This window comes from Aegilops tauschii, chromosome 4 (genome assembly GCF_002575655.3).
Source record: "Aegilops tauschii subsp. strangulata cultivar AL8/78 chromosome 4, Aet v6.0, whole genome shotgun sequence".
NCBI lineage: Eukaryota > Viridiplantae > Streptophyta > Magnoliopsida > Poales > Poaceae > Aegilops > Aegilops tauschii.
Window position 1 is genome coordinate 516055919 of NC_053038.3, and position 141735 is coordinate 516197653.

Below are 141735 nucleotides of genomic sequence, written 5' to 3' on the forward strand. Positions count from 1 at the left end.
ATCTTTTAGCCGTGTGCGGTGCCCCCCTCCACCATATTACACCTCGATAATATCGTAGCGGTGCTTAGGCGAAGCCCGGCGTCGGTAGAACATCATCATCGTGACCACGCCGTCGTGCTGACGAAACTCTCCCTCAACACTCGGCTGGATCGGAGTTCGAGGGACGTCATCAAGCTGAAAAAGTGCTGAACTCGGAGGTGTCGTGCGTTCGGTACTTGATCGGTCGGATCGTGAAGACGTACGACTACATCAACCGCGTTGTGTTAACGCTTCCACTTTCGGTCTACGAGGGTACGTGGACAACACTCTCCCCTCTCGTTGCTATACATCACCATGATCTTGCGTGTGCGTAGGAATTTTTTTGAAATTACTACGTTCCCCAACAGTGGCATCCGAGCCAGGTTTTATGCGTTGATGTTATGCACGAGTAGAACACAAGTGAGTTGTGGGCGATATAAGTCATACTGCTTACCAGCATGTCATACTTTGGTTCGACGGCATTGTGAGATGAAGCGGCCCGGACCGACATTACGCGTACGCTTACGCGAGACTGGTTTCACCGTTGCGAGCACTCGTTGCTTAAAGGTGACCGGCGGGTGTCTGTCTCTCTCACTTTAGTTGAACCGAGTGTGGCTACGCCCGGTCCTTGCAAAGGTTAAAACAGCACCAACTTGACAAACTATCGTTGTGGTTTTGATGCGTAGGTAAGAACGGTTCTTTCTAAGCCCGTAGCAGCCACGTAAAACTTGCAACAACAAAGTAGAGGACGTCTAACTAGTTTTTGCAGGGCATGTTGTGATGTGATATGGTCAAGACATGATGCTATATTTTATTGTATGAGATGATCATGTTTTGTAACCGAGTTATCGGCAACTGGCAGGAGCCATATGGTTGTCGCTTTATTGTATGAAATGAAATCGCCATGTAATTGTTTTACTTTATCACTAAGCGGTAGCGATAGTCGTAAAAGCAATAGTTGGCGAGACGACAACGATACTACGATGGAGATCAAGGTGTCGCGCCGGTGACGATGGTGATCATGACGGTGCTTCGGAGATGGAGATCACAAGCACAAGATGATGATGGCCATATCATATCACTTATATTGATTGCATGTGATGTTTATCTTTTATGCATCTTATCTTGCTTTGATTGACGGTAGCATTATAAGATAATCTCTCACTAAAACTTCAAGATAAAAGTCTTCTCCCTGAGTATGCACCATTGCAAAAGTTCTTCGTGCTGAGACACCACGTGATGATCGGGTGTGATAGGCTCTACGTTCAAATACAACGGGTGCAAAACAGTTGCACACGCGGAATACTCAGGTTAAACTTGACGAGCCTAGCATATGCAGATATGGCCTCGGAACACGGAGACCGAAAGGTCGAGCGTGAATCATATAGTAGATATGATCAACATAGTGATGTTCACCGTTGAAACTACTCCATCTCACGTGATGATCGGACATGGTTTAGTTGATATGGATCACGTGATCACTTAGAGGATTAGAGGGATGTCTATCTAAGTGGGAGTTCTTAAGTAATATGATTAATTGAACTTAAATTTATCATGAACTTAGTCCTGATAGTATTTTGCAAATTATGTTGTAGATCAATAGCTCGCGTTGTTGCTTCCCTGTTTATTTTTGATATGTTCCTAGAGAAAAATTATGTTGAAAGATGTTAGTAGCAAAGATGCGGATTGGATCCGTGATCTGAGGATTATCCTCATTGCTGCACAGAAAAATTATGTCCTTGATGCACCGCTAGGTGACAGACCTATTGCAGGAGCAGATGCAGACGTTATGAACGTTTGGCTAGCTCAATATGATGACTACTTGATAGTTTAGTGCACCATGCTTAACGGCTTAGAATCGGGACTTCAAAGACGTTTTGAACGTCATGGACCATATGAGATGTTCCAGGAGTTGAAGTTAATATTTCAAGCAAATACCCGAGTTGAGAGATATGAAGTCTCCAACAAGTTCTATAGCTAAAAGATGGAGGAGAATAGCTCAAGCAGTGAGCATGTGCTCAGATTGTCTGGGTACTACAATCGCTTGAACCAAGTGGGAGTTAATCTTCCAGATAAAATAGTGATTGACAGAATTCTCTAGTCACCATCACCAAGTTAGTAGAACTTCGTGATGAACTATAGTATGCAAGGGATGACGAAAGTAATTCCCGAGCTCTTCGTGATGCTGAAATCGACGAAGGTAGAAATCAAGAAAAACATCAAGTGTTGATGGTTGACGAGACCACTAGTTTCAAGAAAAGGGCAAAGGGAAGAAGGGGAACTTCAAGAAGAACGGCAAGCAAGTTGCTGCTCAAGTGAAGAAGCCTAAGTCTGGTCCTAAGCCTGAGACTAAGTGCTTCTACTGCAAAGGGACTCGTCACTAGAAGCAGAACTACCCCAACTATTTGGTGGATAAGAAGGATGGCAAAGTGAACAAAGGTATATTGGATATACATGTTATTGATGTGTACTTTACTAGTGTTTATAGCAACCCCTCGGTATTTGGTACTGGTTCAGTTGCTAATAGTAGTAACTCGAAACGGGTGTTGCAGAATAAACAGAGACTAGTAAAAGGCGAGGTGACGATGTGTGTTGGAAGTAGTTCCAACATTGATATGATCATCATCGCACACTCCCTATACTTTCGGGATTAGTGTTGAAACTAAATAAGTGTTATTTGGTGTTTGCGTTGAGCATGAATATGATTTGATCATGTTTGTTGCAATACGGTTATTCATTTAAATTAGAGAATAATTGTTGTTCTGTTTACATGAATAAAACCTTCTATGGTCATACACCCAATAAAATGGTTTGTTGGATCTCGATCGTAGTGATACACATATTCATAATAATGAAGCCAAAAGATGAAAAGTTAATAATGATAGTGCAACTTATTTGTGGCACTGCCGTTTAGGTCATATTGGTGTAAAGCGCATGAAGAAACTCCATGCTGATGGGCTTTTGGAATCACTTGATTATGAATCACTTGATGCTTGCGCCATGCCTTATGGGCAAGATGACTAAAACACCGTTCTCCGGAACTATGGAGAGAGCAACAGATTTGTTGGAAATCATACATACAGATGTATGTGGTCCGATGAATATTGAGGCTCGTGGCGGATATCGTTATTTTCTGACCATCACAGATGATTTGAGCAGATATGGGTATATCTACTAAATGAAACAGAAGTCTGAAACATTTGAAAAGATCATATAATTTCAGAGTGAAGCGGAAAATCATCGTAACAAGAAAATTAAGTTTCTACGATCTGATCGTGGAGAAGAGTATTTGAGTTACGAGTTTGGCCTTCAGTTAAAACAATGTGAAATAGTTTCACTACTCACGCCACCTGGAACACCACGGTGTAATGGTGTGTCCGAACATCGTAACCGTACTTTATTAGATATGGTGCGATATATGATGTCTCTTACCGATCTACCACTATCGTTTTGGGGTTATGCATTAGAGACAGCTGCATTCACGTTAAATAGGGTACCATCTAAATCCGTTGAGACGACATCTTATGAACTGTGGTTTGGCAAGAAACCAAAGTTGTCGTTTCTTAAAGTTTGGGGTTGCGATGCTTATGTGAAAAGGTTTCATCCTGATAAGCTCAAACCCAAATCGGAGAAATGTGTCTTTATAGGATACCCAAAGGAGACAATTGGGTACACCTTCTATCACAGATCCGAAGGCAAGACATTCGTTGCTAAGAATGGATCCTTTCTAGAGAAGGAGTTTCTCTCGAAAGAAGTGAGTGGGAGGAAAGTAGAACTTAATGAGGTAACTGTACCTGCTCCCTTATTGGAAAGTAGTTCATCACAGAAATCTGTTCCTGTGACTCCTACACCAATTAGTGAGGAAGTTAATGATGATGATCATGTAACTTCAGATCAAGCTACTACCAAACCTCGTAGGTAAACCAGAGTGAGATCCACACCAGAGTGGTACGGTAATCCTGTTCTGGAGGTCATGTTATTTGACCATGACGAACCTACGAACTATGAGGAAGCGATGATGAGCCCAGATTCCGTGAAATGGCTTGACCCAGTCGCTCACTAATTGATCTTTACGGTGCTTTCTCTATCAATTTGAGAAACTTTATCCATAGAGTAGTAGTATAGGCCATACTTTCTTCGTTTTTTGATTCTCGTGAAGTGTCCTTCCTTCCTACAGCTGATAGGGAAAAATCGTTGTTTTTACGATCCCTATGTAGAAAGCCCTTTTTTCTAGTTTTTTGTACATGTGTCTTTAGTTTCCCTTTTATCATCTCGTCCAAGAGAGAAAGTTCTTCTAATTCTATGAATCTTTCTAGAATCCTTTTCTCTTGAATATCAGTTAAGAGAGTTTCGGATTGCCTGGTATTCCACCAATTCTTAATACAAAGTTCCAGACATTTGTTAAATGAGGAAGAGACCCCCCAAGGCAAAAGTACGATCTCATTCATAGGCAAGAGCAGGCCGGCCTGAAGGCATGAACTGAAGGCAGGCAAGAAGGCATTAAATGGCTTTTAAGGATTCGGTGTAAAGATGCGGAGTACAGTATCTTTCTTTCTATAAAAATATATGGAATCCGCGATCCTATCCTATTTTTGAAGTCATTTTTGCATTCGAAATTATTTTCTTTCGCAAGAGCACTCAACACCGTGCCTCGATGTCTCTACCGCATCATAGCCCACCCCTAGGGTCAGCGTTACGCACGAGCTCTAACACATATCCTACAAACACCATAAACTAGTTGCAACTCCTGGACAGAGATCAAGGCAATTAATAAGTCGAGAGGGTTAATTAAGTATACCAATGCGTGGTAGTAACTGTCTTGGATCACAAACATGGAACTCAGTTACTAAGGACGGTTCACTGAGACAACCCACCATGTACTCCTACATGGCCTCTCATCGCTACCTTAACCAAATTGTGTTCACACACTTAGCTCTCAACAGTAGGACATGTCCACCACCATTCCAATCCATCCCAGATGAATCGGACCTGACACAACTCTAAGCATAGCAGGCATAACAAGCAAGCATGAATGAGTAGGCACATCATGGCTCAAACAACTCCTACTCATGCTAGTGGGTTTTAAATATTTACTGTGGCAAAGACAGGTCATGTAGAGGAATGGGTTCAACTACCGCAACATGTAACAGTTGAATCGTTGTTGTCCTAATGCAATAAAAGAGAGCAAGAGCGAGAGAGTGGGATTGTATCGAAATGCTCAAATGGGGTTTGCTTGCCTGGCACTTCTGAAGATGAAACTACACTTCATCAGTGTCAAAGATCACATCGCCGGAACAACGTCTATTGAGAGGGAACAACCACCGGCAAACATGAAGGAACACAATCAATGCAATGCAACAATATGATGCATGATCATGACATGTCAATATGTTGTTGATTGAGCTAATGCAACTAGCAACCAGATTAAATGAAGTTGGTTTGAACCAAAGATTCAAATTCAAACTCCATATGTGATTGTTCAATAATTGATTTGACCTGATCAGCAGGTTTAACTTGCTTTAACATGCATGAATATAGATTTTTCTGATCATTTTTCATATATAAATTATTTTCATCTGAGCTATAGATTATTTTCTATGATTTTTAGAAGTTTTAAACATTTTCTGGAATTTCCTGCTTTTTCTAATTTAAATTAAATCCAGAAAAAGTATTACTGCACCAGCTCTGCGTCAGGCTGACGCCAGCGGTCAACAGGCACAGCCCAGGTCAAACCTGACCAATGGGACCCGCGTGTCAGTGACTAAACTAGATAACAATGGTTGTTAGTGCTAGTTAGTTAATTACCCTAATTAACCCACGTACTTTGTTGTGATGTTGCTTCATATATAATGCGGGGCGAAAGACTGTTTCGAGAACACATAGGCGCAACACAACATCAGGTTTATTTGGAGGCAAGCAACATCAGGTTTTAGAAAGTTAACATAGACTTTGATTATGTCGTAACATTTGTTTAGCAATATTATTTTGTAATATCTTAGTTTTCATTATTTCCTACCTTGTTATCTCTATTCTTAAAAAAACTGAGTTGGTGATGATGATGTGCCTGCCATCTTGCAATATAGACCGTTCGATCTATATCTGACGGATAGAAAGCAAACTATGATAATTTTGCAAAAAGATACCAGCACCTCTCTCCACATTTACAGATAAGGCCTTCCCTCGTTCATTCTTATCTCCCACAACCTTATTGTTGAGCAATTAAAAAAGGAAGCCTCTGGAACAATCGGGCATGGCGGCCGCTGCCAGCGTCGTCCATCCCATGCCTCCGCTCAGTCCGACCAACAATCAACACCACGCCCCACTCCTCCTCACCTTATCTCTCCTCTTTCTCGAGATATCATTAGTTTTTACACATGAGATTACTCCCACATGGGTCAATCACAATAGGTGTTTTGTAAACAAAATGCATCTTGGTGTTTCGTGCAATGCACGGGCATCTTGCTAGTTCTTACCTTACAATTTTGAGACGGTGTAAAAAAAGTGGTCGTGTGATGCAGGACGGAGGGATGTCTGATTTGACAGCTAGAAGGTAGTCATTTTGACAAACATGCAATCACAGGACACAATAGTTTACCCTACGGAGAGGTGTTGTGGTGGTGTCACCTTTTCTTAGGGTCTCTGTCTAGCCCAGTCAGTTTGAAGTTACAGGAATCAGGTCGATACAGTAACTGAACTAGGTACTATTAGATTGAGGACTACTGTCATAGTAAAGTGACACCACCACAGCACCTCTTTCTCTTTGCTTACTTCCGTAGTCAAACAAAACGTACTGCCCTTCATTTGCCCCCTTCTTTTCCATCAGATTAGTGGCAAAAGTAAAACTTGCCATTCTACTTCCTAATTGGGCTCACAAGCGAATGAGATTAGTTTGATCTCCAAGTCTAAAAAACTACTGCTTAAAGCATCTACAGGTGCGGTAGGCAGATTTTCTTTTAGTTGGTGCGGTAGGCAAATATGGCCACTCAAAGGTCCGTGAACGTGCCCGGACGCGCCCGCGTGCATTGACCGGGTACTCTCATATCCTTTTGTGCATGCGAATTTCTCATAGTTGAAATCTTAAAATCATACAAAGCATGAGAAAGAAACTTCTATGTACTACGTAGATCAACTAAACCTACACTACACTACTCGTTGTCATCAGAGATAACCACGGTCTCCATGCCTGGCTCTGGGTACATGGGCGACAGCTGCAACTTCGGCTCCTACGGCTCCTCCACGTCGGCCTCCGTCGCCGCTCGCTCTTGTCGGATGAACCGCCGGTTGGCCTTGACATAGGCCTCATTCTGGATGGGCTCTAGAATGACCTGCTGCTCCGCCATCTCCACCGCTTGGGTGACCTCGAACTCCGCCATGGCGAAGCCCGCAACCGGCGTTGGCTCCGCCATGTTCTCCTCCTCCCGATCTGCCACCTCCATGGGCACCGGCTGCTGCTCCCCGTCCTCCTACTTCTCCTCCTCCTCCTTCTCTGGCTTCGGCGAGTCCGGAGGCAGGCTGCCTGTAATGCGGGTGACGAGCCTTGACAGAATCTCCTACAGCATCTGGAAGCAGCGCTCCGGCATTAGCAAAGAATAAGTGGTCTTCTTCCGCCGGGCCATGGCGGAGCTGAACGACGAGGGAAGAGAGAGAGAGAGAGAGAGAGAGAGAGAGAGAGAGAGAGAGAGAGGGGTGGATGGGCTCGGGCTGGTGGTGCAGAGAGGGAGGAAGCGGATGTGGCTAGGGCTTGGGGATGCCGTCCGGCTTAAATAGCCGGACTTTGGCCGTCAAGCGGCGAGTCGGAGCGGCACCACATGGCGTTCACACCACACCAAAGGAGACCTCGATTGGACCGTTGGGTTTGTGAGTGTTTTTCTGTGTGACCCCAACATCAGTCTGACCTGGGTGAACACGCCCGATCACGCTCAGGCCGCCTCAGATTTTGGCTCGATATGAAGGGTGCCGGTTAGCCCGGACGTTTGAGGCCCGTTTGAGGTGCCCATCTAGGTCATTTTTTTTGACTGGTCAGTCTGCCCAGGCATTTAAGTGTTGTTTGAGACGCCTGACCGTAGATGCTCTTAGCTTACTTGCTACTACAAGATCGGTAATGACCTATGGCGTTGTTAAGAGGGTACAATGCTTTACCAGTTGCTTTCCCTCTATTCTTGCGGGTTTGCCAATTCGCAGACATTATTATCCTCACTCAGTGATGGTAAATATCAACATAATATATTTTTGTATGTTGTCAATTCGGTACTGTAATCTTTTTTCTTCTATAAACACAATCAATGTTCACAATTCTTTAAAAGAAATATTATAACCATAATCCTATATATCTAAGAGAGTAATTCCACTAACATATTTATCTCAACATGCAAGCATGTCATATCCAGTGGCGGAGCTGCGTGCAAGCAAAACCGGGCCGTGGCCCGCCCAGCTTTACTTTAAAACAAGTAGGCTAAGAGTAAATCTAGGCAATGTTTGCAAGAAAATTTTGGCAGCCTTTAACTTGGCCCGCCCAGGACTTTGATTCTAGCACCACCGGTGGTCATATCACCTTTCAATTATGAATGGGATAAGGCACACCTCTACATGCAATCATGCATGAGAAAAGACCCACCATCACATGCAACCATGCATGGAAAAATATTTTTCATTCTATTATTGTACTTATATTCAATAAACATTTTGCCAATATGCTTAATCAGATACAATAACTCATATGTATTATAATTTGGTTCATGTGTTATTGATCTAAATATTTATATCCCACGCACTCAAATCTTATTAAAATATTTTGCAACCAACTTCCGCAACAACGCGTGAAACATTATCTAGTTTAACAATATGGGAGTACAACTAACACATGGCCGCAAGATAGCGCGTGACATTGTCTCCACCACACAAACTCCAAAAACTCTACTCATTCCCACAATGAGTTAAGCTGGCAGTTCATCCGGGAGCCTGCGAGCTCGAGATCCTTTTTGAATATTGTGTACTTCCTCCGATCCATTTTAAATAAGTTGCGCACAAGAATTTAGATCGTCGACTTTACTAGCAAAACATGCGTACATGGCAAAAAAAAACTCCCTCTGACCCATATTAAAGCTGTACTACAATAGTGCCCATTAATATATATCGGAGGGTATGTTTTTTTAGCATGAGAGAGTATACGTTTAGAAACTTCATTCAATTAGAAACTCCATTCGACAAGGAGGTGTAATTTTTAGGAGTGAGGCGTTTTGGCTCGCAAGCTCATCTGCACCTGCGCTGGATAAAAAATTCAAAACAAATACTAGGAAAATTTAAAAAATTCCATTTTTTTTGGCATGGTAGATAATTTGGTACGTGATGTCCGCTCCAAATTTCAAATTATTTGAATATCTGAGTAGTTCTCGGCAAAAAAGACAAATTTGGGGTCTATTAAAAAGTGTACTGTTCTGACCCAATTTGTCTTTTTTGCTGAGAGCTACAGATATTCAAATGCTCCGAAATTTGGAGCGAACCTCACGGACCAAATTATCTACTCCCTCCGTTCCAAAATAGATGACTCAACTTTATACCAGCTTTGTACTAAAGTTAGGGCTCCTTTGATTCAAAGGAATTTTATAGGATTTCTGGAGGATTGAAATTCTTAGGATTTTTTTCTATGTTGGTTCTTTGATTCATAGGATTGAATCTCATAGGAATTTTTCCTATGGAATCTTTTGTACTACATTTTATAGGAAATCTAACATCCACTTCAATCTTTTTTTATTTTCCTTTGTTTTTCATGTGCCATCAAACACTTCTTGTTAATCCTATAGGATTCAAGTGGGCATGCCACTCCAATCCTATACTTTTCCCATTCCTACGTTTTTAAAATCCTACGAATCAAAGGGGCCCTTAGTATAAAGTTGGGTCATCTATTTTGGAACGGAGGGAGTACCTTGCACAAAAAATTGGATTTTTTTGATTTTTTGAATGTTCTATAAATTGTTTCTTGACCGGGTGCAGATGAGCCCAGGCTCATAGCATAACACATGTTTTGCTATTCTCGTCCGAATAGAGTATGAGAGATCTTGGTGAGGCATAAGAGTCGGGTTCCTCAACCCGGTCTCAAACGCCCTGGCGGGCGGACCAGTCACTAACCGGTCAAGAAAAAAAGCTAACCCACTCGGACGCATCAAATCGGTCTTAAACGGTCAGGCTGACCGGCACCCCTCGTATCCAGCCCAAATTTAGGACGGACATGGGGTGCGTTCACCACGTATGCATGTCCGACTATGGCCCGCAACGACCCCACTCCTACCCTCACAAATATTCGACGGCCAATGAGCAAACCCTAGTCAAGCGTAGTTTGTCCTCACTCGACCTCTCCGCTTTTCCCCCAAATCCACTTTGTCTTCCCCGAAATCTACTCCTGCCCGACTTGTACGACAACGATTTCGACCGCATGTCGGCGCCCGACGAGGAGCAGCTAGCACTTTCCTACCCTCCGTCGGTTGCGGCTGGACCGGGGCGGCAGCTCCTCTTCCGGGGCATCAGTGCCGGGCCGAGCTGGCAGGTGCAGCTCCATGGCGCCCCTCGCTCGTCCGACACTGTCCCTGAACCGCAGCCGGAGTCGGTGGGTCGCGCGTATCACCTTGCAAGGAAGCGGGCGGCTGATGCAGCTACTAGCCACTCCAAGGGCGGATCGAGCAAATCCGCGCTAGAGCCACTCCCCCGGGCCAGTGACGACAATGAGGCCCTCCGCACCGCCATCGCCGCTCCTACATTCCGCGGAGACGGACGCCCGTCTTAGTCGCCGCAAAAATGACAAAGCGCTCCGCATGGCGCTCGAGGAGTCGAAGCGGTTAGCGATGCAGCGGGCGACGACAGCGAAGGGAGCCTTATGGCTCCGGGAGGAGCAGATCCGCGCCGCCTGGCGCATGACGGGCTCCGTCATCTTATCGTCGTCATCCTCTGCTTCGGACAACGACGACGACGATGACACTTTCGAAGCCGCTGACGGCTACGCCGAGTCCAGCCGTCGAGACCCCAAGGGGAAGCGTCAGGTGAGGAAGCGGTGAGATCCGGCGCCCCCTAGTTTTAGTTGGTATTACCTCCATCCTGAATTACTTGTCTTAGATTATTTTTTCTAGATACGGATGTACCTAACACTAAACCGTGTCTAGATACATCATTTCGGGACTGAGGGAGTATTAAGTAGTTAAGTGGTGGTGAATTTTTAAGTAGTTAAGTGATGCTTTCGGTCTCGTAAAAAAAAAAGTGATGCTTTCAGACGGCAGACACTTTGGGACGGAGGGAGTGTTAAGTTTTTATGATTGCTACCGTTCTATGTTGATTTAAGCAGGAATGTTTTTGGCCTCTGACATACGGCACCTGCCGTTGGGCCATTAACAGGTGGGCCAAGTTCTAGCCGGGCCCACATGTCAGTGATGGAACGGCACCCTGCAGTACGGCAGGGGGTCCTCGTCCATGTTTTTGTATGGTTATATGTGTGGATTTAGGGTAGTCGGACGCATGGGTTGGCGTGCAGGGGGCCAAATTAGGTGACCGAGGCTAACTCGCATGACCGGTAATTTCTCTGAAATCTCTGGATGCACGCACGTGGCCACTCCCGTAGCCGTCCGATTCAGAGAAACGAATCCTAGACCAAGATGGACACAACTCACAACACATGTCGGCCAACGAGTCGAGGCGAGGCGCGCGCCGCATCCTCTCCTCTCCTCCGCCACACAAACTCCGCTCCGCTCCACCGCCGGCCATGGCTTGAGCCGACCGACGATTCCCCTTCCCCTCCTCGCGCCGACCGGCGACAGCCAATGGCGGCACGCCCGCCGCCCAGCCCGGCCACCACCCCTCGCCGCCACCACCACCTCAGCCCGTCTGCCAGGCCCGGCCGCCGCAACCGCCAGCTCACCCGCTGCTTCCCCGAGCCGCTCCCCAACCCCCCACCATCCCCGAACCCCCCGAACCCGCTCCTCTCCCTCCTGACCGCCGTGCCCGACTGGGCGGACGCCGTGTCGGAGCGGCGCATCCGGGAGCCGCGGCCGCTGTACACGCACGAGCAGTGGCGGGAGCACCGCAGCTCGCTGCGCCACCTGCGGCACCTCCTCTCCTCGCTCTCCTCCCGTGTCATCCTCTCCCTCGTGCCGCCGGTCTCCGCCTTCACCGCCTTCGCCGCCGCCGTCGCCACCTACAACACGCTCGCCCCGGACTACGCGCTCACGGCCTCCTCCCTGCCCTACCAGCTCACCGCCCCCGCGCTCGCGCTCCTCCTCGTCTTCCGCACCGAGGCCTCCTACGCGCGCTTCGACGAGGGCCGCAAGGCCTGGATGCGCGTCCTCGCCGGCGCCACCGAGCTCGCCGGCATGGTCATGCATTCCTGCGGCGCCGGTGAGCGCGGGGACAACGACACCGGCACCGGCGCGCTCGTCAACTACATCCTCGCCTTCCCCGTCGCGCTCAAGGTGAGTGAGAGAGATCCACCACTGCTGCATGTCACTGTGTCCTGTGTGCTCCTCATTATGCTTGTCCTGCAAAAGGAGAAAGCTTTGCTTGATATAAATGAAGAGTCTTTACATCATTCATGTAGTAGAGTGTAAGGCAATATGGTTTTACTGAAAATTTGTAGTAAAGATTTAGTCAGTACTGCCCTGGAACTGCATTAATTCATTCATGTCAACTGGTATGTTTTGGCTCTTGCGATTGATTATGTCCTTGTATGATTTGTTCTGCTACTATTGATGCACATGTACTTGCAATGGACAGTCCTGAATACGATTTGCTTACATTGATGTCAACCTACTTGCAATGGACCATGTTCTTGACAAATTTGATGGCCTAGATTCGTGCGGAAGCCATTATTGAAAGCTATGATAGGCTTCCCCTAAATATCACTTTGTTCTTCTTGCTCATGCTTCAGATTATATTCTGTATTTTGTAGAATAAACTTGATTTGACAGTCTCTGAAAGAGTCTTAAGAACATAATCATGTAGTGGAGTGTAATGCACTATGGGTTTATTACTGAAATAGGTAAAGGCTCAGTAAGGACTGCCCTGGAACTACATCAATCCATTCATTTGGCCCTTGCGATTGATTATGTCTTTGTATAATTTGTTCTGCTACTGTTGATGAGCATGTACTTGCAATAGACATGTCCTGTTTCGATTTGCTTACATTGATGGCAACCTACTTGCAATGGATCTGTCCTGTATAATTCGATTTGCTTTACATTGATGTCAACTTACTTGCAATGGACCATGTTCTTGACAAAATTGATGGCCTAGATTCGTGTGGAGGCCGTTATTGAATGCTATGATATGCTTTCCCCAATTATTACTTTGTTATTCTTGCCCATGCTTCAGATTATATTCTGTTTTTTGTAGTATAAACTTGATTCGACAGTCTCTAAAATGGCTGATAGCCTGTTACTGCTTGTTTTCACTCCTCTCCCTTGTTCCGCGATTATTGGTACACTTCATAGTTTTGCTTCTACCGGAAAAAGCTTTGTTTGATATGAATGAAGAGTCTAAGAACATTTTCATGTAGTGGAGTGTAAGGCACGATGGACTTATTGCTGAAATAGGTAAAAGTTGAGTAAGGACTGCCCTGGAACTGCATTGATTCATTCATTTGGCCCTTGTGATTTATTATGTCCTTGTATAATTTCTTCTGCTACCGTTGATGAGCATGTACTTGCAATGGACATGTCCTGTGTTGATTTACTTACATTGATGTCAACCTACTTGCAATGTGTCATGTCCTTGACGAAATTGATGTCCAAGATTCGTGTGGAAGCCTATCCTTCCTCCAATTCTAACCTTGCTCTTCTTGTTCATGCTTCAGATTATATTCTGTATTTTCTAGTACAAACTTGATTTTGACCAGGTCCCTGAAATAGCTGCTAGCCTGTTACTGTCTGTTTTTCACTCCTCTCCACTGTTCCGCAATTAACGTTATGCTTCTGTTTTTTGTTTGTTTCAGTGTCATATAACCAGCAACTCCGACATCAGAAAGGACCTTCAGGGCTTGCTCGCAGAGGACGACCTGAATGTTATCATGAGCTCAAAACACCGGCCTCGTTGCATCATCGAGTTCATTTCGCAGAGTCTCCAGATGTTGGATTTCGAGGAGCATAAGCGGAGCATCATGGTAACCCTTCGGCCTTATCTTCCTGCAAAACCTTCAGTTCTAACAGTCACCGTGTGATCTGCAGCCTAATGCCAGTTATTTCCTTTTGGTTGTAGGAGTCTAAACTGTCTTGTTTCCTTGAAGGAATTTGTGTGTGCGAGCAGATCATCGGGATTCCTGTTCCTCTGTCGTACACGAGGCTTACTTCGCGGTTTCTTGTCCTGTGGCATCTTACACTTCCAATCATACTATGGGCAGAATGTAAATGGATCGTGGTTCCAGCTACTTTTGTCAGTGCTGCCTCCTTATTCTGCATCGAGGAAGTAAGCTGCTCCTACGTACCTATTTTCACCCCACAAAAATTGCTTCCATTTCAACCCGTTTTATGAATTGTGATATGGTAGCTAACTTATGCAAACTGTTTCGAGTGACTTATGTATGCATTCTGAGCAATAAGCCGATAAATGCTTCTATTAAATGTTCTATAGGTGGAGAAGCGCAGATCCTAGTTCATATGGTTTTGGTTTATTCTGCTCATAGGCTCCTGATGCTCAGGAGGATATCAAGACAGAAAACATCATGATATTCATGCCTTGTCTGTTTGGTTAATAGTGTCGGCTTCATCTCATCAGTTATTCCCTCCGTAAAGAAATATAAGAGCGTTTAGATCACTACTTGCTTGTATTTGCCCCGTTTCTCCTACCTGAGTACTAACACCTTGTGCATTTTCAGGTGGGTGTTCTCATCGAGGAGCCATTCCCGATGCTAGCGCTCGACGCGCAGTGCCAGCAGCTCCACGACAGCATGCGCGACATGATGTCGGTGCAAGGCCTGGTCAGAAAGCAACTGGTCGCCAAGACCAAGGGCCACGGCAGAGGCGGTAGGCTCCCGCAGAACGGCTGGCCCGTCTCCAGCTCCAGGGGCGAGCAGGTGAAGGTCGACTGATCGAGCTGGCTGGCGGCGAATCATGCACAAGCGGCGGTTGGAAGCAACCGAAGTGTCTGTCTGGGGTTTCTGGTGTGCGGTCCCACTTCCAGGTAGATGATGCTGCTGTTGCAACGAACAGCAGCTTCCCAGGTCCACCGTGTGAGAGTTAGCACCAGATGGTCCATTGATTTGGTGTGGCTGAGCAGGGTTCCTGGGTTGAGTGAGCTGAGTGAAGCAGTAGAATAAAGTGGTGAGGATGTAGTGTAGTGTAGCCCCGGCCTCACTTGAGTTGGTAGGTAAGTAAGGTGTACCAGCAGCAGCAGCAGCAGCATCTAGTGCATGTAGTAGAAATGAAACTGGGTCCCCAGCTTTGTATATAGTCCTGGTGAGCTGTTTATTTGTCTGTAAGAGTACAATTAGAGCACTGATCATATGAATGCATAGCAATTGCTACTTTTGTGTGTAGTACTATATGTATATGACAGTAATGGCTAACCCTTTCGATTGCAAATAGAGAGGCATTGTCACAATGTTTCTCGACAGATTGTGGATTTTATTCACTCGAAATGAAACATCAGGTGGGCACGAACACAATGAGCATACACCCGACCTATGCCGCATGACAATTCTTCCACCTCCGGTGCATGCAATCAATTGTGTCGAGCATCCCTGAAAAACCCGAGCTTTGTTCATCTCCAAGAGTCTGTGAGTGTCATGAAAGCAACCAGTTGGCAGGACCCAAGGCCACAGCAGAGGAGGTAGGCTCCCCCAGAAGGGCTGGGCCGTCTCCAGCTCCAGGCGCGAGCAGGTGAAGGTCGACTGATTGAGCCGGTGGCGAATTATTCAAGGACGGCAACCGAAGTGTCTGCGGTTTGTGGCATGCATGATGCATCAGCAGTACAGTCCCACTTCCAGTTTTTTTTTTTGGAAAAGGGGAAAGACCCCAGCCTCTGCATCATCATGATGCACACAAACATTTTTATTAAAAGGAAATAAATAGGTCTGAAACGTACATAATATCAACTAAAGCGACAAAAAGAAAAAGAAAACACCACAAATGATGGGTACAAACGAAAGATTACATGACTTAACCACATAATCTATCAGTCCCACGTCCAGTTAGATATGCTGTTGCAATGAACAACAACTTTCCACTCCTACTGTGTGAGAATTGGTACAAGCTGAAGCTAGTCCATTAATGGAGATTGTTGTGGATGTACTGGAATAAAGTGGTGAGGTGTAGTTCAGTGCAGCTCCTGCTTCATGTAGCAGCAGCAGCAACAGATGCAGTAGTATCAATATATAGCATGTACCGCATGTACAAATAAAATGGATCCTCTGCCAGCCACAGAGATGTATGTAGCTACCATTTGTATGTAGCTCTGGTGAGCTATTTATTTATCTTTTTTTTGGGGAAAGCTATCTATTTATCTGTAAGACAGTAAGAGTACAATTAGGGTACTGATATGGTATTAAAGCCTAGTGGGTACTTAGTGGTTAAGAGTAGTATCAGAGACTAGGAGTAAGTATCAATAATGGCCACTGGAATTAAGAAAAAAGAGTGATCCCTCTGTAAACTCTTATAAGATCTTTTAGATCACTACAGTAGAGTGAGTACCATATTTTAAAAAACATTACTTTAGCAGGAGAATTGGTTTGGGGCGGAAAATCCCTCACTAGAGATACCCTAGCTAGCGAAAAGAGACTGGTCGTGTTTTTGTCATCTAGATAAATTGCCCGTGCATTGCAGGCGACAACATTGTGCTATTTCTTTTTCTTTCTTTTATACAAGTACAAGTACAAGAGAAGAGATATGGCGAGAGGAGAATGTGTGCATACAATGCCGCGTCAAGGATGACTTTGCAAAGCGCACATCAAGGGAATGAACCAAAGGTAGGTGGCAAAGTGGAATAAAACAAACCAAACAAACCCAGTTGGCGACGCCTAGTTAGTAGTAGCAGCTAGTGTTGTTGGGTCACCTAATTCACTGGTGCAATTTAACAAAGTTGTGGAAATAGACTCTGTTGTGCGTCTGTTTGGGCCGAGCATCATTTGTCTCATTGTTTTGGACATCGTGTTCACGTTACCTTGTGTTTGTGCATGTGTATTCTTGCTTGTATTCATTTTTCTTTCTAAATGATAGGTGTCATATGTGTGGCACGAAGCACTCTGGCCCTGACGTTTTTGACAACCAAAATTGCCATTTAAAAAGAAAAAAAACAAAAAAAACGAAACCTGCCATCCGAAAAGAAAGTTGACATGCTTCACATTTAAAGTTGCTATCCTCGCGTCACTAAACTTGCCATCAGAAACGTTCGGAGTTGTCATGTGTTTGTGCCACACGTGTGACATTTATCAGGATTTTTTTCTTCTGTCAATAAAAAGATACGCAAGCTTTGCGTATTCGCGAAAAACAGACATGCGTTGCATGCACGGTGTCATGTCACGTCTGCAACGGAAAGAGTGACGCTACGTACAGTTTCCGTCCGATTTCTGTACGATCTCCCAGATCGCTCGTTTGATCCTACAGAAGTGCCTTGAGTAATAAAAATCTCCCCTCCCCCCTTAAAAAAAAGTTTATACTAACTTTAATATAAAGTTGTACTAAACTTAAGACACTTAGAGAGTATGATTTTCTGTACCATGTGATCATAGCCGTATAGCGAACAGAGTTGATGGCTGCTGTTATGCACTGTAGTACATAGATCGTACGTCTGCAAATGCAACCTAGCTTTGTGCATACGGACTACCTCTCTCACGATCCTAGCTTCCTGCCTACTACAGTACTACTACGTAGTACAGTAGCTACAATAGACTCCAAGGACAGTTAGCATCCGAAGCATCGTCGATCTTCCTCCGTGTCCGAAAAAGAAAATCTTCCTCCTACGTGCCATCCATGAGTGGGCAACAAACAAAACTTGTCTTTCGTCACCGTCAATGCGCACACCGTCCTTGTTGGAGCAATATCATCCTCACTACTTCTACGCCATCAAGCAGCTCGACCGTCAGTCCCCGGCCTCCACCGACAGCATGTGTCGTATTGCGTCGACGTCAATGCAGTGCACTTCGCGAGTCGGTATCGCCGCAGATTCTTCGGACACATACGCCAAGCGTGGATGAGCTCGGTGCCCGCTTTCTGTTCGTCGGTATGCCTTAAACGGGTGAGCCGACATATGACGACGCGGACAAACAGATGTTTGAGATGATCCACGACATAGGTAGAGTCTGCTATAGGGACGGGCAAGAGGATGACTCGGAGCCTACATTTGTGTCTCGTTCAGGGGATGCGGTTGGATGTATCTGTGTCTGCGGGCCGGTCTGGACCAGTGCGCGGATAAATAGTGTGTCCATTTTAAGGGACGATGTTGGAGATGCTAGTCCAGTTTTTTTATAAGTATTTGCTTAAGCTTTTTTTTTTGTTGACAAAATAGAATGTGAGCACATGTCCGTGCTTGTTGAGGGCATCTCTAACAGTAACCCGCAAAAACCATTTTGCATCCGTCCACAGACCGGGAGCCAGGGGGACCAGTCCGTGGATAAATAGTGTGTTCATTTTAAGGGACGACGTTGGAGATGCCAGTCCAATTTTTTATAAGTATTTGCTTAAGTTCATTTTTTTTGGTTTGACATAATAGAATGTGAGCACATGTCCGTGTTCGTTGAGGGCATCTCCAACGGCAACCCCAAAAAAACCTCCTGCATCCGTCAGCGGGCCGGGGGGGGGGGGGGGGGGGGGAGTCCGCGGACATGGATGCAGGAGGTCGACATCCAACGCTAACCGCATACATTTGAAACTTTTTTTCAACAAACCGCATGAAATTCATGTAAACACGGCCGGATTTCGTACAAACATGGCAGGTTTCATACAAACCTGACGAGAACAGTTACATTTTGGACATATTTTCAACTAAAAAGCTAAAACTATGTGCACGTACGGGCGCGCGGAGCTCCACTCCCACAACAAGGATACACTACACTAGTCTATGGCCGACCACGGTTGTCTTCCCCATGTCCGATAGCCCAGAATAACCGGACTGTCGGGAGCCTCGAAGACATGTTCTTCCCCTCTATTTTTTCCATGTCCGGCTGCACCGCTCATCGGAGTGGCAACGAGAGGGTGCTTCAGCTGGAGGGGAAGGGTGCTTCCGTGGAGCTCAGCCGGGTGCCGAGGATGGTCTGAGATAAAGGAGAACCGGCCGGGTATCCGGCGGTGGCCTTCCTGGGATCCAAGCGGTGGCGGCTTCCCGTGTTTCTACTTATCCTCGATGATGGCGGCGGGCGCGGAGTACGGGCCGCCACCTAGTTCGCGTCTGCGCGACCGTCTTCGTTCTCTGCGTGCATGGTGCTGCTACGCGCGCGTCGACGGCGGATGGCGCGGTCGCAGGCACCGGATGCGGCGATGCCCGTGCCGCCGTGCCGGTGTGGAGCAACTCGCCACTCCTCATTGACTTGGCCTGGAGCGGCGAGTTGCCGAACCACGCGGCGGCTTGGGGCGGCAACTTGCTCCGTCGGGTCAGGCTCGGGAGCTGGAGCATCGAGCTACCTTGCTCGTATCTGGCGTACTCGACGGGCCACCCAGTCGGCTTGTATGCCAGAGAACTGCTCTTCGGAAGCCATCGAAAGAGTGGAGAAAATGGTGAAGGAGGAGATGGGAGCGGGGGAGGGGGTGCGATTCTTGCCCGGCATCTGGCATTGTTTAAATAGAGGGCGGACGGGAGGAGCTCGGCCGACGTTGCGTTTAATGTCGGCCCGCTGATGAACGGACGTGTGGCCGGAGTAGGTATCTCGGCTTTCACACGGGTTTAATGGGGGTGTATGAATACAACGAGGAGGCGTGTTCAGCCGGGCGGGCAGCGGGTGGCGCCCTCGGCCGAAGCGCCGCTTCAATGGCAGAGGCAGCGAGAGGTCGCGTCTACCCTGAGCTGCCTTCAATGCAGAGCGGCGCCCTCTACAGCGGCATGAATGCGGGTAGCTGGCGCCGGACGAGAGCGCACGCGGGAGAAGAGGGGGGTGGTGGGCCAGGGCGGTCAGACCGGACCGCTCCACAGATTGATACAAGTCGGCGTTGAATGGATTCTGCGGTCCGGACAGTTGCGAGAGGTTTACGAGTCAATCTTGGCGATGCTCTGAGAGCAGCGAAGACAGGATGCTTGAGTAGCAGTACCAGAAACACATTGTTGAGAAAAAGATGCAAGTAGTAGTAGTAGTTTAGAGAAGCGAGGTGGAGTGGAATGGAGGTGTGGGTTTGGACCGAATGATTGATGGCGGGGTGCGATGCAGGGGAAAAGCGGGGTCAGATCGATGTGCGCCCTGCTGATTTTGATTGATTGATTGAGGCGTTTCTACGTAACGTATTAAACAAACGCCCGACGGAATCATTCCTGTCTGCTTGCCTTGGCTTGCTCTGGTCTGCTTCGCCACTTCACTGCTTCCTTCCTTCGTCGCTGTTGTCTCTCAAAAAGAAAAAAAGAGTGGGTGCGAGTAGGATTAACAATAAGAAAACAAGAAACCAAACAGGTGATTAAGGACGGAGGGGAGGGGGACACAAAGTAATACGGCAAAGCAATGCAATGACTTGTAATTTCACGTTTTCTTACCATTCATGCCCGTTTTAGAATCCTAATATGAATCAGAAGCGTGGTACACAAAGCCAGCCCTCTCCTACTTATGACCGCCCGTGCGATGCAGATACAGTAGATACGATGGACGTGGTACTGCGAATTTATAGCCACTACCCTAACAAACATATTATAGCCACTAATTAATGGTGCGTGCGGTGCAACCAACTTAGGGGGTGTTTGTTTCCAGGGACTTTTTTATGTAGGGACTAGAAAAAGTCCTTCTTAGAGACTTTTTTACCAAACGGGAGGGACTTTTTAGGGACTAAACTAGACATTTGAGACTAAATGAAGAAGACTCTTAAGGAGAGTCTTTTTTGGGACTTTTTGAGATTTTTCCAACAATGCCCCTCCATGCATCCATTGGCCCGCCATCTCATGGTGTTGTTTGATTGTTATTTTTCTATATACTAGCGGCAACATGATCATTTAATAACCTCTAGAAAGGGACTAGGGACTTTTTAGTCTCTGAAAACAAACAGGGAGGGACTTTTTAGGGACTAGGGACTTTTTAGTTGGGACTAGAAAAAGTCCTAAGACTTGTGAACCAAACAGGGCCTTAGAGCAAGTACAATAGCAAAGCTTATAGCCCATTTACATGGCAATTTTGCCTACGTGGAGGAGAAAGACATGAAAAAGTAAGGGGACTGGACTCCCATGCAAAGAGCCTGGCTATACGCGTGGTCCTAGCCAGATGCAATAAATGTGAAAAAAGAAGATGGGAAAAAGTACTAATTTTATAGCCAATCTTATAGCTAACCTTGTTGTATGAGTGACTATAAATGATATGGTAATACCTTATATAGCCAGCAGCAGCTGTATTATTAACCATGCTCTTACTTGTACTTGTGGTACTAACTGTCTGCCAATTTCGTGGATTCGATTCCATCGATCGAGAGCGACCCAAGAGAAAATACAAGTCTCTCTCCTCTCTTCTCTCCCTCGCAGAAAAAAGAGACGAGAAATCTCTGTCTCAATACTCTAATGTGGTACCAGTTCATGCTTCTGTATATTAGCTGGCGGCCTCGTGTTTTATCTTGTGTGTAAACGACAGATTTCTCTGTTTTTTTTGATGATGTCACGTATCCAAGCTCGGCTAAAGTGTAATTTTTTTGGCGGTTGGCTGAAACATATATCCTGCCAAGAAAGAGCAATACAACAGTGCGGACATAAAAAAACAAGAAAGAGTAACTTAGACTACTTGATAATAGATAATAACAGGTGGATGATAACATGCAAGCCTTCATTAATTGGGATATAGGTTCATTTTACCTCAGGTGTGTTATGTTATGGTAACATATTATGTTACCACAAGCAAGCATTTCTCTCATCATCAACTCCATGCCACATGAGCACATTTGCCTTGGGATGTGTTATGTTAGTGCCTAAGTTACTCCCACCACGACTAGCCTGACGAGAGTGGCGTGAACCCGCCGCTTGAAAATGCTTAGGCTGGCCGCTAACCAAACCATTGTATCACCGCAGCTTGATTACCTGGTCCGCTCCCCAAAGACAAAGGCAAGGGATACCATAGCACTAGGGAGTAAAATAATTGAGCGTGGTCATCATTTGGCGGGGCGGCGGTCGTCCGCTATATTTTGTAATCGTTCGCCTAGATAATGTCGTGACAATTAGCGTAGTAGCGTGGGAGTGGGAGGACCGGACCGGGAGGAGGAGGTCCCTTGAGTATCGTACAGCCAACCCAGACCACAACCCAAGATTACCCACAAACAACCCCCCCTCAGGAGAGAGAGAGAGAGAGAGAGAGAGAGAGTGAGAGCGTGCATCGCTCGGTCACTCCCTCAGCAGAGCAGCCCGCCGGCAGGACAGTAGCAGTAGGGAAGAAGTGAGGCGAGAGTGAGCGCATCCACACTCCACACCCCCTCCGATGTCCCTTTGCTCCCCAAGGGGAAAGGGAAAGAGTGAGACCCTCCCCCTCCGCCGCCCGATCTGCTGCCGCCACCTCCGCGCTCCTTCTTCTTCTTCGCCCAGGTAAATCAATCAAATCCTTCTTCTTCTTCTTCTGGGTGGCCGCCGCCGGGAGCTGCGGATTTGGGGGAGATTTGGGCGCAGGCGCAGGCAGACACACGAGACGCTTGCTTGCCTGGCCTTTCTTTCTCCCCACCAAACTTCCAAATCCAATGTGGCTTACCTTGTTTCATCTGGAGGAACGGCGGCGCCCATGCCGCTCTCCGTCCCGCGGAGACCTGAGCGAGCAGGCAGGGGGATCCGTTCCACGCCTCCTCCCAACCCCTCCCTCCCTCCCTCCCTCACTTCTCAACTCTCGCTACCTCTTCCCGCCTTCTCCTACCTTCTTGGTATGAATCCATTCCCATTCCGGCGAGATCTGCAGCTACACACCGCAGACCGCACCATGGTTCCAACCTCCCTCCCATCTCAACAAACCCACCCACATTGGTTTGGATTTGGGTTTGGAGATCCTAGTCCTAGGCAGCCAGCAGCTCCAACTTTCCCCTTCTTTTTTGCCTTTCAAAGCCAGGCACCAACCCATGTGATGTATGATGATGATGATGCTCTTGCTGCCTCTCCAATTCTTTTTTCTTTACTTCCCCCCCCCCCCCCCCCCCCCCCCCCCCCCCCCATGTTTTAATGCATATTTTGTTTGTCTTTTTATGCTTGTTCTTTTCCTTCCTTGCTGTTGGGATTGGGGGCTCCTCTCTCTCCCTCTCTCTGCATCTCTCAACAAGAAGAATGCATCTTCTATCAACATCACATCTCACATTTGTGCATAATAGTTCGCAACTGCTCTAATCTTACGTCTATGTCTTTGTGCAGGTTCCAACAATGGGGCACGACTCCGGCCTGAAGCGCCAGTCCCAGTCCCATTCCAGACTCAGGCCAGTCCCTGAACTTCCACAAACGCCTTGCCGTCCTGACAGAGCAAATGATAGGAGATACAGCCAGCTGAAATGCTCCGACGGTGACTCCGGAGAGCTCCGCCTGGGCGTGGGCGCCCACATCCCCAATTTCCACTGCAAGAGCCTGCCCACCAGAAGCCGGCTGACCAATGCAGAGGACATCGCCGTCGCCAAGCGCGGCTCCATGTACCAGAGCTCCAGCGAGATCACCAGGATAAGGAGGCTCCAGGAGGAGGGCAGGAGGAAGATCGACTCCGCGCCCAGCGGGGACGAGTTCCTCTCCTTCGACATCGTCAACGACGGCGAGGCCTCCTCCCGGCCGAGCACGAGCGGGAGCGGGGCGCACTACCTCTTCTCCCACCGCAGCCGGCGGTCGGAGGCCGCAAAGCCCTCCGTGGAGACCCGTAGGGTGAACCGGGCGCCCACCAAGGACTTTCTGGATTTGTCCTTCCGTGAGCTGCCTGATGAGGATTTTAAGCTTGGCCGGCCGCGGATGGACTGCACCCTGCTGAAGAATGATGATGCCGGTGATGCTTTCTTGGAGATATCCATTGAGGAAGAGGAGTCCACAGCAAGAGCCCCCTGCAGAAATGCAGCTCCCCATTTGCTGGATGGAAAGTCTGGTACAGGTGCAGAAGCAGATCGTCAGCTGAACTCCGGTGTATGTCCTGGTGAAAGTAACCACCATGGTGAGAGACAGAGGGTTCCAGCAAGTAATATTCCTGATAAGTCTGTGCCAGCAAAGAGCGAGAGCGCCCCTGATGGCACCAGTCCATCAGAATGTGTCAATCGCGGCACGGAGAACATCACTAAAGCAGCTCGATCAAGCCCTTTCAAGAAGATGCTGAGCCCGATCATGAAGTCCAAGTCTGTTAGAAGCAGCCCATCTCTTGCCGACAAGGAAGACTCCAACTCTGCAGCTGTGTCGGCAAGCAGCAAAAACTGCGCATCCCGCAAATCGTTGCTCAGTGATCTCTCAAGGACTGAGCGAAGCCAAGCATCATCCAATTGCCAGCCAAACGGAGAAAGTCGGCATATGACGGAGGCTTCTTTGTCACCTGCTCATCTTCGAGCAGTTCTTAAATGTGACTCCAGAAATGGTATTCCCTTTTATGACTTCTGTGTCGAGGGCCCGGAAGAATCCATCTCTGCTAGGTCCTGGGAGAGTGGGAGTGAACTGAGCCGGATTTACACTTTCCATAGCGGTGGTAAACGAGGAAGCACTGCTGGGAGGTCCTCCAAAGACGAACGCAGATGCCTGCCTCCAACTGTAGGCCAGATGCACGCTTCGTCCTATCTATGCTCTGAAGTTGGAAAAGATGGTCTTCTGAATAATTCTGTCAACACCGAGTTTGTTCTGTACGATATCGCTCACGCAAGGCGAAGTTTTGCCGCCGAGGAGAAGACTCATCAGTGTACAGAGCCCAGTCAGCCGAAATCCTGCGGCGTCGCTGATAAATCGGTCTCTGGTGAATATCCACAGAAGATTAGTCTGATTGACCACCAGCATGATGCAAGGAATAATCCAGAGGTATCGACATCTCGCCCATGGTCTGAAGAGGATCTCTATCCTCATTTGGAGATTGCAGCAACAGTCATTCAGATTCCATTTAATAAGGACAAGAAGTGTTCGTCCGCTGGTACTATCAAAGTGGTGACACCGAGTGGGCTGCATGGATTATCGAACGACAATGAATCCAGCCCATCATCCTTGCTAGAAAGATGGAGGTATGGTGGGGGGTGTGATTGTGGCGGATGGGACATGGCATGTCCACTTGTCATCCTCGAGAATGCTTATGATGATAACTGGGTCGATTCTGTGATGAAGGAAAGCAAGCATCCTATGGAGCTCCTTGTTCAGGTACACTACCATGCAATGCAACCCCTATGTATTGATGTATATTCCCATGTGTATTGATGTATACTTGCTCATTTACTTAGTACGATGTGCCGTTTTTGTTTCTGAGGATAGTGGTTCAGGTAGAATAAATTTTTATTGTCAGAAAGATAATACAAAACTGATCAAACATCTTGGAGAAGTAATTAATTAGCTCTGTTACTCAGGACAATCATCCTCATATCAACTCGTTTATTTAAAATAGGACTTGGTTTAGGCATACCTTTAGTTATTGGTCCTTTAGCATAAAATGCAACAATTTATGCCATTGGAAAGGGAAATATTTATTTTAAAGGTCAAATGCAGCTAGCTGATGCCTGAGAGCCTAAAACTTGTTGCTTCTAGTCTAATCTTATGCAGTAAATTGCCTGAGTTAGCTGTAATATATTCATCTTATTCCAAACAAGAGTAGCTGTCATGTGTGTCCATTTATTGTTCAAACAGGGTAGCAAAGAAGAGCTCCCTGCCCTTTCCATGAAAGCCGACGGGAAAGGGCAGCTGTTGGTGGATTTCCACGCGCGGCTATCAGCGTTACAGGCATTCTCAGCCTGCATCTCTCTGCTGCACTGCTCGGAGGCTTCGACGGCCGTCGTCATCGAGAAGGGCAAGCACAAGCTGTACTCCAGCTCGCTCAAGATGCTCCTTGAGGGGGAGGTGATGCAGCTGATCGAGGCGGTCACGGCAGAGGAGAAGAAGAAACTGAAGACGACGAAGCGAGAGAAGGCGCCTCCGTCTGTCGCGTTCGATCCGCGGCGCCCGCCCTTCTCCCCCCTGGGAAGAGTATAGGCTGAGGAATTCTCATTGTGTGTAACATTATCGGTCGTGATTCGGCTTGGTGTTCATATTCTTTTTGTGATAGAAAAGGGGGGTAAATTTACCTTGTTCATAGCTAGAGATGGATGATGAGGCTGCATGTACTAGTAGTAGTTGGCTAGTCTTTAGGTTGTAGGGAAGCAGCAGCAAGGCCATGAGTTGTTTGCTGAATGAAATGCAGAGCAGAGGAGGTTTGGTTGTACAAGAGCTGCAGCTCCATGTTCCAACAGAAAGAAGAATATATAAATAAATTTAGCTGGCCATTGCTTCTGTGCTCTTGGAAGCTCAGTGTTCTTTCTAGTAGTAGCACTGTGCAATTTGTGTTCATTCTGAGCCTGCATTGCTGCTCTGGCCAAGTTTTGAAGTTTTGAACTGAAGATGCATTGGAGGGAGCATGTACTACAGTGGTCTGGTTTTAACAAATGGTGGGATGGAGCAGGACTCGAGGTAGTAGGAGTTAAAATGTTGCCTGGATCTATCCATCCATCCTGGATGTTTATTTTTGTTTGCTGCATTGCAGAATCCTATGAGTTGACTGGCTGGAAGTGAAGAAAAAATGTTCAGAAACTTGGGGCTGCTTGCTTGGAGCCTGGGAGCAGCAACCATGGCAGTAAAAAGATGATTCCTCTGCACACACATCAAGCTTAGTACAATGCTTCCCAGAACTTGTTATGTTTCCAAGTACTGTACTACTTATTTTCTGGCAATCCCCTATCAGTTCTGGGGATGCTATTAGTAGACAAAAACTGTGATTAGGGTTACAGAGATGCTACTAGCATGGTTTATCTATCTATCTATCATGGCTGTCCCTGCCATGTGCCGTTGGTTCCTTGATGGCCAACAGTAGAGTGGCAGATGGAGGAAAAACACAAGAAAGAGTCGGTGGAGGGACCATGTTGGATCTTGACCCAGGCTTGGACTTGGACCAGAAGAGAAGAGAGATGAGACCACTGATCTTCTGCAACATGCCTGCTTTGCTTTGCTGCCTTGCCTGCTCTGCTGCAGCAGGCACTTCATTTTTCCTTTTCTTTTCCCTTCATGCAGGGGCAAGGGCAGCAGTGAACTTTTCACTCCACATGCCACTGGTCTGCTAAAGACTATGTATAGTCAGTGGTATCATGATGGGAGTGAGCTAATCAGGGAGCTAATTAGGTTCATGTGACCACCAAAGCTGGAGCCCTTGCCAAACCAGCCACATGCTTGCTTGACAAAAAGAGAGGATAAAGTGAACATTCTTCTCTCTGATGCTCTATCGAGCTTTTGCTGAATCAAAGCACAGAGCTAATTGAGGCTTAAAATGACATGGGTAGAGTAGACTGATTTTCGGCAATTTCATAGTAGCCAGTTAAAATGGAACTAACAAGGCCAAGGAAAGACAAGAGCACACCACTTCTGGCCTGAAGCTCCGTTGACATCGGTGAAATAACACCTCAGCGGCTTAGTTTGTTCATCGAAGCCGCCGCCAAGCAAAATTCTGCGCTGGAGAGGACCCTCCAGAGGACGAGCACCGTGAACCCGTAAACACAAGGATGAGAATCATGCGAGCGCAGAACTTTGGCTGTCGCGCTTTGGCCCTGCAAGCAAATGAGGCAATTCGAAACCAGTTTGGGTCAGTATCTGAGCATGGAAATATGAAGTCGACGTACGTATAGATAATGCCCTATCAATTGCAAACAGCTTAAGGAAAAACAGCAAAGTACTTACTCAAAATGAACTAGAATTACATTCTCTTTGTTGTCAGTTACAGCTTTGCAAGGAGTTTATGAATATTTTTTGTAATACAGAAATGCTGCCAGTTTCCTTTTATATACAGTTCTTTGTTTCTGTGTTGGCATTAGCAGCTACTGCTTAACCCAAAGATCCATTAAGTACAAAACATGCAAAACCGAATTGCGCAGTGTAAGGATGTGTGCGTGCACATAAATTCAGCAGTAAAATTTCCCCAAAGAAAAATCACTATATAGCATATTCAGCCAATTATTGGGGTACAGACACAAGCAAATTTCAGTGGACTATAGCATCTCATGTATTTCGTGCAAACCAAAGTAGATGGTACGGATGACATAGTACTCTAGTTAGAATGAGGGTCTAGTCCCATCTGGGCCCATTGAGTGACCAGCACAAAGACGGCAAACACATTGCCAAAACATATGGAGCATCATATTGGCCATTCCTTCAGGCTTCAGCTAACTAATAGATCAGGAGCCAGCTAAACTAAGTTAACCTAGATGAAAAGTTGGCACACATTCCAACCGGTCTAGAAATGTGCACAACATGAAAGACACTAACAGAACATAACTATAAAGATTCAGAGCACAATATAGGCACAAGGTGAACGGTCATGATCATGAGTTTAGGCTTCGTCTAAGTGTGCAAGGGTTAAAAAATACGTATATAGTTTCATCTAGGAGCATACTAATCATTTATGCAGCAGCAGAACCTTCTTACCAGAACTAAGATCAACATTGCATTCCACGGAAGGATGCGCCTTGAAGATGTCGTATATTTTCGAACACTGGTCGTTACTTGTTCTGACCTCATCAGACATCTGCACGGCCAATCTTTTAAGCGTTGGTGCGCATCTGATTATCACTTTCAGCAAATCAAACTCATGGTCCTCCCCTTCGAAGCCTTCCATTTCCACTTCTTCGAGATTGATCAAGGAGATATTTTTGCTTCTCCAGCTCTTCGGCTCATCGCAGGGACAATTTACCGGGCATTCTTCTTTGAACTAGAACAAATGTGGATTATTACAATTCATTTACTGATGGTTCAGAAATGAGACCATGTCTCAAGAATGCAAACATATTTTTTTTTGAACAAGCAGTACCATATATATTTGCAATATATTAACAGAGCAAAGTAGTATTACCTCTGATCTCTGTACGATGATCTTAAGCTTTCGTGTAGCAGAACGAATCGGATGCATCCCAAGTAGATGCAACGCAAATGCTCCAAAGACATGCCTCACAGATCTGACACGATGATCAAGCTCCATTGTCGTGAAATGTAGCTCCAAAACAGAGAAGTCAGTAACCAGATGTGTCTCTATTTCCTGCTCCAAGCTGAACTCTGCATCAGGATAACTAACTAGTCAAACCCTGCATCAGGATAACGGTAGTGTATCATGCATAGGTTTAATTTAGTCGGGTAATCAAGTCGATTGAGTATAGGACATGAGACATACACAAGGCCATATTTGCAGGGACAGGACATAAGCGTTGGAGAGCCGGCCGGTGTCGGTGAGCACCATGTCTTCATGGCTTTCTGCGGCATGTAAGCTCAGGTTTGAGAGGCTCCATGGACCAAGCCCACGAGTCAGCGAGGAATAGGAATATGAGCACTCCCAAGAGACCTTCTCCACAATTGGCGCGGCGATGGACACGGTGAGCTCGCTGTCGATGCTGAATGACATTGCCAAATTCTTGAGCATGGGGGGCCTCGACGCAGATACACTCTGTCCATTTGTTCAGGCTCTCCACAGCGAGCTCCTCCAACGACTCCGATTTGATGGTGATATTGCTGTTGAGGAACCCGTCGGGCGTCGGCCACCCTGAGCACCCGCAGGCACGGGCAGCGGTGGACCAGGTCGGCGAGGTCGACGCGGCAGCCGGAGAGGGACAGCCTCTGGAGCGCCGGGAACCTGCTGATGCGTGACAGCAAGAGGTGGAGGTAGTGCGCGGCGAGGTCGATGGAGGTGGCGCGGTGGAAGCGAGGCATCTCCACGTGGAAGAACTGGATGTCGCGTTGGAGGGCCAGGCGGAGCTCCGCCGGCGAGAGCCCCGCGGCGGCATGGAGCAGCGAAGAGACCAAGGAAGCCTCCCGCTCAAGCCCTGCGACGCGGATATCGAGGAGGGTCACCCCGGGGCCGGCCGCGGCTTGGAGCGAGGCGAGCGCGGGTAGGAGCGGGGCGGGCCGAGCGCGACGTCGCGGAAGACGAGGTCGGGGAGGCGGGTCCAGAGGCCGCGCCACCGGCGGGAGAGGAGGCCTGTGCGCGCGGCGGCGGGCGAGGACCTGGAGGAGCAGATCCTCCGGCAGGTCGCTGATGAGGTCGGCTCCTCCGCCGCCATGGCGGCGTGCGACATCCTCCATGGGAAACCCAACCCCGATTGCAGACGAGAGAGAGAGCCGATGTGTTTTTTTTTTACAGAAACCGTCCAAAACGCCAAGAATTTGAATATGCACAAAAAAAAGAGTGTTCGATGTTGTGTGAATACAGTATTTAAACTGAAAATATATGCATATGTAGTACTCCTTGCCAGATTAAAATTTCTCCGCTAAATTTGTATGTAGAACCAACATAAGCAATTACAATACCGAACATATATGTATCCAACGGTATTGAGTTGGCATTGTAAATATTGATAATTTTTTAAGAGGAAAATGGCTCTTGCCCCGGTTTCATTACTTAAAATGAAACCACAGAAATTCTCATTACAGCTCGCGGGAGGGTTTCTAGCGCCCTCCGGCATGAAATCCAACTAACTCCTGAACTCTTGCTAAAACCTCTTACAATCTCCAACTACTCAAATGTCTACTGACAGAAAATTAAAAGGCTAATGCCGAACATCATGAAGGTCTGGATCTGGTATCCATCTCTTTTTTCTTTTCATCCTGCCATGAGTAGCCCGCCCTCGATACCACACCATCCTTCTGCCTTCTTCTTCCGATAGTATTCCATCCACAGTTCATTCTTCCTCACCCTGGCTCTGGCCAAAGCAGCAGAGGCGGCTGCCTGGATAGTTCCCACAGAGATGATATTAGATTCTCCACGCGCTCTCTTGCAGCCTCTTTGCACAGGATCTTCCATTGGTTGCAGAAGCCTGCAATTCTCCTCAGGATCACCTGCACTCCCAACCATGGGGCATAAAAATTGATAATTTTTCCTATAAACTTAGCCAAGGTGTACAAAGTTCGACGTTGACTAGAATTTATATCCCTCTAATTTGTTAAAAAGCGAGTGTGTTCTTTTTTACAAAAGAAAAAAGATTGCCTAACCGAGAGTGTCCCACATGGTTTGTTGTTGCTTATGGAGCATGCAAATGGATACATACTACTATGCACGACATGTTCAAGATTCACAAGATGACAAGATAATTCACTTTCACATTTTTAAAAAATAAATTCAACATTGAAAAATAATAAACTCACCTACGAGCAAATTGATCACATGTACATATAGAGGTTGTCACGTTCTCCACAGGGATTCGGTTATGAGTACTCGAATGTTTTCACAGTTGAAGTGAGCAAACATATGTGGCGACAGAAAAATAATCTAACTAACATTGCTCGTTCCAACTATTTTTGTTCTTTTCGTGGTTTATTTAACTGGCAAACAACAAATCTCAACAAGCAACAGATACAAGAAGATACATCTCACATTTTAAGATCAATAAGTCATAGTACATGATATTAACATTTACAATAACGGATCTAATGATATTGATTTGGTATTGTAGATGTAATTAATTTTTTCTCTAAATTTGGTCAAAGTTTGACTTAAGATAAAGTTAATTATGCGGAGTAGAAAAAAAAAACTTACTTGTTTCCTACTTAATGTGATTAGGATTACAGAGATGCTACTAGAGTATGGTTTATCTATCACCATAGCTGTCCTTGCCATGTGGTCTTGGTTCCTTGATGGCCAAACAGTGGTAGAAGAGCAGATGGATGCTAGAGGAAAAAACAAAGAGTTGCTAGAGGGACCATGTTGGATCTTGACCCAGACTTGGGGCGCTTGGACTTGGACTAGAAGAGAAAGAGATGAGACCACTGATCCTCTGCAACATGCCTGCTTTGCTTTGCTGCCTTGCCTGCTGCAGCAGGCACTTCATTTTTCCTTTCCCTTCAAGCAGGGGCAAGAACATCATACTGGGTATTATGATGGCGATGGGAGTAACATGCAAAATAAAGAGAGGATAAAGTGAACATTCTTCTTCTCTGATGCTCTATTGGGCTTTTGCTGAAGAAAAGCACAGTGCTAATCGAGGCTTAACATTTTGACTGGCATATGGTGTGTACACTAAATCTTGGCAATTTCATGACAAAGCCAAGCTATGACACTGCTATTCTTTCTTCAAGGAAAGAGCAAGAGTACACCAAGTTATTAACAATGTCATATTATAGGCCAAGGTTTAATTAAGAGCAAGAGTACACCGATCCTAGCCTGTAGCCGCGTTGCACCGCTGAAAAAACACCTCAGCTGCTCATTTTTGTCCGTTGAAGGAAGCCACCTAGCAAAATTCTGAAACCGGATTGCGGAGTTGGTCATCATGGGAGAGGACCATCTTGTCGATGAGCACCGCCAATCCGTAAACGCAAGGATGAGAATCATTCCAATGCACAACTTTGGCTGTGGTGCTTTGACCCTGCAGGCAAATGAGGCAAAAGTAGAAACCAGTTTGGTTCAGTATCTCAGCATGGAAATATAGAGTCGACGCTTGTAGAGAATGCTATCAATAGCAAATAAAACTTTGCCAAGGAGTTTATGAATATTTAGTAGTAATACTGAAGAGCTGCCAGTTTTTCTTTTCATATACCCTTCTCTGTTTTTTGTCTGGCATTAACCCGATGGCCTATGAAAGTCAGTCAAAATGAGACACCTAACTGCTGTTAAACTAGAAACTTCTTTTAGCGGCTACAAAATACAACTGGTGCAAAATCGAATTGTGCAATGTAAGGATGTATGCACACAAATTCAGCAGTAAAATTTTCCCATAGAAAAACACTAATACAGCATGTTCAGCCTATTATTGGGGTACAGGAGCAAGCTAAACTAAGTTAACCTAGAGGAAAGGTTGGCATGTCAATGACGCACTCCAAGGATTCTGCAAATTTGCACAACACGAAAGAAACTGACAGAACAGAACTATAAAGGTTTCAGAGAAGAATATAGGCACAAGGCGAACACTGATAAAACGTGAGTTTACGACTAGAGGAAACTGTGCAAAGATAAAAGAGAATTAGTTCCATCTAGGAGCTTATACTAATCACTGATGCAGAACTTTCTTACCGGAACTAAGATAAACATTGCATTCCACAAAAGGATACGCCTTGAAGAAGTTGTGTGTTTTCAAACACCGATCATTACTTGTGCTGTCCTCATCACACATCCGCACGGACATTCTTTTAAGCATTGGTGCGCATCTGAATATCACTTTCAGGAAATCAAAATCATGATCCTCCCCTTCGAAGCCTTCGATTTCCACTTCTTCAAGATTGATCAACGAGATATTTTTTCTTCTCCAGTTCTTGGGCTTATCACAACGACAATTTACTGGGCATTCTTTTACCACCTAGAGAAAATGTGAATTAATACAATGTGTTTACGCACATAGAGTTTTCTTTTGTCTGAGCAATTATCATATGTATTTGAGATATATTATTAAAGGAGCAAAGGATTACATCTGATCTAAGTAAGACGATCCTAAGCTTTCGTGTAGCGGTACGAATCCGATGCATCCCAAGTAGACGCACCACACATCCTCCAAAAGCATGCTTGGCTGGTATACCGAAATGAAACTCAGTTGTCGAGAAATGCAGCTCCAAAACAGAGAAGCCGGTTACAACAAGTGTCTCTATCTTTTCGGCAACTTCGAGCTCTGCGTCAGGTTTAGCAGTCCAACCCTGCAAAAAGGAATGGCAGTCTATCATGCAGAAGTTCCATTTAGTTGGAAGATCGAATCAACTGAGTAGGGCATGAGACATACAGGTGAACCCGACAAATGCAGGGACAGGACATACACGTTAGACAACGGCAAACGGGCGTCGTCTCCGGTGCCGGTCTCCGTGAGCAACCGCTGTCCCTCGGCCTCTGCGGTATGCAAGGTCATCATGGAGAGTCCCCAACAAGAAATCTCTTCGGTCTCGATGGTATAGTAGCACTCCAACCCAACGAGACCTTCTTCACAGTTGGTGCCACTATGGACACCCTGAGCTCATTGATGGTGTGGAAGGACACCGTCAATTGCTTCAGCATGGGGGCCTCAATGTGGATGCATCTTGTCCATTTGGACCGACTCCGCACTTGCAGCTCCTCCAACGACTCCGATTTGATGGTGATGTCGCCGGCGGAGTGGTAGCAGTCGTTGGCCACCCTGAGCACCCGCAGGCGTGGGCAGCGGAGGACAAAGTCGGCGAGGTCGAGGTCGAAGCGAGGCAGGTCTACGTCGGTGACGAGCATGTCTCGCGGCAGGGCGAAGTGGAACTCGGCCGGCGACTTTTAATTTTTATGATATTTTCCCAAATTTATGATCATTTTTATAAATTATGATTCCTTTTCAAATCCATAAACATTTTGTAATTCCACCAAAATTTTCAAAATTAAGAAACCTAACATGTTTATTTTCGGGGAAGGTTGACCATCGGCAATAGAAAAGAAGCGAAAAAGAAGACAACAAGAAGCAAGCAGATGGGCAAACGAGTGTATGAGCCAGTGCGTGGGTGGGACACCGGGCCGCAGCCTAGATGGGCGCACCCCCGCAGCCTAGATGGGCAAATGAGTTTACAGATTTTTATAAATTATGATTCCTTTTCAAATCCATAAACACTTTGATGCTTAAGGGGAGATTATGAGGTATGCACAAATTCTATTTTGCGCTTAAGCGTTAAATGGTGTGTTAATGGTATGCGTAGGTTTCCTATTGGTAGGCTCATATAAGTTTTTTCTTTGGGTTTTTTCTTTTGGATTCTATTTTTAATTTTTCACTATTTGCGGCTTCATTTTTTAGAAAAATTGTGGAATTTTTTGAAATGCATGAATTGTTTTTCAAATCCTTGAGTTTTAAATTTCCTGAACATTTTTAAAAGCACAAAATTTAATTAAAACTGTGTTTTCTTTTTCAAATTCATGAACTTTTAAAAAAGTCATGAACTTACTTTAAAATTTATAGACTTTTTTCAAATCTGTAAACAAATTTAATTTCACGAAATTATTCAAAGTTAGAAGACCCGTCTTTTCTTCCCGGGAAAGCTGACCAATAGCAATAGAAAACGAGCAAAAAAAAAAGAGATTAGTGAGTTGGCTCGTGGGCGAGACGCTGGGTGTGGCCTTAACACACCCCTTTTGCGCTATACCATTCAACACTTTTTTCAGGCTAGTGCACAAAGCAGAATTAAATGGTCCCAAATTAAGTACTCCCAAGAAAGAAAACCACCGTGTCCAATCAATTTCATATAAATATTTCCAACCAAAGACCTGAGAAGTAAATGCCAGTGACCAACATAAATGTTTGGTATAGCTACAGAGCACAACACCACATTATTAGTTTGAAAGAAAAATGATGACAATTAAACGTCTCGCGGCTCCTCCTTGCTTGCCTCATCGACTGCAAACGCTGCGTTGAAAGGTTGATCGGCCTGCATGGGCCAAGCTGCCAGTGGCACAGCAGCCGTGACGCTCTCCAGCACCGAGTTCCACCCGCAGTGACTCAGAAACCCTCTCACGCAAAATCCCCAATTGATCCACCCACTCCCTCACCACTAAGCCTCTGTCCTTGGTACGGTTTCTCTAGGCCTTGGAAGGTGTTGACGATCAGGCCATGGCCCTCCTCTATGGCCTTCGCCAGCTTGCCGTGCACAGCTCCATCATGGGCGCAACCGACGACGGATCGCCCAAGGGCGCCATCATGTCCTCCAACGTGAGCTTGATGTGCGGGAACTCAGGCACCGTGAACGTCGCCGGATTGCCGTCGCCGTCGACGTCGGCGTGCTGCAGCGCCGGGAACGGGTCGTGGCTGATGCGCAGCTCCCGCAGTACCTGTGTGAACGCCGAGATGCCTAAGAACGACACCTTCGGCTTCGGGACGCCGAGCGTGGCCGCCGACGCGTTCGTCCAGTACAGGAACGCGTCGGCGACGAGGAGGCTGGCCGGAGGCTCCATGGCGGCGAGCGACGCCTCGAGCTGTGGCTGGAGCAGCGAAGGCGGCTAAGGAGGCCATGGACGTGAGCCCCTCGGCGCTCTCCACCCCAGGCGGGATTCCCGAGACGTCGGCGGGGAACGCGAGCTCGACGACGGCCGTGTCGTCGGCGCCGGACAGTCCCTCGCGGACGAAGGCGGCGTTGCCATGGGTTGTGAAGAAGGTGACGGTGGCGAGGCGGCGACGACGGAGGTGGTGTGGCCCTTGGCCATGAAGGGGAAGATTGCTATGTGAGGGAGGACATGGGATTCTGTAGAGGAAGAAGCAAAAGCCATCGCAGTGGAGTGGAGTGGAGGATGCAACGCGCGACTAGTCGATCAGATAGGTTTTCTGCGTTTGATTCATGGTTAGCAGAAAGCGCAATTTATAGGGGATGGCAAATATACAGTGTAAACTTTCGTCAAGGCTGCTCAATCATGGAGCTGGATTAGATATCCTTAAACCAAGTATATATACCAAAGAAGTGAGAGTAAAGAGATGTAAGGCATCAAACTTTTGTTCTCAATTTGTTTAGAACGACTGCATTTCACTGATGGCCACTGCTTATATAAATAAAAATGAGACTAGTCGTCTGTATATCGGGTAGAATATATTCGGATGTTGGGAACACAAAGCTATATATCGCATCAGCTTCCAGAGAAAGGCATGGAAAATGGATGTGGGGGGGACACAGGGAGCATCTTTTGTCATCTTGAAGATACCAATATAAGCATGGAGAGAGCTGTATTATGGGAATAGTGCAGTAGTCCAGTGATCACCCAAAATAGTACAAACTAGTAATATATGGCAGCAGTGCTAACTGACGCTCACCTTTTCATGGAGATAGAGGACCAGGGAGACGACCAAAACCCTAGCCACCGCCCCATCTACTCCCTTCGTGGCCACTGTCGGGGCGTGTCACTGGGTAAAGCCCATGTGCCGGCGGCATCATCGGGGAGGTCCTGATGGGGGCGGTCTGCTTGTGGAGGAGTTGGAGGGCAGCTGCGGGAAGGTGAAGAAGATGTGTGTTCGAGTTGCGGTCTTCCTCGGGCAGTGCTCCACGGTGGCGTTTGCGATCCAGCACAACGATCTTCAATCACTACTAGGAAAAAGGCTACTAGTAGCGTTGGTTTTTTGGTTAGTAGTAGCGCAGGTCACCGCGCTACTACTATCGCGCTACTGCTAAGAAGTTAGTAGTAGCGCTGGTCCACCCGCGCTACTACTATTTGAACCCGCGCTAGTATACCAGGCGCTACTACTATGCTAGATACTAGTAGCGTGTAGTTTCCCCCCAGTGCTACTACTAACAAATTATGAATTAAAAAAAAATTACATGCATTATCTCTACTCTTATAAAAAGCAAAGTTGATGATGATGGTGTGCCTGCCATCCTACAATATAGGCCGTCCGATCTATATCTAACGGATATGAAGGAAACTATGACAATTTACCCGCACTCCTCTCCACATTTGCATACGGCCTTCCCTCGTTCATCATTTTCTCCCACAAGATAAACTACTCATACAAATGCATCTTCATGTTCCGTGCTCATAAGGTATACACTGCTCCAATCAATTGTATAATTATGAGAACTGAGATACTTAAGGTCATCACAGCACCTAAAATCCATCAATGGCAGCACTAGATATTTATTTGATCCTTGTTCTAACTAAACGACAATTAACAGGATATGAATCATTGGCATTGAAAACAGAATGAAGGAAGGGGGATAATTACACAGACCTGCATGGTCTTGCCGAGACCCATGTCATCCCCAAGGATACCTCCAGTTCCCCTGCTTGATTTCTTTCCTGACCGCCGCCGTGGCTTTGTTGTTACCCTTGTCGGCAGACTCCTCCTGAGCAGTAAGATCGGTTAAGGCAGAGGTGAATGGTGAATCTAGGAATTGTGGTTTTGATGTTCCCCTTCTCCGGCTTAATTTCCTTGCTGACCATCACCGTGGCTTTGATGTTCCCCTTCTCGACGGACTCCTCTTCCTGACCACCACCATCGGCGAAGGCAGAGGAGGCGAATGATGGGCCGCAGAGAAGGTGAGGAGGGGCTGGGGCGGCGGCGCTGGAGGGAGAGGAGGCCGCCGGCATGGGGTTGGGGTTGGGGCAGCGGCGGGGTTGTGGTTGGGGGTCGCCGGCGGAGCTGCTGGAAAGAAGGAGAGAAGGAGGACGCCGGGGTGGCTGGTGAGGAGGAGGTCGCCGGCGAGGGGCTGGGGAAGAGGTGATCGGCGGTGGGTTTGGGTGGAAGGGGGGAGACAGAGAGGAGAGCGGCGGGGTTGGTGGGGTGTAGGGAGAGGGGAGAGAACCCACACTTAGAGCATCTCCAACAGGCACCCAAAAAGAGCACCGCGCACCAAAAATTCGTTTTTTTGGGCGCCCAACAGCTCCAGCAGAAGCTGTAGCGCTAAAAAGTTTTGGGCGCGCGCTGAAAAACGCTATCGCGCGCAGCATATTTTGGGCCTCGGATTGGGCGCGCTTCACAATTTGCACTGTCTGCTTTTTGGGCGCTCGTCTTTGGGCGTCTGTTAAAGCAATGTTGGTCCCATCGCACTAAAAGTGCTAAAGTGGCGCGCTATAACTTTTATTGGGTGCGAGATTTTTGTGCGGCCGTTGGAGATGCTCTTAAGTTGCGGTGAGGTGCGGTGCGGTGCGACTAGTTGTAGCGCGGGGCACGGGTGCCGCGCTGCTACTAAGTGGGGTACACTATTTGATTCAGTCTGACCATAGTAGTAGCGTGGGAACATTAGACCCGCGCTACTACTATTCGTTAGTTGTAGCGCGGTTTTTATCCCCCTCGCTACTACTAATGCCCTGTCCTGGGGACACTTAGTAGTAGCATGGGAACGGTGGACCCACGCTACTACTATTTTTTACTAGTAGCGCAGTGTTTTTACCAATGCTACTACTAAGTAGTAATAGCGCGGGCCATATAACCCATGCTACTAGTAAGCGGCTGTCTATAGGGGTTTTCCTAGTAGTGAATGGGGACCCGGCCTGAGGGAGTCGATGCATGGTTTTGTATTACGTCCAGCTCGACATCAAACCCAGACATGTTGTGCAGCGTCATGGGTGACTTTTTTCAGTTATTCTTTAGGGAGTTTTCGAGTTTGGTTTGGGGCAGCAAAGCGGCGGTATTGTTTCAGTGTAGGAATAATATTCTCCCCACTCTTTCCCCTTCTATTGTTGTGCTTATCGCCGGAGGGGGCATGTGGAGCCGTGACTTTGGCGGGGGCGTGTGGAGCTATGTCGCTAATAGCAATAGGTCATACAATTATTTTGATGGAACCAATAGGTCGTGCATAATTTAATATGGTCTGTCTAGGGAACATCTAGATGTGCCATAGTTATGGCACATCTAAGTGACTCAATCAAACTAGAAAAAAGAAAAAAGATATTAGAAAATGCTTGCATGAATCTTAGCGTAAAATCAATGACATATGACTTGTACTAGAAGGGTGGGACGCGCTTTGCTGCGTCTGTTGTCAGGTATCTTATAAAAAATACTCTCCTTGTTTCAAAATACAAGGTGTATTACATTTTGAAAAGTCAAACCTTTTTTAAGTTTGATCAAATTTGTAGATAAATATATCAAAATTCATAATATCAAATCGGTATAATTAGATTCATCATGAAATAAATTTCTATTTTCTTATTTATATTGTGGATGTCGATATTTTTGGCTCTAAACTTGGTCAAAGTTAAAGGAATTTAACTTTCCAAAAAACTAATACCCTTTATATTTTCAAATTGATGGAATATTTAGCTCGGCGGGGCGGGGAGATGATGGAGTGCTTTTTTATAACACAGTGATTGGGTGGGCCTTTCGCGTTGTGTTCCTGTGTTATCCTGTAATAAACACATATTTATGTGGGGAAATTTCTGCCTCAATAACTGCATGTACTATATTGGTCCTACAATATCAGATGTGGTGTTTCTTTTTTCTAGGTGGTGGGAGGATGCGCGAGATTGATATGTTTCTATAGGCCGATTACTGCTGATTGATTTGGAAAATTATTGGGCCAATCAAAATCGTAAATCAAATCTAAAATTGAATACCCTACTCGAATGAAAGAGCTTCAAAACTAGGGAATACAGTGAATTAAAATAATTGAATGGGCGAGCACCTCAAGAAATTGTTGACCCGGTCAAAATCAAGTGACCAAATTATAAATAGAAGACATCAATTAATTGTGAGGCCTTAAAAATTAGGAAGGATAATGTATAGTCCAAAAGAAATGAATGAAAGAGCTTTGAGAAATTGTTGACCCGGTCAAAATCAGGTGACCCAATTTCAATTGGAGACCTCCATTGATTTGTGGCCTTAAAAATTAGTAAGCTTTGTATTGTTGACCCGGCCAAAATTGGGCTAAACAATTTGTAAATCGAAGACATCAATTAGAGAGGTTTGAGAAATTGTTGACCCGGTCAAAATCGGCTGATCCAATCTCAAATGGAGACCTCAATTGAATGTGATCTCTTTAAAATTAGAGAGCTTAGTGTTATAGAGGATAACTCACTTTGATTTATTTACATCAATCCAAAAACTTACAGCGCAACCTCCTGGTATTTTCCCCCGCAAAAAGAAAGACTTCCTGGTGTTTTCAGGAAGCAATCTCGGTGTCATTTACATGCCTATCTTGTAATCTACGGAACAATTAAACCCATTAGGCTACGCGTGAAGGGTGAGCAACCAGCTATGCCACGTGGCACAAACTGGTTGGCTGCGGTGAATTTTTTTTGGGATATTATTTTTAGATGGAGGTGAGGAATTTTTTAAAATGTTTTTTCTCTTTTTAGATGGAGGTGATGAGTCCACATATTTTTTAAAATGAAGGACTACGCAAAGTGGCGCTCGCTGGTAGGCTGCGTTGGTGATTTTTTTCTTCTTTTTCTAGATGGAGGTGAGGATTTTTTAAAAATATTTTTCTAGATGGAAGTGAGGACTACATGATTTTTTAAAATAAAAACATGCACGTAACTTCCTCTCAAGCGGCGCCACCGGGTGGCGCCCCAACCACTAGTCATGGTAATATAGATCACACCATAATATAGAAGGCTGTAAAACAGTCATGTAATTACCGTGTTTCAGGAAGTAATCGCAACAGTATAAATCACGGCGACAACTGCCTATTTCTTCATTCTCGGAGCAATCAGGGTAATATACAACGTGGCAATGCAAATATGATTTGACTACAACAAATGCATATGGTCATTTGGAGAATCTCATCATGCACTCACTTTGGTCTGCAAGGGCACGTGGTGGCGAGTGGCATGGTGGTGCATGGCGACGCACAACCATTGCCGCGAGATGGAGGACGTATATATGTATGTGCGCCGCGGACGGTGCCGTTCTTTGTGGGCGTGCTTCTGCACCTGCTCGTCAGGCCCCGCGACCTCGACGCCGATGCGCTCTTGCTGCAGCATTCCTCTTCATAGTGTACGACGGCAATGGCTACGCCTAGGTGTGTCGGGAATGGTACCGATTCATCAGCCAAGGCGAGCACTGATCTCACGAGCCGTATCTTCCGTTTCCTGTCGGGAGAGGGTCCAGGTTCATCATGAGAAAAGGAGCCGGGAGAACATTAAGGATCTAGAGGAGACCCACTGCTTCCACTTCTCATATTTTTCAGTTCTTTGGTCTGAGAAAAGGACCATGGCTCTCCACCACTTCTGCTAAGGACTTGCATTGTGCAGTTCGTAGCTTATATGAAGATCAAAATTTGCCCAGAAGCACCCTTGTTTGTTTGATCCGCTTTACGATATTAGCAAGGAGCATGAATTGCTAGCTTTGTAATGTGTGCAAGAAATTTGTATGTCAAACTGTGTGTATGTACAGATGAATAAATTTTTATTTTGTTCGGTATGTGGTGCGTTCACAAATTATGCAATTGTTTCTTTAGGATCATGATAATTAGCTTTTCTATTAGCTCAGGAGCTTTGACCTCACTAAAGCATTACATCTCCGGTCAGAACTTTAAAAGGGGTTTTTCTATTAAAAAAGATATCATTGCACGTGGATTTGTTGGACTTTGCTATTTGACATGTTGGAGTTACTTCCACTTTGTCACGACAATTATTAGGGTACCTGGCTGTCCACGCTTCGTGGGTGGACCTAGTGATTTTGCAGCAGACCTGGGACATTATTTTACCTTTCATGCGAGACTGACCAGTGACCGGTCGACTGAAAACGCATTTTGAGTCAGTCGATCGTTTTCAGCTGTCCGATGCAGATCCAACAAACTAGATGCGTTCTTTTACCTTCAGCTGGTATTGTTTCTCTTCTTTCCCTCACAATCACCGATCCAGCCCAGGCCTAACCGCTGCCTCCGTTGACCGCGGCTGGCGGCGCTCCCGCGACCGCCTCGTTGCCCCACCCTCCCCTGAACCGCCGTGCCTCTAACCCTGACGACCACCTTTTTTCCCGTTGAACCTGCATCACCCCTACACCCCTAAGATAGATTATCGAGCCGCCTGCCACCCTAAAATTGATCATGGGGTCATCCGCCACCCTAAGATAGACCCGGAGGGCTTCTCCGGCGAGCTCCTTTCTTCCCTCTGGTTGTTCCTTCCTTCATGCAAGAATCGACTGACCTAAATTCTAAAATCAGATGACTTATATGTTATTTGTGTTTTTCTGGCAACTTGCGGCTGTGATTTGCATGCAATCCTATCCATGTGAGCACATTCGGCTGACATATAATTAATCTCAAAATTGACGAAGCCGCCATAGACGTCTTCGTAGTCGACAGGAGCGTCTTCTCCCACTAAACACATATTGTTGGAAGACCTGAAATAAATCCTGTGTACCGCTGCGCGCTGGGCGGCAGCTTTGCGAGGCCTTGCGTCCTTGCTCCATGCAGTGCCTCGACACCAGTCGGACACAACAACCATCGTATCCGAACATGGTGTACAGTAAGCCAGCGGGCGCGACGGACGGATGCTCTCGAATCCCCTGGGCGACGTCGCGGCCTGTCATTCTTCTTCGGGCCCCGTGAGATCGCGGGGCTGCGGCAGTGTACGCTGCCGCACATGAGCAGGAGCTCTCGATTCGAGCTGGTGGAGGCGTGCATCTAGCTGTGCTGCATGGCTGCGCTCTTTTTTCTTTTTTCTTTTTGCACAAGAATGGTTGCGCTCTAACCCCACTGAATTAAAAATATGAAATTTGATTCTCAGGCAAATTTTGGAATAAGAGATAAATAAGCAATTGTTCTTTCGGTGGGGCGTCAACGAGGAAGTGCGCCTGTCATTCATGGTGAACTTGCGTGGCCACCGGGATGTGCCGTTCCTAGAGGGCTTACACGAGAACGCGTTCGCCTACTCCGTCACGACCACCATGGTCGTGACGTACGACCACGTGTTGTCGGTGGCAGATCTGCTCCGGAGCCGGCCCCTATTCGCGCTGTCTCGGACGTACATCATTTCATAAGTGAGCTACGTTAGGCTCACGAGCATGGAGGATGCCGTGTACGGCGGGCTGACCAACGGGCAGCGAGGGGTCGACTGGCTTGACCAGCTATTTCTCCATTCCAAGAACGACAAAGGGTGAGGAGGGCATCATGCTGTCCAGCCTGCCCTAGGACGCCATGGAGAAGTCGCCCAACCCTCTCGTGCCTCGAGCCCATCCAACCTCCATGTTGACCACATGTCCTCTAGGCCACCGGCGCCCGTTGAAGACGATGCCAGGAGGAACTCCAGCTCTCCATCGCCCCACCTTCATGTGAACTACAGGACGACGCTTGCACGGCGGCTGCCTCACCCTCTTCTCTCTTGGCCATGCACCATTGGTATGGGTGCACCAACAAGACACAATTTATGACCACACACTGGCATGGGATCTTCTCGGCGGCACATGTAGGTCGATGTTGTGCGTGTTGTTCGTGACCAGATTGTCGTCGTGGGTTCATCGCGGGATGCGTCCCCATGCGTCGCGAGCACGGCTCCAGGATTCCAGGGCCGAAGTAGGAGTCGTTGTAGGCTACGGGGAGCGGGTTGCCTGGAGCATGGCCGTACTTGAAGGATACTGCCAGAGCACATGTGCTGATGGAACCGGTGAGCAACACGCTGGACGTTGTCGAGCCACGGCCTAGGCCTCAAAGGCCGGAGCCCGTGAGCGTCATCCAGGAGGTCGTCGTGGGCCTCGTCCTTTGGACCCTCTCAAATTGAAACATAACCTAAGCAAAAGACAAACATAAAGATGACAACGCACATGTTGAAACATATGTAGCATCACAATGAGCATTCATACAATAAAAGAAAAGGAGAAGATCAAGCTAATTACATTAATTTGACATACAATGAATAATTGATATGTTAATGGCATATATACTCAAAATGACACCTCCTCCCGAGGGCGACTCGGGGGCGACATAGGGTTCCCTCGCGCCGCCACCTCCTCCTCGCCGCTGCCGGAGGCGGTCGCCGGGGCCCCCGCGCGGCTGCCTGTGAGGGCGGCGGCGAGGCCTCTGGCCGCTCCCTTTCGGTGGTGAGGGCCCGGATCTGAGGCGGCGGCCTCGCTGGTGCGGACGGCGCTCCTCCGGCGGCGGGGAGTGCTCGTCGGTGAGGTTGGCCGGGTCCCCTCGGCTGCTTGGGCAGCGAGGCCCCGGTGGGCGCTGGTCGTGGCGCGGGGAGGCCCCGGGCTCCCCTCGTCAGATCTGAGGCGTTCTGGGCCGCTCGTGACGTATGACCTCCGGCCGGCCTGGATCTCTGGCGTGCTCACGCCTGCTGATTCTGTGGCTGGTTCGGAGGTGGCGGCAGGGTGCTTGGCCGGGGGAAACCCTTGGCCGCCGGTGGCGGTCATGGCGTCGATGGCGTCCCGGACGCCATTCCCTCCTTGGTGGCGGCGCCGAGGCTCAACTTCCCATGCCTCGCCCCTTCCCCTGCGCCCAGGTGAAAACCCTAGCCCCGGTGGCTAAGCGGCGGCGGCGCCACAGCGTCGTCACCTTCTTGAAGGCGCCGACTTGGGCATGGCGATGCTGGGCGTGCATGGCGAGCTTGTCTGTTTCCTGGTGGCGGCCCGTCTGATCTACAGCGTCGCAGCTCCGGGCAGGTGTTTCTGTCTGGTGGCTGCGGTGCTCCTCTTCCGGCCGTGTCTCCGATGGGGACCTCGCCCTTCCTTACCTTGTACCTGCCGTGGTGGAGGGTACTTCATCTCACACATTGATGGCGGCGGAGATCGGCGGCATGGCGCTGTGGAGGCTCGGCGTCCGATGCGCGGAGATGGACTCGTGCAGGAGGAGGTAGCTGTCTGGCGTCACGGTGACGTTGATGGCAGAGTGGCCAGACAAGGTAGAAGCCTCAATATAATCTGAAGACGGGCCTGTGGAAGATGCCTGCGACGACACACGAGTGCGTCTGACCGGATTGTGCCCCAGACCCGGTATGTGGCTCGGCTGGGGCTTCCGGCTTTTGATGTTAGGTTTAGGTGAGTGGTTTGGGTAGTGGCCCAGCTAGCATCCCTTCATCATATGGATAGGAGGAGCGGCATATGTTGCCAAGATGGTGGATTCAGGTTTATTGTTTATAATACTTTGTAAGGTCCTCGAGAATAATCAATAAAGTGGCCGTATGCATCTTCCAGATGCAGAGGCTGGGGGCCATCCTCCATTTCAAAAAAAAAAAACTCAAAATGACACTGAGTGGACAAAGGTTTAAATGGGCATAAGGCACACGCTAAGTTGATAAAAGGTATACATGCTTTAAGAAAACATGGGCATAATGCAATCAACGCCAAGGCATGAATTTAGCCTTTGTACAAAGATAAAAGTAAGTGTTACATCTACAAGCATGGTAATCATGCATGAAACCTGCTTAATTACCGGGAGTACGAACGTTGCCTTCCACTGAAGGATATGCCATGAAGATGTTGTGTATTTTTGTCCACCAATCATCATTTGTTGGGAACCCTTTTGGCAGCTCCACGGTCACTTTGTTAAGCATTGGCGCACATCTAAATATCAGTTTCAAGAAATCAAACTCATGGTCCACCCCTTTGAATTGTATGATATCCAGCTTCTCAAGATTGGTCAGGGAGATAGTCTGGGTTCTCCAGTTCTTAGGCTCATCACAAGGACAATCGGGTGGACATCCATCTTTCCTCTGAAATAAATGTGACATACACCAATGTGTTATACATTTTTGATCGTAGCTAAAGAATGTGCCTAGCTAGAACCTTTCAGTTGATATACAATATTTTTTTCAACTATAAAAACATTGATAAATTACCTCAAATCTCTGTAGGATGACCTTAAGACTTCGTGTCGCAGTACGAAATCGATGCATCCCAAGGAGCTGCAACAGAAATGCTCCAAACACATGTCCTGGTGTTTCGAGATGTACCTCCAAACCAGAGAAGTTGGCAAACATATGCTTCTCTATCTCCGCCGCAAATGCGAGCTCTGCATCTCGATAGTCACGTTGATACTGCTAAAACAATTTTCGGGGAGGACATTATAGTCAGCAAAGTAAATTTAGTAGGAGATCGAGGAGGATATATATACCATGGCAATCATGTGTAGGCACAAGATATGGACGGGAGGGAGAACCCCCTGTCCATTATTGCCCTCCTTGGTCTGTAATCTCACTCCGGAGAGGCCCCAAAGACCAAGCCCAACCCTGACGCTGGAATAGAAGCACCGCCACGAGACATTCTCCACATTCGGTGCCAGAACAGAGACACTGAGGTCGCCACTGTTGCGGAAGAACACAGTCAATTGCTTCAGCGTGGGGGCCTCTACGTCCACACGTCTCGTTGATGCGCCGGCGATATCGTTCTCCACGGAGAACTCCTGCAGCGACGCCGAGCGAACGGTGATAACTTCGCCCTGGAGGTAAGCGCGATGCACCCTGAGCACGCGTAGGCGCGGGCAGAGAGGAACCACAACGGCGAGATGGACAAGGCAACCGGAGATCGATAGACTCTCGAGCGTGGGGAACTCGGACTGTGGGTTGGGGAAGCAGATGAACCGTGCGTCCAGCTCGATGGAGGTGGCACGGCGGAAGCAGCTGGACAGGTCCACGTCGACGTACGAGTTCTCTAGTTCGTGCGGGTGGCTGAAGCGGAACGCCGCCGGCGAGAGCCTCCCGGCGGCGCGGAGCAGCATGGAGACCTGGTTGCTGGGATGTAGATAGGGCTGTAATCGGTAACTCTGTCTTCTCGCTCGGCCACCGGCCCATGTAGGGCCGCGGTCGACATGCACCTTGACCTGTGCTTCAGGGATGTGGATGTCGAGGAGGGAGAGGGGCACGCCACTAGGTCCGAGCGAGGAGAGAGCCGCTAGTAGCGGGCCGGGCGCGACGTCGCGGAAGGTGAGCCCCGGGAGGCGGGTCCAGAGGCCGCGCCACCGGCGGGAGAGGATGCTGGTGCGTGCGGCGGCGCGGGTGCAGCCGAGGCGGACGAGGACCTGGAGGAGCAGGTCCGTTGGGAGGGCGCTGATGAGGTCGGCTCCTCCGCCTCCTACCTCCGAAGGTGTGCAATGACGACGTGCTCTATCCTCGTCCATGGAACGCCCCCTGGATGCAGGCAGGAGAGGAAGATGAAAGGGTAGTGAAGAAGCTGGGGCGGCCGATCAAGGCGAGAAGACTGGAATTGGAGTTGTGAAGGTTAATTAAAGAGGACGGAAAAACCCAACGCGCGCGGGAGAAGAAATCAATGCCTAGAAGAATGACCAAGTACGTTTGAGGATTGTGTTGAGGCCGCCGGCCATGACACCTTCTGACTGCCTTAATGGACTTTTTATCTTCTAATGTACGCTTAAGGAGCTCTTACTTAATTAATTATTATACACACTTGGCAACAAACGATGCCAACATCTTTGCATCTTGTTTCCTTCACTGGCTAACTACGGACGGAGTTCTAGAGGCGGCCATCTTGGAGCTTTCACCGCATATATTTTTTCCGAAAAGGAAGTTTATTTTTATTTTCTTGTATCTATGGCAACTATCTGCATCACAATTTTTCTCTTTCTGAAAAGGAGGATAACCCCACGGCCTGTGCATCAAGTGTTGCACAAAATCATCATCTACATCACAATTAAGTGCTAGAAAATATATTAATGCTACATGCAGGACCTCTCACTCCTTTTGCATTGGTTGATTGATTCCACACTGACAACAGATGATTTACAGAATTTAATGTAGCTAGGGACAACATATTTGCCTATTCCCAAGACAATGAGCCTTACAAATAGGAAAAAATTCTTAGTTCCGAGCTGAGCTTAACAAACCAGAAGGGAGGAGTTCTGTTGTTTCCAGTATGTCAGGCCAAGCTCCGAGATATCACAAACCAAAGCAGAAAAATCAAACTCCTGTATATTTATATTGTCAAAAGTGCCCGCGGTGCTCATTAACTTCCGGTTTAATATGAAGACATTTAAAAGCGGTAGGGGGGGGGGGGGGGGGGGGCAATAGGGTTATTAGTTGTTTGGTGATGTTTCTTTTATTAATCTGTACTCATGTGTGCACGATATTAATTCTCAACAAAGTGGGCTTAAATTTAAATTTTAGAAGTTGGCTAGTTTTGAGAAAAGCCTTACATATCGGAATTTAGGGAGTAGACAACAAACACAATGCACAAGGAAGCCTACTGAATGCACTTATCAGAAGCCAAAAATGTAGTCCATCTTGGTATTTACCCACACAACATAGTTAGCATGGTTCACATTAGTCGTCAAACGTCGCAATTCTCAGCAACTAAACTCCCATGTTTAGTTACCATAGTCTTGAAATAAATGGAGAGCAAAGATATGTATGTGCTTAGCAAACTATCTCTTGCATAGTTGTAATGCACTAATTTTGGCAGTTACTAACTGCAAGCCAATGAAGCGAATGACACAATGATGTATATAAGGCATAGACAACCATTCAAATACTTAACTAAGAGTGATATATACATGATTTTAACTAAGAATACAAATTTCGGGCATGTAGCTCCATTACGATCGTAAATCAACACTTTAGCGGCTTAGTGTACCAATTATAACCACCAACTAAATATCTAAAACGAAATAATGGAGTTGATCTGTGTGGCAGAAGATGATCTTGTCCACGAGCATCCCGAATCTACAAATGCAAGTGTGATAATCATGTCGATGCATGACTTCTGCTGGCGTGCGTTCACTCTGCATCGAGATAAAAAAAACTCGCCTGTTAGTTTCTTCCCAAGGGTATTAGAAATTGATCTGGTGCTGTCAACAGCAAATGGAACCTTATACACAGTCACAAATAAATAAAAACATCAACGCGCGATCAAAAATATGTAACTAGAGATTTCCTTTATAACCATCTTGCTAATCACAACTTTTCCAACGAGTATATGAATCTTGTAATGATAAAAAATTGGAAGTTCCTTTTCACATGCCCTTGGAAATAAAACGAGATAACTAACTTTGATTAAGAAAAACTAATACTTTTATATGCGATTAAATTGTAGTGGTGCAAAACATAAGACATCCTGCATAGACTATGAAGTTACAAGAACAACTATCCAGTTGTCATGATGGAGAGAAACAAAAAAAAATGAGGATGTGTCTTGCTTCAACAATAATATATCCCTCAAAGAAAAACATACACTAATATTGCATATTCAACAAATTTGGGCTGTAGGAGCCAACCAATCTTTAGTGAACTGAACAAACAATATAGTATTTGATATATGCAAACCAAATCATATGGTATGGATGAATTACACTCCCTCCATTCCGAAATAGGCGATGTTTTACATTTCACACCCTTCATGAGATTTTTGCCATGATTATTTTGTATGAATATGTAAGCAAGCAATTATGAAAAAATCATCATGAAACTACTTTCATGATAAATCTAGCGGTATATTTTTTTATCTGGTGAATATAGACAAGTTGTTAATAATTAGTGGGAAAAGATAGAGAATTTGACTGCATGTTTTCTAGGGCGTCATGTATTTGGCATCACATGGTAGTGTATATAGAATCATGGTTCCAGTCCTTTGAGCCCCACTAAAAGAAAACATAGCCTAGAGAACAAACCATCATAAAAGACATCACACACATCATCAAAACATATGTAGCATCACAATGGCCATTTCTACAGCCAACAGAGTGGGTATAAACAAGTTAATCAAATTAAGTTGACCTAGAATGAATGATTGACATGCTAATGACATATCCTAGCCACACTACAATTTTTTTAAGCATGAACGACGTTGAGATGAAAAAACTGTAAAGGTTTCCAAACAATATTACTAGATCAATACAAAAGCATGAATTTAGTCTTTACACGAATATAAAAAAACAATCTAAGAGCATGGTAATCAAGCATGAAACGTGCTTACCAGGACTATGACCAATGTTGCATTCTACAGAAGGATAAGCGACGAAGATGTTGTGTAACTTTGTCCACCAATCATCATCGGGTGTGAACCTTTTCGATAATCCCATGATAACCGTTTTAAGCATTGGTGCGGATCTAAGTATCAATTTCAAGGAATCAAACTCATGATCCTCCCGTTCGAATCCTATGATTTCTAGCTTTTGTAAATTGGTCAAGGAGTAGTCTGGGTTCTCCAATTTTTAGGCTCATGACAAGGACAATTTTGTAGGAGTGAGCATCCATCGTCGTTCATCTAAAACAAATATGACTTGCATCAGTGTGTAGTATATTCTCCAGAATTGAGACCTTGTATCGAGAAGCACACCTAGAAATATTTCATTGTTGCATATACAACACAAATACAAATTACCTCAAATCTGTGTAGGGAGATCTTAAGGCTTCGTGTAGCAGTACGAATCCGATGCATCCTAAGGAGTCGCAACAGAAATGCCCCAAATGCATGTTCTAGGGTTGTGAGATGTAGCTCCAAAGTGGAGAAGTCGGTAATCATATGTTTCTCTATCTCCTCCGCAAAGCGGAGCTCCTCGTTTGGATCACTATGCGAATACTGGTAAAAACAATCTTTCATGACATCACAAATATTTTATATACTAAAGTTGTATTAAATCAAAGACACTTATTTTGAAACTGAGTGAGTATAATTTAGTCGCAAATCCAGTAAGACTGACAAGGAGGGGAGAAACATACTTTGGCAAGAATGAGCAGGCAAAGGACATGGACACGAGGGAGAACCCACTGCACATTGCTCTCCTCCATCAATAGTCTCACTCCCGAGAGGCCCCAAAGACCAAGCCCAGCAGTCACTTTGGAATACAAGCACCGCCACGTGACCTTCTCCAACATTGGTGCCGAGATTGAAACGTTGAGCTCGCCGGAGATGTGGAAGGACATCATCAGTTGCTTGAGCAGGGGGGCCTCCACGTGGATATGGTGTGTCACTGTGCTATTGGACTCCACTACGAGCTCCTGCAGCGACGATGAGAGGACAGTGATGGCGTCGTTGCCGACAAAAACGCCGGCCGCCCTCAGCACGCGCAGGCGTGGGCAGAGCGGGATCAAGACGGCGAGATCGATGAGGCAGCCGGCGAGGGACAGACTCTCGAGCGCGGGGAGCTCCCACCGTGGGTCGGCGAAGCGGAGGTGCTGCCCGCGCAGCTCGATCGAGGCAGCGCGCTGGAAGTAGTGTGACAGGTCCACGTCCACGAACGGCTCCTCTAGGCACTGCGAGGTGGCGAAGCGGAGCGCTGCCGGAGACAGCCTCGCGGCGGCCCGGAGCAGCGAGGATGTCTGGTCCGCGCGGACGGTGGCCCTGTGCTGTAAGGGGACGCGGATGTCGAGCAGGGAGAGGGACGCGCCACCGGGTCCGAGCGACGAGAGCACCGCTAGGAGCGGGCCGGGGGCGACGTCGCGAAAGGTGAGGTCCGGGAGGCGGCTCCAGAGGCCGCGCCAACGGCGGGAGAGGACGCCGGTGCGCGCGGCGGCACGGGCGCAGCGGAGGCGGACGAGAACCTGGAGAAGCAGGTCCGTCGGGAGGGCGCTGATGAGGTCGGCTCCTCCACCGCCGCTCAGACCACGTAGCTCCGGACGTCTGCCATGATGGCGTTCTACGACCTCATCCATGGATCGACCGACGACCCAGTGCAGTGCAGCTCCAGTACGTCCTACTTAATTATGACTTAGTTTGCCAGCTCCGGCTGCCGGCAACGACGATGCTGAGCGGTGGTGCTGGCAGGTGACAGCATTATCGAAGCGCGTACCATATTGAAGGGTTGGTGTCTTGGGTGGACTATGTTTGAGGCCGGAGAATAAACCAATGAAGGAGGATCCGATGTAAACCATAGGATTGGTTTCTTGGGCCAGTAAAGAAACTAAGGGGGTGTTTGTTTTCAGGGATTTTTTGGTGTAGGGACTGAAAAAATCCCTCTTAGAGACTTTTTAATCAAACGGGAGGGACTACTAGGGACTAAAATTTGCTTTTTGGACTAAATGAAGAAGACTCTAAAGAAGAGTCTTTTTTGAGACTTTTCCAACAATGCCCCTCCCTGCACCCATTGCCCCGCCGCCCCATGGTGTTATTTGGTTGTTATTTTTCTGTATACTAGGGGTAACATGGTCTTTTACATGTCATTTAATAACCTCTAGGGAGGGACTAGGGACTTTTTAGTCCCTGAAAACAAACAGGGAGGGACTTTTTAGGGACTAGGGACTTTTTAGTTGGGACTAGGAAAAGTCCTAGGACTTATGAACCAAACAGGGCCTAAGTGTTGTAGCCTTGTAGGTTGATCACATCATGACGGGGATTTAACGAAGTCTTAGTCAAGTAACAGAACATATAAAAAGAAGAAACAAATTGTTTTAAAAAAAATTACACGGATCTCAATGTAAAATGTCATGAATATAGGATTGACTGAGACTTCGTTAAGTCTCAGTCGACTGAGATTTAGCAATAGCCTTACATTTTTTATTATAAAGTGCTTAATAAATGAGTTAACTTATATTTTTTTAGAGAAAATGCTGAAAGCGAGCCTGACTTTGAATTAACAAGAACCTTAATGTGGAGTTAACTTTTATTGCAAGCTTAGTGTGGAGTGCTTAATTGTTCACTTTGGCATCAAACAATTTCTAGCACTTGAGCATCTTGTTTGCTTACTTGGCCCACTGCAAAATAATCTAGTTTGTCGTATGGCCATTTGATGGCTAGGAAGACTCCTCGGTCGCTTTCTTCGTTGAATACAACAATCGATGATGATCCTTACAATTGACGTCTTAGTAGCAGGGATGCAGTTTTACTATTTTAATTTTTAGAACATGTAATAGTTATGTTTGTAGTAGTATTTTCACCATGCCTTATGCCTTCAAAAATAAGAAAACAATTTGAATCCTCAACTTTAATAATTTTTTGAATGATGTTTATAGGTATGCTCTCAAAATACTATCATCAAAATGAAAGCGCGTGGAGCAACACAACATTATGGCTTGTACAAAAAGGTTCCTATCATTCCAATTTGAAGATGGACCGAGCTGGCAACTTTGCCTCAATTTTACTGCTAGCAATTAAAATTTGATCTCATTGCTAGGCGCTCAAATATATATTTTCATACAACCCCAACTCAACAAAAAGTATCATGTGATATTGCCTCTTCTAGTCATGGAGTAAAACCCTCACTAAAATGTTATGGATGGATGCACTCCTTGACTATCACTGTGGATAGTGCGACCACTAGTAGAAAACGGACCTTTAGTACCGGTTCCAGAGGGCCTTTAGTCCCGGTTCTGGAACCGGGACTAAAGGGTCGGGACTAAAGCCCCCCCCCCCTTTAGTCCCGGTTGTGTTACGAACCGGGACTAAAGGCCCGGCCTCCACGTGCCTGGTGTCTGGAGCTTGACCTTTAGTCCTGGTTTGTAACACCAACCGGGACTAAAGGATTTATTTTTTTTGGAATTTGAATTTTTTTAAAAATTTTAAATTTGTGAATTATTTGCACTTAACCTCTAATCACCCCTCATCACTGCTCAATTTAATTTCTAATCTCTAATCACCCATCATCATTCAAAATCGTCTAACTTCCCGGCCGGTCACCCATCCTCTCACTACTCCAGCCTGAGCACGCTTAACTTTCGAGTTATATTCCCCCTTGTTTCCAAGTCTGCATTTGTTGTTTTCCTGACAATAGTAAGCTATCAATCCTATTAACCCTTAGGAGTTAAAATTGAGCATGAAGTCACATGTTACACCGTTTGAGTTTGAAACTATTATTCTTAAAACCAATAATTATTTAGTAACACTAATATTTCTTGACTAAGTAGTTTGACCATATTTGACCAAAATTCAAAAAAACTAAAATTTGAGCATAACTTTTTTTCCTTTTAGAATCTGAGGATTCTAAAAAAATTGCAAAACGGCCTACGGCCGTCAAAATTGGATGTGGATTTTCGTGCTGAACATTTTGATATATTATACTTTTTTTCGACATCGTATGCAAAAGATATAGTCGTTTTACTTTTTCATCACACTTTTTTGCAAAACATGTCCAAATTTATGTTTTTTTATTTTCCTAACTAGTACATGTAGTAACATAACTACATCTCGAAGGATTTTAATTTTTGAAGTTTTATCATTTTCTTTTATTTTTTTAAAACTGAAATGGCGATACACCGGGGGGGGGGGGGGGGGGGGTACAGATTGAACCCCTTTAGTCCGGGATGGTGTCCATCCAATCCGACCATCGACTACATCTACTAGCACCGTCCCAGCAAGAGTCACAACTAAGGTTAACCAAGCCAGACTCACGTTCTATTAAAGTGGCCAAAGAATTACTTTTTAATATAGCAAAACTAATTCTATCAACTATTATTATAGGCTAAACAACTATTAATGCAAAACAGTACAAAACACTAGCAAAATTAATATTAATTAATTACAAAAAATTATCTACTGTTGTCTAACAGAAGCATACTACACCATGTTAAAATCTACAGAAAGAACTAACTAAAAATAATTGAAAACAACAGTTAAAGGACTAAAACAACTATATAAGCAAAGCAGTACTGTTTTAATTAAAATCCTAAGTTATATTATTCTAAAAATAACCAAATTAACCTTACTGTGACAACAATCTGACATGTGACTAGGAGCAAAAAGAATTAAATTAAAAACTATTTTTAATCTCAAATTATTCACAATCTAGTGTTTGAAGCAAATTTGAACAAATTCATATTTAAATCTTTCAAATTTGAAAACTAATGGCACAAAAAGAAACTATACAAAATTTGGAATCTAATGCAAAAAGAATCACTCAAAAATATCAAATATCCTGAAAGATATAAGCAATTTGAAACAGAAACAAAAAACAAAAAACAAATTTCAGAACCCCTTTAGTCCCGGTTTGAGACACGAACCGGGACTAAAGGGCATCACATCTTTTAGTCCCGGTTCGTGTCTCAAACCGGGACTAAAGGTTTAATCTTTAGTCCCGGTTTGAGATACGAACCGGGACTAAAGGGCATCGCACCCTTTAGTCCCCGTTCGTGTCTCAAACCGGAACTAAAGGTCCTATTTGAACCGGGACTAATGCCTTCCCGACGCCCTAGCCGCATGAACCGGGACTAATGCTCACATTAGTCCCGGTTCGTAATGCAACCGGGACTAATGTGTACATTGAGAGTGGACGAAAGCCCTGTTTTCTACTAGTGGACACAAAAGATTTCTTTGGTAAGCTTGGGCGGCTCATAGGCACATTTTGTGAAGTTTTTCGTGCTTTCTCACAAACCACTTCAATTCTCCATCCTTGTATTTCTACTTTACCGCAGAATCAGAACTCTGGCTCCAAAATTGCTAATTTTGGTGTCATGCAGTTGAAAAAATATGTTCGATTCCTATTGCTGTAAATCTGGAAGTACGTGATTGGTATCAAAGTAGAGTGATTCTAGAATATAAACTCATTTTTAGAGGTATATATTGATGTTTATGCTTGAAATTGTGGGAAGCGTTAGATGGAGCATCCATGTGGATGTCGATCATAGTATTTCTCACAATTCCGAGCACCCATCGGAATTGCGTCACCGCTGCCGTAATCGGCGCCCTGAAGTTGTAATCGGCACATGAAACGGACCGCCGGAATTGGTACCCTGTTGGAATCGCCCTCGCTCTCACCATCCTGCTCGTGGTCCTCCAATCTCTTGCCGCCATGCTCGGGTTTAACCGAATATTGTTCGTTTAGCTGAGTATATAGATAGTGGACATTGAAAAAAAAATTGATGTCCTACTGACGAGTGGATTCCATGATATAGAGATAGCTATTATGTCGATTATGTGTTTGCGCACAATAGTCGCGACATCAATATCCATATGGAGGGCACTTCATATGAGATATGAAGGCTGTCAGTATGACCGGCTCCGCTAGAGTTGCTCTAACTGGGTGCATTTAGATTGCATGATTTGTTAATTGCAGCCTCGTGGGGGCATCTTAGCTGATTGCACGGATGAGTAGGGGTTCACTTAATGCAGTCACATCTTCTGCTATGTACTACCAAAAGTCGAGAGATATTATGTCATCTAGATGTATTTCCTGAGTGTTTGTTTTGTTTGTTGCATTTGTATTATTTTGTCTACTTTGCTACATTTGTGTTATTTTTGTTTCTGTTAATCCTTTATAAATAGTTGACTAGACAACGTTGAGTTTCTGGCACCGTCACTGTTACCGTCACCAAGCTAAGTGATACTACAATTATTTTTCTATCGGAAACAATAGAAATACACCCATTCAAACGTAAGTGAGTGGAGATGCAGATTCCAAGATTGGTCAAATGCAGTCTTATGGGGTTAACATGATGCAGATCTTGTCCTACCGATCATCGATTAGATAAAAAAAAAGGAAACCAGATCCGACTTCACTTCCTGGATTATTTATTTATCTACTCGGTAAGTACGTAGCTTTGAGCAGAGCTTTTAATGCAAAAGCTGAAACGCCTCGGCACGCGGGCACACCACGTGCGACCCACCCGCAGAGAATCCACACCGCGGTGGGACAGATTTGGCTCGTTCTATGCATGGGGAACGTGTTGACCCCGCCTGCACGCAGCTGTTTTGGCTACTGGAGACAGACAGCGAGGCCCCGCGCCCTCCTGGACCCACGCGTCACTGGAACTGTTTGGTCTGGGCCTCGCTCCGCGGAGGGAGCACGTGGTCGTGGCGGCGTCCAACGCGCGCGCATCGGTGGCGGGCCTAATGGGCCAAATGAGTAATTAAGTATGAACCACACTGACAGAATCCACGGCCCACTTGCCGAATAAACAACCCAATTCTGGCTCGATCCTCGCGTGGGGCACGTGCTGACTGGGCCCCGCCCGCCCGCCATGCACGCAGCTCGATGTGTGCGGAGGACGACGGACGCGTTCACTTGGACTGGGGCCTTGCGCACGTCTCGGATTTGACTAACTAACCATGGCTGCCCCTTGTTAATCGAGTCGAGAGCGGCGGAAGGCTTCTTCTTCTTCTTCTTCTTCTTCTTCTTCCGTGTCAATGGAGATTCGGAGCAGCCACCACCCGGAGGAGGCGACCGGCAGTCTAATGAGGCCGGGATCAGGTCGGTGCTCCCTCCCTTCACCCTTCAGATTGTGTACTAGCATTGAACCGTCAATTAGTTTGGTTCTTCTTCATTCAGACTACCCGCCGGGACTGCTGCAGCGAGGAGGAGCGGCTGCGGCTGCGGCGCACCGGCGGCAGTTCCAGCCCATTCCGGCGCCCTTCATGTCATTCAGGCCGCCGCTTGCTGACACGCCGGCGCCCCATCATCAGGTTCGCGTTTCTGTCTCATTCCGCTCGGCTCCAATGCGATTCAGATGCTGCTCTGCTCCTCCCACGAGATAGCAAGATGCTAGTCGGTCTGCCTGACCTGACCTGCTTCGGTACTCTTGTTATGTAGGGGCAGCTCCGGTTCCACGGCCACGGCGGACCCAGGCCGTATCACCGGCCGCAGCCGCCGCCGGGGAGCAACCCAGGTGCCGCGGATGGCGCCGCGTCCACAACTCAGCAGCGTTTCACCGCCAACAGTGCCGTCTATAGGTCTGCGGTTGGCGTCTACGCCCCAAGGTTTGAGCTGATTTCCTCAACTAATTCTAGTGACTCACGACGGTAGTTTCAGACTGGGATGTCGTTCTGACTGACAAATGAATGAATGATGTGCTTTGCCTGCAAACCACAAAGCCGGCGCATATGGAATCCCAAGTCAACACTCATGACTATGTTCTACAACGGCGCCGTCAACGTGTTCGACGTCCCGGTGGACAAGGTATATACATGAATTGCTCATGCGTGTGGTGAATGAGCCAAGCATTTTTAGCTTCTCATCATGGTCTAAACTTGCTTGGAGATGTGGGTTATTGATTATCTCCTCTTAACCATGCATGGCAGGCCCAAGAGATTATGGTATTAGCAAGCAGGGCATCTGTTTCAACCCCACCCAGACCCACTGAAATTCAGAAATCAGGCTCCCATGTCCCTGCCAATACCAGATTTGCAGTGCCCGACCCGAGGAAGGCCTTTGCAACTAACGTATCCACCATTTCAAGTCGAATCCCCGCTGTGCCACAAGCTCCGACGCACTCCAGGAGCACGCCGTCAGGCTACCAAAATTACACTCCAGCTCCGACGACATCTTCAGTCGCACCATCATCAGTTGTTCCTCCGGTAAGTCGAGCATCTTCAGCGCAACGACCGATGCAACAAGCATCTTCAGTTGCCGTCGCAGAACCTATTAGGCCAATAGGTACGTACAAAGTTACTATTTGTTACCACTTGTTGTTGCTAGCTAGTTCTGCACTTCAATTCAGATTGTGAGAAAGTGTTATAGTACTGATTCATGCTGTTGCTTCAGCTGTCCGTCAATCTCGGAAAGCATCTCTTGCCCGATTCTTGGAGAAGCGAAAAGAAAGGTATACATATATCGCGTGTTAGTTTGGTGATTACACTTTGCAAAAGCAGTATCTCCTTGGTTCAAATTTCATCAGCGCGCTATTTCTTCCGCAGAGTTTCAAGTGCCACGCCATACCAGTTGTCAAAGAGCCCGCTAGAGAGCAGCGGCAGCTTGGGCAGTGCGAGCACTCCAAGCAGGTTATCTAGCGCAGACAATGCTCCACCCAATAACAACTGCCAGGAGTCTATGAGCTATGTTAGCAATGACGCTATGTTGGCAATTCCCCATAGGGTGGTTATAGAGTTGGAATGAGAGAGAGACAAAAAAAGAGTTTGTCTTCTCTTAGTCTTAGCAAAGAGATGATCTTCTTAATTAGAAAGATAAATCAATTTTTCCTATTGTATGAGATTTGTTCTTCTAATTGCATATTCCTTAGTTTTATTTTAATCACCTTATATTTTTAGGAGCATGCTACCATTAACAGATAGAGGCAGCAATAAGAGATAACCCATATTGTATAACACATTCTTGGTCTTCTCTGGATGTTGTGCAATGCATAAAGCTTGCTGGATCTATATTTATACTGCTAGTCGTTTGTTGAGTTAACCAGGCAACGTCTTTGCCAAGTTAAACTCGGCGAATTGGACTTGCCTGGACATGGCCGGCAATCATTAAGTTCGCCAAGTTCTTTCTATCAGGAACTTGGCGAATATTTAAATAATCTTTGTCGAGTTTTGACTGTCCGAGTCGGCAGAGCAATGTCTCTTTGCACAAGCGAAAGGCGGTAGGAAAGATGTGGAGAGGGCACTCAGAGTGCTCCAAACTCGTTGGGGTATTGATCGTGGAGCTGCAATGGTGTGGGAAGTGGAGACACTTTGGCAGCTCATGACATGTTGTGTAATCTTACACAACATGATTGTTGAGATGAGGTTGAAGGGGCAGCCCACACGCATGATTTTGAGAAGCCCGGAGTTCAGGTTCGCCTCTCAGAACAGGAGCCAGAGCATATTGCCAACTTTTTTTAGATGCATCGACAACTTCGAGATCAACATGCGCACATGCAACTTCTAATGATCATGTGGAGCAGATGTGGATCATCCATGCTGGAAATCACCGAACTATGTTGTTTATGTTTTAGTTATGCACAATGACCAAATTTTATGTTTGGACTATGTTTACATTATGTGTTTTTATGTACCGCTAATTTGTATTTGTGTGCACTACTCATTGTTTATGTGTGATGATCGATGTGCATGTGTTTGCATGGATTTGATGTTTCAAAAGTAGGGTTTGTTATTACAAATGGGAACATTTGAGTGGGGACCGGTGCTGTCTGCTGTCGTGTCCTAGCGCGTCCACGGACGTATGATGGTCCAGATTTGCCCAGTCCATTTATACATGCTCTTATCACGGCAGAATAAAAAAAAGTAGCTAAAAAATGTGTATGGGGAGACTCATACTACTAACTAGATGATAACCTGTGTGTCACTACGGATTCGATCGGAACATATTTCAGTTATGTTTGCTTGTATGGAACATGGATGTTCTAATTAATATTATGATTTTGTCGTATGATACATATGATTTCGTATTTTCATTATTGAATTGACCCTTCTTCGTGCATATTTCACTAGTACAAAACAGGGCTTTCGTCACAGGGCAATATTCACATTAGTCCCGGTTCAGTCACAAACCGGGACTAATGTGAGCATTGGTCCCGGTTCGTGCGGCTAAGGCATTAGTCCCCGGTTCACCTGGGCCCTTTAGTCCCGGTTGGTGCCACGAACCGGGACTAAAGGGTGCGATGCCCATTAGTACCGGTTGGCACCAACATGGATCTAACCTTTAGTCCCGGTTGGTGCCACCAACCGGTACTAATGCCTCACAGCCCATTAGTACCGGTTCATGGCACGAACCGGTACTAAAGGTCCCATTTTCAAACTCTACCCCCCCCCCCCCCCCCCCCCGACCGCCTTTTCAGTTTTAGAAAAAAAAGAAATGATGGAAATGTCAAAAAAATAAAATAAAATAAGTTTCCCATGTGATATGTGGTCTAGTTGTTGGGAAAATTTACAAATATGAATTTCGACTTTATTTGCAAAATCTCTCTGGAATTTGTAAAATGGGCATAACTTTTGCATACGAACTCGGATTAAAAAGTTTTTTATATGAAAAATCATCTACTCTGAAAGTTACATCCGATTTTAATCGGGGGAACCCCGTTAAACATTTTCAAAATCCTCAAAAACCTAACAGAAAAAAAGTTACGGGGCTTTTAAGATCTGGAGAGGCAAAAAAATTCAAAAAATTTCAAACTATGGTCAAACTGTGGTCAAACAATGGTCAAACTAATTATTCTAGAATATTAGTGTTACTAAATAATTATTTCAGTTCTTTTGAATTTTGGTCAAATCTGGTCAAACTGTGGTCAAACAGTGGTCAAACAATGGTCAAACTAATTATTCGAGAAATATTAGTGTTACTAAATAATTATTGTTTTTTAAAACAATAGTTTCAAACTCAAACAGTGAAATGTGTCACTTCATGCTCAAGCTAAATTCCTGGGGGTTAATAGGATTGACATCTTACTATTGTCAGGAAAACAACAAGTGCAGACTTGGAAACGAGGGAGAATAGAACCCGGAAGTTAAGCGTGCTCAGGCTGAAGTAGTGACGGGAAGGTAGATGATTTGGAATGATGAAGGGTGATTAGAGATTAGAGGATAAATTGAGCAGTGATGAGAGGTGGTGATTAGAGATTAGAGGTAAAATAATTCAAAAATTTGAAAATAAAAAAAAATCAAAAAAAATTCGCAAAATTTTTTCCAAAAAAAAAATCATAAAAAGAGCTCCACGAACCGGGACTAAAGGGGGGAGGCATTAGTAACGACCCTTTAGTCCCGGTTCAAAAACCGAGACTAAAGGCCCTTACCAACCGGGACAAAAGCCCCCTTTTCTACTAGTGTTTGCATCTTGAGGTGGACCTTTTGTCATGTATGTTTGTATGTTGATGTGACATGTTTTTCATGTTAAGAGAAAATGGTTTAATGGGATCGAGTACTTAGTTCTATAGGACAGGAATAGAGAAAAAAATGTAAGAGTAAAAAAAAGAAGCACAGACAAAAAAAATGATGGTGATGCCAAGGAGAGAAATATTGATGAGAACGAGTGCACAAGGTGTAGTGGGTCGAAGTAATACAGACTGAAACAAAAAAAATGTAAAGAATTTGACGTCAATTTTTTACGAGGAGTGTCCGACGAAAGCAAAGTGGATTGGGGGTGGGAAGGGTCTCGACGCCGACAGAGGCAGCGTGGGGAAGAAAGCCCTAGCAGGCAGGGAAAAATTATTGTGAAGTTAGTTGACTACTCGGCAGCTCTGAGTAGAGCTTTCAATGCATAGTTAAAAATTGTTCGTTTTATTCTTGTCCACCATTCCACAAGCAAAGCCAATGATATTAAAACTGTAGATAGCTCAAAAATTAATGACCACTAAGAAATTGAATGGGAAGACGCATACTAATAGAATAAAATCCATGACGTGAAAGATGATGGAACACTGATGCCGAAGAGGAAAAAACATAATGGGATTGTTTGCACATGGTGGTGGGTTGAAGAGCCAAAAATACACTGACTAGCCCATGTCTCGACCGTAAGGTGTGTGTCTCTTGTGCATCTCTTGAAATTCGATCGACGTATGTCTTTCGTGGATCTATCTGCATTCGATCTTTGTTCGTCTGCGTGCGTGTGTCTGTAGGTCGGATTCTTTCGATTTACGCTTCTGTCGGTCGTCGGCGGTTGTTGTTCTAGTGCGCTGGCCGTATGAAGGCTTAGCTCGATGACTTTTCAAGTATATATTACAACATGATTTTTAGAAAGAATTTTTTTTTTTGCAGTGACTACCTCGCAGAGACACCACGTGGGATCCACAGAATCTACAGATTTGGGTCGTTCTACGCATGGGGAACGTGTTGACCCCGCTCGCACGCACACCAGTGCTTCCGCAATCGCACACACAGGCTGGTCCCGCGCGCGTCTGGACCCACGCGTCACCGGGACGTGTTCGTGTGTGCCTTGGGCGAACAACACAAATCTGGCCCGATCTTGGCGTGCGGCACGTGTTGACTGGGTCCCTCCCTCACACCATGCACGCAATGGAGTACGGAGTAGTTACTAATTGCTTGGCGTGGCGCAAATCTAACCTACTCCTCATGGCTGTACCTTGGTGAGAGCTTTCGTCCGCCATGTCCATGGAGATTGGAAGCAACCACCACCACCACCACCAGGGGGACGAGACTGGCGATCTAATGAAGCCGGACTCAGGTCGGCGCTCCATTCCTTGATCAATCCTCGGACAGGCTAGTTAATTATGTACAGTAGATGCAAGACATTTGTTAGTCTGCTTCTTCTTCTACGTTCAGAAAACCCCCCGGGACTGCTGCGAGGAGGAGCGCCTGCCACGAACCGGCGGCAGTTCCAGCAGGCCATTCCGGCGCCCTTTGTGTCATTCGGGCAGCCCACCGCCAACACGCCGATGCCCCATCATCAGGTTTGCGTTTTTCGGTCTCCTTCAGCTCCTGCTCGGTTTGCCTGTCTGATCGACCTGCTTCACTCACTGCTCTTCTTCTGCAGGCGCAGCTCCGGTTCCACGGCCACCACGGCGGATCCAGGTCGCCGCTCAAGTCGCCTGGGAGCAACCCTAGTGCCGCCGATGGCGTCTCGTCCAGAAATCAGCACCGTTTCACCGCCATCGGTGCCGCCGTGTCCAGGTCTGCGGTTGGTGTCTACGCCCCAAGGTACGTACTGCATCATCTACCTATATCTAACTCATGGCAGTAATTTTAAACTTGTTTCTGACTGACAAATGAATATATGTTTGGCCTGCAAACTACAAAGCCGGAGCATACGGAATCCAAAGTCAACACTAATGACTATGTTCTACAACGGCGCCGTCAACGTGTTCGACGTCCCGGTGGACAAGGTACACATACATTGCTCGTACGTGTGGTGAATGAAGAAGCTGGCATTTTTAGCTTCTCATGTCTACATTTGCTTAGATATATGGGTTATTGACTATCTTTTTTGAACCGTGACAGGCCCAGGACATTATGGTTTTAGCAGGCAGGGCTTCTGTTTCAAGCCCACCCAGTGCAGTCCAGAAATCTGATTCTCTTGTCCCGGCCAATACATCAGGATTTCCGGTGCCCGGGGCGAGGAAGATTATAATTCAGAAACCAGGAGAGACCATGGCACCTCATGTATCAGTCATTTCAAGTCCGATCCCCGTCGTGTCACAATCTCCGACGATCTCCAAGAGCACGCCAGGCTACCAAAATTGCACTCCAGCTCCGACGACATACTCAGGCATACCATCATCAGTTGTTCCGCCGCTAAGTAATGCACCCTCAGCTCAACGGATGCAACAAGCATCTACTGCTGTTGCAGCAGCTATTAAGCCAATTGGTACGTACGACTACAAATTATAGTTTATTACCAGTTGTTGTTTGCTAGTTCTGCACTTCAATTCCTATTGAGAGATGGTGCCTAGCTAGAAAAGTGTTATAGGAGTATTGATTCATGCTCTTGGTTCAGCTGTCCATCAATCTCGGAAAGCATCTCTAGCCCGATTCTTGGAGAAGCGGAAAGACAGGTATAAATATGTCGCGTCTTAGTTTGGCGATGACACTTTGCAAAAGGGATATCTCCTTGGATCAAATTTCATCGACACACTATTTCTTTTGCAGAGTTTCAAGTGTCACGCCATACTCATTGTCAAAGAGCCCGCTAGCGAGCACCGGTACCTTGGGCAGTGCGAGCACTGCAAGCAAGTTATCTCGTGCAGACATTGCTCCATCCGGCAACAATTGCCACGAGTCTATGAGCATGGACATGTACAATGATGATAGCTTAGCAATGTCCCGTAGGGTGGTTATTGAGTTGGAATAAGAGATAGAAAGATTTTTCTGTTGTATGAGGTTATTTTTTCCTTTAGTTACATATTTTCTAGTTTAATTTTAGTCAGACTGTATTTTTAGGAGCATGCTACCATTATAAGTTAGAGATAGCAATAAGAGATAACCAATGTTGTATACCATATTTTTTGTCTTCTCTAGATGTTTTGCAATGGATAATGGATCTGTATTATACTGCTTGTCTAGCCGGCGCCTCTTAATGGAAGAGATGTGCGACGTGTTCGAAGGTGTTACGAATTTGGCTTGTCCTACCACAATTAAGATACACAATTGTTGCTTATCGCAAAGCTACATGTAAGAGGGGAGGATAACACATCTATTTTTTTAACATTTGCAAAAAAAATATTTTTGGTGGGCAGGAGCGTATGCTCCCAAGAGTCGAATTGGATTTCTAGCAAAAAAGAACTTCTCAAACTCGTTTCGCAGACTATAAAACTTTTGTACATATTATACAACATATTCATCGATGTTTGGGAGAATCTATACTGATGCCATGTCGCAAATAATAATTGTCTAACAGTTTTTTCTTGACGCAGGAACAGTAGGACATCAAACTATACATGAAAAAGAAAAAAGAAAAAGGTGTCATATCGTGTAGCACAGTGTTTAGGAAATAGGAGTCCTTAAAGCTTGTGACAAGCAGATGTGTTCTAAAAATGTCCAGTTGAAAATGAGATGACCATGTTGTGAATCAATTGCACTGGATTCCTTGAGAGCTTATGCACATAACGGGGCGATAAACAATGATGAACAGTGTTTGTATATACATATGCATACAGGGCTCAAGTTTTTTTTCCCAGGAAAGGAACTTTCATTAATCAAACCAAATGGTTATATTCGAAGATAACAATGTGCTAGCTATTTCATCAGGCGAACACGGAGCCAACAAGCAGTTCGTTGTTACGAACGATCAATAGATGCATATAGGGCTCTATTTAACTGATGACCATCATTGCAATGCCTAAAACAACATGACTTTTTTTACTATCTATGATGTGAGCATCAAGTAAGCTTATTTTAACAATGTAGGGTCCCATGCATATCTCTTCCCGCCATCCTGCATAAACAGTTCCCGCCATGCACATATCCCGAAAAGTGGTGTCCAGAGATCAATGACGTTGAGCATAGGTTGGGGTGGACCATGGTCCCACACAACATTCTCGCGAGAGTATGCGCCATCACTACAAGCAAGTTATCTCATGCAGACGTTGCTCCAACCAGCAACAAATGCCCGGATCTATGAGCATGGACATGTACAATGGCGCCAGCTTACCAATGTCATGTAGGGTGATTATTGAGTTGGAATGGGAGATGAATGAACAAAGAGGTTTATCTTCTCTTAGTTAAGAGATGATCTCTTAGTAGTAGTAAGGGAGGGGACCAACATCCTTAACCCACCCCGCGTCTCTCGTCCCCTGCATCGCCTCGGAGCGACGCGTGTGGAACCCTAGATCGGGTCGCCGCCAGCCGCCCTTCCCATCTCCTACCTCCCCTCATCATCGATGGATGAGGTCGCTGGACTAAGTCCACGCGGCGGATGGCGACAGTGGGGCACCCCCTATTCTGTGGCAGGATTTCTTGGGTGAAGGGAGGCTCGCCCTTTCTGCGGTGCGTGGCGCCGGCTACTACAACAGTGATCTCCATGGCTGCGTTCACGTGGGGTTGTAGCTCGGTGATCCTGCTGGCGAGTCGGGGTGGGGCGGTGGCCTCCTTCTTTCCTTTGGAGCATAGTTTTAAAAATCGAACTGGACTAGCGGTCTGAACAGAAAACCCCCAAACCAGTGCCTTGTTGTTTTTTTAAGGTACATCAACAAGGAATCAAACATCTAACCTTTAGTCAAGGCATGCTAAAGCCTCAACAACCAACTAGTCTAATATCACATTGTGATTTATTAATCTTTTACATCCAATATATGTGTATTGATTTGATGTGATGCCAAAATTTTGAGATATTACCTTAACTATTTTGTTTTGTCACAAATGAACAGGTGGGCCAACCAGTAAAAACCTGAACCGACAGCCTCACCGGTTTTGTTGTCGGTTAAGTTTTTTAAATTATGCTTGGAGACTCCTTTGCACGTGGGCCGGCTGCTTTCCAACCTCTAGTGGCTTCTGCTCGGTGTTTCGACAGGTGGTTGCTGGATCTGGTCTTCTCCGGGTTCGGCTTGTCGGTGGCTGCTGGCGGCAAGCTGGTGGCTCTTGCGTGGGATGGCACCGTCTTTACGCTTGAGGTGCGCGGGCCAGTGGCTCTCCTGGGTCACTGGCTACTTGGGTTGGAGGATTGGACTACTTCTAGTAAGAATCTATCGGCTTTGTCGGTGCCAACGACGCGTAGCCCTTGGTTGTCGCTCTTCTCGCTGGAGGGTCATCAAGGAGCTCTCCCTCCTCCTCCATCCCGAGCCATGTGCTTTGTGTGAAAGCTCAAGACTCTGGCATGAGTCACGCGATGGCGTTGCTTCCATGTCACTAACCCCTTGAGGGCATCGCCTTGAAGGTCATGGCCTCCTACACATTTCCCGGGGGGTTGGACGCGTGCATCACCGCGATTGGCCGGTGCCCAACCAGTGGTGCTTGGTGGCATTGCGGCCTTTGTGGTGATGATGATGGTGGCAAGATATGCAAGGGTCGCGACTTGCCTTTGTTGTTGAAATTCGGACTTGTTCCTGGGCATGAAGTTGGAGCTCCAGCATTGCGGGGCGACACAGTGTTGACGGTGCTAGGTGATGGGCAGTTCAGACTCTATCAGTGCTAGATGTGCTCCTTTTCTCCTATGAGGCTCGTCATCAAAGTCGGAGGTGCCTGGTCCTTGGCGTCGGTGGCCGATTGTTTGGCTTTGGTCAGTAGAGTCCTCATGTTTTGTTTGTTCGGAGGGGTCTCTATAGGTCGTACGCGGCGAAATCGGAGTATCTTGCTCATGGAGAGGTCATGACGATGACATCACAGGCAACCTGGACAGTGTCCTCTCCTTGGTGGTGCGTGTGGGTCTTGTGGGTGCCATGTCGGCCGGGGTGCCTTTCTTTCTGGACGTATTGTGACAATTTTTGCTCGGTTTTGGGAAAATTAACCGCACATTCATCTTTTTTAAGAAATTGAGATCCTCCGGTGCTGAGTTTTGGGGAAAAAATATAATCTCTTGGTAAGAAACATAAGGCAATTTTTCCTGTTGTATGAGATGCCTCCTTATAATTTCACAGTTTCTAGCTTTATTTCAATCACACTACTTTTTTAGGATCATGCTATCTTTATAAGAGATACTCCATATTGTCTAGCATTTTTCCTCTGTCTCTAGATGTCGTGCAATCCATAAACTGTCTACATATGTATTTATACTACTCGACTAGCTATTGTCTATTATTCCAAGAGTTCTACGATGTTGCAGATTCATAGCTCTTATAGTTCTTAATAAAAAGGTTTACAAACTCAATCTTAGTCAGAGCGACCAAATCCAGGTTACCTCTCCTGCCCTAAATCAAGGTTTGCAGGATGATTTAATGGGGTGCTTGGGAGCAATTTCTTCTATGAGGGTAAAAGGTTTCACAAACTCAAACTTAAAAGGTTAAAAGTAGAATTTAATCTTCAGATAATATACGCAGGTTCTTTCTCCCAAAAATACCATCAGTACTACAAATGTAGCAATACCGGATGTCCTGCCATAGGATGTCCTATGCATTATTGCAAAAAAAGAAAAGTTGTATCATACATTTTTTTTCCTGATAATGGGCACTTTATTAACCCAAAGTGTCGCATTGATTGACACAAACCAGTCAGCACATCCGACTTCTGCATGATTAGGATGCACACAACAAAGACGCTTTATTTGTAAATACAAAGTTATGATAAGACCAAGTAGACCACGTAAGGCGAATATGAAAGTGGCACTTGAGCAATCCTGAGACAATGATGCCAGCCATTTGGGGCAAAAATAATTTAAGCCACTTGTTACAACCATGTACGCACTATCGTAAATTGCAGTTGGTGTCCTTGTCGCTGCAGTGTAGATCACAAATGGAGCCAGTGTGTGCACTAGTATATAGGATGCACTAAAGAGGGATATTTACCATTAAAGGTGAAATAATTCCTACATAGCCAGAGCGAGCAAATAGGGTAACCTCTGCCATCCTTAGTATATAGCCTGCCGCCGAGAGGAAATTTACCATTAAAAGACGAAATAATTCCTACATAGCCAAAAGGTGTTTTATCATCTCATCATTGTTACCTAGTTTCGTTATCCCAACAAAGTCCAACTTATGCTCACACACACAATTGGCAATATGTTAGCTTCCAAAGATGACCGCATAGTACCAGAGTGCATCAAGTCCAGAGAAGAATTTTATTTCTTGGGCCATATAATTAATTCCAATTTCTGTCAAGTTATTAGAAGATGACTATAGTACTAGAGTGGACTAGAACATATGTAGTTGGGAGGCCATAGTACATTCTTTGCAATACTTAATATTTTTTCTTGAAACTGAGGCCAAAAGGCCTCTATCCATTTATTAAGAAGAAGAAAATTGTCTGATTAGTTAGTGAAAAATCAGAAGAACGCCTATTTGCAACACTTAATATTCATCAGCGCTCATGGACATTGGTGGGCTTCTTCTCAGATTGAGGCGTGGAGCGAGTCTGTACGATCTCCTTGATTGCTTGAGCAAAGTTGGGATTGCCATTTAGTGCATCCCTTGATTATACTAGAGCATAGGTGGTTGAGGTGTGCATCGGCATGACTAGAGCATAGGTAGCTGGGAAGCACATTAGTGCATTATTTGCACCACTTAATCTTCAACAGGGACTCATAGACATCGGTGAGCTTCTTCTCACATAGAGATGGCTGAGTGAGTTTGTATCATCTCCTTGATTGTTTGAGCACCATGCATTCCTTCCGTCTGAAAAATATAACTAGATTATACTAAATGATATAAGTGGCTGCTAATACTGCCACAAAAGATTGTCATGTCTGTGCACACAAATATTTGTACATATTTTAACTCCCCCAAAAGTATAGCCACCGAAATACCTGATCATGTATGGTACACATGCTCTCGTGTGATGGAGCACATCATAGGTGTCGGGGGAGCGATCCCTCATTTTGGGAGACGAGTGGGCATGCGATATGGAGTGAACCGAACACTATGAAAAAAAATCGATAGGCTGAATTGCATATAAACCCAATAACAAGAGAGATGTCAGGATATAGTCTGGGCAGCTGTAGCCCTAGCCTGACCTTACTTCTCCTATTGTGCATGAACATTAGGATCAATCCCGACTCTTTTTCAAACTGAAGCTTGGCCAAAAAAAACTTAGCAAAATCCCATCCCAAATAGCCTTAGTGAACCACGACCTAATTCATGAGATAGACCTCACAAAATTTTCTTTGAGAGACAAATCGTGCCTAGAAAGCACTAGCAAACACATGTCTAACAAGTTTTCATGCAAGGACATGTGACTACGATACATGATCAAGCATAATTATCAAATATGTTAAACAATTATCGGGCTTTAGCGATTCACAAAGGAAGGTATGTAGATTGAAAAATAGAAATAAACATAAAACACAAAGATCCCTACTAATGCCGAAAGCCCTGTAAAAGTTCTAGGTCGACATTTGCTCCATTCTTCACATCTTGATGTTTCTTCATCTACCCGATGATGTGCAAAATGTCAAGCCAGTACAAACTAGACTAACCTCATATGTTTAGAAGTCACGCACCTCAAGAATAGGGAACCTAAAATATTTTGATGGGCCATGCCGGACACATGCCTTACAAGACAGATTGACAAACGGATCCTCATTTGTGTAATTGATGAGGAAGATGGTTAAAATCATAAAACGAAAAGTCCTGAGAAACATTGGCTCCATAGAGTAGAGAAAGATTGTGTTACTAGGAGAGGCACTAAACCCGGAGCTTCTATTCCATACGACACTGTTTCAGCCGCAAAAAATACAAAGGCAAAACAAAGAACGTATTAGAATCAAAAAACGGATGAAGATTAGTTCCCTTGCCTCTTACTGCTAGGTCAGGTATCAAAGAAGAGTGGAACTTGGGGAGATTCAAAGGTGATTGATACTTTGACAATGGCTATGGTTTATCCATGGCATCCCGTTAGGACGATGGGTGAAGAAATAATTATTTATCTTTTGGAACTTATTTCATGGTAAATCTATTTTGTGATATTTAAAAAAACCTACCCATGAAACCTTTAACTCATGCCTAAAAATTATATTAAATTTCTTTCCGCAGTGGTTTCTTAAAACAACTCGTGCCTAGTGCCTATAAAATATGATGAATATCTAGTACATACGTGTTTGTTCATATTAGTCGTGCAATGAAAAAGGCCAAAAAGAAGAACATATGTAAATTGAATGATTTGTAGAAGTATGAGAGAAGACGGGGAAGTATAGTAGAAGAAAACTCTTTAGTATACTAGTTCAATGGGAACCCAACATACACTTTTGATAATTAAACAGTGGCATTCCATATGATGCCATTAACGTGGTGACGTCGCTCAAAGAACTCAAGAGTAAGTGAGAGGAAGAGATTGGGAAAAATTGTTTTCGTTCATTAAATTTGAAGAACGATAGGAGAAATTAATTTGATGGGAAATGCTGGAAATCATGCTGGTTACCTCAATGAACATGTTGTGGACGATGCCACTGGCCACAGCGGTGATGCTTGTCGAGATGACCTTGAGACAAAGCGACTCGAGTGCCTCGCACACCTTCGCAATGGCGTTGTGGGCATTGCCATGTCGCATGCTCATCATTGTCAACTCCTCTGCTACCTGCGTTACCTCCAGCTGCACAACTCGTTATGTGGTTATTCAATTATACGTTTTGTGATAGTGTTGTTGCATAAATTTTCCCTAAAAGTATTCACATCTGCTCTACTATCTCAGAAATGTCTCATTTCCTAATAAATGTTTCACACATAAAAAAAGATATAGATATAATTAACCACACCCCCCCCCCCCCATATTTAAATTGTTCTACAAGTTTTTCACATTTAATCGGAACTACTTGCACTGCATTTACAATTATGGTTTATTTACATATTTTAGACTTCTCATATCAAAGCCTCTTATATATCTAAGACTACAAAAGGTCAATATACATGTGATTGTATGAGATAAGTTGGTCACCATCAACCAATGGAATAGTAGGGTTGTATCCACGATGTTCACATATCACCAGTGAGGGCCCTTTGAAACTAAATATTCAATGGAGCTGAAGCAAGAAAAACTTCTTTCCGTCGTACCATATTATATAAGTTTAGATATTGGAGACTAAACGACTTATCTCCTAGAAGGTATATTTTGAAGATATTTTGTTGAGGCATGTTTGTTTTGAATAAACTCCTGCCAAACTAATCCATGATTAAGCATCTTAAAAAATAACTTAATGAGCAAGCACATGTTCTTACTTTCAAGATACTCATTCCCGAGACCAAAATATCCTTCATTCACCACAGAATATCTCACTTAGCTAATCGTTATTTCTGTCTATGCTCATCACATTTCCCAAAAAAAATCTAGATATGTAACAATCCAGTATTTTACTTACTCCTTTGTGCATTTCAAAGCAGAATAGCATAAACATCGGTAAATTAGTGAGGACAATATTGATGAGGATTAAAAGAACACAGGTGGTTTCTAATGGTTTGGGTATGTCGCACCAAAAAATCCATCACTTGCATGGACAATGACATTAGTACAGTCATGCCCCGTATAGAAGTGCAATCCATATTCCCAACTGAACACATAGCAATACATCCAGACATCTTTCTAACTTTTACAAGAAGCAATTTTCACGTGTGTACAATTGTCAATTTTTCACAGGAAGTAGGCTTGGTCCCAAGAACATACATCTGCATGGAGAGAACAATTCCATTCTTTCTCCTCTCTAACTCAACAAATCCATTCCTTTTGTTTTCTCTTTGATAACTTCAATTTATACCTTTTGAACTATAATTTTCTTTGTGTATTTTTTAATATATTTGTAATCCTAGCAATAAGAACTATAGAGCAAGGGCAATCTTGGATATAGTCTATAGCTCATGCTTAAATTACACTGATCCAATAAATACATTTGTACATATGGTTTCCAATTACGTGAAGCAAAGTGATATATAAACATAAAATATTTGAAAATTTTGAAAGATTTAAAATCTGTTTTTGAGATAATTGAAATTGTTTTTTAATGAGTGAAATTAGTTTTATGAAATAATTAAAATCGGTTCTTTTGAGATAGTGAAACGAGTAGTTTCAAATATGTGAGTTTGATTGTTTTGGAGTGTGAAATTGATTAATTCAAATATATTAAAATTTTCGAATATACTTCCTTAGTTCCAAAATAATTGAAGTTCTACATTTTTCCTAATTAAAACTTGCTTATGTTTAACCAACTCTACGAAAAGATATGCTATGATGTACAACACCACATACACATGATACAAAAATATATTTGATGAAGAATCCCATAAGACTAATTTGCTGTTCAGGATGTTGATATGTTTTTCAAAGAACTGATCAGACATAAACAAAATTGACTTATGACAAACCAAGAACTTCAATTATTTTTTAGCGGAGGTAGTATGAAACAAATTTCTGTGCAATTCTTGGAAATATTTGAAATGAGTTACTTCAAATATTTGAAATCAATGATTTCAATCTGAGAAATTGATTATTTCAAATATAATAAACCAATATTTTCCAAATATATGAAAGATGCAAGTGTTTTGTAAATCATGTGAAATATTTTTTCAAGTATGTGAAACTGATTGTTCCAATGTGTGAAATTAATTATTTCAATATATAAAACTGGTATTAGTCCAATACATGAAGCAATATTTAGTGTTTTTGCTAAGATGCCTATTACAATATGTGAAACTATTTTTTAATTGAAATAAATTTTTTGATTTGGGTTTCACTCTAACATGTTTTGTGAAATGCATGTGTCTGGAATTGAAATGCCTTTTGTGAAAGCAAATTTTGAAATTTTTTTTTTGAAGAATTGATATCATTTTTGAAATAAAATTAGGTGTTGAAAATAATTGAAAATTGTTACTACTGAAATTGTTGAAATTAATTTTTTGAAATAACTGGAATATATTTAATGAAAGAGTTGAAGTCAACTTTTGAGATGAAACCAGATTTTTCAAATGGGTGGAAATAGTTTTCTTAATGCAGGAAAAAATGTTTTATGAAATAATTGAAATTAGCTTTTTTAATATGTGAAATAGGTTAGTTCAACATGTGAAACTGGTTGTTCAATGTGTGAAATAGATTATTTCAAACATATGAAAATGTCAATTTAAAAATATGCAAAACATATTTAAGTGTGTTTTCTAAAGATGAGAAAAAAATATATGAAATATGTGAAACTGATTGTTTCAACGCGTAAAATTGATTATATTTTATATTGCTATTTTGAGTTTTTAAAATCTTTCGAATATTTGGCAATTTGTTGAAATAAAAAATTGAAATTGTTTATGAAATGAAAGTAAATATATATTTTATTGGTTAAGTACATTAGCTTAAAGGGTAAATGATGCATGTGTGGGTTCATGCTACGCCAGATAAGAACATAACACATGGTGGGGCCTGGCCAGAAATAGAAGGTGGAACACCTAGTAAAGAAGTGGAACACACTAGATACATGGCTCATATAAAGCTAGCTGGCAGCACCCTATTGGTGCATATCTCGCCAGTAGCTAGCTGCCAGCACCCTATTGGTGCATATCTCGCTAGATTTACCAATTACAGAAGAGAAACCATATAATACAAGAAAATGGCCTTCCAACTACTGAGTACCATTGGAAGATACACACTTCAGGTGTCTTTTCCGTTAATATTTCTATTAAAATATCAGCGGGGACTTCATTAATATTGGTCATGCTTTCAGCAACCAATGCATTTGGAAATTAAAATGCCATAAAAAATCAAGATTTTTAGATGGTACTTAGACAATTCGACCGAACATATAAATGTTCCTTGCAGCGTGTAAAGGCACAAGCGCCCTTTGCTTTCGATATATCTAATTGGAAATGGTAGCTCGGGCTAAGTTCAACCCGTTTGGATGAAAGTCCAGTAGTAACATGATTTGTGAGTTATGTAATGTTATTAGCAGGTGGTTTTGTTGACACTTTTTTGTCCATGTATGATATTTCGAATGATGTAACTTTTATGAGATAAAAGAGTTGTCTGGCAGGAAATATTCCCGCCTTTTCGGGGGAAACTTGTGTGGTCGTCCGAGCAATAACAACTTCCACAACTCTACGCATCTCAGTGTTGCTAACTACTAGTACCATCGTTTCCTCATTTTGCTAGGTGCGGGTCCACCTATCACGCTCGCTTCATTCTGGTCCCGAACTTTCTTTCGGTCAGGAGTTAGAAACATGTGAATATTTACCTCAATGATTTTGACCGGATACGTGGCAGGGAAACAGAAGGCACCATTTATGGATGAGGCGGAGGTAGTCCTCCTCATCTTCCAACGGATATCATAAACATGTGAAAACTACTGAGGAGAAGGCACCCCCGCAATAAGGAGTTTGCCTACACGCTTCAGGTGTCTTTCCCCTTAAACTATGTAGGTGGACCTCATTAATACTAGTAACAGTTTCCGCAATAAATACATTTGGAAATCAACTTCCTGTTCAAAAGTTTTTTATCCGTTACTTGGACAAAGGTGTGTTGCATCTGTGAGGAGAAAACAGTTCACCGCTTATTTCTATCATGGTCGTTTGGCACACTACACTACTGTACTGCCCATGTACGTAGCTTATTTGTCCCCACCGACGAGTATAACGAACTATGCTAAAAAAAAGGGGTATAGCAAATATTTTCGGCAACCGATTGACGGGGGTTCAACCTAGGCTTAAGGCCCAAATCAGAGCAAGAGTATGTTCTTTAGTGTGGGCGACCGAAATGACGAAATGGTTGTATTTTTTACAGGATAAACGTTTCAATTTTCTGCAAGTTAGCTACCAGCAAGATCCATATATATGTTCTGTTCCATATAGCATGTGGAAGCACGACAGCCCATGGCTTAGCTCGGGCTATGTTCCATCGGTTTGGCTGATGGTCCAAGTAACATGATTTGTGAATGGGTTATGTAATGTAATTATCAGTTGGTTAAAATAATTTGTGTATTAGTTAATGCAGATGTTGGGAATATTTTTTTTTCCGGGAATATTCTTATTTGCCGAGGTGCAGGTTCACCTATCTCCCTCACTTCATTCTTGTCTAACTTCCTTTCACTCCGGAATAACACTGAGCAACATGTCACATGTGAATGATTACCTCGAGGATTTGAACCGGATGCGTGGCAGGAGAAGAGAAGGCGCCGTTGATGGAGGAGGCAGAGGTTGTCCTCCTCATCTTCTTCCGCGGCGAGGAGCCGACGCCATGGTCCTCTGCGTTGCTGCCGGTCGAGGCGGCGTCGTCCGCCTTGGCCACGGCGGTGCAGCTGTCGGTTCCGAGGGCGGCGAGAATCTGGCGCTCCTGCTCCTGCAGCTCCTCGATGTAGGCGATGGCGTCCTGGATGATGGAGGCCTTGTCCATCTAACGCCCGGTGCACAAACGAAATCAAATTAAACTGCATGCAGCATATATACGAACGTGTAGGCAAGTGCTCCTGTAAATGAAACCTTGGTGATGTTTGGAACGATACGGCGAAGGGCGTAAAGCTTCTCGTTGAGCATCCTTCGCCGGTGCCTCTCGTTGATTATGTTCTTTCTCTCCAAGCTGCTTGCCTTGGTCGACCGCGAGGTGGCGCCGTCCGGCGAGCTCGTCGAGTCGTCGTGCAGGCCGGACAGAGAGTCCTCGGCCGGCAGGTACATGCTGCAACAATACATCCAACTCCCAAGGGTTACAAAGTATGCACGGAAGACGGAACAATCATAGCACAGCAAGATCAGGCCGGAAGCAGAGTGGACTAGGGTGTTCATGCTTGCATGCTGCAGGGGCTCACCTATCTGCGTCGCCGAGCTCGAGCACCAGGGCCTCCCAAGAGAAATCCAAGCTCACGTCCATGTCGGACTCCATTGCTCTGCTACTGTGCTAGATCTGCTCTACTCTCCTCTCTCTCTCTCTCTCTCTCTCTCTCTCTCTCTCTCTCTCTCTCTCTCTCTCTCTCTGCTATTTGTTCTCGTGCTTGTTTTAAGTTCTGCGTCGCTGGGTAGCGGGGGCCACCCTATCCTGATGCCATCTGGCGGCCTCTCGAGGAAGGCATCGTGCGTACTAAGATAAGTATAGCCAAATACATTGCCTAAACAAATGATCATCTTTATGTACATTTCTTTAGAAACCAAAAGAGAAAGAGCACCCTAAAAATAGCTAAGACGGTGTGGAATGAATAATTGGCATGTCAACGAACACATTGCAATCACCCTAGATATTTGCACTACATGAAAGCCTTATTCAGTAACCTTACTTGCATTTATAGAAAACTTACAGTTCCACAATCCCTAAAATCAATAAGGAATTTAAAATTTGCAGTCATCTATTCAGTCCTTCACCCCCCCCCCCCCCCCCCCCCCCGAGTTGACATCAATGTGGCACCAACATATACTGCACCGCATGTTGTTGTCGGAATTAGTTGCAATATACATCAACAAGATTTGATTACATAGAAGATGAACATCTGGACTTATACTATGAGAACTCAAATTGAAAAGAGATATGATTTAGTGTATTTAATTATTGTATAGTTGTAAAAAAATTGATATAAGTAGCATGGTTGCAAGTGGCATGGTTTCATGGTGAGAGAAATATGTTAGCGGGGATCATCTATTTAGTTATACTAGAAGATAACCTACATGTTGCCCCATAGACACGGCTGAAAACATGGAGTTTTAAGAAATGGATAGTTAAGAAAATGATGTTAATAATTGTGTGATTAATTATGATGGTCTGTCCTGCAAAAAATATTTTTTATGATGGTGTGATAGCGATTCATGATTCCTTGATGTGAAAGGGCCACATGCGTATACAAATAGATAGTGATTGGCCTGTTGATGGTGTGGCGGACATGCATGATTGTTGATGCACAATTATCTAAGAATAGCAAAAAAAACTACCCCCTCCGTTCGGAATTACTTGTCTCGGAAATGGATGTATCTAGAACTAAAATACGTCTAGATACATCCATTTCTGCGACAAGTAATTCCGAACGGAGGGAGTACTTAAGAATAGACGACGGGATGTGGCACTAACAATAAAACAGTTTTGCCAAAGTGAGGGTGTAATTTTTTTTCTTTTGAAAAGGTTATTCCCCTGCCTCTACATCATCAGGATGCACATAACCATCTTTAAGCAAAAACTTGTTCGAGTTGTCGTACCATTTCTTACCAGATAATAAAATGGGTCAAATGAATGGGCAATGCCATATGCAATGCTCTGAATAACTATATGCATTGTGGTAGGGGTCCCTGCATAGTTAAACTTGAAAGCGATGTGACATGGACTGTGCACAGATCTGTTGCGGTCTGAGAATTGTAGTGCACTGTGCCATACTGCTGCTATGTCCGCCATATGCTTGTGCACTGCCCCCATACAATTGCTATGACAAGTGGGCAACTGGTTGTGAAAACGATTTAAAGGTCTAGAGTGACATTTCTAGAATTGAATCAACGTGTATTAGCAAAAAAAAAAAAAAAGAGTTGCCTCGGTGCCTCTTCAATCCAAAGGATTTTCATAGCAAATTTGAAGGATTAGAATCCTTGGCAAATTTTCCTATATTAGTCGTTTGATTTGTAGGATTGAATCCAATAGAATTTATTCCTAGGAATTCCTTTGTACTACATTCCATAGGAATTTTAATATCCACTCAAACCTCTTGGAAAGAATCATTTGTTTTTTGATGCAATCAAACAAATCAAAATCCTGTAGGATTGCGGGTATTCGGAAAAAAAAATCTAGTAGGATTTAAAAGGGCATGAATGCAATAATCCCACATTTTGTTACTTTCTATTCCTAGGTTTTTTAAATCCTCCAAATCAATGAGGCCCTCAACGTGCCCAGGGAGTTGTACCAGTGGCGGCTGCCATATGGTTTAGACCTGAGATCAGAGGAGATTATGTCTCTGAGATTGATGCACGGTTATGTGAAGTTGTTGTGTGCTAATTTTATTACTGTTTTTATATTAATATAATGCAATGTCCATCCTGTCATGTCCTATATACATAAGAAGTTGATCCCACTATTTTATTTATCTCAAAATGTACACGTGTCATCTCATCAACCCGTACTATTTTTATTTCTCTCAATGCATGCAAGGGAAATGGTACTTATACTATTCCTCTCAACATGCACACTTCATCAACCCCACCACTTTTATTTCTCTCAAAATGTATGAGAAAAACTACATATATTCTATAAATATCTTATAAATGTATAATAATGGAATACAACTAATATTATGTATTTGTAGTCTTCATTCTCGTATTCAAATTCCAGACAACCAAATCTCATCAAATTTGAAGTATATTGCAACAAATTTCCGCAGCAGTGCGAGGGATCTGTAGCTTTCGTACTGGCTGGCTGTGGGCTCCGGGCGGTGGCCCTTTTCTATCTAGATGTAGCATATCGTTGGCTGGTTGTGTATAGCTCGATGCCGTCTACATACTAGTCGATCGGAAAGCTAAGTTTCCAAATGCCTCCTGGACCACGCTGAACCATAGCCCATCCAGCTCACAAACTGAGATACGTACGTTGTAGCTAGATGGATGCTGCGTTGGTCGCTAGCGCTCGCTGTTTTTGTTTGTACGCCACGCCTGTGGCCTGTCGACGGCGTACCGATCTGGACGGCATGCATGCATACACATGTGAGAAACATTATCCAGTACGTCCACACGTTTGCCTGTCTGATGTCTCCATCTATCCCTCCGTGACATGTGTATGCGCCATAGCTAGCTTCCAAAGGAAATCAATCCTGTCATTTTTTATCACAATTAATTTATTTCTAAGTGCTTACCAAGAATCTGAAACGTATCATGGATATAGGTATATTGGCAAGAAATGTTCACATCTGAATTTTCATAAAACCATATGATCATTTGTGACCTGGCTGAAACTGAGAAACTGAGTGCTAAAGATTATGTTTCGAAACTTAAACCGTTTGCCCAATGGCAGCCTCTCTGGCGTTGAACTTGGCTATGCCAACGCCATATGCCTTGATGCTGAAAAAGCTTGCCCCCTCCTTTTTGGTTTATGAGGCCCGCGGGCAATTTAAGATTTGTTTTGACTATCAATTAGAACAATCATATATGAGTTGTGTGCCATAGAAATTATACAATTTAAAATGAATTTGATGCTATATTATCTTATGACATATACTTAGCCAAACTGATTTCAACGCCATAGTGTATTTGCCTTGACCCCCTTCGAGTGTGTCGCTAACATTTTTGCCAACCCTCTTGTTTGGCAAATGCAAAAATGCTGCTCAGTAGAAATAAAAAAAGAAGTCTTTTTTTACTGGCAATAAAAAGATGGTCAAACGGTAGTAGATCTGTCTGCGTTGTAGGGTGAGGTCCCTGCGTGATGGGCAGTGTTTGGCAAAGAGCGAGGTGGTGGTCTCCATTGCTTCTCGTGCACCTAGCAGCCTGCTCCACGGTCAGAAGATGATGAACTGTGGGCTGCTTCTCTGAAATTTCACAGGAAACAGTTCAATTATACTACAACAAAATAGCAAAATAAATCTTTGCCGAGCACGGGAGTTATTTCTCTTTCTCGGAGTGAACTAATGTGAGAGCCAGAAATATTTTTATATTCTCTGCGTCCGGGAATATATGTAGCTACTGCTTTTTGTGCGGCGGGTTCCCATTCCACTTACTGCAATTTTTGCTCATAAAATCTTGCTGCTTTTTTCTTGTGGGAAGGGGACCTGCACTCAATAATGTTCATGTATGGTCCATGCCCGATAACCATGTGCTTGTCTTTAACCGATGGTTCCAAATATACGCCGCTCTCACTTTGTCACCACATTGAATGTTTGTGTAACAGCAACATGTGCCCAGTTAGCACGTTTATATACTATGTTGCTAGTATAACAGAAACATTTGAGTGGCCAACTCCATTGATATTTTTGAAGCACGGTGGCATTGGAGCACTTCATTTTAAAAACCTCATAATGGTATTTTTGAAGTTTTTCATAATAATATATTTTTACAGAAATATGGATGGATGTTCTCCATATACTTGTTAATTTTTGTCCAAAATTCATAAACATATTATAAGCTACACAAAAAAGACAAAAATCCGCTCCAAAAAAAGCCTATGTTGAAGTTTTTTTTTACATCTCACACTCCCTCCGGTCCTTTTTAGTTCGCATATAAGATTTGTCTGAAGTCAAACCTCGTAAAGTTTGACCAACTTTATAGAAAACAAATAGCAACATTCACAATGTAAAATCAACTTCCTTAGATATGTCATGACTTTAATTTTCATATTGTGTAACTTTAGCATTGTAGATGTTGATATATTTTCATATAAATATGATCAAACTTTATGAAGTTTGACTTCAGACAATTCTTATATGCAAAGTAAAAAGAACCGGAGGGAGTACAAACACATGGAACTTCGTAGATATATAGTACTACACATCTATATATGCACGCATATATAGAATATTTTAGAATTTTATGAACCATAAACAATAATATTTCCGAACTTCAAAAAAGGGGCTCAAAGTGCTGGTGCTCCAAACTGACTTACTGGTGTACGTACTGCATTGCCTTGCACTACTATAAGAGCAACTCTAGTAGACCCCGCAAAATGCCGGCCCGCAAAACGCGTATGCAGTTCGCGCAAAACAGCTTTTGCGGGCCGGCGCGGGCTGGCACAGATGTAGACCCCCCAAACGGATCCGTAAAAAAGTATATTCGCGGAATATGCTTTTTTATGGGTCGGCTATGCGGGTTCTGCTCTTTGCGCCGCTGCATCCCCGCAAATCATCAGCCCGCAAATCTCAAATCCAACATAATTTCAACAATCGAAAACAAACTGAGTTATTCAAATCAAACATAAAACAATAATCATTCGCATTACAAATAATTATTCAAATCACGGTAGCAAACTTAAAATAATGCAATACAAAACTTGTCATGAATACAAATACAAATGAATACAAAAGTTAGTCACTGTCCAACCCTTTGCCAATGGTGCTCAATGAGATCTTACTGAAGTTGAAAGTGTGTGTCTGCATTTTCAATCTTCTTGTATGTCTGAAGAAAAGCTCTAATGCGGTTTGGGTCTCTAGCTGGTTTGACACGGCTACCCACATTATCGTAAAAGAATTCTAAGTCCATTCCTCTCTCATCTTCAAGAATCATATTGTGCAGGATAACACAGCAAGTCATGATGTTCTTCAGGGTTTTCTTATCCCAAAAACGAGCAGGACCTCGGACAATGGCAAACCTAGATTGCAAAACACCGAATGCTCTTTCAATGTCTTTTCGGGCTGCCTCTTGCACCCTTGCAAATTCACATTGTTTTTTTGTTTTGGGTTCTTTGATGCTCTTGACAAATATGCACCAAGGAGGATATATACCATCTGCAAGATAGTACCCCTTTGTGTATTCATGCCCATTGATAGTGTAGTTGCAAGCAGGAGCATCACCACTAGCAAGCCTAGCAAACAAATGAGAGCGTTGCAACACATTGATATCATTGAGTGTGCCGGGCATACCAAAAAAGCAATGCCAAACCCATAAATCCTCGGATGCTACAGCCTCTAGCACAATTGTTGCATCACGAGACTTGCCACAATACATTCCTTGCCAAGCCTTGGGGCAATTTTTCCAATTCCAATGCATACAATCAATGCTACCTAGCATCCCAGGCCAACCTCTCCTCTCATTAGCTGCCATCAATTTCTTTGTGTCATCTTCATTTGGTGCCTGAAGATACTCGGGACCAAAGACACGGACGATCACTTTCGCAAATCTATGCACAGACTCAATTGTGCTATCTTCACCAATGCGAAGATACTCATCGGCATAGTCAGCTGGAACGCCATATGCAATCACCCGCATAGCTGCGGAGATTTTTTGATATGCACTAAATCCCTTTAAGCCCGCGACATTCCTTCTCTGAGTGAAATACCGACAATTTGCCTCGCAAGCTTCAACAATTTTCACAAAAAGGGATCGGCGCATTCGGTACAATCTGCGGACGAGGTGTGCAGGATATGTAGGATTCTCCGAAAAATAATCTTGCATCTGTTGGAAATATGCCCTAGAGGCAATAATAAAATGGTTATTATTGTATTTCCTTGTTCATGATAATTGTCTATTGTTCATGCTATAATTGCATTAACTGGAAACCGTAATACATGTGTGAATAGATAGACCACAACATGTCCCTAGTAAGCCTCTAGTTGACTAGCTCGTTGATCAATAGATGGTTATGGTTTTCTGACCATGGACATTGGATGTCATTGATAATGGGATCACATCATTAGGAGAGTGATGTGATGGACAAGACTCAATCCTAAGCATAGCACAAGATCGTGTAGTTCGTTTGCTAAGAGCTTTTCTAATGTCAAGTATCGTTTCCTTAGACCATGATATTGTGCAACTCCCGGATACCGTAGGAATGCTTTGGGTGTACCAAACGTCACAACGTAACTGGGTGGCTATAAAGGTGCACTACAGGTATCTCCGAAAGTGTCGGTTGGGTTGGCACGAATCGAGACTGGGATTTGTCACTCCGTATGACGGAGAGGTATCTCTGGGCTCACTCGGTAATGCATCATCATAATGAGCTCAATGTGACTAATGAGTTAGCCATGGGATCATGCGTTACGGAACGAGTAAAGAGACTTGCCGGTAACAAGATTGAACGAGGTATGGGGATACCGACGATCAAATCTCGGGCAAGTAACATACCGATAGACAAAGGGAATTGAATACGGGATTGATTGAATCCCCGACATCGTGGTTCATCCGATGAGATCATCGTGGAACATGTGGGAGCCAATATGGGTATCCAGATCCCGCTATTGGTTATTGGCCGGAGAGGTGTCTCGGTCATGTCTGCATGGTTCCCGAACCCGTAGGGTCTACACACTTAAGGTTCGGTGACGCTAGAGTTGTTATGGGAAATAGTATGTGGTTACCGAAGGTTGTTCGGAGTCCTGGATGAGATCCCGGACATGACGAGGAGCTCTGGAATGGTCCGGAGGTGAAGATCGGTATATTGGACGAAGGGTATTGGAGTCCGGAATTGTTCCGGGGGTACCAGGCTATGGCCAGCATGTCCGAAAGGGGTTTCGGAGGCCCCGGCAAGCGTTGGGGGGCCTTATGGGCCAAGGGGAAGAGGCAAACCAGCCCACTAAGGGGCTGTGCGCCCCTCCCAACCCCTCTCACGTAACCAGGAGAGGTGGGGGCGCCACGCCTAGGGCATCCGCCCCTCCCGGCTTGGGGGCAAGTTTCCTAGGGGGTGGGGGCGCCCAAACCCATCTAGGGTTTCCCCTGGCCGCCGCCTCCTCCTCTAGATCCATCTAGAGGGGCCGGCCCCCTCTCCCCTTCCCCCTATATATAGTGAGGGGGTGGGAGGGCAGCCACACCCTTCCCTTGGCGCAGCCCTCTCCTCCTCCAACTCCTCCTCCTCCTCCGTAGTGCTTAGCGAAGCTCTGCCGGAGAACCACGAGCTCCATTGCCACCACGCCGTCGTGCTGTTGGAGTTCTCCCTCAACTTCTCCTCTCCCCTTGCTGGATCAAGAAGGAGGAGACGTCCCCGGGCTGTATGTGTGTTGAACGCGGAGGCGTCGTCCGTTCGGCGCTAGATCGGATCCTCCGCGATTTGAATCGCCGCGAGTACGACTCCATCAACCGCGTTCTTGTAACGCTTCCGCTTAGCGATCTTCAAGGGTATGAAGATGCACTCCCTCTCTCTCGTTGCTAGCATCTCCTAGATTGATCTTGGTGACACGGAGGAAAATTTTGAATTATTGCTACGTTCCCCAACAGCATCAACATCTCGTTTCCAAGATGGCGATTCCGCAGAATGCACAGACGCCCGACAGTAGATCCTCGCCTCCTCTTTTGGTACTCCTCTTCATGCTCCTTCACGGCAAGCGCCATGACCAATGTTTGCTGCCGAAAGGTCGCAAGCATGGTCTCCACATCCGAGTCGTCCGAATCGGACGAATCGGATAGCAAGAACTTCTCGCAGGGGGTCAACTCCATCTACACGCACGCCGGCGTGTCAATCTACTACACAGCTCGCGAAAATCACAAAAAAGGGACTAACCGGTGGCGAGTGATCCCGGGCGGCGACGAGGGTGGTGCGCTCGGCGGTGGTCGATCCCAGCGGCGGCGGCGACTGAGGGGCGGCTCTTCTCGCCGGATCCGGAGTGGCGGTTCAGCGGCTCGGCGCGGGAGGGTGTGGGGCGGCCCCGCGGAGCGATTCCGCCCACGGATATGGCCGGAATCACCGGCGGCGGGCGTGCGGCGACGGAAGGAAGGGGGAAAAGAGCGCGGGCTGAAATGTCCCTCCCGCCAACTGCTTCTCTGTGATGCAGGGCACCGCAGCCGCGAGGGGGAAACCCGCGTTTTCCCGGGTTGGGGCCGGAAATTTGCCGCGCCCCCTAAAAAATTTTGCGGGCCGGGGCGGGATGCGGGGTCTGGTCGGGCAGGCTTTCCAGCCCGTACCCGCATTTTGGCGGTTATTTTGTGGGTCGGGGACGGATGCGGGGTCTGCTAGAGTTGCTCTAACCACATATACCTCAATCACACACATTTAAATTAAGACTAGCTACGTGTGCGGTGCCCTTATATATACCTTGTATAGTAGCATGTTTCCCATACTCCCATAGGCCGGCCGGCCCTTATCCGTATACTGGTCCTTCGTCCTCCATCTCATCATTTTCCTTCCTTCGGATTTCTTCGTCTCCTACCAATGAATGCCTGCGCTCTGAACTCGGTATCTCCCTTTTCTTCTTCATTCATACCCGTTAAGGCCCGCTGCATGCATGCTCATCTCTACCTCGTGAGCTATATAGGTGGAGATGAAGGCGAAGCCGGCGAGGGGCGGGAAGAGGAGCAGGGCGAGCGGCGGCACGGCGGTGGTGCTGCTGGAGAAGAAGGAGTCCGAGAAGGAGAGGAGGAAGCGCATGAAGGCCCTCTGCGAGAAGCTCGCATCCCTCATCCCAAGAGAACACTGCTGCTCCAGCACTGTAAGAACACGTACGCCTCTTCTCATCGTGGCCGGAGCATGCCTGAGCAGCGTGATAGCCAGCTTTTTCACTCCATGTTTATCTTGTGATCTCGTCTCTAAAAGGCATGATCTTTATTTGGAATATTTAACCACTAATGGATTTTTCTTCAAAAAAGATGGATTACACCCCGGGCCATCGAGTGATGCACATGGCCCTACCTTATCTAATTCAACGTTCGACAGTATCCAACCGAAGAAAACGACATAAGCGCCACACAGGACGGTCATAGTAAAAAAAACATCAACAAAAAAGTAACAAGAAAATATGAATTCTCTTACCTCAGAAATCCTATTACTAGAATGCCAACCATATAATGATTGAAATAAATCCGAGCGACCATCTCCCATCAGTTGCACCCGGCGACCGTGAACGCCCTCTCCTCCCATATTAGAAAGAACCCGTATGGAGCCAATTAATAGCTTTGAAAATGACATGTAAAAGATTTGAATTTTCAATCAGGTTAAAAAGTTAGAACACAATTATCGCGGCAACTCTCCATAGCCAAAAGTAAAGCACAAACTTAAACATGAATCTGAGCCTTAATGCTAGGATGAATACCCTCCAACTAGTACCCAAACGTATTCAAACTACCTGTAGGTGGAGATAGATTAAAGACGACATGAACAGTACACCGTAATAATATGGCAAGAAGGCATTGAAGGAAAATATGCTGAATCGGTTCTTCATTGCCGCAAAAACAACCTTTTGTGCAACCTTGTCACTCACGCTTCTTGAGGCTATTCTTAGTTAAGATCATTTTTCTATCTAGGTACCATAAGGAAATCTTGATTTTAGTTGGAACGTTAAGTTTTGAAATATACTTGCGATGAAACGGCGGGCCATCATTGATGAGGTATGTATACATGGATTTCATAGAGAATACGCCGGAGGAATTCAACTTCCAACGGAAAGGTGTCTGGTTCTTCATTGGGGGTGACAATCATCAATCTATTGATAAGGTGCAACTAGTCCATCCACTTCTCCCTGATGAGAGACCGTTTAATTGCAACATTCAACGGAACATGTTCCAACACCGATGCAACAGAAACCTCCTTCCTTTGCACAATGTTGTAAGGATAAGTGTATTGCAAAGCTAGAGGCTCGTCCCCCAGCCATGTAGTGGTTAAGACATTGCCCACCACAAAAGATCCTCTATGGCAAATTTACTTTTGACCCCATCAAACCTTTCCAAAATGGCGAATCAACGGGTTTGGCTTGAACCCGATCAAGAACTCCTGCCAGACCGCATCCTCAGTAAGTAACTTGAACAACCATTTGCTGAGCGGACACTTATTTTTTTTATTTTGAGATCCTCCAGACCAAGACCACCTTGGTCTATAGGTCTGCAAATGACACCGCATCTCATTAGGCGATATTTTCTTTTGTTTTCATCAGATTTCAAGAAGAATCTAGATCTATAGAGGTCAAGTCCTTCCCTAACCGCTTTGGGTACCAATGTTCAGAAAATTGGTACCACATATCATTGAAGTTACTAACCAAGAAGTCAAGTCTTTTCCTAACTGCTTCAGGTACCACACATCGTTGAAGAAAACCCACAATTGATCTTATGTTAGATGATTCTATAATCCAAAAAGGTTTTATTATGTGTGATTGTGCATCACGATTCAAAGACCGGTAAATATAGAACTCTTCCATTATCTAAAAATATAAGGTTGTTTGAGCCAAGTAAATCATGTCAAGAAATAAAAATTGAAAATTCTTTCACGTACTTTTTTCATATTGTTGTTCCTCAAATGTGTATGTAGGATACAATGACCCAGCTAGGCAGCCTGGATGTTGGGGCGTCATACATCAAGAAGCTGAAGGAGAGGGTCGATGAGCTACAACGTAGGAGGAGCTCCGTGCGGGCCTTGGATACCTTAAAAGGACATACTAGCATCCCAACACCCACTACCACCACTACCACAAGCAGCGGTACAGGGTCGCCAGAAGAAGAGAAAGCTTGGGAGGCATCGGAACCGATATTGCAGGTGCGGCAACACGACGATTCAAGCATGGAGGTGAGACTGATATGCTGCATGGAGAGGCCGATCAAGCTCCATGAGGTAATCACCATCCATGAGGAAGAAGGTGCTGAGATCATCAACGCCAATCACTCGGTTGCTGGCCGCAAAATGTTCTACACTATACACTCTCGGGTACGTATACATAGGTTCAGCCTTTTGCTTTTGCAACTAGCAAATATATCTACGTTGCAAAATGTATGGCGCACAAGAGTCTTAAGGATTCAAGTTTTGAACAATAATTAATTACACCTACAAAATATATTTTATATTATATGGAAATCGTATCACTAGATTCGTATTCAAAAGCATCCGATTCTGAATAAAATGAATTTTGTGCCAAAAACAGTCTTCCTTTTTGGAACTTTGCAGTAGCCTTATAAAAATATTACACCATAATTTATTGAGGGGTGCCCATTTGTTTCTAGTGTGATATTAAACTGAATAGCGACGTATATATACAAGTGAAATGCACGTCTTAATATGTTTTCTTTTTAGTACATGTTTCTTTCTTTCTTTTTCGTCCCTCTCTACTGTCTAGAATGTCTAGTAAATTTAATAATATGCGACTGCAAAATGTCTCTTTCGTACTGCGTGATGGAGGACTGGTTACCATCTAATATCTAACATTGATCTATTTTTGCCTCAAAGTCCAGTTAATTAATTGCATAAATTTCTTCTATAATATGCAGGCCTTCAGCTCGAGAATTGGCATAGATGTTTCAAGGGTTTCTGAACGACTGGGAGCATTGGTATGATAGTAAATGGATCCATGCAAAATATATAAATAACTATATAAAATGATTATCCCACGGATGGTACATAGAAGTCTAGTCATTAATCGACCAAGTAGGGGATGGAAACACCTTAACTAGGCAGTAATTCATGTCTAAGCTCGGGCTCATCTGCACTCGATGAACAATAAATTCAAAAAATAGTAAAAAAATTCAAATAATTCTGGAAGTTTATGGCATGCAAGATGCTCATGTGCGGAAGGAGCATGCACATTTTCAGGTGTTTGGACATTCGAGGACCTCTAGCTAAAAAAGTCCAAATAGTGTTCTTTTTCAAAGTTTCTTTCAGAGCCATCTTTTTAGCCACAACCTCCTTGAATGCCCAAACACCATGAATTTTTGCATGCACATCGGGCATTCGAGCATATCGGATGCCAAGTTCTATTAGATTTTTTGAATGTTTTTTTAATTTTATTTGAATTTGATGTTCACACCTAGGCACTTAGGTACACCGAATCATGACACTCTTAATTAGTTCTGCACCTGGGCACCAAATGGCCGCATTCTTAATTAGCTAGCTAAAGTCTTATCCATGTTAATTTCACAACATGATCGATGTATGACAAAGATGTTGATTGATCGAAGATAAATAGTCACCTAGTATAAATATATATTAACAGGTTTTGGGTTGTCATAGTTTGGTGTATGTTGTCAATTGAGATAAAGTTTAAAAGTGTTCTATCTTATCCCGCCCTCCTAGATTTAGTGTTGTATAAACCGAACATTCTTTTGAAAATGCTTGTCTTGTTTGGTCATCTAAATGTGCAGCTCCGACTTTTTTCGCGCGAAAATCAGGCATCGTCATGCATGCGCAACAATCAGGTCCTCAGGTACACTGATGGGACCAACGCGACTCCTCCCAAGGAGCTCGTCAGCAACAACGATATAGGTGGAACCGATAAGGTGCCAAATCCCGAGTGTGAGTCTTGGGCTGAGCAAGACCAAGTGATGTGGAGTTCCCTGCTTGCGTCAATATCACCAGAGTTAATCGAGTAGGTGTGGGCTGTGTCAACCATGGTTGAGCCCTGGTCTACCTGTGGGTGCATGTTCTCCTCGCATCCATGTAATTGGCAAATCTGAGGAAGAATATCTCTCGGTAAATGACTACTTCAACAAAGTAAAGGAACTCGTCGAACTATGGCCATGCTAGTGTCTCCTATCGCCAAAGACGACATGGTCTCCTATGTGTTGTGTTACAATCCCCCGTTGTCATTGATCACAACTCAAACAGACCCGGTATCCCTTGGTGACTTGTATTCTCGTCTACTTTCTTTTCAAATCATGTTGGAGCAGCAAATACCTCTCCTTCCAAGGCAACTCTTCAGGCAACTTTACTCCACCTGGGCGTGGTGGCGGCAAAACATGTCATAAATCATCAAACCCAAATATGGAGTACTTAAGAGATGCACTTTCACAATGTTGCAAGCTCCAAATTGATCTAAGCGTTACATATTTATTAAGGTGAGTTGTTAAGATATAGAATTGTTAACATGTTTATATTTGCTCATCCTCCTAGATTTTCTGCCACCCTCTCCTCCCTCCCCATAGCTACCGTCTCCTCCCTTCTCTATAGATACCACCTCCTACTTCCCCACCCCCCTTTCCCCTCGCCGCTGCTAGAGACTAGTGGCGAGCTAAGTCCCGGCACGGGTTGATGAAGGCGACGGCGGGAATATCTCTGCTCCGATAGTCTCTGATGGAGAGATGCGATCTACGGGTGACAAATAGAGGCAAAGGGTGTGGTCGTGTAGCGATGGTGTTGTTGTTTCCGATTGGACGAGCGGACTCCTGAGCTGAGTCATTGGTGCACGCGACCCCATCTGCAGGTACGCGGGCAACATCGACGACCTTCTGAGTTCCAACAAGTAGTCTTCCGCTTGTTCCACGGATGGCGGCGTGCTCTTGTGTTGCTAGGCAATTGTCATAATGGGTCGCAAGGTCTAAAACCTTTATATCGGCTATAATGAAAAGTATGTTTTGCCAACCAATTAATCTTCTGTCACATGCGAGGACGAATTGCGATTCTGCTCGTGTTGGTGCCTCCCTCGCTAATCTTCGTCACGTGCGTGATGGTGACTTTTGGTCGTTTAGAGCCTTCAGTGGCGACTGACACTTGTTGTGTCTTGACAAGCTTCTTATGTGAGCACGAGCATGGTCTTCACTTGTGCTGCGTCTCACATCAAGATCGTGCTACGCATGTAACTGTTGGGATGGCCGAAAGTGGTGAGGACAATACATTATGGCTTTGATTTGGTGGTGCTTCTCGAGTACCCGGTATCTCGGTATCGACCTCGGGGTGAAAACCCTAGGCCTAACTCTAGTTGGTTATACCTGGCAACGACAGCGTTTTTGTGTTGTTACCTTGTTGAAGGCATTGCTCATATTTGCTTGGACTTTTATCTTGAGGGTGAAACCCAAGATCTGGCCTTTGGAGGTTGGAGTCGGCGACGGTGGCGCATGAGCATCGTTCCCTTCCTGAATGCATTGCTACTAGAGAACCTTTCGCATTATCCTTGTGATGTCAAGAGATGGTTGGTGCAGATGGTCGTTGTTGTAGTTCCTCGATCATTGTTTTCATCGCTGCAGGTTTTCTTCCTCCGTCTAGGCATAGCTTCGGTCTTGTAAGACTTCGATCTTTGCTTGCATGATTTTGTGTGTGTCAATGTTGGTTGCGTGCATCGTAGTGGTGCTCATTGTGTATTGTATTTTTTTTCATTGTGTATTGTGTCCTCTAGATGTTTAATTTGACTCAATAACTCCACCCTTTGTCAAAAAAAGATTTGGTGTTATATGTACTGAATAGGCTGGTTAGTTATAACCCTAACGAACCACAACTTGTATCAAAGGGGAATGAGCTTCCCCGCCGCGCCAAAGTTGGGCCAATTTTCCTTTAAACAACGCCTTAAGCGCCAAATATGAGTTGGGTCTCGGTTGTCCATCTACTCGTTTGATGAGGGTTTCAGGGTACAGTTGTAGATGCTTGCGAAGACTATATCTTGCTCATAGTGAGTATAGCTTCCGTCTCGTAGTAGCATTTTCTTCCCCGTCGTAACCTGGGCTAGCCCGTTTCATTATTTTTTTGATTGCTTGCATTGTTCATGTTCGATCACTCGTTGTAGCTGCAACTTCAATTGAATTATTTGTTTTTCTTTTTCTTTTTTTCTTTATGTTTTCTTTGTTTCTTCCTAGTTTTCTTTGGTTTCTCTGTTTCATTTTCCTGTTCACTGTTTTTGTTGTTTTTTCATGGGGTTTTCCTTTTTCTTTCTTTTTTGCAATGATTTTTTGGTTTCTTTTTTCTTTCCCAGTTGTTTTCTGGGGTTTTTTTTCCCGGAATTCCTTGTTTCTTTACGGTTTTCTTTAGTTTTCCTTTTTCTTTGTTTTCTCACCGGTTTCCTCGTTTCTTTCAGGTTTATTTTTCTTTTTTTGTTTCTTGGTTTTGACTGATTTTTTTCTTTTCTTTCTAACTCTGTTCGTTTTTCTTTGTTTCTTTTTTTATTTTCTTCTTTTTCATTTTTTTCCCTTTCTTCAGTTTTCTTTGCTTTGTCTTTCTTTTCTCCAACACATGTCTACATTTTTCATATGCATCTGTACATTTTTCATGTGTATCAGGAACATTTTTTATACATGTTCAACATTTTTAAATCATGATTATCATTTTAAAAACATTAGGTTTGACGACTAATTCTACATACACATTGTAATTTTTTGGTATATATCAAGAAATTTTTTAATACATGTTTTAAAGAAACTAAATACATGATTGACATTTTTGTTAGACGGTAAAAAAAATTAAAATATATTTTCGTGTTAAATTTTTTTAACACAGATTTCAAGTTTTTCGTATACATCAGTAAAACAAATTATACATATTTAACATTTGTTTTGAAATAGATGATTAACATATTTTCAATTTTTTGTGTTTGAATATTTTTCTTACACACTATGCACTTTTCGAATATACCAAGAAGATTTGTTTATACACCTTTAATATTTTTTGATACACAATAAACATTTTTAAAAATTTATGTTTTTATGCATGTTCTACATGCTTTGTCTACACCAAGAACATTTGTTTTATATACATTCAATATTTTTTTAATACATGATCAACATTTTTTATACACATTGTATATTGTGTATGTATTTTTCACATAGATGATTTTTTTCCAAACTCATGAACATTTTTTGTACCGATAAAGTTTTTTGAAAAATTTGGGAACAATTTTTCATATTCATGATCTTATTTTCTTTTTGTGAAACTTTTCAGAAAACTCATGAACAATATTTGAATTCGGGAAGTTTTGTTCAAATTCAGGAGCATGATTTTAATACACAAACATTTTTCAAAATCATGAATATTTTTTGAATACGCAAACATTTTTCAAAATCATGAATATGTTTTTATTTTTTTCGAACATTTTTTTATGAATTCATGATCATTTTATGGACTATTGTTTCCAAATTCACAATTGTGTAGAAATTTGGGACTTTTTTGAATTGCTAATTATTTTAAATGTAAAAACCAGAAAAGAAAAAAAAGCAACAAAGACGAAATTAAAAAACTAGGGTTACCCTGCCCGTCGCATGGGCCGGCCCAATAGGGCTGGGTGTGGGGGTGCGCGTTTCCGCGACTTCAGGCGCATAGGTCGTCAAATAGGAGCTCTCGATCAATACATAGTGCGTAGATTTTTTTTCGAAGAAGCACCTGTAATTTTATTCACCCTCATAACAATTATAATTACACTGATCTGGATCTAAGATCCAAGAAAATATATTCCTATGACTAGGAATTATAATAAAATCATTTGGAAAAACCTTGTGTGCTGTATAAATCTCTACTAGAAGAAATACTTCAAAGGCCGGCGGAGTAGTTCGTTATGTTGCGCCCGTAGATTTGTTTTTTGAGGATCTGTCATGCTTTTAGCCCGTGCTCTCAGCCGCCACCATGTGTCGTGCTCTGGGCACTCCCTCGATTTTGTTTTTTTATATTTCACAAGCTTTTTCGGCTTTTTAGATGGTTTTTTCGGGTTTTTCTGCTTTTTGGTTTTTCACCGGTCTTTCTTACTTTTTTGCGCGAATAAACATGTTTTTTTTCTTTCGCGAGAGGCATGGTTTTGCTTCACGAGAGGCACGGCCGTGCCTCTCAGAAACTGGAAAAGAATGAGTGTTTTTTTTGCTTCCGCGAGATGCACTGTTTTGCTTCTACGAGAGGCACGGTGATGCCTCTCGGAAATGAAAAAACGCATTTTCTCTTTTTTTTCCTTCCGTGAGAGACACGGTTTTGATTCCGGCACGGACTTCCTTCTGCGAGAGGCAGGGACGGTAAAAAACGCGTTTTCCTTTTTGTTCCTTTCGCAAGAGGCATGGTTTTACTTCCGTGAAATACCCGAATTTGCTTCAGCGAGAGGCATCCAACTGTGAAAACGATTAGAGATCGGGACGCACGGTTAAGAGATAAAACGTTTTGAATAAATGATTTTTTTTAGAAAAAAGGAAAATTCTATGTTGTGAGAAGTTTCGCACATGTAGCGCGCCACTTGTCGCACCTGGCGAGAATTAGTGATTTCGCGCCGTAGATGTTCCGAGCAACAACTAATTTCTAGGCTGAAATGTTGAAGGCCCAACAAGCCAAGGCCTGCCAAAGTGCCGCCACTCTCACCCTCGCCGGCGCTCCCTACCCAAGCTCGCCCCCGCCGCCACTCAACCTCCCACCCACCCGCTGCGGTGCTCCCCCTCCCGCCACACGCCGCTGCACGCAGAGTAAGAGCGCCGCCTCTTCATTGCCGCCGTCGCCGTCACCCGCCCCCATCTCTGCCGCTGCTCCGCAGGTGGCGAGGATGGAGAGGGGAGGAAGCGGAGGCCAGGGATGCCGCCGGGGAGGGGATTAATTAGGCGGCGCTCCGCTGCGGCCTGTGTCGGCTTCCACTCTTCGTGTAGCCAAACCTAGGTAAATCTCCAAACTTGGGACCTGATTTCCCCCAACACAATCTTCAGTCTTACCGCCGCCGTTTGCTGAATCCGTAGTACAAGACCGCATTGATTTGATTTATCCACCCATGGCAGGCAACACGCAGATGCTCCGCGTTGCAAGAATCTTTACTGCAAGGCCGCGTTCAGGCCATGCCGTATCTGCGCTCATTGCCTCTCCACGACCCTGTATTGCCCCTCACAGCTTGGACCACAAGTGTCATGATACTACCAAGTGCACTGGTGACAAAGATATGGGATTCTCGAACCTGAAATCGCATGCTGTTACTCGTGGTGGTGCTTGCTTCTCCACCGCTACCGAAACGGTTCTCGTCCAAGCCCGGGACTCGTCTCTGCTAGCATCGGAGATAGAGAATGCCATCGACCAGCAGAGGTTTGATGATGCGTGGAGGGCCTACGACAAGCATCTTCACATGGACGGGCTCCCGAGAAAGTCTGTTCTGAGCAAGCTCATCACTGGCTTCGCAGCGACCTTTGAGGCCCACAGGCTTAACCAGTCGTACGATGTGGTCGATCGCGCGTTTCAAGCGAGGCCTGAACTGCTGGAGAAGGAGGCCCTGATTTACCTGTCCCTTCTTCTTGCACGGTGCGCTCTTCCTGATCTTGCTGTAAATGTTGTGAGGAAGTTGGTCAAGATTGAAGCATACCCACCCGTCGCGGCATGGTCTGCAATTATAGCATACATGTGTCAGACTGCAACCGGTTCGTTCCTTGCTGCCGACATGGTAATGGAGATCGGATACCTTTTCCAGAACAACAGAGTTGATCCGCGGAAGAAGAGCAACCGTCCGTTGCTAGCAATGAAGCCCAATTCATTTATCTTCAGCATTGTTCTGACTGCATCCCTCCTGTTTGGTACTACTAAAAAGGCGGAGCAGCTTCTCGAATTAATGCCCAGGATAGGGGTGAAACCTGAAGCCAGCTTGTTGGTTGTCATGGCTCGCATATACGAAAAGAATGGACACAAAGATGAGATTCAGAAGTTGAAGAGGCATGTCGATGAGGCCTGTGGTCTCAGTGAATCAGAGTTCAGGCAGTACTATGATTGCCTGCTCTCCTGCCATTTGAAATTCGGGGATTTGGATTCTGCTGTGGATATGGTACTGGATATGCTTAAAAAGGGTAACAACGCAAAGCGGTCACTAGAAGCAGCTAAAGCAGTTCTTGAAGCAGTCGAATCGAACAAATTGTATCTTCCTTATGAGAAAAAGGGCCCTGAAATTTCAGGTTCCCCAAATAAACCTGTGTCTACTGACCGCCAAATGCAAAATTACTCTTCATTCTTCAAAGATAAGAGCTTTGCAAGGCTTGAATTAGAGGCGAGAGAATTACACAAGCTATTATCAGATAAGCTGCAGGAACAGGTTGGACTGGTAAAATCTGAACATGGTGTCCTCCATCCAACTGAAACAATGTATGCCAAACTGGTCAAAGCTTTCTTGGAAGCAGATAAGATCAGTGCATTGGCATCGTTTCTTGTGAAGGCAAGCAAAGAGGATTCGCCCGTGTCTGTTGAGAGCTCCTTTGTTGTACAAGTGATAAATGCATGTATTTCTCTTGGATTATTAGAGCAGGCACATGACCTTCTTGACGAGATGAGATTTTCTGGAGTTAGAGTTGGTTCTTCCATTTATTCGTCACTCCTAAAAGCTTACTGCAAAGAGGAGAATCATGAAGATGATATAACTGCACTTTTGAAGGATGCTCAACAGGCAGGAATCCAGCTTGATTCAAGCTGCTACGAAGATTTGATACAATCCAGGGCACATCACAATAACACCACAGGCGCTCTCCATCTTTTTAAAGAGATGAAGAGCTCAAACATTCAAAAATCTGTTAACAGGGAGTTTGAGATGTTAGTACAAAGCTGTGATAACAATGAAGCTGCTTTGACTGCTAAGCTAGTGGAAGAAGTCAAAAGTGGTCATACAGTCAATCATGCCATTCATGACTGGAACAATGTTATACATTTCTTCTGTAAGAAGAGATTAATGCACGATGCTCACAAAGCACTGAGCAAGATGCGTGTTTTAGGCCACACGCCAAACGCACAAACTTTCCATTCTTTAGTAACTGCTTATGCTGCTGTTGGTGGCAAGTATGTGGAGGTGACAGATTTGTGGGGCGAAATGAAAGTTCTGGCCAACTCCAACTCGATGAAATTTGATCAGGAACTGTTGGACTCTCTGTTGTATTGCTTTGTGAGAGGTGGTTTCTTCCTTCGAGCAATGGAAGTCATAGAATTGATGGAAAAGTGCGAGATGTTTATAGATAAATACAAGTACAAGTCCCTGTGGCTTAAATATCATAGAACATTGTACAAAGGTAAGGCTCCTAAGGTGCAAACAGAAGCTCAACTGATAAGGAGAGAAGCAGCACTACATTTCAAGAGATGGATTGGGTTGACATGAAAGCGAGATTTTGAAAGCAGTGAAGCACGTGTGGCATAGTGTTTTTGGGACTAGCATGGTTGGAAACCAATGTATGGATGCCTCTATCTTTGATCCTTCCCTAGGTCCCTCCCCATCTCATTATCAGGCTAGACTTTCCCATGAAGATAGACCTGCTCTGAGGATGATGATTGTGGTTTGTAGCTGTGCCAGCTGCCGTGCTACAGGAATAAATCGCTCGCCAGATCATGTTTGCCCCAGATCAGAAACCCTGGTGGCCAATGCCGTCCAGTTTTGGTGTGTTGTTTTCGAGTTGAAGTTTTGCAATCTGAGACAAGATGTGCATTTAACATACAACAGCAGCGGAAAATCTGTATGCAATGCTGTCCAGTGTTCAAGTTGAAACAGGTTGTTGGATGGAAGGATGATGTGAGCCTGCAATGATATAACAAGAAAATTTACATGGTTTACTTGGTATTACTTGAATAATATTGATAAGCCTTGGCCTATTTGGAACTGCATTGATGCTTCTATGGAAAAAAGATGTCAGCAATGGATTTGCCTTGTTTTGTAAGTTAACATGGTCTGCACACTAGTGTTTAGGTTTCAGATAAGATACTTTTTTCCTCCGTGGGAAAAGGATATTTTGTTACCAGTAATATGAACCAAATTTGGTACAATTTATGCTTATGTAATTGGCAAATTTACCTTTTCTGGCTATGGATACATAATTTTGTTTGTAATTATTCTATGATACTAACAGTTGTTGATAATACTACTTGTCTTTTGTTTATGTACTGCTCATATGATGCAACTGAACCAAATATCTCAGACTGTATATGTAGGTATACGTCCGTCCAGAAATAACTATCGCTCAAACGGATGTATCTAGACGTATTTCAGTGCTAGATACATCCGTTTGAGCGACAGTTATTTCTGGATGGAGGGAGTATAATTTTGTTTGATTGAGATCGTGTTTTGAACCATGCATTGTATCTGAGAAAATTGACAAATTATGTTCTTCTGTCAGCTTATGTACTTGTTTGCGTCTCAGTGATGACGATTGTAACCACTTTGATTTAACAGATCTCACCCTTTCTTCGTAAGAAAAAAACCTAGCTCACTTATTGTAGCAAATATATCACACCCGTCAGTAAGTCACTAACCATCATGTGTCTTGGCTCCCTTCAGTTCTGACGAATGTATAGGACATGTACAAAGCATATGAGTCATGGTCTTTTGATTAACTGTATACAAGCAATCACGACATCTAAACAAAACTAACTTTCTTAATCATGCCTGATCATTGCTAGTTTATTGCATTTGTCTTAAGATGCTGCAGAAGGGAGTTGATGGCCTGTTTTTGTCCTCATTTGCATATTAAATTGCATCAATTAATGTATTCCCAGGATTTTTAATTGTGCAACTTGCCTATTATTTCGCAGAGACAAATCTCAAGCAGACACGTGCACCAGGTTTCGCATTTGCTGATGGAATCTTGATGAGGTAAACAGATCAGAGTCTTACCTGCTTGCTGGTTCCGTGCATCATCATCCATCGTTGTCAATAAGCAAGCTGCAGGCTTGCTTATTAATGTTTACATCACATCAGAGCCACTGGCATCCTATGTTAAATATATTACTACAGAGCAGACTTTGTAGACTGTGTTATGTAGTTGACATAGTTTATGCAAGCTCCCCTCACTATTGGTGTGATATAAGAGAAGGATGCTTCTTATATCTTTCACGAGGAAGAACACGATGATTCAGTAGGAACTACACTTCAGCTGCTTTCAACCATTCCTCTGGTTGTGCTTACACTCCATTTAGTTTCCAACATTCTGCTTGTGCTTACACTCTACTTCTGCATCCATTCTTTTGATATCTGGTAAAGTTCGACTGTGTCCTTCAATCAATAGAGTACAACATTTCATTCTTTTTCTTATCTTGACCTTTCTGAACTCATACCTTATTTGAACCTGCTGATCGCGCAGACTCAGCACATGCTTCATGATCGGTGCGCCTGTTCTTATTGTTTGTTGGACTGCTTAGCAAAGATATCCTGTTGGGAGGGAACAATTCATACAAAACATCCCGCTCTGCTGCAGCAGTCTAATCAATTTAACATATTCAGGTATTTTCTCTAGTTCAGATAGCTCTGTTTAGTGGTACTTCTTGTTGTATTCACTGAACCAGTTTCCTTTCTTACAAGGGAAGCATGTAGTTCACCTTCTCTTTTCCCCCTTTTATATGTGTTGCAGTGTGGCTTCCTTTGGTAATTTGCTGATAATCCTCTGCTTTCTCTTCTATATGCCGGTCTAGTCAACCTGTTACCTTCCATCTCCCTTGGGTTCGGCCATCTAGATCTTAAGTAGTTATGGGTTCATCAAGATCTTGGAAGTGGTGATTGGTTGACCACTGGAGCAATCTGCTTACGTGAGATCATTAATTCGATTGTTGTTACCGACTGTTTATTTCTTGCTTTAAGGTTGGTTTGAAAGGTAATATTTGTAATGTATTCCAGATCTTCCATCTTTCTTTCCATGGTACTACTACAAGGAAATGTGTTATCATGTGACTCCTATGCTACCGTGTGAAAAAATAGTTACAGTTCATTGTCTAGAAGATGGACAACCAGATTGAACTGCTAGAAATCTCATCATGGTTGAACTAATTGAATATTACTTGAGGTTCGGTAAAACACACGGAGAGAATCATAGTAACTTATGGACTAAAAGAAATGATATAGAACAGAAGGACACAATGCTAAGTCAAGAGTTGATACTTCAATAGTAAAAGCTAAAATAGCAAAGTGGGTACACGCTACTGCTGAATTTATCAAAACAAGGATGCGGATTTTTTTTCCTTGCATCTTTCCGGTGGAGTTGATTAGATTGATTTATGATCAGATTACCTAGTGTATTTGCATTATGCATGCTTTAATAACGTTCATACTTGCGCTACTATACTACACGGTACATAAGCACTTAAGCAGAAGTAATTGGCTGGTCCCATCCCATTGTTCAGAACTGCTACTGACATGCATGCTGTGGAAAGCGCACTAGAGCCATTATTGAAGTTCCGTAGCTTCAACCTCCTGTAGACTATTTTATTCAGGATTTAAACAGCAAACCGATGGCATTGTCTCTGAATTTCAGTTACAAGGATATGAATTTAGTGAGCATTTTTTTAAGGAATGAATTTAGTGAACATTGTCTACCTTTTGAACCATATTAACACATGTTGTGTATTTATTGCCAGCCTGCAAATTTGCCACACTTCCAGAGAAATTGCTTTGTAAATTGGTGGATTAAACTCATCAAGTTTGTCTGATGGCAGCCATACTGGGTTCTCTTGTCGGAACATGTGCCAAAAGATTGCAAGAAATAATTACAGAAGAGGCGGTTCTTATTCTAGGGGTAAATAAAGGTCTTAGAGACCTGCAGCGAACAATGACTCAAATACAATGCTTTCTCAATGATGCTGAAGAAAGGAGGACAGAAGAGTCAGCAGTCAACAATTGGCTTGGTGAGCTGAAAGATGCTATGTATTATGCTGATGACATTATTGACTTGGTGAGATTTGAAGGAGGCAAGTTACTAGCTGAACATAATTCCTCATCAACAAAGGCAACCGAATGTGGTGGAATTTCATTTTTCACATGCATTCCCAGTTGTAAGAAGCGTCATGACATTGCCATAAAAATCAGAGATTTTAATGGAGAACTTGAGAAGATTTCAGAGTTGGGGGCACAATTTTTAAAGCTCCAGAGTATGCAGCATAAAGCGGAAGCTCCACTGGTGAAGCAGATGAGAACTTGCCACCTTGTGGAGCCTAATCTTGTGGGAAAGGAAACTTTACATGCTTGCACAAGATTGGTTGAACTGGTGCTTCGACAAGAGGACAAGAAGGCGTACAAGGTTGGTATTACTGGAACAGGAGGGGTTGGGAAGACAACTCTGGCTCAGAAAATATGTAATGACCAAAAAATAAAAGGAGCATTTAGCAACCAAGCATGGATTTGCGTTTCTCAGGAGTACTCTGAAGTTGCTCTATTGAAAGAAGTTCTTCGAAATTTTGGTGTACATCAGGAGCAAGGTGAAACTGTGGGAGAGCTCAGCAGCAAGCTTGCAGAGGCCATTCGAGGAAAAAGTTTCTTCCTTGTGCTAGATGATGTTTGGCAGTCTCAGGTGCGGACCAATCTACTGAGAGTTCCATTACATGCTGCTGCAACCGGAGTAATTTTAGTAACCACTCGACATGATACAGTTGCACATGTAATTGGGGTAGAAGACGTGCATCGAGTAGAGTTGATGGCATTAAATGTAGGATGGGAACTGCTTTGGAAGAGTATGAACATTAATCAAGAAAATGATGTGCAAAACCTTCGGCATATAGGCTTGGAAATTGTGCGTAAGTGTGGTGGACTTCCTCTTGCAATCAAAGTTACTGCTAGTGTTCTAGCAACTAAAGAGAGAACTCAGAATGAGTGGAGAAAGATTATGGAGAGAAGTGCATGGTCTATGTGCAATCTTCCAATCGAGCTCAGAGGTGCTCTGTATTTGAGTTACGATGATCTGCCACGGCATTTGAAGCAATGCTTACTCTATTTAATCTTATACCCAGAAGATCAGTACATGTACCGAGATTATCTTATCAGGCTTTGGGTTGCTGAAGGCTTTGTTGAGGAGCATAAAGGACAACTTCTGGAGGATACAGCTGAAGAATATTACTATGAATTGATATATAGGAATCTACTGCAACTCGACCCTTTACGTTTTGACCGTAGCATGTGCAAAATGCATGATCTCTTGAGGCAACTTGCTCAACACTTTTCAAGAGACGAAAATTATTGTGGCGATCCACAATCATTACAGGTTACAACTCTGTCCAAGCTACGGCGTGTTTCAGTTGTCACTGACAAAGATTCTTTAATGCTCCCCAATGTGGACAAAGAGAAGATTAGAGCAAGGACACTGTTAATTCATTCTACTAAGAAATTGAGTGTTGAAAATACAATTTTCAAGAGGCTACCATGCATCAGAGTTTTAGATCTGACTGGTTCATCTATAAAAAGCATTCCAGATTGCGTTGGTGGTTTGATCCATCTACGACTTCTTGATCTAGATGAGACAGCCATATCTTGTCTTCCAGAGTCAATCGGTTCTTTGACAAACCTTCAGATACTGAACTTGCAAAGGTGCAAAGCTCTGCACAGCCTTCCTTCTTCGATCACACAATTGTGCAATTTAAGGCGCCTTGGTCTAGGTGGTACACCGATAAATCAGGTGCCAAAAGGGATAGGTAAACTAGAATTCCTCAATGATCTGGAAGGATTTCCTATTGGTGGTACAAGTGATGACGCTAATACACAAGATGGATGGAAGTTGGAAGAGTTGGGGCATCTTTCGCAGCTAAGGCAGCTTGACATGATCAAATTGGAAAGAGCAGCTCCCAGTACAACAAATTCTTTATTTTTAAGAGACAAAAAGTATCTCAAATTTCTGAATCTTTGGTGCAGTCAACGTAAAGAAGAACCAAATTCAGATGATATCAGCAATATTGAGAAGATTTTTGAGCAGCTAATCCCTCCACACAACTTGGAAAAGCTTATTATTGTCAATTTCTTTGGTCGAGGGTATCCCACCTGGCTTGGTACCAGTATCCATTTGTCTTCAACAACATATTTGAACCTTACCGACTGCACATACTGTGCGCATCTTCCAGCAATTTGGCAGCTAGCCAGCCTCAGATATCTGAAAATTGTTGGAGCAACCGCAATTACCAAGATCGGACCCGAATTTGTTGGATGCGGGGAGGCTAATCCCATAGAATCCACGGAGGCAGTTGCCTTCCCCAAGCTCGAATACCTCGTCATCAAGGATATGCCCAACTGGAGCGAGTGGTCCTTTGTTGAAGAAGAAGAAGAAGAAGAAGAAGAAGAAGAAGAAGAAGAAGAAGATGCAATGGCAGCAGCTACGGAAGGGGGAGTGACTGCGACATCTCCCCCGATGCAGCTGCTGCCATGCCTGAAGAGGTTGGAGCTTCTTGGCTGCCCCAAGCTGAGAGCTCTCCCATGACAGCTTGGACCGGAGGCCACCAACCTGAAAGAGCTCTTTATTATTGGAGCAAGCTGCTTGAAGTCGGTGGAGGACCTCCCTTTCCTGGAGTGTGTCTTGATCTCAGGATGTCAGGTCCTGGAGACGATCTCTAACCTTCCTCGACTCAGGGAGCTACGCATAAACGATTGCCGAACATTGAGGCGTGTCGGTGTCGAGGCGCTGGCAAGCTTGCAGCAGCTATGGTTGACAGAGAGTATGCTGGAGATCTCTTCTTTGCTGTGGGTGCAACAAGAGCGCCGTCAGCTTCACGGCCATGGGGAAGACCCGCTGGATGTCTACCAATGGGCAATGCCTCTAGCGGATTAGATGCCCAATTATGTGGCTTCTGAAGACACACGATGAGGTATGGCCATTTACTGACAGACAGTTCGGACTATTAGATGCTCCCCTTGGACCAATAAACGCTCTTATATTAGTTTACGGAGGGAGTACCATTTGTGTTCTCAAGTGATGGTACATGTCTTGAGCTTCCAAGAGCATGGTAGTGTTGTTGCTCACGTGTCCAAGCGACATTCAGTTTTTACCTTTCATGTGTTTTGTCCCGAATTTTGGAGCTCTCGATGGACAATATGATAGAATGAGCAGCGCTGGAGATGTATGGATTTATCTTTAGAGCCAGATATTCAAATGAAATGTTGCTATAATGTAACTGGACCAAACATCTCAGATTGTATCTGAAGTTATCTTCATGTATAATTTTGTTTGATTTGAGACCGTGTTTGGAACCATGCATTGCTGTAATTTACTTCTTGAATCGTCTGGAAAGCTGGCTCACTGTTTGTAACTCATTCAGTGGCTTTACAAATAACCGTTCGTTTTTGCAACTGAACCAAAGATCTCACAACATGATATCCTTGGCAAGAATACCAAAACTTCATATATATATGGGAATGCCACAAACCGTTCCATACTACATGAAGTTCAGACAACAACCATGCGATCAACTCATCCGAAATGCACAGAAACTATTCCAGATTGCAGCTTGAATCTGAAGCTAGTTTTATTAGGATTGTACAGAGCATGAAATGAACTAAGCACACAACTCGGCTCCAACAGGCTTCATCGCACCCAGTTGACGCCACAATGAGCTCCAGGCAGAGGCGACGGCGTCATGAAAGCTCCGGCCAACTGTACCTGCGACCCATTTCCACAACACTTGACAATGCAGTTGCGCCAGATGATTTAGTGCAGTATGCAATTTCATTTTTCCTTGCAACATTTTAAGCAGCGATGCCTTAAACGACCACGGAGTTAGCTAATCATAACATGCTGGCCAAGAAAAGCATACAAGCCATAATAGGCTTACAGAACATCACTTGGGCAGGCTGACATAAGTTGAGTACACTAAATCTGGTAATTGCTAGACAGTCAGGCAATGGCTACCGCTAATGCATTAACTAAGAGCGCAACATTTCATGCCTGTGGCTCCACTGCAATAGCAAAATAACATAGCAAAATCCTGGAACTAGGTAGCTAGTGGAGTCAGTCAGCACGGTAGAAGACGGTCCCTTCGACGACCCACCTGATTCGGCAAATGTGGCAATGAGGATCATGTCGAGGCACCACTATGGCTGCTGTCTGTTGACTCTGCGTGCGAACAAGGTAAATCAACACCAGTTTCAGTCAACTCCTCGGCATGGAAACATAGTGCCGTTGTATGTATAGAGATTGTTGTCCATAGCAACTAAAATCATAAAATAGTGACAGCATGGAAAAAACAACAACCAACAACTTGTTCAACAAAATATAACTATAACTTCTTTTTTTTGCTAATCCCATAAATATCTGAAAGAGTTTTAAATAACTTGAAACAATGAAGAGCTGTCAATCTCTTTTCATATGCCCGTATGAGAATACTTTTTAATTTTCTCTTCAGGCCTACATAGAAATCTAATAAGAAAGATAACTTCAGAGAATCCAGAAAATTCTTTATTGGCTACTGAATCCTAGTGGTCCAAAACCAGAGTGCAACGAATAAAGAATATTGCCAACAAAAAGATGCATGCATAGACTAGAAAGTTCCGATACTTCTTACTCCCTCTGTCCCATAATATAAGACCGTTTTTGACACTAAATGTAGTGTCAAAAACAGTCTTATATTATGGGATGGAGGGAGTATCTCCCATTCCATCATTCAGCACCTGTCATTTTGCATTAAAAAACTGTATGGACACAAATTCAGAAGCAATATTCTCTTAAAGAAGGGTTATTTTGATAAATGCCACTCGAATTCTGGCGATTCTGAGAAACGCCACTGCAATTTCCAAACTTTGAAAAATGTCATTTCCAGTGGCATTTTTCAAAGTCTGCAGTGGCGTTTTTCAAAGTTTGTAAAATTTGCAGTAGCATTTTCAAAGTTTGAAAATTGCAGTGGCATTTCTTGGAATCACCAGAATTTGAGTGGCGTTTATCGAATTAACCCCTTAAAGAAAAAACATCACTAACATAGCATGTTCAGACATTTATTGGGGCCAAAACCAAAATTTTCAGTGGCCTAGACAAACAACATATCATCTGATAGCATGGATGAATTATAGATTTAAGAGTTTAGTCCTCCAGGCCCCATTAAAGGAAACGGAATCTAAAGAAAAGGCTACAAAAGAGACAGCCAAACAAATTGCCAAAACATAAGACCATCACAATGGACATTTCTGCAGCAAACAAAAAGACTAAAGAGCAAGAGCAAGCTAAAATTAAACCGGCCTGGAATGAATAATCGGCATGTAAACGACACATTGGAAGCATCGTATGAAGTTGCACAACATGAAAGGCGCTAACAAAACAAAACAGAGATATAGGGGTTTCAGAGCAGAATATATGCACCAAGCATGAATTTAGATGAATGCTAATCTTGCATTCCAAATCTACTTACCAGGACTAAGATCCACAATCACATTGCATTCCACAAAAGGATACATCTTGAAGACGTCATGGATTTTCTTGCAGCAATAGTCGCTACTTGCTGTGACCTTATCTGACAGTCTCACAGACATTGTTTTCAGCATTGGTGCGCATCTAAATACCAGTTTCAAGAAATCTAACTCATGACCTTCTCCTTGGAATCCTTCGATTTCCACTTTTTCAAGATTGGTCAAGGAGATAGTTTGGCTTCTCCAGTTATTGGGCTCCTCACAAGTACAATTTTCTGGGCATGCTTCATCATCCTAAAAATAATAACATGAAAATCACTAGTACAATGTATACATATCATAGATAGATGCTTGACGGTTGGCAACTTTTTGGTGAGAGAGCAAGTACTATATAATACTCCCTCTGTAAACTAATGCAGTTTGCAGAGGGAGTACATCATAAATATACAAGCACATGGATGAATTTCCTACCTCTGAACTCAGCAGGATGACTTTAAGGCTTTGTATAGCAGTGGAAATCTGATCCATTCCAAGGATGTGCAATGCAAATGCTCCAAAAACATGCCCCAACGTTTCAACGTGTAGCTCCAAAACAGAGAAATGGGTAACCATATGTTTCTCTATCTCCGTCATAAGGCTGACTTCCTCTGGAAAATCATATGAATCCTACAAAAACAATTCGGCGGGATATCATAAATAAATAATTTTTCAGTTTAGTCGGCGAATCGACAAATCGAGCGACATACATCGGCAGCCGCGAACAGCGACAGGACATTGACATGAGGAGGAAGCTGCCCATTGTTCTCCGCCGTCTGTAATCTCACCGCGGAGAGGCCCCAAAGACCAAGCCGGGCGGACACCGTGGAATAAGTGCAGCGCCATGAGACGTCTCCAGCATCGGTGCCAAAACGGAGACCAACACAATGATCTTGTCGCTGGTGCTGAACGACATGGCCAATCGCTTGAGCGCGGGCGCCCTGATGTCAATGCGGTAGGTGAAGGGGATCCTGGTGTCCACATCCAGCTCCTGCAGCGACGAGGATCTGATGATGATGTTCATGTGGTGGGCGCCGTGGTCCTCCCTGAGTCTGAAGACGCGCAGGCGCGGGCAGCGGAGGACCAGGTCCGTGAGGTTGGCGCGGCAGCCGGTGAGGGCGAGCCTCTCCAGCGCCGGGAACCCCAGCCAGCTGCCGCGCGGGGCGGCGAAGACGAGATCCAGCCCTCGGAGCTCCACCGAGGCGGCGCGGGGGAGGCGGGGCAGCTCCACCTCCAGGTACAGGCGCTGCGTGCCCTCCCCCACGGCTAGGCGGAGCTCCACCGGCGAGAGCGCCGCGGCGGCGTGGAGCAGCGGGGGCATGTCGGACTCGCGGACGGAGTGTAGGAGCGCGTCGGGAACGCACATGTCGAGGAGGGTCACCCCGGGCCCGGCCGCGGCTTGGACCGAGGCCAGCGCCGCTTGGAGGGAGCCGAGCGCGACGCCGCGGAAGACGAGGTCGGGGAGGCTGGTCCAGAGGCCGCGCCACCGGCGGGAGAGGACGCTGGTGCGCGCGGCGTCGCGGGCGCATCGGAGGCGGACGAGGACCTGGAGAAGCAGATCCTCCGGGAGGGCGCTGATGAGGTCGGCTCCTCCACCTCCGCCGACTCGACCCAGCTTGCGACGGCGTGCTCCTCCTCCTCCTCCGCCGCCGCCGCCGCCTGGACCCAGCTTGATACGGCGTACTACTTCTTCCATCTCCATGGAAAATCCCCAAAGCCGACCTTTGCTCTGGCCAAAATGTCCTTTTTTCATAGTTAGTACCAGTAAATGGGAACGGATCCTCTAACATCATAATGGATGTCACGAAGCTACAGTGCAATCCAGGTGCGAAACTAAGGATGTCACGGACACTGTAGCAAAGACACCGTGCGCAATTACTGTTCATAGAAAATAAAATCCAAAATTAATTTTATTGCATCATAATTTTGTTTGTATGTAATTTTTGTAAATTTATACAGTAGATTTGTAATTTTGCAAATTAATTCAAGTCATTTTGGGCTTAATCATATGGATGTGAAGAAGGGATGTCAGGGTATGGTAGCTTCCCCGACATCCCTTCGTGATGTTAGAGGATCTCGTTCCCTAGTAAATGCGCGCACAACGTTAATGGAGCATTAGAAACAAAATTAATTGCACGTGGGTATTAGGTAGGAGATCAATTACTCCGTTCATTCAGAACTTGTCAGAGAAATGATTGTATCTAAACGTATTTTAATTTTAAATACATTTATTTCTATTTATTTTTGTGACAAATAATTCCGGACGAAAGGAGTAATGTATATGTTAGTTATGCTACTATTAGTGCAGACCTTGATATTTGATATGATGTTAATTGCACACTTAACATTTGATAGTAACCCGCATTCATTTGTGAGTACCAAAAACATTTTTTATAAAAGAAAATCTAAAATTAGATGAATTGGGGGAAGAGAAGAGAGGGGAAAGGAGGTCTCGAAGAACGGGGAGGAGTTAACCATGGTTGGCAGACATTTTATTTTTGCGAAAATGAGGGTGTTGAATCTTATTATAATGATAAAAGTAGATCTGAGAGGTCATAACTTTATTTAGTGACGATTTCACTATTTCGGAAGAGCTCTCAATTGATTATGATGAGAACAAAATTGGTACTTATGATGACTGTTGATAGCACTTACGCTATAAGTAGTGTAGTGATAATTATTCTTGTGAAACTTGTCATAATCATGAATATCATTTCAATGAATTATTTTAATGTAGAATCGATTTATAGTGTTCAAGTTATATATGATACTTTCACTATTATGAATGAGAAGAAATTTGCTTATGTGGAGAGTAATAAAAATTCTATGCTTGTGAATCATGAAAAGAATATTTTCTGTGATAGTTATATTGTTGATTTTATTCATGATGGTATTGAAAATTATTATGATGGTGGAATATATGCTTATGGATATATCAATAATACTGAGTTTCCTCTCTATGTGTTGAAACTTTTGAAGTTGCACTTGTTTTGCCTTCCTATGCTAGTTACATTGTTCTTCAATGAATTGTTTTCTTGTAAAATTCCTATGCATCAGAAGTGGGTTTGGGTTAAATGTGTTTGCTATATTGTTCATGATGCTATATTTATGTTTCAATTCCTACTTTTATGTGGGCATCATTAAAATCATTATGCCTAGCTAAAAGGCTTTAAAGAAAAGCGTTTGTCGAGAGGCAACCCAATATTTATCCTTACTGTTTTTGTGTGCTTACATGATTAAGCTACTGCAATAATCATGTTTTGTATCTTTTCTTCCAATAATGTGCCAAGTAAAACTTTTGGGATAGTGTGGATGCTTGTTGATTTGATTTTGTGCAGAAACATAAACTTTTGCGTCCAGTAATTGAATTCTTTCTCTATACTAGAACATGATCAATTCTTAAAAAATTTACACAACTTTGGGTTACAATTCCAAGTGGTACTAATTGTGAGTTACACAAGTATGGATAATAATTCGTCGTTTACAGACTGTTCTATTTTTGATAGTGTGGGCATTATGTGAGAGTAATTATGAATCTTGTCTTTACAGTACCCAAGTGAATGATTTATTTTATTATACTAAACTATCTCATGAGTTCCGTTAAGTTTTGTGTGACTGAAGTTTTCAAGTTTTGGGTGAGAACACTGGCGGAGCTCTACAGTGGGCAGGGTATGGTGCCTGTCATACCTTAATTTTGAGCAAAACATTTTTATACCTATGCATAGCTGATAGGCCGACACAGCCAGTGGCCTGATGGGCCAACAGCCAAGGCAGCCAGCCCTCCACAAGACGCGAGCACACGCACTCGAGACTCGACCACTCCTCTGTCCTCTCCATGTGACGTGACGCGCCAACCCTAACCTAGCGTGGCAGCGGCGGCTGGCTAGGTTTCCAAGAGCCCAAGACCAGGTGGGGCAGCCAACGGCGGCGGCAGACTGGGGGCTAGAGGGCGGAGCTTTTTCTAAAAGTATGAAGTTCAATTTAAAAAAAAGTTTGATGCTTATTTTAAAAACATATTTTTCCTAACTAAAACAAAGAAGTTCAAATTAAACTAACAGAGAAGTCCAAAGATTATAAAAAGCTCAGTTTTTCACGTTATTAAAGAATAAAATGAAGAAGTTTAAATTTAAAAAAGAACAAGTAAAAAAAGTTTAAAAATATATTTTCCCCGTTTCTAAAAAAACTAGATGTTCAAAGGAAAATACTCAGATATACCTTAATATTAAAGAATCAACTTTCCAACTGTATATCGCAAGACCCATTTGGACAATATTCGCGGAAGTTCAACCTGTCCTTGGGTGTAGTTCAACTACTACTGCTGCGATGGGTCGACTAATTATCAAAATATTATTCTCATCTCGTATTATCTTCAAGCATTCTAAAAATAATGCCCGAGCCGAGGACGACATTGTTGTTCGCTGCCACTGGGATGATCTCCGGTCAGTTGGCGTATGTGGGGGAGAAAGACTAGAGAGATAGAGGGGGGAGTGTGCCTTTGAATGATCAAATCACTGGCGGAGCTAGGGAGAAAGTTTAGGGGGGGCAAATGGTAAAACATGTAGACTTGAGGGGGGCAAATAATATATTTATCCTTATCTAAACCCTCTAAAAAAATTTCCTTCACACTTTTTGCCAAGGCTGGGGGGCCACAGCCACCCAGGAACACACGTAGCTCCGCCACTGGATCAAATGGTAGGGCATATATATAGTGAAAAATGGGATATGAACAACATTCACGGGAAGTCAAAACCTATTTGGTTTCACACTATTTTTCGTGACCACATTACTATTTTGATATTTTTGTGTTGCGTATTAGTGGCGCCGACCTCAATAAAGACGACACAAAACTCAAGGCCGCAACGCCGCTGCTGAATGTGACGTGGGAGTCTCCTCGTGTGGATTTCTGACCCTTAATTAATAAATACTAGCAGGGATACATATGTCAACACCAGTCAAAACGCTCGTTGGCAGTGGGCCAGGGACAAAGAACTTGTGGCGTTGGACGTGGAGATAAACGCCACTATTTGTTAATATGTTAATGGCATTGGTGCGTGTCGACGCCACTACTCCCTCTGTCTCAGTTTATAAGGTGTGCACGTAGTTCTAGTCATCTTTTTGACTAACTAAGTATGAGTTATATGTCACCAAAAGTATATCATTGAATTCTTAAGCGGATGTAGTTTCTAAATACATATATTTTCATCACATATAATACATATATAGCTAGTTAAATTCTCAACCTCGAACAACGTGCATGCCCTGTAAACTGAGACGGAGGAAGTACTATATATGTATGCCTGCTAGGGTCCATGAACTACTAAGGTTTGTAGTACGGTGCACACGTGTAATGAGACGATGTTAGCGGTGCCCTGCGTATTTCCGACGTTGGTGCTATTTTGCCAGAATAGCGACGAGGTCCAGAAATGGTGATACTCCACTAACGTATTATTCCTATAAGGGTTTTCCTACTAGTGGGCGGCCCAAAATCTGTCCAGAGAGGAATACTCATGTACATAGTGGTCCAACTTCAAGTTCCTGCTTTCCATGAGAAAAATGTTGGGGAATGCAGTAATTTCAAAAAAAAAAATCCTACGCACACGCAAGATCTATCTAGGTGATGCATAGCAACGAGAGGGGAAAGTGTTGTCCACGTATCCTCGTAGACCGCAAGCGGAAGCGTTATGACAACGCGGTTGATGTAGTCGTACGTCTTCACGATCCGACCAATCCTAGCACCGAAGGTATGGCACCTCCACGATCTGCACACGTTCAGCTCGGTGACGTCCCACAAACTCTAGATCCAGCTGAGGTCGAGGGAGAGCTTCGTCAGCACGACGGCGTGATGACGGTGATGATGAAGCTACCGGCAGGGCTTCGCCTAAGCACTGCAACGATATGACCGAGGTGGAATATGGTGGAGGGGGGCACCGCACACGGCTAAAACAATCAACTTGTGTGTCTATGGGGTGCCCCACTCCTCCGTATATAAAGGCGTGGAGGAGGGGGAGGGTCGGCCCTCTATGGCGCGCCCAAGGGGGGAGTCCTACTCCCGGTGGGAGTAGGATTCCCCTTTCCCTTGTTGGAGTAGGAGAGAAGGAAGGGGGAAAGAGAGGGAAGAAAGGGGGGGGGGCCCACCAAATTCGGATTGGGCTAGGGGGGGGGGGCGCCCTCCACCTTGGCCTTCCTCTCCTCCTTTCCACTAAGGCCCAATAAGGCCCATATACTCCCCGGGGGGTTCCGGTAACCCTCCCCCCGGTACTCCGGTAAATGCCCGAACTCACCTGAAACCATTCCGATGTCCAAACATAGGCTTCCAATATATCGATCTTTATGTCTGGACCATTTCGAGACTCCTCGTCATGTCCGTGATCATATCCGGGACTCCGAACTACCTTCGGTACATCAAAACACATAAACTCATAATACCGATCATCACTGAACGTTAAGCGTGCGGACCCTACGGGTTCGAGAACTATGTAGACATGACCGAGACTCATATCCGGTCAATAACCAATAGCGGAACCTGGATGCTCATATTGGTTCCTACATATTCTACGAAGATCTTTATCGGTCAAAGCGCATAACAACATACGTTATTCCCTTTGTCATCGGTATGTTACTTGCCCGAGATTCGATCGTCGGTATCTCAATACCTAGTTCAATCTCGTTACCGGCAAGTCTCTTTACTCGTTCTGTAATGCATCATCCCGTAACTAACTCATTAGTCACATTGCTTGCAAGGCTTATAGTGATGTGCATTACCGAGAGGGCCCAGAGATACCTCTCCGACAATCGGAGTGACAAATCCTAATCTCGATCTATGCCAACTCAACAAACACCATCGGAGACACCTGTAGAGCATCTTTATAGTCACCCAGTTACGTTGTGACGTTTGATAGCACACTAAGTGTTCCTCCGGTATTCGGGAGTTGCATAATCTCATAGTCATAGGAACATGTATAAGTTATGGAGAAAGCAATAGCAATAAACTAAACGATCATAGTGCTAAGCTAACGGATGATTCATGTCAATCACATCATTCTCTAATGATGTGATCCCGTTTATCAAATGACAACTCTTTGTCTATGGTTAGGAAACTTAACCATCTTTGATTAACGAGCTAGTCAAGTAGAGGCATACTAGTGACACTTTGTTTGTCTATGTATTCACACATGTACTAAGTTTCCGGTTAATACAAATCTAGCAAGAATAATAAACATTTATCATGATATAAGGAAATATAAATAACAACTTTATTATTGCCTCTAGGGCATATTTCCTCCAGTCTCCCACTTGCACTAGAGTCAATAATCTAGATTACATTGTAATGATTCTAACACCCATGGAGTCTTGGTGCTGATCATGTTTTGCTCGTGAGAGAGGCTTAGTCAACGGGTCTGCAACATTCCGATCCGTATGTACTTTGCAAACTTCTATGTCTCCCTCCTTGACTTGGTCGCGAATGGAATTGAAGCGTCTCTTGATGTTCTCGGTTATCTTGTGAAATCTGGATTCCTTTGCCAAGGCAATTGCACGAGTATTGTCACAAAAGATTTTCATTGGACCCGATGCACTAGGTATGACACCTAGATCGGATATGAACTCCTTCATCCATACTCCTTCATTTGCTGCTTCCGAAGTAGCTATGTACTCCGCTTCACACGTAGATCCCGCCACGATGCTCTGCTTGGAACTGCACCAACTGACAGCTCCACCATTTAATAAAAATACGTATCCGGTTTGTGACTTAGAGTCATCCGGATTAATGTCAAAGCTTGCATCGACGTAACCATTTACGACGAGCTCTTTGTCACCTCCATAAACGAGAAACATATCCTTAGTCCTTTTCAGGTATTTCAGGATGTTCTTGACCACCGTCCAGTGATCCACTCCTGGATTACTTTGGTACCTCCCTGCTAAACTAATAGCAAGGCACACATCAGGTCTGGTACACAACATTGCATACATGATAGAACCTATGGCTGAAGCATAGGGAATGACTTTCATTTTCTCTCTATCTTCTGCAGTGGTCGGGCATTGAGTCTGACCCAACTTCACACCTTGTAACACAGGCAAGAACCCTTTCTTTGCTTGATCCATTTTGAACTTCTTCAAATCTTTATCAAGGTATGTGCTTTGTGAAAGTCCAATTAAGCGTCTTGATCTATCTCTATAGATCTTGATGCCCAATATATAAGAAGCTTCTCCGAGGTCTTTCATTGAAAAATTCTTATTCAAGTATCCTTTTATGCTATTCAGAAATTCAGTATCATTTCCGATCAATAATATGTCATCCACATATAATATCAGAAATGCTACAGAGCTCCCACTCACTTTCTTGTAAATACATGCTTCTTCAAAAGTCTGTATAAAACCGTATGCTTTGATCACACTATCAAAGCGTATATTCCAACTCCAGGAGGCTTGCACCAGTCCATAAATGGATCGCTAGAGCTTGCACACTTTGTTAGCACCTTTTGGATCGACAAAACCTTCTGGTTGCATCATATACAACTCTTCTTTAAGATATCCATTAAGGAGTGCAATTTTGACATCCATTTGCCAAATTTCATAATCATAAAATGCGCAATTGCTAACATGATTCGGACGGACTTAAGCATCGCTACGGGTGAGAATGTCTCATCGTAGTCAACTCCTTGAACTTGTCGAAAACCTTTCGCAACAAGTCGAGCTTTGTAGACAGTAATATTACCGTCAACGTCAGTCTTCTTCTTGAAGATCCATTTATTCTCTATGGCTTGCCGATCATCAGGCATGTCAACCAAAGTCCACACTTTGTTCTCATACATGGATCCCATCTCAGATTTCATGGCCTCAAGCCATTTTGTGGAATCTGGGCTCATCATCGCTTCCTCATAGTTCGTAGGTTCGTCATGGTCAAGTAACATGACTTCCAGAACAGGATTACCATACCACTCTGGTGCGGATCTTACTCTGGTTGACCTACGAGGTTCGGTAGTAACTTGATCAGAAGTTTCATGATCATCATCATTAGCTTCCTCACTTACTGGTGTAGGAATCACTGGAACTGATTTCTGTGATGAACTACTTTCCAATAAGGGAGAAGGTACTATTACCTCGTCAAGTTCTACTTTCCTCCCACTCACTTCTTTCGAGAGAAACTCCTTCTCTCGAAAGGATCCATTCTTTGCAACGAATATCTTGCCTTCGGATCTGTGATAGAAGGTGTACCCAACAGTCTCCTTTGGGTATCCTATGAAGACACATTTCTCCGATTTGGGTTCGAGCTTATCAGGTTGAAGCTTTTTCAGATAAGCATCGCAGCCCCAAACTTTAAGAAACGACAACTTGGGTTTCTTGCCAAACCACAGTTCATAAGGTGTCGTCTCAACGGATTTAGATGGTGCCCTATTTAACGTGAATGCAGCCGTCTCTAAAGCATAACCCCAAAATGATAGCGATAAATCAGTGAGAGACATCATAGATCGCACCATATCAAGTAAAGTACGATTACGACGTTCGGACACACCATTACGCTGTGGTGTTCCAGGTGGCGTGAGTTGCGAAACTATTCCGCATTGTTTCAAATGAAGACCAAACTCGTAACTCAAATATTCTCCTCCACGATCAGATCGCAGAAACTTTATTTTCTTGTTATGATGATTTTCCACTTCACTCTGAAATTCTTTGAACTTTTAAATGTTTCAGACTTATGTTTCATCAAGTAGATATACCCATATCTGCTCAAATCATCTGTGAAGGTAAGAAAATAACGATACCCGCCGCGAGCATCAACACTCATTGGACCGCATACATTAGTATGTATTATTTCCAACAAGTTTGTTGCTTGCTCCATTGTTCCCGAGAATAGAGTCTTAGTCATCTTGCCCATGAGGCATGGTTCGCAAGCATCAAGTGATTCCAAAAGCCCATCTGCATGGAGTTTCTTCATGCGCTTTACACCAATATGACCTAAACGGCAGTGCCACAAATAAGTTGCACTATCATTATTAAACTTATATCTTTTGTCTTCAATACTATGAACATGTGTATCACTACTATCAAGATTTAGTAAAAATAGACCACTCATCAAGGGTGCTTGACCATAGAAGATATTATCCATATAAATAGAACAACCATTATTCTTTGATTTAAATGAATAACCGTCTCGCATCAAACAAGATCCAGATATAATGTTCATGCTTAACGCTGGCACCAAATAACAATTATTCAGGTCTAAAACTAATACCGAAGGTAGATGTAGAGGTAGCGTGCCGACGGCGATCACATCGACTTTGGAACCATTTTCCACGCGCATCGTCACCTCGTCCTTAGCCAATCTTCGCTTAATCCGTAGCCCCTGTTTCGAGTTGCAAATATTAGCAACAGAACCAATATCAAATACCCAGGCGCTACTGCGAGCATTAGTAAGGTACACATCAATAACATGTATATCAAATATACCTTTCACTTTGCCATCCTTCTTCTCCGCCAAATACTTGGGGCAGTTCCGCTTCCAGTGACCAGCCCCTTGGCAGTAGAAGCACTCAGTCTCAGGCTTAGGTCCAGACTTGGGCTTCTTCACTTGAGCAGCAACTTGCTTGCCGTTCTTCTTGAAGTTCCCCTTCTTCCCTTTACCATTTTTCTTGAAACTGGTGGTCTTGTTGACCATCAACACTTGATGCTCTTTCTTGATTTCTACCTCCACAACTTTTAGCATTGCGAAGAGCTCGGGAATCGTCTTATCCATCCCTTGCATATTGATACATCTCCGTCGTATCTATAATTTTTGATTGTTCCATGCCAATATTATACAACTTTCATATACTTTTTGGCAACTTTTTATACTATTTTTGGGACTAACATATTGATCCAGTGCCAAGTGCCAGTTCCTGTTTGTTGCATGTTTTATGTTTCGCAAAAACTCCATATCAAACGGAATCCAAACAGGATAAAAACGGACGGAGAATATTTTTGAAATATTTGGGAATTATGGGAAGAAGAATCAACGCGAGACGGTGCCCGAGGGGGGCACGAGGTAGGGGGGCGCGCCCCACCCCCTGGGCGCGCCTCTGACCCTCGTGGGCCCCCCGTAAGGCGGTTGCTGCTCTTCTTTGGTCGCAAGAAAGTTAATTTTCGGAGAAAAATCTGGGCGAAGGTTTCAATCCAATCGGAGTTACGGATCTCCATATATATACGAAAAGGTGAAAGGGCAGAATACCAGAACACAGAAACAGAGAGAGACAGAGAGACAGATCCAATCTCGGAGGGGCTCTCACCCCTCCCATGCCATGGAGGCCAAGGACCAGAGGGGAAACCCTTCTCCCATCTAGGGAGGAGGTCAAGGAAGAAGAAGAAGGGGGTCCCTCTCCCCCTCTCTTCCGGTGGCGCCGGAACACTGCCGTGGCCACCATCATCATCACCGCGATCCTCACCAACACCTCCGCCTTTTTCACCAACATCTCCATCACCTTCCCCCCTCTATCTACAGCGGTCCACTCTCCCGCAACCCGCTGTACCCTCTACTTGAACATGGTGCTTTATGCTTCATATTATTATCCAATGATGTGTTGCCATCCTATGATGTCTGAGTAGATTTTCGTTGTCCTACCGATAATTGGTGAATTGCTATGATTGGTTAAATTTGCTTGTGGCTATGTTGCTGTCCTTTGGTGCCCATCATATGAGCGCGCGTGTGGATCACACCATAGGGTTAGTTGTATGTTGATAGGACTATGTATTGGAGGGCAAGAGTGACAGAAGCTTCAACCTAGCATAGAAATTGATGCATACGGGATTGAAGGGGGACCAATATATCTTAATGCTATGGTTGGGTTTTACCTTAATGAACGTTAGTAGTTGCGGACGCTTGCTAATAGTTCCAATCATAAGTGCATAGAATTCCAAGTCAGGGATGACATGCTAGCAGTGGCCTCTCCCACATAAAACTTGCTATCGGTATAGTAAAGTAGTCAATTGCTTAGGGACAATTTCGCAACTCCTACCACCACTTTTCCACACTCGCTATATTTACTTTATTGTGTCTTTATCTAAACAGCCCCTAGTTTTTATTTACGTGCTCTTTATTATCTTGCAAACCTATCCAAAAACACCTACAAAGTATTTCTAGTTCCATATTTGTTCTAGGTAAAGCGAACGTTAAGCGTGCTTAGAGTTGTATCGGTGGTCGATAGAACTTGAGGGAATATTTGTTCTACCTTTAGCTCCTCGTTGGGTTCGACACTCTTACTTATCGAAAGAGGCTACAATTGATCCCCTATACTTGTGGGTAGTTGTGGATTAGTAGAAATACTTGTGTTGAGGTTTGTGATTCCCGTAGCATGCACGTATGGTGAACCGTTATGTAACGAAGTCGGAGCATGATTTATTTATTGATTGTCTTCCTTATGAGTGGCGGTCGGGGACGAGCGATGGTCTTTTCCTACCAATCTATCCCCCTAGGGGCATGCGTAGTAGTACTTTGCTTCGAGGGCTAATAAACTTTTGCAGTAAGTATATGAGTTCTTTATGACTAATGTGAGTCCATGGATTATACGCACTCTCACCCTTCCATCATTGCTAGCCTATTCGGTACCGTGCATTGCCCTTTCTCACCTCGAGAGTTGGTGCAAACTTCGCCGGTGCATCCAAACCCCGTGATATGATACGCTCTGTCACACGTAAGCCTCATTATATCTTCCTCAAAACAGCCACCATACCTACCTATCATGGCATTTCCATAGCCATTCCGAGATATATTGCCATGCAACTTCCATCATCATCATATACATGACTTGAGCATTTATTGTCACATTGCTTTGCATGATCGTAAGATAGCTAGCATGATGTTTGATGTCATTGCTACGCTAGATCATTGCACATCCCGGTACACCGCCGGAGGCATTCATATAGAGTCATATCTTTGTTCTAGTATCGAGTTGTAATATTGAGTTGTAAGTAAATAAAAGTGTGATGATCATCATTATTAGAGCATTGCCCCATCCAAAAAAAGAGAGAGGCCAAGGAAGCCTAAATAAAAAAAGGGGCCAAAGAAGCCCGCAAAAAGAAGAACAAAAAGAAAAAAAAAGAAAAGAAAAAGGGGCAATGTTACTATCCTTTTACCACACTTGTGCTTCAAAGTAGCACCATGTTCTTTGTGATAGAGAGTCTCTTATTTTATCACTTTCATATACTAGTGGGAATTTTCATTATAGAACTTGGCTTGTATATTCCGATGATGGGCTTCCTCAAATGCTCGAGGTCTTATGAGCAAGCAAGTTGGATGCACACCCACTTAGTTTCAGTTTGATCTTTCATATACTTATAGCTCTAGTGCATCCGTTGCATGGCAATCCCTACTCCTCACATTGACATCAATTGATGGGCATCTCCATAGCCCGTTGATTAGCCGCGTCGATGCGAGACTTTCTCCTTTTTTGCCTTCTCCACACAACCTCCACCATCATATTCTATTCCACCTATAGTGCTATGTCCATGGCTCACGCTCATGTATTGCGTGAGGGTTGAAAAGGCTGAAGCGCGTTAAAGAGTATGAACCAATTGCTCGGCTTGTCATCGGGGTTGTGCATGATTTGAATATTTTGTGTGGTGAAGATGGAGCATAGCTAGACTATATGATTTTGTAGGGATAACTTTCTTTGGCCTTGTTATTTTGAAAAGACATGATTGCTTTATTAGTAGGCTTGAAGTATTATTGTTTTTATGTCAAAAGATAGACTATTGCTTTGAATCACTCGTGTCTTAATATTCATGTCATGATTAGATACATGATCAAGATTATGCTAGGTAGCATTCCACATCAAAAATTATTATTTTTATCATTTACCTACTCGAGGATGAGTAGGAATTAAGCTTGGGGATGCTGATACGTCTCCGTCGTACCTATAATTTTTGATTGTTCCATGCCAATATTATACAACTTTCATATACTTTTTGGCAACTTTTTATACTATTTTTGGGACTAACATATTGATCCAGTGCCCAGTGCCAGTTCTTGTTTGTTGCATGTTTTATGTTTCGTAGAAACCCCATATCAAACGGAATCCAAACGGGATAAAAACGGACGGAGAATATTTTTGGAATATTTGGGAAATACAGGAAGAAGAATCAACGCGAGACGGTGCCTGAGGGGGGCACGAGGCAGGGGGCGCGCCCCACCCCCTGGGGCATCTCTGACCCTCGTGGGCCCCTCGTAAGGCGGTTGCTGCTCTTCTTTGGCCGCAAGAAAGCTAATTTTCGGAGAAAAATCTGGGCGAAGGTTTCAATCCAATCGGAGTTACGGATCTATATATATATATACGAAACGGTGAAAGGGCAGAATACCAGAACACACAAACAGAGAGAGAGATCCAATCTCAGAGGGGATCTCGCCCCTCCCATGCCATGGAGGCCAAGGACCAGAGGGGAAACCCTTCTCCCATCTAGGGAGGAGGTCAAGGAAGAAGAAGAAGAAGGGCCCCCCTCTCCCCCTCTCTTCCGGTGGCGCCGGAACACTGCCGTGGCCACCATCATCATCACCGCGATCCTCACCAACACCTCCGCCATCTTCACCAACATCTCTATTACCTTCCCCCCTCTATCTACAGTGGTCCACTCTCCCGCAACCCGCTGTACCTTCTACTTGAACATGGTGCTTTATGCTTCATATTATTATCCAATGATGTGTTGCCATCCTATGATGTCTGAGTAGATTTTCGTTGTCCTACCGGTAATTGGTGAATTGCTATGACTGGTTTAATTTGCTTGTGGTTATGTTGCTGTCCTTTGGTGCCCATCACATGAGCGCGCGCGTGGATCACACCATAGGGTTAGTTGTATGTTGATAGGACTATGTATTGGAGGGCAAGAGTGACAGAAGCTTCAACCTAGCATAGAAATTGATTCATACGGGATTGAAGGGGGACCAATATATCTTAATGCTATGGTTGGGTTTTACCTTAATGAACGTTAGTAGTTGCGGATGCTTGCTAATAGTTCCAATCATAAGTGCATAGAATTCCAAGTCAGGGATGACATGCTAGCAGTGGCCTCTCCCACATAAAACTTGCTATCGGTCTAGTAAAGTAGTCAATTGCTTAGGAACAATTTCGCAACTCCTACCACCACTTTTCCACACTCGCTATATTTACTTTATTGTGTCTTTATCTAAACAGCACCTAGTTTTTATTTACGTGCTCTTTATTATCTTGCAAACCTATCCAAAAACACCTACAAAGTATTTCTAGTTTCATACTTGTTCTAGGTAAAGCGAACGTTAAGTGTGCGTAGAGTTGTATCGGTGGTCGATAGAACTTGAGGGAATATTTGTTCTACCTTTAGCTCCTCGTTGGGTTCGACACTCTTACTTATCGAAAGAGGCTACAATTGATCCCCTATACTTGTGGGTTATCATATATTATAGTTCATCATGAAGCTGTTGTAGCTTGGTGGCAGTGATTGAAGAACTCTGTCAATGACACTATCATCAGGAAGATTAACTCCCAGTTGAGTCAAGTGGTTGTGGTACCCAGACATTCTGAGTATATGTTCACTGACAGAACTATTCTCCTCCATCTTGCAGCTGTAGAACTTATTGGAGACTTCATATCTGTCAATCCGGGCGTTTGCTTGAAATATTAACTTCAACTCCTGGAACATCTCATATGCTCCATGACGTTCAAAACGTCGTTGAAGTCCCGGTTCTAAGCCGTAAAGCATGACACACTGAACTATCGAGTAGTCATCAGCTTTGCTCTGCCAGACGTTCATAACATCTGACGTTGCTCCTGCAGCGGGTTTGTCACCTAGCGGTGCTTCCAGGACGTAGTTCTTCTGTGCAGCAATGAGGATAATCCTCAAGTTACGCACCCAGTCCGTGTAATTGCTACCATCATCTTTCAACTTAGCTTTCTCTAGGAACGCATTAAAATTCAACGGAACAACATCACGTGCCATTTATCTACAACAACATAGACATGCAAAATACTATCAGGTACTAAGTTCATGATAAATTAAAGTTCAATTAATCATATTACTTAAGAACTCCCACTTAGATAGACATCCCTCTAATCATCTAAGTGATCACGTGATCCATATCAACTAAACCATGTCCGATCATCACGTGAGATGGAGTAGTTTTCAATGGTGAACATCACTATGTTGATCATATCTACTATATGATTCACGCTCGACCTTTCGGTCTCAGTGTTCCGAGGCCATATCTGCATATGCTAGGCTCGTCAAGTTTAACCCGAGTATTTTGCATGTGCAAAATTGGCTTGCACCCGTTGTATGTGAACGTAGAGCTTATCACACCCGATCATCACGTGGTGTCTCGGCACGACGAACTGTAGCAACGGTGCATACTCAGGGAGAACACTTATACCTTGAAATTTAGTGAGAGATCATCTTATAATGCTACCGTCGTACTAAGCAAAATAAGATGCATAAAGGATAAACATCACATGCAATCAATATAAGTGATATGATATGGCCATCATCATCTTGTGCCTTTGATCTCCATCTCCAAAGCACCGTCATGATCACCATCGTCACTGGCTTGACACCTTGATCTCCATCGAAGCATCATTGTCGTCTCGCCAACTATTGCTTCTACGACTATCGCTACCGCTTAGTGATAAAGTAAAGCAATTACATGACGATTGCATTTCATACAATAAAGCGACAACCATATGGCTCCTGCCAGTTGCCGATAACTGTGTTACAAAACATGATCATCTCATACAACAATTTATATAATCACGTCTTGACCATATCACATCACAACATGCCTTGCAAAAACAAGTTAGATGTCCTCTACTTTGTTGTTGCAAGTTTTACGTGGCTGCTACGGGCTTAGCAAGAACCGTTCTTACCTACGCATCAAAACCTCAATGATTTTTCGTCAAGTTTGCTGTTTTAACCTTCAACAAGGACCGGGCGTAGTCACACTCGATTCAACTAAAGTTGGAGAAACAGACACCCACTAGCCACCTGTGTGCGAAGCACGTTGGTAGAACCAGTCTTGCGTAAGCGTGCGCGTAAGTTCGGTCTGAGCCGCTTCATCCAACAATACCGCCGAATCAAAGTATGACATGATGGTAAGTAGTATGACTATTATCGCCCACAACTCTTTGTGTTCTACTCGTGCATATAACATCTGCGCATAAACCTGGCTCTGATGCAACTGTTGGGGAACACAGTAATTTCAAAAAAATTCCTACGCACACGCAAGATCCATCTAGGTGATGCATAGCAACCAGAGGGGAGAGTGTTGTCCACGTACCCTCATAGACCGTAAGCAGAAGCGTTATGACAACGCGGTTGATGTAGTCGTACGTCTTCACGATCCGACCGATCCTAGCACCGAAGGTACGACACCTCCGCGATCTGCACACGTTCAGCTCGGTGACGTCCCACGAACTCTAGATCCAGCTGAGGTCGAGGGAGAGCTTCGTCAGCACGACAGCGTGATGACGGTGATGATGAAGCTACCGGCGCAGGGATTCGTCTAAGCACTGCAATGATATGACCGAGGTGGAATATGGTGGAGGGGGGCACCGCACATGGCTAAAACAATCAACTTGTGTGTTTATGGGGTGCCCCCTCCTCCGCATATAAAGGAGTGGAGGAGGGGGAGGGCCGGCCCTCTATGGCGCTCCCAAGGGGGGAGTCCTACTCCCGGTGGGAGTAGGATTCCCCCTTTCCCTTGTTGGAGTAGGAGAGACGGAAGGGGGAAAGAGAGGGAAGGAAGGGGGCACTACTGGAATCAGCAGATTTGCCGTCTGCTGACTCTTTGCCGTCAGCCAGCGGACGACAAAGGAAGGCTTTGCCATCAGCCACGAGAAAGCGGACGGCAAAGAGGCAGCGGACGGTAAAGATAGGGTTTGCCATCAGCCGTATCTTTGCCGTCTGGTAGCGGACGGCAAAGAAGCTTTGCCGTCTGCTAGCTGACGGCAAAGAGGGTGGGTGGCGGGCTTACGAGGACAACCTAATGGCCAGTTTCTTTGCCGTCTGCTGGCGGACGGCAAAGAGAAAGCACACCACGCGGATCGATCACACGGATCAATGACATGGCATGATCTGCTCCACACATGCATCTCCACAACGCAAAACTGATGCGGCCCATCCCACGCCCCCACCACCCACTCTCCCTCTCTCTCCCTTATCCTCCTGAGAGCCACCCCCACCACGGTCTGTCTCCCTTCTCTCTCGTACGCCTCTGCTCCCCGCCTCTCGTCGCCCCAGCCGCCCGCCGTCCCCGGCTCCCGTCGCCCCCTTCCGGCCACCACCTTGCCCGCCGGCACGGCCCCTTCTCTCTTCTCCCCCGACGCCGCCGTGCCCGGCCCCGTCCCCGTTTGCCCCCGCTGGCCCTGTCCCCCATCGCCCCCTTCCGGCCACCACCTCGCCCGCCGGCGCAGGCCCCTTCTCTCTTCGCCCCTGACGCCGCCGTGCCCGGCCCCGTCCCCTTTTGCCCCCACCGGCCCCGACCACCACTCGCCCGCCGGCGCCGGCCCCTTCTCTCTTCGCCCTTGACGCCGCCGTGCTTGGCCCGGTCCCCGTTTGCCCCTGCCACCTCGAGCAGCGGCGGCCTGCGGCAGCTCTAGATCTACCCGCAACCAAGGGTGCTGGGTGCTGGTCCTCATCGAAGGGAGGGGTCGCAACCGGATCCAGCGCCCGGATGAGCGTGGTGAGCTCCGGCGCAGCCGCGGGCGGATTGGAGCTCCTCGTTAAATCAAATCTCTTGTAATTTGTTCATGTATACTGTAGTGTTTGTGGTAATGTATTGTGAAATTCATTCGTCGATTCTTGGAGCAAGTGTTGATGGTACTGTAGTGTTTATCATCGTCCGTTCATTCCTCTCGTCGGTTTGTATTGTTGGAGTACTGCTCGCCGGGCACCGGACACGCCAAACGCAGGACGCCGGACAGGCTGCTCACCAAACGTTTTTTTAATATTTACTAAGTTCTTTGCCGTCCGTGATTTTACGAGGCTGACGGCAAAGATTGCGTTTGGTAGACGGCAAAGGGAGGGCATCTTTGCCGTCAGCCGCTGATGGCAAAGGCCCCTTTGCCGTCCGCTTCAGAAAGCAGACGAAAAAGAAGCTTTTTACCGTAGCCTACTTTGCCGGAGCCTTTTTCCGTCCGCGGCAGACGGCAAAGGCCTTTGCCGCCCGCCATCCTTGCCTTTGCCGTCTGCCGTGGCAGACGGCAAAGTAGCTGATTCCTGTTGTGTGTGTGTGTGTGTGGGGGGGGGGGGTGGCAGCCCCCCACCCAATTTGGATTGGGCTAGGGGGGCGCGCCCTCCACCTTGGCCTTCTTCTCCTCCTTTCCACTAAGGCCCATATACTCCCCGGGGGGTTCCGGTAACCCCCCGGTACTCCAGTAAATGCCCGAACTCACCCGGAACCATTCCAATGTCCAAACATAGGCTTCCAATATATTGATCTTTATGTCTCGACCATTTCGAGACTCCTCGTCATGTCCGTGATCATATCCGGGACTCCGAACTACCTTTGGTACATCAAAACACAGAAACTCATAATACCGATCACCACCGAATGTTAAGCGTGCGGACCCTACGGGTTCGGGAACTATGTAGACATGACCGAGACTCATCTCCGGTCAATAACCAATAGCGGAACCTGGATGCTCATATTGGTTCCTACATATTCTATGAAGATCTTTATCGGTCAAACCACATAACAACATACGTTATTCCCTTTGTCATCAGTATGTTACTTGCCCGACGTTCGATCGTCGGTATCTCAATACCTAGTTCAATCTCATTACCGGCAAGTCGCTTTACTCGTTCCGTAATGCATCATCCCGTAACTAACTCATTAGTCACATTCCTTGCAAGGCTTATAGTGATGTGCATTACCGAGAGGGCCCAGAGATACCTCTCCGACAATCGGAGTGACAAATCCTAATCTCGATCTATGCCAACTCAACAAACACCATCGGAGACACCTGTAGAGCATCTTTATAGTCACCCAGTTACGTTGTGACGTTTGATAGCACACTAAGTGTTCCTCCTGTATTCGGGAGTTGCATAATCTCATAGTCATAGGAACATGTATAAGTTATGGAGAAAGCAATAGCAATAAACTAAATGATGTGATCCCGTTTATCAAATGACAACTCTTTGTCTATGGCTAGGAAACTTAACCATCTTTGATTAACGAGCTAGTCAAGTAGAGGCATACTAGTGACACTTTGTTTGTCTATGTATTCACACATGTACTAAGTTCCCGGTTAATACAATTCTAGCATGAATAATAAACATTTATCATGATATAAGGAAATATAAATAACAACTTTATTATTGTCTCTAGGGCATATTTCCTTCAAAAAACTAGTGCAACCATGCTCCTCAAGTTTGCCCTATGTGTTACCACTCAAGACAAGTGCAGCCATGTTCCTCAAGTTCCACAACAAGTCTAAGATTCTTTTTGTTAGTATCCCTCCCCTCACCCATTGTATTAGAGGACTTACCTGTCTTCGAGTGACCATGTCCTCTACTTCTATTTTTTATTTTTTGAGTGACAACATGTAGCATCTCACCTTCAGGCAAGTATCCAATTGTTATACTCTTGTTCGTAAGTATCATGATTGTGTCTCTTAGTGTGATAGCTAACTCGTCAATGGGCATGCTTCGTAACCCTTAACCCAGTTACTGAATGACTCAAAGTGGATTTTATGAATGTAATCACACTTGATGTCAATATTAAATTTGCACCTCATGCACAATAATGAGTGATATGTGTTCAAATACTCACCAACACTTGGATCAGCTTCCAAGACCTTTTTCATGTGGTACTAAAAAGAAGTATCCTTGTAAGCCTTAGCCGCTAGCCACATGTGACCAAAGACATCACTTTGAAACTTTTTGACAAAGTTCTATATAAATATATTGTGAATGTACTTTCCTATCACTTTCAATCATTCATTTAACTCTTGTTCAATGCCTCACGAAATAAGTTATAAATTCACTATTAATTGGGTCAATTATTTTATTTGGTCCCTTCTAAATAATCATTTTTGCTAAGCATCACTCTCACCGAGGGGTTGCCTCAATCTTAGAGGACATTGCGCTAACTAGGATAAAAAGTGTCACAAACTCAATCTTAGAGGACCAAAAGTGAAATTTCCTATTTTAAAAAATACATGCACACTCATGAGTGTTCCTCATAATCAGAGACGATATACGATATATTTTTGCATCATTGCCAATTTATATGGAGTGCATGATGGCATTAAGTCCATAAAACACGTCTATTTCTTCAGCCATATAGTTAGTTTCAACTGTTGTCACATTATTTGAAGATGACTATAGTATGAGAGTGAAATTGAACCAGGTGTAGGTAATTGGTCTGCCAATTTGTGCATCCTTTTCAACATCTAATCTTCATCAGGGATTCATGGACTTCAGTGATCTTCTTCTCACATTGAGATGACCGAGTGAGACTGTACCATCTCCTTGATCGTTTGAGCACAATCAATTCCATCCGTCTGAAAAATTCAACATGATTTATTTAAATAATATAAATGATTGCTAATATTGACACAAAATATTGTGAAATATGTGCACACAAATATTAATGCACGTGTCCAACAACTTCCGGTGAATCAATTTTCAGGAACCCAACTTAATCATATTAATCCGTACTCAGAATATTGGATTACAACTTGTAATTCTTGTTTGTTCTTGATCGCTCGCGGATATTAAACCTTTGCGTTCAGGATTGCCATGCCTTTGGCATCGTCGGTGACCTCTAGGGGATTGGTCTAGCGGTTTGCAAGATACATCGGCTAGTGTCCGGCATGATCGGATGATCAAGGTTGATTTTCGTTCAAAAGAAGTTTGTCACAACGAAATATCGGGATACCGCTACCTCATATAAACAAATAACAAGAAAGTTGGTGTATTCTTCGGGAAGTTGCAGTCTAGCTAGATGACTTTTTCTAATGGGCACAAACCTTAGGATCAATCCCGACTCTTTTCCAAATTGAAGCATGAAAAAAACCCTAAGCGAAAACTCATTTAAATTGGCCCTAATTAACCATGGCCTAACACATGAGATAGCCCTCCCAGTTCTTCTTTAAGAAATAATTCATCCCTAGGAAACACTAGCAACACATACGTGCAAATGCATGTGTTCACAATCACTATGTCGCAATGCAAGCTCATGCAACTACATACATAGTAATATGAACGCACAACATGATCAAGCACAATTGTCAAATATGATACACAACATGTTTTTTGGTAATATCCTTAGAATAATGATCTAGCTATAGCGATTCATAAAAAAAGTATGGTAGATCAAAAAATTGAAATAAACACCAATAACAATTATCTCTCATAGAAAAAAAATCTCTACCAAAATTCTTTTTAATTAGCCGACATCCTTCGTTCCCTCTTTCGCAACTTGATGTTTTTCTATGTATTGCGATGACCTAGGTGCAGAATGCCAAACCCACACAAGCTAGACTAAGTCCATATGTTTTGAAGAGCGCTAAGAGCCACACACCTCATGAAGAGAGAACCTATAATATTTGGAATGGACCTTGTTCGGGGATGCACACCTCACAAGACATGTTCTCAAACCCATGCTAAATTGACGAGGAACAAGATGAAAGCACGAAGTGGCAAGTTATGAGATTTGGGTCCATATTGGTAGACCACTGGAGTCATTCTAGGAGATCAGTGGAACGATGAGACATTTTTTCAACATGGCACCGTCTCCACCACCAAAGCACACAAACCTAACAAATAATGCACCCAGACTAAATATCAGATGATTCATGGTTGTCTTGCCTCTCGTCTCTATATTAGGTATCCGAGACATATGTAACTTTTGAAGATTTAAAGTTGAACGATTCTTCGTTGGTGGTTAGGGTTTATTCATGGCATCTCTGTTAGACGACGCATGAAAAAAGTAGATCAGAATGTCTTTTAGGGTAAATCAAATTTGAAAATATTTTCCAAAACCTAGTAATGTTAGACTACAATTTTTTACACAAACCTTGAACTCATGCCTAAAATTCATGTTTACTGTTATTTCTCAATGGGTTTTAAGGTGGCGTTTGGTTGTGTGGCTATCCACCAGAGGGACAGGGATAGCCAATTTTTGAAGGGATGCCACTCGTTTGGTATGGAAGGGATGAGGGATGGGGATAGCCAGATTCGAGAGAATATTCCTCTAAAACTTGGTTGACGAGAGTCGCGAGAATTTCGCGGATGAGGGCAGCCCCCACGTGCACTTGCGCGAAACATTTTCTTTTTATCTCACCCCTCCACGAGCGAGCAGAGTCCTGACCTAATCCTCACCTGTAGCTCATGAACACACGAAGCAGCGGCGTTGATTTGGATCGGGGCTGCGGCGGCCGGGAATAACGAGCTCCGGCGAGCGCGTGTGACGGGGATGGGAACAGGTTTGGCAAGCTTCTTTGTTCTCTCTCTATATGCAGTTCCGTTGGATCTTCTTCACGTCTCCCTAACAATTCCTTATCCCTCTCGTTTGTTAGCTAGATTATAGGAATTTGTTCACGTCTCGCTAACAACTATCCTTAGCCATTTCTCATCCTTCCAACCAAACAATCAAAAGCGGTTATCCAACTCCTTCAATTCCTCACAACCAAACGACTGAAATTGGCTATCCTCAACCATGTGGTTAAGGATATCCTCAGCCAAGTCAACCTTGCCCACGAACCAAACGCCACCTAAATAACTCATGGCTATTGCCTAGAAAACATATATAACAGATTCCTATTATGTGTGCCTTTGTCATAATCGTCCAACGCCAAAAAGCTAAAAAGTGAAACACAAACACATTGAACGGGGTTATAGAACAATAAGATGACATGAAGATTCTCTTAGTTTTCTAATGAAGTACAATACTCCCTCCATTCCATAATGTAGTGCGCCCATGCTTTTCGAGATTCAACTTTGACCAGAAATTACACCAATAATACATAAATAATTTTACTGAAAAATTATACCTGTGAAAACTTCTTTCGAATACGAATTCAAAGTTATCTGTCATGCTCCTGCCGCAGTCGCCCATGTTGGTTAAATTTATGGTCAAAGTTAAATCTCAAAAAGCATGGGCGCACTATATTATGGAATGGAGGGAGCAAAAGACAACTCCCGAATCTACCAAGTATAATAAATCAATCTACAAAGTGTTAGAAATATGCCATATATGAAATTATAGAAATGATTATATTTCTTTGCATACATGATTTATTAAGTGTTCCTCAAATAATATCATTTCCATTGATTGGCAACTATGTGACTTGTTTGCAGCAACTCTATGCTTGAACGATTACTCTACACTTGTTCTTTGTCGGAAATCATATGAAGACACAAATAAATAATACACTAGCACATGTCAATAGATCCGATATTGTTTTATAACATGTTGATGACATGTTTCGTAGGACATGGACATAGACATGTAGAGCCAATAATATGAACACATGTTAGGAACATGGAGTTGGAAAGGACCAACTTAAAACATTGCGGGGTTGCTTTCTAATTTGCTCTTGTAATGTGTAACTATGTCAATAGATACGATATTATCACATGTAATTGCGATGTCTAGTGAATTACTTATGGGACACCAAATGCTATGATGTACTGGATCACTATAAAGTTTTCTTTCTTATTTTTCGTGAAGCATGTTCTATGGCATGGTCAGTTAAGATGGGGTTTGTCAATCTCTGCAATGGGATAGATATCTCTAGGTCCGTCGGTTGGTCACGTCTTGTAATTCATGTCCGCACTACTTAAATTACAGAGTTAACTTGATATAGGATTCTGAGTCATGTGATCGAGAAAAAGTGGTTCAACCCGAGCCTGAAAAATATTGTGTGTGTGTGTGGGGGGGGGGGGGGGGGGGAGGGGGGGGAGGAATTTTCATGTAACATTGTTAATTAATGCTCATCTGTACCGTCTTTATGTCTCCTTCTAGGGACATTTACCAACTAGTGACTGAGTAGGAATACTCCAATCATATCTAATAATGCAAGAGCCTATGTTTATCACACTTAAGTGGTCTGAGCCTAATTTGGGTTACGATCAGAGTTAGACTGAGCATTGAGTCATGATGGATCTCCACTGTAGAATTTCATTACGGAAACATCTATATAAGTATAAGAATGAGGCAAGTGTTTTAGGTTAGCAAATTTGGAATTCCCATAAAGCAGCCTTCACTTCTCCTTCACTTCTCCCATGCTCAAAGTGTCACGTCCGGTTATAACAATTTAGGCGACGGACGCTCCATCCCAAAGATGTGGATACCTTAGAGGCATTGCGGACGTGAATGTTGGATAAAACATTTTTGGGAACTGTTAGGAGGAGATGGCAGTACGACTACCGTTTCACCAATGCTCTACATTAACTCTACTTCTGCAACAGCTTCACAGTAACCGCATTATATAGAACTACAACATAATCTGTTTTATGAGGATATTTTTTATTTGGGCTAGTGTAGTCTATCCCGTTTTCCTTCACCAAGCACATCAAGAATCCCAATGCACGTCTTACGATAATAGTTGACGTACCATATGCCGTCATCAATTAGGAGGTGACGTCACCCTAAAGATTTCCAGAAAACTCAATGAAAGAGATAGGAGCAATCATTTCGTTTGGGAAATCTAGAGAACGATAGGAGAAATTAATTAGAATGGAAAGGGGCAAATCATGGGTGGTTACCTCGATGAACATGTTGTGGACAATGTTGTCGGCCACGACGGTCACACTTGCCGTGATGACATTGAGACAGAGCGACTCGAGCACCCCATACACCTTCGCCATGGCCTCCTGCGCTTTTCTATGTCTCACGTTAACCACTGCCAGATCCTCCGCCACCTGCGTCACCTCTAGCTGCACAACTTGTCAAGTTATATGTTTATTTAATGGTCATTCAGTTATATGATTTTCACAGTGTTGTTACATAAAGTTGCCCCACATTTGCCCTATGTCTCAAAACTTCTCATTGTCTAAGACATGGTGCATGCATAAACATAAGCTCTAGAAATAATTAATCAAAACAATATCTATCTTTTTGTGCATTTTAATACTTCTTTACAAGCCTCTTGAGATTTTCAATAGAAACACTAGATTCAGAGTTGGTTACTACTTGATTTAATTATTCTAGACTTCTCCTACCAAACCCTGCATTAGGAGTGTCTGTTCAATTAATTCTCTTAATATGATTGCATGTTAATACTATGTTGGTACTACATTTGAGGTAAATATTGTAACAACTGAAGTCAACTAGAGTACCAACTTGCTAATATACATGTTTCATGTGTGTGGTCCACAAATGTTGCCTTCTCACTCTCGTCATTTTCTTCTTATTTCACATGGTAGATTCGCAGAATCCGTATATCTAGCAATGACGCTAGCTCAGGTGATGAATCCAAGATCGATGTGACGAATACATACTTGCCAACAAGCACATGAATACAACGGCATGCACACAACAACCTAACTTTTGTCAGATATTTGTAAAAGTGAAACTAAAACTGCCCAAAATGGCATTTCAATAGTTTAACTACTCCCTCCGTTCCTTTATCTAAGGTGCATTTTTTCCATCTCGGTGACCAAGGCAGCAATTTTTGGAGCATCTGGGACAATACTACCCCTGGTATTAGTTTAGCGTTGGAAATCAATTACGTGAGTCTCCACTGATTTGGCCGCTACATGCAGATATGCTGCCGCCCTTGCATGGCACATGCAATCCGCGTATCCCAACAAATCAGGGATGCAAATAATTGTCTTGCCTCCTATACGAAAATGAGTGCCATGTGTTCACGCGGCCATCAGAAAAAGGGAGGGAAGTGACTTGGCGCCAAGACAATGAAGATTTTAAAATGTTTTCGTGTACAAAATGAGTCAACTCCTCCTGGTTTTCTTCATTTCCCCCTTCTTTCAGTACGTGGCCAACAAAAAAATGGTTGATCTAGACTTGCATCCGGCACCTAATTGGGATTCAATAGAGGAGAAACAAAGACAGTGCCTGTGATCTTGGATACGACTATGATTGGCTAGCTTCCGATGACTCCGACGACGGTATGTTCTTGTGCAATCTCACCTTTTTGCAGTAATAGCGGGATAATTTTTTCATTGCGGGCTCCATGTAGAAGTTGAGCATGCGCTCCATGACGGCAATGGACGCCAGCATGATCGACTTGATGCCAGCAAAGAAGCCGACCATGAGGCAGACCTCCTTGAACACACGCGAGGTGCTTCTGCCGAGCACGGGCGACTTGACGTACGCACGCCGGCGGAAGACGCGGGGCCATGCGGACGCGGGCAGGGCCAAGGCGCCGGCGGGCGCGGACGCGGGCACGGCCACGGCCAACTCGCCGGCGGGCGCGGACGCGCGCGAGGCCAACATGCTGACGGACGCGGCCACGCAGTGGATGCAACGCAGTCTTCACAGGTACGTACTGTATGTATTCCATATTCCTTGAACCAGATCATGTACTCCGGAGTACTTAACCCGTTGTGTCACCATCTCTGCACAGGTCGATCGCCGAGGCGCTGGTGGACGAGGCCACGCAGAGGATGGAATACAGTGCAAGCCGCCGGTGAATCCAGCGGAGTATTTCAAAAAGTGATTTCAGTTTTTTCACTATTCATAAAAGGTGATTTCAATAGTTTCGGTATTTCAAAATGCAAAACTGAGACCGTTTTAAAATATATTTAATGTTGTTGTTTCAAATAATGATATCAAAGGTTGCACTATTAAAATGGTGAAAAGAAAATGTCCAAAAAGTGATTTCAATTATTTCACTATTCAAAACACGATTTCAATTGTTTCATTAATTCAAAATGTGATTTCAAATTGTTTCACCGTTCCAAAAAATACGAAAACTTAATTATGATACCTTGTGAACCTACTTATTTCAGTTATACACACGGGAAAATTACCATATTGAAAAATATTATATTCCCATTTCTGTTAAATTTCACAAATATTAGTTTCACACAATAAAATAAGCATCTTGCAAACACTGAAAGTTTTTTCATATATGAAAAAAATATTTTTCATTTTTTAGGATATATTACAATTATTTCAAAAAACCAATTTCACTAACTTAAAGAAACTAATTTCACTCAATTTAACCAAAAAATAATAATCAAAAAGCCCATTCCAGTCATTTCAAAAAACTAATTTAACTCAATTCAAAAACTTATTTAACTAACTTGAAATAATCAATTTCATTCTCTTAAAAAACTAGAAGTTCACTCGATTGAGTTCTCTCATTTTTTAAATTTATTTCACCCAATTCAAACAAATAATTTCACTTGTTTCAAAACCATATTTCATATATTTAAATACTGATCTCACTTAATTAGATAGTTCATTCATTTTCGAAAAGCGGATTCCCCTTATTTCAAAACACTAATTTCACACGTTTAAAGAACTCATTTTGCTGAATTTGAAAAACTAGTTTCAATCATTTGATAATTTATATCACTCATTTCAAGAAACAGTTTCACTCATTTCAAAAACTGATTTAGACATTTTGAAATATTGATTTGACCCATTTAAAAATCAATTTCTACAATAAAAACATATTTAATGCATTTCAAAAATCTGATTTTTCTCATTTAAAATTTGGTTCCACTCATTAGAGTAACATATTTTTTCTCATTTCAAAAAGGTGATTTCACTCGGTTTAAAAAACTAATTTCATATTTCACTTTCAGTTATATTTCACAAATAACAGTTCCACACAATGAAATAAGCAGCTTCACAAACACACTAAAATATGGATCTTATGTACGAAAAACATATTTTTTGTATATTTTCAATAATCGATTTCACAAATTGAACTGAAACAACTTAAATTAAACTTGTTTGAAATATATTGGAAATTGGTCATGTTCTCAAGATCTTATATCTAGAGTCATGTTCTCAAGATCTTATATCTAGAGTTCAAATATATAAACAAATCACGAAAGAATGTTTGGTTTTAATGTTATGAATATCCTAAATTATCAAAAGTAAATAAAAGTGATGGATTATGAGAGGAAGAGGGGAGAGATAATTTAGAGACAGGCATGTCCTAGTTTGTAGTTGAGTGAAAAAGAGAGACACGACTGTCCAAATATGAAAAAAAATCAATTTCACATTTTTGAAAGAACCGTCTATAAAAGTACATGATTTTGTTCTGATATATAACCATCAATTTCACATGTTGGGTGGGAATGTCCTCGCTCGCCACGTCTATAAAGTATACAAGTACATGATATTTTTTTTGTACAAGCCATATAAAAACGTATTTCATGATGAATTTTAACACAGATCTCCTAAACATCTATAAGTACTTGTGTATGTTTTTCAGATTTTTTTGAAACTTAAAATGTTGATTTTTCAGTGTTTGAAAATAAAGGGCTCCATGGAGCCCTAGCGCAAAACATCCACTCTCACTTTCTTTGCTATCACATATCTCTCTCACCTCATTCTCATTCCTAACTCCCTTTCAGCCCTCAGCGACAGATGAATGCATAATTACCTCGAGGATTTGGACGGGATGGGTGGCAGGGGAACAGATGGAGGAGGCGGAGGTAGTCCTCCTAATCTTCCGTGGCGGGGAGCCGATGCCGTCGTCCACGGTCGAATCCGCCTGGACCACGGCGGCGCCGCCGTCGGTTCCGGGGGCGGCGAGAATCTGGCGCTCCTGCTCCTGCAGCTCCTCGATGTAGGCGATGGCGTCCTGGATGATGGAGGCCTTGTTCATCTATCATCCGTCGCATGCACAAGATCAAATTAGACCGCAGCATAAACACCACACACTACTGCTCTTCCTGTAGACTGTAGTTGTCCGTAAATCAAACCTTAGTGATGTTTGGAACGACGCCGCGAATGGCGTAGAGCTTCTCGTTGAGCCTCATGCGCCTGTCCCTCTCGTTGAGCATGTTCCTGCCAGCCCACCTCCTCGTCAGCCCCGAGCTGGCGCCCTCCGGCGAGCTCATCGAGTCCTCGTACAGACATGACAGAGAGTCCTCAGCCGGAAGGTGCATGCTGCAAGAATCCATCCAACTCCAACTGTTACTTAAGAGTACTAGGCAACGTCGCCGCAATATCAAGAAGCAGATCTACGTCGCAGAGCTCACCTATCTGCGTCGCAGAGCTCGAAGAAGCTAGGCGTCTCCCAAGAGAAATCCAAGCTCACCTCCATGTCGGACTCCATTGCTCTGCTTTGCTCTATCTCTCTCTCTCTCTCTGATATTTATTCTCGTGCATGTGTCTGTTCTACGTCGCTGGGCAGCGGGGCATGCATGCATGGGCTGACGTGGCGATCGAGGCCACCATATCCGGATGCCACCTGGCGGCCTGCCGACCAGCAATTGGCTGGTTTTCTATTTTCGGATTGCTTCCCCATAAATTACAGATCGAATCTGAAACCGTGTGCTCATATCACCGTTTAATTTGGGTCCATGCACTTTGGCGCCTCGCGTGGCCAACCAAGCACCGCTCGGTTCAAGCAAGAAAAGTCTCAATACATTCAGACATTCTGCTGTCACTTTTAAAAGAAGATAAATGAAGATATTTGTGCACGCATTCTACAATAATATTCCCTAAAATTTCAGTAAAAACAGCACGAGCATAGCAGATTTAGACATTTCTTGGGTTACAGTCAAGGCAAAACTTCAGTGAGCTAGACAAACATTATAGCATCTGATACGTGCAAACCCAAGTCGATAGGATGGATGAATTGTAAATAAAAGGTAAGGCGATAGTACCCTGAACATATTTTTTACTGCAAAAAATGATTTTTAATGGTTTGCATTGCATTTATATGTACTTGTTGTTGTTGTATGTCATTTCTTTCCACCTTTTGTCACCCATTCTTTTTGGGCTAGTTTTCATCGCGCTATCGATGTCCTAATCTTGCGATGTATCTCTAATTAAATACCACCATATTGGCACTTTAAAGTTCTGGGGCATTTCCCTTTACTCTTCACATCCCTAGTGTACCCATATTAGGGTCACGTGCAAAAGGATAAGGTGTTCCGACTCTTAATAACGCGATTCGATGGATCTCTTATTCGGCAAGCCCAGAAACATGAACTAGACAAAGCAAGGCTTCAGTGAACTAGACAAACACTATAGCATCTGATACGTGCAAACCGAAGTCCATAGGATGGACGAATAGTTGTCAACAAAAAAATGGTTTAGTCCCATGGACCCCCATTAGCTATCTTTTTGGTTGCTACGCGTTAACTCTGCTACTGAACCGGCTCCTTCAACTAACAACTCTAGCATATCCCCTATCCTAAAAGTCCAAAACGTAGCGTTATGCCATTTTCTTATAATATTTAGGTAAATAAATGCTATCCTAAAAAATTTAATGCCTCTTAATCTAGTATTTTTGCACAAAATTTCATTTGAAACACATATTTAAACTACTTCATTTCATTATTAAACAAAGCTACTAGTTTAACATCAAATCTATCATACTAGAACAGTTGACTGGAAGATAACTTCGATTCACCCGGCCAACAGGCGGGCGGCGTGCTTATCTTGTGTGACAACAGTCCATTTACCTAGTACTCCCTTCATAAAGAGATATATAGTGATCTAAACACTCGTATATTTCTTTACGAAGGGAGTATATTACTAATCTCTACTCTTATAAAAAACTGAGTTGGTGATGATGGTGTGCCTGCCATCCTGTAATATAGGCCGTCCGATTTATATCCGACGGATAGGAAGGAAACTATGGCAATTTTGCAAAAAGATAACCAGACCCCTCTCCACATTTGCAAATAAGGCCTTCCCTCGTTCATCATTTTCTCCCACAAGATAAACTACTCATACAAATGCATCTTGATGTTCCGTGCAACGCATGGGCATCTTGCTAGTATAGATCAGCATTGAACTAGGTAAGACCCCCCCCCCCCCCCCCCCCCCCCCCACCCCGAGTTGATCCCCGCTACCTCTATTATCTTAAAAGCACGGGTGTCCTCATCAAAGGCCCATCACAGTATGCATGAGAAAAAGTTGTCCATTATTAATTGATATCATGCACACATGCCACCTCATCAAAGGTCCACTCAACAAGCATGAGAAAAGATTTCGATTATATTATAACACTTAATTAAATTCAAAAAATATCATCAGCTATACAATAATCAAAAACCATATATATTATGTATATTTAGTTTTAGTTCATATTTTTTGCGAGATTTAGTTCATATATTATTAATTCAACTATTCATGTTTCATAAAATTAAAATCACTCGAAATATGTTGCCACCTATACCCGCACTCCGGGTATCCTCTAGTATCCAAAATAGGTAGTGGTATCCTCTAGTACCAAAAATAGGCAATGGCACAAATCGAATTTCCAAAAGGAAAAAGTAACAATGCCTTAACGGGTGAAGTCATGTACTCCCTCCATTCCAAAATATAACTCTTTTTAGAGATTCTAATATGGACAGCATACGGAGAAAAATGAGTGAATCTACACTCTAAACTACATCTATATACATCCGTATGTAGTTCATATTGATATCTCTAAAAAGACTTATATTTAGGAACGGAGGGAGTAGCTTTTTGTACTACTAGCTGGTTGTGGGCTCTGTGAGTTGTGTTTTTCTTCTGGTTGTGTTATATCAGTATTTTTTCTTTGCGGGTCGGTTTATATCGATCGGTAGTTGACACACAAGTATATGCAGCCAACAACAACTGGAAAGCTAGGATCCAAATGCCTCCCGGACCACACTAAAGATAGCTACGCTAGCTCACAAACTGAATTAATTGGATAGAGCAATGGTCCTTCCTTGGTGCAATTGTAGATCGATGTTACGTTGGTAGCTAGCGCTGTTTGGTTGTGGCCTGCCTGCATACCGATTGATGTGAACGGCAAGCGTGCATGTGCATATCTATCGGCCAGCCGCCTGTCCGCTTCAGGATTCATGAGAGAGAAAATCCCTGAGATTAGTATCACGTTCGTGTCTGATATTATCTACTCGTACTCGTCTATCTATCCGTGACATACGTGCCAGAGCTGCTTCCACAAGAAATTGATCGGTTTTTCTCTTCTTCCAACCGCGCCATGCAACGATAAGATATTTCATGCATGAAAAGAAAACAAGTTTTCATATTGGTACAAATATTTATTTTATCACACATACTTTTTTGACCAGAATTTACCACCCATACTAAAATGGACACTGAAGAGAACTACCCATTATTTGGATGAATAGGTAGTGGTGTTGAACTTGTAATTAAGTCATCACGGATAAAATCTCAGCCATGACGTCCTCGTGCCAAAAATTCGCTATGGACATCAAACTGGCAAGTCCAAATCTTGTGTATCAATAGGCTATGTGCGTGTGTGCGTGCGCGCGTCCAGCACGCAGCTGGAATTTTAACCTAAGGCGGTCTAGTTGGCAGTTTTTTTCACAAATACATCATGGCAACATACTGCCTTGAATTTATTAAAATAGCAGATCGATAATTTATTGTAAGCATTTAATATTCAAACGAAAGTCTATAATTATCATTAAAGAAGCCAACAAATGTTATTTGCCGAGATAACGCATTGTAATGACCGTGAAGGTCTCGATTGTGTTCGATTATGCCATCTTCATTCTCTTTGGAGAAACTGTCTCGCACACGCAAACACCTAACTTTTTTTTGAATTGGTTGTATAAAATGATATTCATATGAAACAAAAGCGATGGATACATAGTTCTATCCATATCTGTGACAGGCCTTCAGTCGGAGAGAGAGCGGCCAACATAGTACCATAGCCCGATAGCAGTGGAAGGCTACACTTGGTGCATGCATCATCCCTGCTTCCGTCACCACAAACATACATGCATCCTCGAGGCCCTGGGTGTATGTATGTGCTCGATCACTCTGTCCACAAGCTTCACGTACCACTAGAAAATGGGTCCACATAACGGTCAATCCACTGATATTTTTCTGCAAAACATTGCAGTCGATTTCACAAATAAAAGCTGAATGGATACAACTGCATCGCCATTCTTCTACAAGCAAAATATAAGAATGGGCAGACTTAGATAAATCAAACTTATAAGTAAGAAGTTCAGATAAAAACAATTGCATATTTTGAAATGTGCGACTGGTGCAGAATAAATATGTAATTCTGGATTAAACAGATAATATGAAAGAACAATCGACTGGCTACAAGCCTACAAACAGGAAGTCCACTCGACTGGTCGGAAGCAATCCATCAATTTTTTTAGGGAAAATAACCTTTATAAGCTTGCTAGGTAGACCTTGAGAAGCCTAATAATAATAAAGTTAAGTTGGCATTTCTGCTGTAAACTCTATTTCAAACAAAGAACATAGCAAGAAAGGGTTGCCTCGAGTAGACCCATTCGGGGGGGGGGGGGGGGGGGGGGGGGGATAGTTCTAAATATTGTAGTTGACGTCAGTGGCGGTGCCAGGGTCAAAACATTGTGATGTCAAACTTTTCTAATGAATTTTTTTGCAGACGAATGAACATAAAAAACATACTTTATTGCAAACAAAATTATGGTATAGTATGCCTTTGCAATATTAGTATTTTTGATATGTATGTATAATAGCATCAGTATTATTATAGTGCAATATATCGGTTTCAACATAAGTACCGAGACAAGAAATCATCGCCTACTGTATTGCGCAAACGAGGCTAAATATATTTCAATGCTTACTCCACTTTTGCAGTCGCGACCGGCAAAATCAAAGCTACCTTCATCAGAAGGAATACTAGAGGTTAGAGAACGAAAATAACCATGCTAAAAAGATTGAACTTACAAATATACGGGGGACTATAGATCGATTCAATCTGGATCAATCCATGATCCAGTCTGGATCTATCCATGCCGGAGGACGCCGGATGGTGCGTCGCCCGTAGCTCGCAAACGCCGGATAGCTGGAGGTGTCGATGCCGCACGGCTCACGCCCTGACCAAAGATCACCGGCGGACGGCTGGAGGAGGTTGCGGCTCACGGCGGCTGTCGATGGTCCTGTGAGACGTACATGATCGAGATTTTTTTTTGGATACACGAACTAGAAATTGGGAAGGTAGAGAAGTTTAAGGAGAAAATTTCGGGCCAGTACAACCAGCGGACCAAGGTCATTATGAACTTTCTTTTTGCTACATACATGCCCAGCCAATTGTTATCCAAAACAAACGCCTAAATAGATGGGCCTATCTTGTAAAAATCAGGAAATTGCTTGTCCATCCGCGTGGTATGTGGACCTGGGGGTCATTGACTCCCGAAAATCCTGTGTAGTCGCTCGACTACACAGGTTTAGCGTGGCTTCGCCACTGGTTGACGTGCAAGCGAGTGGTCCGTGTTGAATGGTCCAAGGCCATCAAACGATTTGCGGTGGTGATATCT

General features: G+C 44.1%; 13 protein-coding genes and 1 pseudogene across 18 annotated transcripts; 7 read left to right on the forward strand and 7 right to left on the reverse strand.

The window, feature by feature from the left end:
- The first annotated feature begins 11661 nt into the window (after positions 1-11661).
- LOC109762628 (voltage-dependent chloride channel 1, chloroplastic) lies at positions 11662-15523 on the forward strand. Of its 2 annotated transcripts, none has more exons than XM_020321499.4 (4): positions 11662-12467; positions 13985-14152; positions 14248-14454; positions 14864-15523. In XM_020321499.4, exons 1-4 carry the CDS (start codon positions 11820-11822, stop codon positions 15074-15076), a joined length of 1236 nt encoding a protein of 411 aa, XP_020177088.1. In that variant the 5' UTR covers positions 11662-11819; the 3' UTR covers positions 15077-15523. The 2 variants fall into 2 exon arrangements, with proteins under 2 accessions (XP_020177088.1, XP_073353302.1); XM_073497201.1 differs by having other exon boundaries at positions 11666-12467; positions 14276-14454.
- Positions 15524-22662: 7139 nt separating this feature from the next.
- Positions 22663-33104, reverse strand: LOC120962642 (uncharacterized). Its single transcript, XM_073497202.1, has 3 exons — positions 29138-33104; positions 28714-28996; positions 22663-27839 (listed from the first exon to the last, which is right to left on the reverse strand). Exon 1 carries the CDS (start codon positions 30355-30357, stop codon positions 29584-29586), a length of 774 nt encoding a protein of 257 aa, XP_073353303.1. The 5' UTR covers positions 30358-33104; the 3' UTR covers positions 22663-27839; positions 28714-28996; positions 29138-29583.
- Positions 23482-26535, forward strand: LOC109762636 (uncharacterized). The gene is made up of 2 exons (XM_020321506.4): positions 23482-25416; positions 25897-26535. Exons 1-2 carry the CDS (start codon positions 23482-23484, stop codon positions 26236-26238), a joined length of 2277 nt encoding a protein of 758 aa, XP_020177095.1. The 3' UTR covers positions 26239-26535.
- Positions 33105-34886: 1782 nt separating the features above from the next.
- LOC109762620 (UDP-glycosyltransferase 90A1-like) lies at positions 34887-36588 on the reverse strand (annotated as a pseudogene).
- An 8733-nt stretch (positions 36589-45321) lies between these two features.
- On the reverse strand, positions 45322-47670 carry LOC141022058 (uncharacterized). Its single transcript, XM_073497939.1, has 5 exons — positions 46714-47670; positions 46508-46594; positions 46394-46459; positions 46001-46267; positions 45322-45501 (listed from the first exon to the last, which is right to left on the reverse strand). The coding sequence occupies exons 1-5, from the start codon at positions 47668-47670 to the stop codon at positions 45322-45324; spliced, it is 1557 nt and encodes a 518-aa protein (XP_073354040.1).
- A 3508-nt stretch (positions 47671-51178) lies between these two features.
- LOC109762619 (uncharacterized) lies at positions 51179-52156 on the reverse strand. Its single transcript, XM_020321492.1, has one exon. It carries the CDS (start codon positions 52154-52156, stop codon positions 51179-51181), a length of 978 nt encoding a protein of 325 aa, XP_020177081.1.
- A 5308-nt stretch (positions 52157-57464) lies between these two features.
- LOC109762618 (protein TIFY 6a) lies at positions 57465-59405 on the forward strand. The gene is made up of 7 exons (XM_020321491.4): positions 57465-57621; positions 57700-57833; positions 57961-58127; positions 58242-58326; positions 58449-58803; positions 58912-58969; positions 59064-59405. Exons 1-7 carry the CDS (start codon positions 57558-57560, stop codon positions 59260-59262), a joined length of 1062 nt encoding a protein of 353 aa, XP_020177080.2. The 5' UTR covers positions 57465-57557; the 3' UTR covers positions 59263-59405.
- Positions 59406-63099: 3694 nt separating this feature from the next.
- On the forward strand, positions 63100-65087 carry LOC141021572 (protein TIFY 6a-like). The gene is made up of 7 exons (XM_073497409.1): positions 63100-63270; positions 63369-63496; positions 63580-63743; positions 63844-63928; positions 64044-64410; positions 64540-64597; positions 64692-65087. Exons 1-7 carry the CDS (start codon positions 63192-63194, stop codon positions 64891-64893), a joined length of 1083 nt encoding a protein of 360 aa, XP_073353510.1. The 5' UTR covers positions 63100-63191; the 3' UTR covers positions 64894-65087.
- A 3620-nt stretch (positions 65088-68707) lies between these two features.
- Positions 68708-77158, reverse strand: LOC109762637 (transcription factor BHLH6). 4 transcript variants are annotated; one of them, XM_020321508.4, is made up of 7 exons: positions 76888-77055; positions 76565-76757; positions 76218-76478; positions 71544-71714; positions 69934-70046; positions 69136-69802; positions 68708-69051 (listed from the first exon to the last, which is right to left on the reverse strand). In XM_020321508.4, exons 1-6 carry the CDS (start codon positions 76959-76961, stop codon positions 69763-69765), a joined length of 852 nt encoding a protein of 283 aa, XP_020177097.1. In that variant the 5' UTR covers positions 76962-77055; the 3' UTR covers positions 68708-69051; positions 69136-69762. The 4 variants fall into 4 exon arrangements, with proteins under 4 accessions (XP_020177097.1, XP_073353305.1, XP_020177098.1 ...); XM_073497204.1 differs by lacking the exon at positions 69934-70046 and having other exon boundaries at positions 76888-77158; XM_020321509.4 differs by lacking the exon at positions 69934-70046 and having other exon boundaries at positions 68708-69802; positions 76888-77158.
- An 8534-nt stretch (positions 77159-85692) lies between these two features.
- On the forward strand, positions 85693-90204 carry LOC109762608 (transcription factor bHLH168). The gene is made up of 5 exons (XM_020321482.4): positions 85693-85841; positions 85921-86094; positions 87903-88295; positions 88853-88912; positions 89723-90204. Exons 1-5 carry the CDS (start codon positions 85818-85820, stop codon positions 89948-89950), a joined length of 879 nt encoding a protein of 292 aa, XP_020177071.1. The 5' UTR covers positions 85693-85817; the 3' UTR covers positions 89951-90204.
- Positions 90205-94579: 4375 nt separating this feature from the next.
- LOC109762635 (pentatricopeptide repeat-containing protein At1g03100, mitochondrial) lies at positions 94580-98125 on the forward strand. Its single transcript, XM_020321505.4, has 2 exons — positions 94580-94901; positions 95018-98125. Exon 2 carries the CDS (start codon positions 95029-95031, stop codon positions 97351-97353), a length of 2325 nt encoding a protein of 774 aa, XP_020177094.1. The 5' UTR covers positions 94580-94901; positions 95018-95028; the 3' UTR covers positions 97354-98125.
- Positions 98126-99343: 1218 nt separating this feature from the next.
- Positions 99344-103669, forward strand: LOC109762604 (putative disease resistance protein RGA4). The gene is made up of 3 exons (XM_045228068.2): positions 99344-99465; positions 99593-99832; positions 100593-103669. The coding sequence occupies exon 3, from the start codon at positions 100664-100666 to the stop codon at positions 103409-103411; it is 2748 nt and encodes a 915-aa protein (XP_045084003.1). The 5' UTR covers positions 99344-99465; positions 99593-99832; positions 100593-100663; the 3' UTR covers positions 103412-103669.
- Positions 103670-104291: 622 nt separating this feature from the next.
- On the reverse strand, positions 104292-108169 carry LOC109762633 (F-box/LRR-repeat protein At1g55660). Of its 2 annotated transcripts, XM_020321504.4 has the most exons (5): positions 107070-108169; positions 106795-106989; positions 106326-106617; positions 104976-105040; positions 104292-104587 (listed from the first exon to the last, which is right to left on the reverse strand). In XM_020321504.4, the coding sequence occupies exon 1, from the start codon at positions 108110-108112 to the stop codon at positions 107144-107146; it is 969 nt and encodes a 322-aa protein (XP_020177093.2). In that variant the 5' UTR covers positions 108113-108169; the 3' UTR covers positions 104292-104587; positions 104976-105040; positions 106326-106617; positions 106795-106989; positions 107070-107143. The 2 variants fall into 2 exon arrangements, with proteins under 2 accessions (XP_020177093.2, XP_020177092.2); XM_020321503.4 differs by having other exon boundaries at positions 104292-105040.
- Positions 108170-127525: 19356 nt separating this feature from the next.
- LOC109762646 (transcription factor BHLH6) lies at positions 127526-136639 on the reverse strand. Its single transcript, XM_020321518.4, has 5 exons — positions 136483-136639; positions 136204-136390; positions 135882-136106; positions 132064-132234; positions 127526-127853 (listed from the first exon to the last, which is right to left on the reverse strand). The coding sequence occupies exons 1-5, from the start codon at positions 136557-136559 to the stop codon at positions 127785-127787; spliced, it is 729 nt and encodes a 242-aa protein (XP_020177107.1). The 5' UTR covers positions 136560-136639; the 3' UTR covers positions 127526-127784.
- Between the last annotated feature and the right edge of the window lie 5096 nt (positions 136640-141735).

Bases quoted from the DNA above. Each gene is read 5' to 3' on its own strand.
- LOC109762628 (XM_020321499.4), top strand. From the start codon at position 11,820: ATGGCGGCACGCCCGCCGCCCAGCCCGGCCACCACCCCTCGCCGCCAC. The intron at 14,153-14,247 runs GTAACCCTTCGG...TTTTGGTTGTAG, and splicing joins AGCATAAGCGGAGCATCATG to GAGTCTAAACTGTCTTGTTT. The intron at 14,455-14,863 runs GTAAGCTGCTCC...GTGCATTTTCAG, and splicing joins CCTTATTCTGCATCGAGGAA to GTGGGTGTTCTCATCGAGGA.
- LOC109762636 (XM_020321506.4), top strand. From the start codon at position 23,482: ATGGGGCACGACTCCGGCCTGAAGCGCCAGTCCCAGTCCCATTCCAGA. The intron at 25,417-25,896 runs GTACACTACCAT...TTGTTCAAACAG, and splicing joins CTATGGAGCTCCTTGTTCAG to GGTAGCAAAGAAGAGCTCCC.
- LOC120962642 (XM_073497202.1), bottom strand. From the start codon at position 30,357: ATGGAGGATGTCGCACGCCGCCATGGCGGCGGAGGAGCCGACCTCATC.
- LOC141022058 (XM_073497939.1), bottom strand. From the start codon at position 47,670: ATGGACGAGGATAGAGCACGTCGTCATTGCACACCTTCGGAGGTAGGA. The intron at 46,595-46,713 runs GTTCTCCCTCCC...AAATTGTTTTAG, and splicing joins AGGGCAATAATGGACAGGGG to CAGTATCAACGTGACTATCG. The intron at 45,502-46,000 runs GTTCGTACTCCC...GTGTCGTCGCAG, and splicing joins ATCCTTCAGTGGAAGGCAAC to GCATCTTCCACAGGCCCGTC.
- LOC109762619 (XM_020321492.1), bottom strand. From the start codon at position 52,156: ATGGATGAGGTCGTAGAACGCCATCATGGCAGACGTCCGGAGCTACGT.
- LOC109762618 (XM_020321491.4), top strand. From the start codon at position 57,558: ATGGAGATTCGGAGCAGCCACCACCCGGAGGAGGCGACCGGCAGTCTA. The intron at 58,804-58,911 runs GTACGTACAAAG...CTGTTGCTTCAG, and splicing joins AGAACCTATTAGGCCAATAG to CTGTCCGTCAATCTCGGAAA. The intron at 58,970-59,063 runs GTATACATATAT...TTTCTTCCGCAG, and splicing joins TTGGAGAAGCGAAAAGAAAG to AGTTTCAAGTGCCACGCCAT.
- LOC141021572 (XM_073497409.1), top strand. From the start codon at position 63,192: ATGTCCATGGAGATTGGAAGCAACCACCACCACCACCACCAGGGGGAC. The intron at 63,271-63,368 runs GTCGGCGCTCCA...TTCTACGTTCAG, and splicing joins TCTAATGAAGCCGGACTCAG to AAAACCCCCCGGGACTGCTG. The intron at 64,411-64,539 runs GTACGTACGACT...CTCTTGGTTCAG, and splicing joins AGCAGCTATTAAGCCAATTG to CTGTCCATCAATCTCGGAAA.
- LOC109762637 (XM_020321508.4), bottom strand. From the start codon at position 76,961: ATGGAGTCCGACATGGACGTGAGCTTGGATTTCTCTTGGGAGGCCCTG. The intron at 76,479-76,564 runs GTTTCATTTACA...ACCGGGCGTTAG, and splicing joins TCGTTCCAAACATCACCAAG to ATGGACAAGGCCTCCATCAT. The intron at 71,715-76,217 runs GTAATCATTCAC...CGAGTTGTGCAG, and splicing joins ATCCGGTTCAAATCCTCGAG to CTGGAGGTAACGCAGGTAGC.
- LOC109762608 (XM_020321482.4), top strand. From the start codon at position 85,818: ATGAATGCCTGCGCTCTGAACTCG. The intron at 85,842-85,920 runs GTATCTCCCTTT...TGAGCTATATAG, and splicing joins ATGCCTGCGCTCTGAACTCG to GTGGAGATGAAGGCGAAGCC. The intron at 88,913-89,722 runs GTATGATAGTAA...CTAAATGTGCAG, and splicing joins CTGAACGACTGGGAGCATTG to CTCCGACTTTTTTCGCGCGA.
- LOC109762635 (XM_020321505.4), top strand. From the start codon at position 95,029: ATGCTCCGCGTTGCAAGAATCTTTACTGCAAGGCCGCGTTCAGGCCAT.
- LOC109762604 (XM_045228068.2), top strand. From the start codon at position 100,664: ATGGCAGCCATACTGGGTTCTCTTGTCGGAACATGTGCCAAAAGATTG.
- LOC109762633 (XM_020321504.4), bottom strand. From the start codon at position 108,112: ATGAAAAAAGGACATTTTGGCCAGAGCAAAGGTCGGCTTTGGGGATTT.
- LOC109762646 (XM_020321518.4), bottom strand. From the start codon at position 136,559: ATGGAGTCCGACATGGAGGTGAGCTTGGATTTCTCTTGGGAGACGCCT. The intron at 136,107-136,203 runs GTTTGATTTACG...GACGGATGATAG, and splicing joins TCGTTCCAAACATCACTAAG to ATGAACAAGGCCTCCATCAT. The intron at 127,854-132,063 runs GTAACCACCCAT...TGAATTTTTCAG, and splicing joins TCCACAACATGTTCATCGAG to ACGGATGGAATTGATTGTGC.